Source organism: Cervus elaphus, chromosome 10, assembly GCF_910594005.1.
Source record: "Cervus elaphus chromosome 10, mCerEla1.1, whole genome shotgun sequence".
Classification (NCBI taxonomy): domain Eukaryota; kingdom Metazoa; phylum Chordata; class Mammalia; order Artiodactyla; family Cervidae; genus Cervus; species Cervus elaphus.
In genome coordinates, this window is record NC_057824.1 from 34,119,468 (window position 1) to 34,247,734 (window position 128,267).

A 128,267-nucleotide genomic window follows, 5' to 3' on the forward strand; every position below is an offset into this window, starting at 1 on the left:
CCCAGGCACACTGGCAGCTGACTTTGTCCCTCCTAGTGGAGGGCAGACAACTGGAAAAAGTTCTTGTAAATCTTAGCAGCCTAAGATAAAAGACTTAAACTACTTCCCCCTAACAAAACAGGCTGGCCAGAGCACCTCACCAAAAAAGTCTCATCCATCAAGTCCCACCCACAACCACATAGACAGAAATTCCCAGACAACATGTTAGAGCCCCATTCTTAAACTTGAACAACCAACCCAAAGATCCATATATAAGGAAGGTCTTTCATACAACAAACAGAACCAACAGAAAAGAGCATCTTTGAGGAAACAATATGCCTAGAGAAGAAAACTTTAATAAAAAACTATCAATATCCTTTGATAAAATATTGCATCCATGCAAAAAGAACAAGATGTGATTCTCAGAATTCACACAGTGAAGAGCTCTTGTAAACTGAATACACTTACAGAAATGAGTAACTTAATAGAAGGTCTGGAAAATGCAGTAGAGGATATTTCCCAGGAAGTGAAACAAAAGAACAAAGAGGCTGAAGAATAGGAGAGGAAATCCTAGAAGCCAGAGGAATAGGCATTTTGGGCTGCACAACTATTCCTTAGTAAAACAGTTATAACTGTTGACCATTTTTGCTTTGTGGATAAGTCAGCTAAGAACAGCCTGAGATTATTTATGTGTAACCTTTAAAGGATCTTTCCTTGGCCTTTTAAAATCTGGGGACAGGATTCTAGAATCCTAGTTTCATAGCTAAAAATTTCATATAGGCTTTTAGTAGAAATTAAGCATATGTGTAGATATAGATATCATTTTTACTGAACTATGTTCAGCATGTAGATTAAAATGTAAAGAAGTTTAACTCAGTCCTACCAATATGCAAATCACTTAGAAGTGAGAAATTGCTTTCACTGTAATACAGTGAAGTTTCCAAAAAGATTTGGTTTCTCTTCTATCTTGACATGTTACTGGAAAGAACTGACTCCATCCACATTGGATCTGTTTCTTTGACTTTAACCTTTGCTCCCCATTGCTTTTGTTCACTAAAAGGACACTGTTTATATGAAACGGCCTGCCTCTGGGACCCCTGCCCCTCGGCCGGAATAGTGAACCAAAGTGCCTCTCTTCAGGGCTCTGCCCATCTGTGGATGACTACAGGAAGGAAAAAATTAACACATTCCCTGCCCAAGGCTAGCCATTCCAGGAGATATTTTCAAGATTAATGGTCTTTTACTTTTCTTCCTCACCTCCCTCCATCTCTGTTCTATAAAATAACCTGGCATTCAGACCCCAACAAGATGGTTATTTTGAGACATTAGTTTGCCATCTTCTCAGTTGGCTGACTTCCCGAATAAAGTTGTGTTCCTTGCCTCAATACCTCATCTCCAACTCACTGGCAAGCTTGGACTCGGTAACAGACATACTTATCGGTATTTAAGATCACCAAAAAAAGAAAATATCACTGAAAGGAACTCATAAGTCTGGTTATGACTGGGTGTGGGGTTTTTTTTCCCCTTTTATGAGTCATCTGAGGAATCCATTTGTTTTTCTCCATACACACTTCTCTTTCTTTCTGACTTCATGCACAATTTTAGTTTTCTCAATTATAAATAAAATTAATTCCAAAGAATAATACTAGTAGTATATATTGGAAAAAATAGATGTAGTCTTAATTAAAATAAAACAAAATATAGGATTTCCCTGGCAATACAATGGTTAAGACTGAGCTTCCAATGCCGGGGACAGAAGTTTGATCCCTGGTCAGGGAATTAAACTCCCATGTGGCCTGGCTTAAAAGAAAAAAAGAAGATATTTTAGGAGCCAAAGTTAGAACAGAGACAGTAGAGAGGAGAGAATCCTTTGGGCTACACCAAGCAGCATCAGTTCAGTTCAGTTCAGTGGCTTAGTCATGTCCGACCTCTGCACTGCAGCATGCCAGGCTTCCCTGCCTGGCACCAACTCCTGGAGCTTGCTCAAACTCAGGTCCATTGAGTTGGTGATGCCACCCAACCATCTCGTCCTCTGTCATCCCCTTCTCCTGCCTTCAATCTTTCCCAGCATCAAGGTCTTTTCTAATGAGTCAGCTCTTTGCATCAGGTGGCCAAAGTACTGGAGCTTCAGCTTCAGCATCAGTCCTTCCAATGAATATTCAGGACTGATTTCCTTTAGGACTGACTGATTTGATCTCCATGAGTCCAGGGGACTCTCAAGAGTCTTATCCAGCACCAAAGTTCAGCCATGCAGCTTGCAGGATCTTAGTTCCCTGACCAGAGAGCAAACCCTTGCCCCTGCAGTGGAAGGGTAGAGTCTTAACCACAGGATCACCAGGGACCTGTGAGAATCTTTTTAAAATGTTGAGAACATTTCTTGGGACGGAAGGATGTGTCTCCAGAACAATAGGCCCCATTAAGTATCTAGCACAATGGATAAAATTTAACCTATGCCAAGATTCATCTTCCTGAAATTTCAGAACACTGAAGACAAGGAAAAGACACTGAAAACTTCCAGAAGGAAAGAACAAGTTTCATACAAATGACTGAGAATCAGAATAACATCAGGCAACTCAATAGTAACACTGAAAGTTGGAAGTTGATGCCTTTTAAATTGTGGGGAAAATATTCTTTAATGGAGAATCATATGCCCAAATTATTAAGCAAGCATAAGGGTGAAATAATGATAATTTCAGACATGTAAATTCTCAAAAAGGTAATCTCTTGAGTACTCTTTCTCCAGAAGACACTGGAAGAGTTGTTCTATCAAAAGAGAGCCACTATGGGGGAAATAAGAAAGGCATGGGTTCCAACCTAAGAATGAGGCAAAGTCAGTCTCTACATGAGGGTGAAGGGCCAGAGTTTAGGGCATCTCTCAGGAGGCTGTGGGAGAAATGTCTTCAAAAAGTTGAAGTGATAGAGCGCCTCTTGATTCTGTCTGTGTGACAAGAATGGACTGTTTGCAGTTGAGTTAGGGATGAATTCATAGAAAGGTAAGTTTTTTAAAGACAGTTATTAAGTAAAGAATAAGATAAACAATATTTTCCAGAAGAGGAAAAATAATCATAGTTGAGAACACAGTTAAGCTTAAGCTTAGTGAGTAGCATTTACTGATTATTGTTCAAATGAAATTATAGTATCATTCTTTCAGGAGGGTTGAGATGTTTGTGATGGCGGAAGTCAGGTGATTAAGGTTAAATTCTTATCTTCCTTAGTAGGAAGTCAATAGGAAATGCCTAAAACAGAAAAAAAGAAAGCAGCAATACAAGTACATTGTTTAGACATATGGAGATAAACACCACAAGAATCAGCTAAAAGTTGAAAGTGGTTGCCTGGAGTGGAAGGGGTAGGCATACTATTCATTTTGATAACATGCCTATAGAATTAATATCATATACAACTTTGATAAAATCATCAAAGTAAGAATTTATGCCATGAAATTAAAAGATGCTTGCTCCTTGGAAGGAAAGTTATAACCAACCTAGACAGCATATTAAAAAGCAGAGACATTACTTTGCCAACAAAGGTCCGTCTAGTCAAAGCTATGGTTTTTCCAGTGGTCATGTATGGATGTGATAGTTGGACTATGAAGAAAGCTGAGCACCGAAGAATTAATGCTTTTGAACTGTGGTGTTGGAGAAGATTCTTGAGAGTCCCTTGAACTGCAAGGAGATTCAACCAGTCCATCCTAAAGGGGATCAGTCCTGAATACTCGTTGGAAGGACTGATGTTGAAGCTGAAACTCCAATACTTTGGCCACCTGATGCGAAGAACTGACTCATTTGAAAAGACCCTGATTCTGGAAAGATTGAAGGCAGAAGGAGGAGGAGACGACAGAGGACGAGATGGTTGAATGGCATCACCGACTCAATTGACATGAGTTTGAGTAAACTCTGGGAGTTGGTGATGGACAGGGAGGCCTGGTGGACTGCAGTCCATGGGGTCACAAAGAGTCAGACACAACTGAATGGCTGAACTGAACTGAACTGAAGAATTTATTATTTTTTATACACACATTTACTTTTCGGTGTTTAATTTTTCACTAGCTTGTGTCCTAGCTCCTCAATGAAATGGTAAGATGAGTCATGAGAAAGGTCATGTGTTATACTACCTTGAGTCTTACATAGCCTCAAGCAAGCTATCTTTCCTTTAGTAAATTTGATGTTTCCTTCATTGTGGCTTGTCCAGATGTGAATGGTGTCATAGTCTAATATTCCATGAAGGTTTTCAGGTGTTCTGATGCTGTGATATTTTTGGAGTAACACAGCTTCCTGTTGCATTTTATGTCTGTTCCTCTTTTCCCTACGCTGTTAGAAAACTGATATAATCTATCAGTTATGTTGACTTCTATCTCTAATGCCTGATCACATAGGCTAGAGCCCCCATGGAGAAGGAAATGGCAACCCACTCCAGTACTCTTGCCTAGAAAATTCCATGGATGGAGGCGCCTTGTAGGCTATAGTCCATGGGGTCGCAAAGAGTTGGACACAACTGAGCAACTTCACTTTCTCTTTCTATAGTTCCTTTTGGAGAAGGAAATGGTGACCCACTCCAGTGTTCTTGCCTGGAGAATCCCATGGACAGAGGGGCCTGGTGGGCTACAGTCTATGGCGTTGCAAAGAGTCAGACACGACTAAGCAACTAACACACACACAGAGCCTGCATTCAGTAGGCTTTCAGTGATGGCCTCTGGTGGTTACTAGATGTCGCCTGGGCTAAACTAAACTGCATTTTCCAAAATTCCCTTCCCACCATGTCCAGTGAAGAGAAACCACAAGAGAAATTTGCAGGAGGCATTAGCCCTGTTTCCTCTCTGGAGACTGATGGCATGCAGAACTCAGAGTAAGAATTTAAAATGTTTACTAACTAAGATAAAAATGCTAAATTAAACTTGCTAAGTTAAAAATGCATCATGATAATTTATGTATTGAACACCCACTACTATGTTTTGTTGAATATTAAGACACCATTGATCTTAAGATGCACAATTATTTTCTGTATTAATAAGAAAAAAAACACTGAAAATAAACTGTATGCCATGGATCATAAGATGCAGGCCAATTTTAGAGATATTAAAATGTGGGAAAAAAAAAACGTGTCTTAGAAATAATGATACATGGCCTGTCAGACATTGGGCTGGACATACACAGTCACCTCTAACCTTGCAACCACCTTCAGTATTACTATGAACATTTTACAGATGAGAAAAATGAGGCTTAAAGGTATGACACAGCAAAAACATTTGATAAGAATGTTTCCATTCATCAGGAAGGAAAGTTAGAGGTTTGAAGCTCAAATATCATCATAGTTCCAGCAGAAATGATGTCACCTGCAGCTGCTGCTGCTGCCTTATTCCTATGACCTCCAGCATGGGACAGAGGAGTGCGTTCGTAAAGCTGAAATTTAAAGGTATTGGAGGGAGGGTGCCAGCAGTAGTGAAGTCTTCAGCTTAACTTGACTCAATACAGGAAGCCTCTCCCAGGTCTCTCAGTTTGGGTGGACCTTCAAGTGGTCAAGGTGTAAGATGACTGCCTGTCCCAGTCTGCCAAGGAGAGTCCTAGTTCATGCCTGTGTCCCAGTTTTCCTTCTAATTAAGCATTTGTTCTAGACAGAAATGCTCTGATCACCCTGCATGCAACTAAAGTGTCTCCTCTGCAAAAACAGGGTTCCTCTTGGGGAGGCCTAGGTGATTGGGGGATCCTTAGTTGCAGGTAATAGAAATTACCACCAACCAACATTAGCAAAGCTTTTTTTTTTTTTTTTTGTTTGAGAAGGAGGTAACGTACACTTTGGAAGGTAAAAGGGAATTAATCAGGCCTCAGAAAGGAGGTCCCAGGGCAAGTTTGGGGAGCTAGCAGGAGGTAACAGTCTAAAAGTTTCCTTCCCAGGCCCACTAGTGAGCTAAATTGGCTCTAGTATCCAGATTCAGATTTCCAGGATGAAGCATCTGATCGGCCTAATTTGGACTGGTGCCTTGATTGACAGTTCCTTCAAGACCACAGGGAGGAGCTGGGGAGGGATAAATTGGGAGCTCAGATTTGACATATACACACTATCATATATAAAATAGGTAACTAATAAGAACCTACTGTATGGCACAGGGCACTCTATTCAATACTCTGTAATGACCTATAAGGGAAAAGGATCTAAAAAGGAGTGAATATATGTATCACTGATTCACTTTTCTGTACAGCAGAAAGTAACACAACATTGTAAATCAACTATACTCCAATAAAAATTAACTGAAAAAAAGACCACAGGGAGGAGTGTTTCCTCAAAGGAAAATCAGTACTGGAAACAGAAGTGTGGGGGAAGGATTCTGGGAAGGCAAAAACAACACATTCCCGCCCAGAGAGAGTATTCCCTTTGGGGAGGAAGAAGAAAAGGGCCCTGAAGAATAGAGGAAAATGTTAAAAAAAAACAAACAAAAACTTTTCAGACGGTTTTGTTGCAAGCCTACGCTAAAATTTTATTACAGTCTTCCTGGAAGTGTAAATCCTCAGGGAGACTAGTTCAAAGATCCATATTTGGTAGGGACATTTAAAAAAATTTACCTTTTATTACAGTACCACCTACATAGAGTAAAGTGTAAGCTTGATGAATTTTAGAACATTTGCAGCACTCTAGAAAGCTCCCTCAGAGACACGCCCCCCACCTCTGGCATTACATCCCACTCCAACTCACACAAGGGTGACCATTCTTCTGACTTCTATTCTGGTAGAGACAATTTTATAGGACAAGAGAATGATTGCATAATCATTGTCAGATTCAGGAGGATGGGGTGGGGATGTTTCATTAAAGTTCACTACTCTCTTGACTGGCAAACAGTCAACTGGTGGATGGGTAGAAAACTAGTTTCCCAGTACAAATTTTAATGCTAGTAAATTTCATAAGAAAAATGGTTAAGTATTTTATTGGGAATGTTCATTTCTTTCCAGAAGGAGGTTCATGCAGTACGGTTTGGTCTCAGACCGGGTTTGGGATGAATTTCCTTTTGCAGGGGCAAGGGAGTGAAGACTGCTGGGGATCCGGGATTAAGCCCCCATGTCCATCTCCGCCGCCCCCAGCCGAGGGGCTGTGATCTGAAGATAGACACCCCTTACCTGACAGTCTCTAGACTGGGGGTGGGGGCCAGAGGCAATGTTTCATCTCTGGGGTTTGCCCTCTGTCCCATCCACCTGCCCCATTAGCCAAGGGACAGAGCAGACACACCAAAAGGACAGTGGGGGTTTAGCCCCTTCCTCTCTCCCCTTAGATAAAGCTGCTGGGACCCAGCGGGTTCCGAGCTCCGGTGTGGCATTCTGCTTCACCTGCTTATTAGTTTCACATCTGACAGTCACAAGACAGCCGTGTGATGGCACCTCAGGTCTGCAAGAAACGCCCAAAGGAGGCCCTGGGCTCTGCCTTCCAGGATCAGCTGGCATTCCTGTTAGCCATCCTGTTTAGTAAATATTGGTAGGGACGGATGTGAATTGCTGCAGAATCTTCTGGTGGAAATATGTTTACCTGTGTTTGAGTCCTTTCCACACTAGGGGGCGGCTCATTTGTTAAAGTTAACAGATAACCCTATCTTTAGCAGAAAAGAGGAATTTATTATAATGATAAAGGGATAGTCTGCAAGAATGTGAATGCCACTGGGCCCTGGAAAAGTCTTAAGCTGGGAGCCACAAAACCATCAGAATTTCTCTGTGACTCCCTACTCTTCCTCTCATTTTATCATTATTTTTCCATTCACTGGCTTTCTCTTCTTCTCCAGTCCATCTCACAGAATCTGGCCACCCCAAATCCCAGTTCCAGTCAGTCGGTCTCAGAGACTGACCCCAACACTTAGTACAGTCAAAATAACAAATCAGGAACTCACCACATCTCATGATTGGTCTGACCTCTGTCCTGTGTTTACCATAGAGCCCACTGGCCATGGTGTGCAGAAGGTGACCGCCAGAGACCCAGTCTCTGGACTGGTCAGGCAATTACTAGAAAAGTAGTATCAGGCAGAGATTCCAGCAATTATTCTTCATTATAGGGATATTTCCTTTTGGAAAATCCAGCACATAACTCACAAACAAATATAGTTCCCCCTGGTACTAAAACACATCAGCAGGTCAATGTTTTTCTTGATTGCAAGGACTATTCCTCACTTGGTTTTGATCCTCTCACAGTGCCTGGCTGAGAGAGATGGCTGCTTCTGTGTTTATTAAAGATTGCTTTAAAAGTAACAAACTCTCCCAGTACAATGAAAATCTTTGTACGTCAATACTTATTTTAAAGGTAGATGGAGAAAAAAAATATCCATTAAGGAGGAATTGAAGAGACGGAGGAATATGGAATGCCCAAATATCAGGGTGTGTGCCAACTGGATATTAACCAGAAACTTGACTATAACAACTTAATATAAACCACTTAAATGTCCATCTTCATAGCATGGAATAAATTAGATCCATATGTATCATAATAAATAAAAAATGTAATATTGGAGTAGAAAAGCAAGTTGCAGAATAATATTGGTACAATGTAGTAAGGATTATGTAAATAAAAAGCAAGATCACACTATATATTCTTTTTTTTCTTTTAGATCACACTATATATTCTTAATGGATTTTTAAAAGGATCACATTCACACTTTTAATAAAAAGCATATACATAAGACAAGAATTGGAAGTAAAATGCCATGATATTACGTAGTGGGAATATGGATGATTTTTTTTGGTACTTTTTCTATATTTTAAAATATCTACATATATATCAATATGGATAGATACCCCAAAAAATAGGTGAAAAAAGTCAGTTGCAATAAATACTACTAGTATGATTAATATTTATATTTATGTAAAATCCATAACAATAAAAACAAAACACCTATTTCTATGGATATATCTATCCATATGAATATATCCATATATATTCACCTAAATTCACAGTAGATGATCCAGAAGGACATGCAGTATACTAAGCTGTATAATGGTTATCCCTGCGGAAGGAACTTAGATACCAAAGGTAAAAGAACATTAGTACTTTATCTACAAAGTTTTCATATTTTGCAATAATTCACATATTATCTGTGTAACTAAAAATTAAAACATAATTTTAGAGAAAACTGCCGACACCAGTCCACGGGTTTGGCTTTCGGAACCCCTGGTGCGGGTTACTGTTGGAATCCATCATTTACTCCGGCGTGGTTAACCTGCTTAAAGTGTTAAACGTTCTACTCAGAAAACAGATTCTTAAACTGCGTTTCGTTCTAAGTCCTGTTTGGAAGAAGTGTGGGTCTAACTATTGGAGCAAATATTTCCTTTTTAGTAGTCGACACGTTCTAAAACAGTTCTATAGAGACGAAGTAAAACGTATATCAAAGAAACAGAAGTGTACTTGCCTGTAAATGTATTAAACAGCCTCCTGGAAAGCCCCACTTACAGCTAGGTAGCGTGGCCGAGCGGTCTAAGGCGCTGGATTAAGGCTCCAGTCTCTTCGGGGGCGTGGGTTCGAATCCCACCGCTGCCAGAGTCAGCATTTTGCCCCTTGCTACCTCCTCGCGGGCTGTTTTCAGCTGTTTTGCGACTGCATCAGCGCCCCCTGCTGCCAGGCCAGGGCTGGCCGCCCGCATGAATGGAGCGGCAGAGGGGGCGGGTCCGCGGGCGCCGGGGCGGGGCATTGTGGGTAAAAGGAAGAGCGAGGGCCCGCCCCGCTCGCTCCCCCCACGTGTCCGCCCGAGTTTCTCCACCGGCAACATGGCCGCTGCCTGAGAGGAGAGTCTGGCCACTGCCGCCTCTGCAGCCCGCGGGTACCTGGGCCGTTGCTACCGCCCGCGCGCGGGCCCCGCGGAGAGGTGAGTGCCGTCCTGGCAGTGCTCACCCGGGCTGGAGCCGGGCCGTACTCACGAGGTGGGCCTGGGCGGGGCTGCTGAGTAGGCCGGGAGGCCCGCGCCGCGCGGTGCCCAGGGGCCGGGGGCCTCTTGGGACTCCGGCGGGAAGGACGGGCAGCCTGCCCCAGGAGACCCGGGCCGGACGCAGGCTCCGACCTCGCCTCGGCCCCGCCAGTCGGTGACGCCAAGGCCGAGGCTACCGGCGGTGACTCAGGGTCCCGCCGCCTTGCCCCACCCGGCTCAGGCGGGCCTCCTGCGGGAGCACCTGTCCGAAGGCAGCCGGTGTCCTGCCGGCGTGGCGGCTCGTGGCAGTGGCTGCGTGGTGGGCGTGAGAAGGGGGCCTGACCACCCGCGAGGGAGGCGAAACCCATTGGACAGTGTGGCGCGGGGCAGGCGGCCCGCCCCGATGGGCAGGGGGAGGGTGTCCGGGGCCCCCTCCTCGCCGCCGAACCGGATCAGCTCGCGTCCGGCTAGGCCTGGAATTCTCCATTCATTTATTCCAGCCACCCTTCAGTGCTATTTGGGAGCCAGCGACGTGCGGCCGATGGGGCCCTGAAGGTTTGATCAGACGAGGTGTCAGTAAGCACGTCAAGTAAACCAGTAAATAAAAAAGGTCGTTTTGTTCTGTTAGCTTTAGAATCATTGGGGGGCAGAAAAAGGAGATCTTAAAGCAGTTGTCACAGTTTTCTTCAGCTGTGAATTGGGGATAAGAGGATTCCCGCACCTCCTGGGGTTGTGATGAGGGCTGAGTAAGGTAAGATGGGAGAAGCTCCAGGTTGCAGCGTTTGTTTCGTGGCTATGTCTCCTGCCCTTTTATATTGGAAGAAAACATTGTGCCGAGTAAGTAAGAAACCTTCCCAGGGATTACGTTTCTACTTTACTTAATTCTTCACAGTTCTCTGAGGTCGGTGCTTTTGTTTATCCCCATTTTTGGGGTGAAAATAGTGAAGATCAAATGTTGCTCAAGGGGCTAGGGGTACCAGATAGCAGACCTGGGATTTGAACCTGTGCAGTTTCATTCCAGAGTCCAGGCTTTTACCCACTACACCATCCTGCCTTCCACTAAAGAATCTGGCAGCACAGTCGTTAAGAATGAGAATAAGGCTATTTGACATCAGCTAGACCTAGGTTTGTGGCTTAGCTCTGCCTTTCTCTGGCACTGTGACCCTGGGTAAGTTACTCTCTGAACTTGAGTTTCCTCTTTTGTTAATTGGGGATGATATCAATACATCCTTATAGAGCTTCCGAACAGATTACATGAGGATGAATATATTAAGTCCTTAGAGAAGGGAGGGTCTTATGAGTTAAGAATTAATTCTTTTTGCCTCTAGGCCACCTCTCCCTTTCATTGAGGTGGAAACTGGAGTGACTCAAAAAGGGGAGATGCCTTGTAGAAGGGGCACACGGCCAATAAGAATCCAGGCTTTGAGACTGTTTACCCTGGGCCCCTCACCCCTTCATTCAGTTTCGTGTTGTCTCTCTCTGCCCAGTAGCTGGAGACTGCTTTTCTGTTTGCCTCTGTTTTTCTGATTGGCCTACAGGTTAGATTCCTGCGTGACCCAGCTATGGCCTTCAGGCATCTCCTCTGCTCTGGACCCTCCCTTAGATTTTATCTTGTCCCCTTTCCATTTGTTGAACAGCCCCCTGGTGGGGATGTTTTCTGTGCCCAGTGCCTCAGAGCCACTGCCACAGAGTACCTTTGTGGTCACAGGAAACCCTGTTGAGGTCAAGGTGGTCACTGCTGCCTTGTGGTGGCCTGGAAGTACAGACCACACCCCTGTCCTTGAGTGTCCAGGAGGCCCAAACCGTGAGGCTGCTAGTCTCTGGATGGGGCTGAGTTATGGGTAAAGGGTCTGTCACTGCCTGATCTCATGCACTCATTTACTCAGTTTTTCTTTATACTATATTGTTTCCTTCACTGTTCTAGATATTGGGAGAACAGCTTGAATTTTTAAAAAGATAATAATGCCCATATCAACTCCACAAAGTAAATTAAATCATCTGTTTTATGGTTGAAGCAATCTGAGAGCACTCATGGAGCATATATTCTAGTGCAGAAGACAGGAAGGAAAGAAAGGAAAGTCACTCAGTTGTGTCCGACTCTTTGCGACCCCTGGACTGGAGCCTACCAGGCTCCTCCATCCATGGAATTTTCCAAGCAAGAGTACTGGAGTGGGTTGCCAGACAGACAACACATAAGCAAATAGACTAACTAGGTAATTCCAAGTTATGATAAGAACCATGAAAGAAATAAAACAGGGCTTTGGTAGTGACTGGAACCGGGTCGGGGGTGGGGGCCTTTAAGGTGAATGGTCAGGGAAACTTGTCTATTCTTGGAGGGGGTGGGGATGGTGATATCTAGTGAAAAGGAGCCAGCCTTTTTTGAAAAGACCTGAGGAAAATAGATGATGTGCAAAGTTCCTGAGACTGGCTGGGGCTTAGCTTGTTGGAGGCCCAGCAAGATCATATGGGACCCTGGGGCCATGGAAAGAAATTTGGATAAACTTTGTGACAGTTGAAGAGTTTTGAGTGGGGGAATGATAGCTTTCCTTCCAAGGAGCAAGGGTCTTCGAATTTCATGGCTGCAGTCACCATCCTCAGTGATTTTGGAGCCCAAGAAAAGAAAATCTATCACTGCTTCCACTTTTTCACCTTCTGTTTGCCAGGAAGTGATGGGACCAGATGCCATGATCATTTTTTAAATATTGAGTTTTAAGCCAACTTTTTCATTCTCTTTCACCCTCATCAAGAAAGAAGCTCGTTAGTTCCTTTTCACTTTCTGCCATTAGAGTGGTATCGTCTGTGTATCTGAAGCTGTACTATTTCTGCCTGCAGTCTTGATTCCAGCTTGTGATTCATCCAGCCCGGCATTTTGTATGATGTACTCTGCATAGAAGTTAAATAAATAGAGTGACAATATACAGCCTTAACGTACTCCTCTCCCAATTTTGAACCAGTCAGTTGTTCCTTGTGAGGTTCTAACTGTTGCTTCTTGTTCTGTATACAGGCGTCTCAGGAGACAGGTAAGGTGGTCTGGTATTTCCATCTCTAAGAGTTTTCCACAGTTTGTTGCGATCCACACAATCAAAGGCTTTAGCGTAGTTAATGAAGCAGTAGTAGTAGATGTTCTTCTGGAATTCCCTTGCTTTCTCTATTATCCAACGAATGTTGGCAGTTTGGCCTCTGGTTGCGGTTCTGGGGGTACAGCGAGGGACGCAATAGATGGAAATCTCTGCCTTCTTGTAGTTTACCGCTGAGTGGGGGTGGGGTGGGTATGGATGATAAATCCAAAGCTGTGGACGGTCACATGGTGATACAGGCTGTGGAGAAAACCAGAGAGGGAAGGAACTGGCTGGGAGGGTATTGTGGTTTTAATTGGGTGGACAGAGAAAGCCTCAGCAATGAGGTAGAATCTGAGCAAAAACTTGAAAGAGGTGAAGGAGGGAGCTGTGAGGTTATGGGGGCGAGTGGAGCAGTGAGAGAGACCCAGAGGTGGGATTGGGGAAGGGAGGGAGACCTGTGGAAGATGAGGTCCGAAAGGAAGAGGGTCGGGGAGGGGTTGTTTAGGGCCTCACATGGGATGGAAACGATGTTGGCTTTTATTTCTGGTGATATGGGGAGACTTTTAAGGGGGAGGAGTGCTATGACCGCTAGATATGGGTTCAAGGTGGAAGCAGGGAGGCCAGTTAGGAGGCTGCTGCTCTAAGGCAGCAGGAGATGGAGGTGGCAGTGGGAGTGGCCAGATTCTTGACATACTTTGAAAGTAGAACTTACAGGATTTGCTGGTGTGGGATGAGAGGAAGAGAAATATCCAGAGTGATGCCAGTGCTTTGGTCTGAGCCTTCTTGGTGTCTGGAATGTGTATCTGGAGTAAACAAGATGACTTTGCATGGTGGCTAGGACAGGGGCCTAGATGCCATTGAGTCCCATGGTGGAAGTACTCTTTTAAATATTAAAGCATCCCAGTGTTAAGTAGATTAGGCAAAAATTGAGCTGGGCTTACCAAAAGGAGAGGTCTGGGAAAGGCTGAGATCAGAGGCTGCCCAGGTGCCTTATTTGTTTATTTTGGTCTACCCGAGGTCTTTGTTGCTGCCTGCTGGCTTTGTCTACTTGTGGCTGGTAGAAGCTGCTTTCTAGTTGCAGCGCACGGGCGAGGCCTCTCTTGCAGAGCACTAGCTCTGGGGTATGTGGGTTTCAGTAGTTCCTGGTGTTCGGGCTCAGTTGCCTCTTGGCACGTGGGACCTTAGTTCCCACAGCAGGGATGGAACCCATGTCCCCTGCACTGGCAGGCAGTTTCTTAACCACTGGACCACCCGGAAAGTCTGCCTAGATGCCTTTCTAACTGAGCAACTCCTTCCTTTAGGAATGTGAAGGTGAATTATAGTCAGACCTGCATGTTATGGATTCAGCTAACCTCAGAAACTACATTTGCCTTGCCCTTGGCAACTATTTACATAGTATTTACATTGTATTTATGAGTATTTACATTGTATTAGGTATTATAAGTAACCTAGAGGTGATTTAGAGCTTCCCTGGTGACTCAGCTGGTATAGAATCCACCCGCCTTGCGGGAGACCTGGATTCCATCCCTGGATTGGGAAGATCCTCTGGAGGTGCGCATGGCAACCCACTCCTGTATTCTTGCCTGGAGAATCCCCATGGACAGAAGAGCCTGGTGGGCTACAGTCCATGGGGTTGCAAAGAGTTGGACACGACTGAGCGACTTAGCACAGAGAATATTTAAAGTATAGGATATGCTTAGGTTATATCCAAGTGCTCTGCCATCTTCTGTAAGGTATTCCCCCCACACACCACCCCCCACCCCTTCCCCAACTGATACTGAGGGATAGTGTACTCACCCTCCACCACGGAGACCTGCCTTCTCTCCTCCAGGTACCCGAAGTGCCTCCTGTTGCCTGGAGTCCCTCTTCCCCTCTGCTATCCTGGCTTGTCCAAATCCTTCTGTCCTTTAAGACCCAGCCCAAACTCCCCTTCCCTCCCCTGAACTCCCCGAACTGTAACTGCAACCTGAAGTTGAATGGTGTTGATGTCTTCTTGGGTCCTCTTGCTTCCTGTGTGGCTTTGGTAAAACACAAAATAGTGTCTGAGTTTCAGTCTCCTTGTTATTAAACAGGGACAGGTGAGAGAAGAGTATGCATGTGAAGAGGGTCATTTTTAGACATAGACACACACACACACACACACACACACGGAAAAATCACAGAAAGGAGGTCATCTCACTGGGGGTTGGGTTTAAAGTCAGCTGAAAGTCAGCTATCAGAGACGGAGTCACCCTGGGATCCTGGCCTTGGGACTGTCTGCCCTTCCTGCTGCACGTCGGGCTCTCCTCTAAAGGTTCCCCACGGCCCCCAATTACTTTCTGAGTGTTTTCTTCGTGGCTGTGGACCAGCCAGCCACCATCCTCCTGCCTGGCGGTGAATTCTTCTTTGTCAGTAGTCAGAAAACCCCTGAGGCTAGTCATTTGTTCTTTCCCATGGATGTAACCCACATGTGATGTCTTGGGTCCACCTGTTTGCACCCACTGCTTGGTGGTTTCTGCCTGCTTTTTTTGTTGTTGTTACTTTTTATTTTTTTGACTGATGGGGTATATCAGCCAAAATGATGTGGGCTGTCCACTTTTGACTCCATGAGAGATATAAGAATAAGATCTGTTTCTGATTGCCTCAGGTTTCTCTCTCTCGGAGCAGGACTGGTTACAGAATGGGTGTGCAGGTGTGTTGGCTGAATGACTGGCAGACCTCTCGCTCTCCTTGCAGATCGAGTCTGAGGACCACGTGGCTGGCTCCCCCCTAGTATGGCCAATGAAGAGGATGACCCAGTCGTACAGGAGGTAACTGCCGGGGCGGGGTCCCTTCCATCCATCCTCAGGCCAGCCAAGGACCTAGTGGCTTCCTCTCTACCTGGAACCCTCTTCCTTGTACCTGCCTGGCTGACCCCCTCACTGCCTTTAGGTGTCTGATCCGGCATCACCTTGTCGGAGAGGATTCCCTGACCAGCCTGCATCACGTGACGTTCTCGTGCACGCCCTCCCTAGCCCTTTACTTTGGCCATGCCTTGCATTTGGCCACAGCACCTCTCAACCCCTACACATAAGTCTTCTTCCGCTAGAGTGTAAGCCTCTTCAGGGCGGGGATTTTGTTCTGTTCACCACTGTGTCTGCAAAGCCAAGTTCAGTGCCTGGCAACTAATACTCAGTGACTGTTGGATGCATGGGCTTACCCAGATTCCGTCATTTAGCAGTTGTTCACTGAATCCATCATGTGCTGGGGGCTTTGACAGCAGTGAGCCAGGCAGTGCTCCCTCCCGTGGGAAGCTGAGGGTCTGTAAGACTGATAAGGAAGGGGTGGTTCCAGGGTCAGCCCAGACTCAGACACATCCTAGAGCCACTGGGCCTTTGCACATGCTGTTTCCTCCACGTGCCTGATGAGCCTTCACTCATCCTTAAGGCCTGGAGGTGGGAGAGATCATGGTTCATAGGAAGAGCTAGGAAGCTGGAAGGTAAACTGCAAGGTGCAGCAGAGGCAGTGAGCGTTGAAAAGAAAGTAGGGCCAGTCAGACCACCTTAAGACAGGCCAACCCAGGACAGGAGGTGGAGGGCACAGGGAGGAGGCCCTCCCCCGCCCCTTTCTCATCAGAAAAGCATTTCATTGGTCCCTCTAGGGTGCATCTGATCTGGGCACCCTCGGGCAATACATTTTTATTGGGGTATAGTGAGCCTGGGTGGAGGACTTGTACCCAGGTTGGAGATTCGGTTCCCTTTGTTTTTAGCAAAGGTTGAGCTATTTCTTCTTCCCCCAGACTGCCTCAGGGCCACTATCCCTGAAATCTGAGGAGCAAGCATGTGCCCGGGGCAGGTTGGGCATTGAGTTCTGTCTCCCAGTTAAGTCTTCTTCTCTTGTTCCCAGATCGACGTGTACTTGGCCAAAAGTCTGGCAGAGAAGCTCTATCTGTTTCAGGTAATTATGAGACATAAAGGTAAGGGGGCAGGGGGAGTCACAGTAAGTGATAGACAAGGAACAATGTGAAACCTCCAGTCGCTTAGAATTCTTGGCACAGAGGGTGTGCTCAGACAGTCTCTTTGCTTTCATGGATGGGTCAGTAGTAGTCTTTAATTTCAAAGATGGGAAAACCAAGACTACCCTAAGAGAACAGTGTATCGGATGAAGCTTGGGCCCTGGGGACAGCCTACTAGCAGGGAGGCTCAGTTGTGAGTCCTTGGGCAAGTTTCTTAAAAAAAAAAAAAAAAAGGTCTGTGCCTCAGTTTCTGCAGTTGCACAGTGGTGATAGTAATAATGCCTGCCTGATAGGGTCCTCATGGGAATCAAGTGAGTCCTCATTAAAGTGCTTAGAACACTGCCTGGTACGACATTAGCACACGAATGACGACTGCTGCTGTACTTGAGACTCAGGGAGGAGCTTTCTGGGCAGCTCCAGGGCAGCATTGGCCAAACGCTCCCCTCTTTGCTGGGCCAGTACTTTTTTATTTGCTTGCGCCAGGTCTTAGTTGGGGAATGGGGAATCTAGTTCCCAGATCAGGGATCGAACCCTGGGCCCCCTATACTGGAAATGTAGAGTCTTAACCCTGGACCACCAGGGAAGTCCCTGGGCCAATCGTTTAATCCTGGTCACTCCTCCTTGTAACCCTAGACTGTCTGCAGAAATCATTCAAAGCACTTTACGTCTGGTAACTCATCTCATCCCACAGTAGCCTATAGTGGTTGTTATTATTGTAATTTAATAACAGCTTTACTGAGATCTGATTCACCCCCATGCAGATCCCCCATTTAGGTGTAAATGTAGTGAATTTTAGTCTGTTCACAGAGTTGTACCACCAGTACCCGTCTATTTTAGGAAGTGTTTGTCGTCCCATCCCCCCAGTCCTAGGCAACCATTAACCTATTTTCTGTCTATAGATTGGCCTTTTCTGGCCATTTCATATAGACGGAGTCATGTAATATGTGGCCTTTTTGCCTGGCTGTTTTGTTTAGTGAGAATTTTTGAAGATTCTCTCTTGTTATAATGTGTATGAACGTACCCCACTGTATGGACATGTATACCACATTTTATTTCATCAGCTGATGAGCATCTGGGTTGTTGTCATGTTTTGGCTATTACGCATAATGCTGCGGTGAACATTCCTGTCCCAGGTGTTTGGTGTGGAGAGGTTTTCATTTGCCTTGGAATTGCTGGAACGTGTGGAGGCTATGTTTAATATTTTGAGGAAATTTATATTCCCAGCAATAAGATTATTAAGCACTGGGTTGGTCAAAAAATTCATTCGGGTTTTCCCCATAAGATGTCATGGAAAAACCCCAAAGAACTTTTTGGCCCAACCCAGTATTTTTGTCGCCGTGTTGCATGTGAGAAAAAGGCCCAGGGAGGCTAGGAGCTTGCACAAGGGGCCTGGGACGGGGCAGCAGCTCCCTCCTAGCACGTGCTGGTATGCCAGGAAGAGACCTGGTGTGGGGCCCGTGGGGCCGGGGGTTGTCATTCGGGGCCTTCTGCGCCTGCTTCTCGACTGGCTGCAGAGTGATGATGGGCCGGGTGGTGGTGACAGTTCATGGTGCGCCGGGCCCGGCTGGGCGTTGACTCCATTTGCCTCATTCCCTGTTCCTAGTGGTCCTGGGAGGCAAGGAGCTTGCCCGAGCGCAGGAGGAGCAAGTGGCAGAGAGAGGACTGTCTGATTCCAGATCCGGCTTCCTTCCCCACCACCCTTCCCAGCCGTCTGGAGGTCACAGGGCTGCCCTGGATTTTCACAGACCAGGGGCCCTCCCGGGCCGTCATGGGCGAGTCTGTCCCAGCTCCAGGCCCAGTCCAGACCAGGTGTGCTCCAGGCTGCTCCTGGACCTGAGCTGCAGCCCAGGAAGCAGGGAGGAGTCACTCTTGCTGTTTAAGAGAGCTTTTAGGGGACAGCCATCTCCCTGGGCTAGAACATGACTGATCTCAGATGGCCTCCACACCTCCGCCAGGCTCCTTCTGGAGGCTGTGGTGCTTCTCACAGCGTCGGCCACAGTCTTTTGAGAGTGAGTCCGAACCGTGACTCATCCAACCCCCCAGTGGTGTACGTACAGCACTGGAGAAAGAAAGGAAAAGTGGGTTTGTGAGGAGGGATGTTGCCATGGCCTTCTTTGTTCAGAGCAGAAGAAGCGACCTGAGAGCAGTACGCTCATGTGTGGTGCAAAATAGCTTCATACCGGCTGACACAGGAGCCCAGAGAGGCCTCTCTGAGCAGGTCAGTTGGCAGACCAGCTCCCTTCCAACTTTATGGAAAACCCCACACATGAGCCTGCAGCCTGTAAAGAATCTGCCTGCAACACAGGAGACCGGGGTTTGATTCCTGAGTCAGGGAGATCCCCTGGTGAAGGAAATGGCAACCCATCCAGTATTCTTGCCTGGAGAATCCCATGACAGAGGAGCCTAGCAGGCTACCGTCCATGTGGTCGCAAGAGTTGGACACAACTTAGCGACTAACTCACCACCTCCACCGCCCATCAGCACAAGGAGAGAGAACGGGATAGTGATTCTCATAGATCTGTTGACCAGGAAAAAAAAAAACAAACGCACAACCTAACAGTTGAATGAGACTTATATTTGATTCAGCAGATTTACTGAAGAGGAGAGCCGGGAGATAGCCTCTCAGACAGCCCTGAGGGACTATTCTGAAGAGATGAGAGAGAGGATAGATAGGAGTTTTGCAAACAAACAGCTTCTCTCTGTGTGGGAAGTGGGAACAGCCTGGGCTCTTTGAAATCTCTCCTTTGTTACACACCTTAACTGTCAGGCTTCCTGTTTTCTCCGTCCTAAGGGTCCTGAATGCCCTTAGGGTGCCCTGTAGGTGGAGTGGCTGCAGTGGCTTGAGGCCGCAGCATCCTTTGTGGCAGGTGACTGTCAGGCTTCAGCAGCGAGCAGTTTTTGTTTTCCCTCTTTGCTTCCTGTGGTCTCATTTTCCTTGTCCTTCTCCACCTGGGTGGCCTGTAAATGACTCCGGATCCTTACTTTTGACTCCCGTGGCATTGCACTGGGTTCCTAGGGGCCATAGGGCCATGCATGCTGGGGCTTGTTGGGGTTCCTAATGCTTGGGCATGTCCCTTGGATGTGTGAAAATGGCTCTTTGGGAGGAGGCTAGCTGGAGCCAATGAGAAGGGATGCAGGAGACCAGCGGGGGCCTCTGGTCTGGGGCGGGAGTGCAGAGGAGCTATTGATTCTTGGCCAGCACCCCTAGAGCCGAGCTCTAGGCAGGACTGGGCAGGGTGGACTGACGGCTCCCTTCCCTTCCCCAGTACCCAGTGCGTCCAGCCTCGATGACGTATGATGACATTCCACACCTCTCAGCCAAGATCAAGCCCAAGCAGCAGAAGGTGGGACTGGCCTCCTGGTGGGGGTGGAGGGACAGGAGCGGTGATAGAGTGGGAGCTGAAAGAAGCCCAGAGGAGTGATTGGAGAGTGAAGGAGGAAACCAATAACTTGCAGGACCTTGAGAGCTGCAGAAGGAAACTTCCAGAAAGAAAGGTGGTGGGCAGCTCCAGAGAGGCCAGGAGTGAGGCCTGAGATGAATTAGAACACGGGATGGGGTGGACTGAAGTTCACAGGACAGGGCCCATGTGAAGAGGGCCCGATATGGGGAATCTCGTGCCTCTCAGGGCTGGGGTGACAGGGACCAGGAGACCAGCCTGTCCTCAGGCAGCTGCGGCTCTAAGCCCTGTTAGCGTGTAAAAAACTACACCAGCATTGCCAATTCTGCTGACATTGTAAAGGAAGTTGGAAATAAGGAAAAGAGAAAAGCTCTTGGTTTTTAAATGTTGGTACCTAATGTAGACTTTGGGGAGTGGAATGTGGCAGCAAGCAAAACTACGTGAACCCTCTCCAACAAAAAGCACTCAGGCCCTTCTCTGGGAATTTGGGCTTGTAGCCTTTGTGTGGACTGAAGCCCAGGGGCCTTCGGGAGGGATGGTGTCAGTCCCGCTTCTGGGCAGGGACTGCAGTCAGGAGGCGGGTGTGGTGGGGTTGGGGGCTCTCCTGAGGGCTGTACTTCGGGGTCCTCATAGCTGGTGGGGGTGCCTGCTGCCTGCAGGTAGAGCTTGAGATGGCCATCGACACGCTGAATCCCAACTACTGCCGCAGCAAAGGGGAGCAGATCGCGCTGAACGTGGATGGGGCCTGCGCTGATGAGACCAGCACATATTCCTCGTGAGTTCCCTGGGCCCCAAGGGCGCCAAGCTTCGCTTTCTTCAAATATGAGCCTTCTACAGCCCTCAGCAACACCGAGGCCCTGTGCCCCACAGCTGGGCTCCCCACCAGTGGCTCATCTTTGCATGACTGGGCCTGGCACGGGCTCATCCCCGACACGGACTTGTCCCCAGGGAAGTCATCTTCCCTCCTAAGATGGGTCCTTTGACCAAGTTCTAACTGGGCCGAGAGGAAAGCTGGCCCCATGACAGGAGAGGGAGCTCCCATCTGCTGCGTGCCTCGAGGCGCAGTTGGGTTGCCTCATCCCAGCGCCCCTCCTGTAGCACGTGCGGCCTTGGTCTCTGGCTGTTGGAGTTCCCGTGTCGGGGTGGAGGGGGCTGCGCCTCCAGGCCCAGGCCTGAGCTTCCTTCCCCTTGACCTCCGTTCTCCCTGTGCTTCCAGGAAGCTGATGGACAAGCAGACGTTCTGCTCTTCCCAGACCACCAGTAACACGTCCCGTTACGCTGCCGCACTCTACAGGCAAGGTACCCACTCTGGGCTGCCGTGAGGGCTGAGTGGGTGGGAAGGAAGCAGGATGAGGGCTGGGGCCAGGAGAGGACACCGCGAAGGCTGCATCTGAAAAGGTTGTTGCTGAGCCATGAAAGACGCCGGAATTCGTGGCCTCTGGAGGAGAGGAATTCAATCCGGGGTCAGTGACGAGGCTTGATCGCTCAGAGCTTTTGTGTAATAAAGTTTTATTAAAGTATAAAAGGGATAGAGAAAGCTTCTGACATAGACATCAGAAGGGGGCAGAAAGAGTGCCCCCTGCTAGCCTTTAGCCGGATGTTACACAGCGACAGGCTGCTAATTAGAGAAAGGGGATGTCTCAAAGCTCGGAGACTGGCACCAAGCGCCTCGCCCACAACGTGCATTTTGAGAGAACATGGGCACAAGGCGTGTCATCCCAGGCCATAAACATTGACGTGAATCTTGAAGAAAGGTAGGTTTCCAAGTAAATGTATAGTTTCATTAACATAGATTAGGAGAACAATGTATGAGTAAAACACTGGTTTGTTGAGCCCTTACCGCTTCTGAGTCTTAATGCGAACCATCTTGAAGAAAGACAGAATCTAGGGTAAATACATAGTTCATTAACATAGCTTAAGAAAAACATTTCCATAAGAAAAACGCATTGGAAAAAAAAACAGTTGGTTAGCTCAAGGTTTGAGAAAAGTTAAGTTCGTGTGGAACCAGGTGTCATGGCAACACAGAATTTTAAGAGAAACCTCCTTTTTAAATTTGTATAGAGAAGGAAAAAAAATCTGACACTTGTAGTTTATTTTCTCCTGCCACTTAAGAGAGAGATAAAAAAGCATCTGACACTTGCAGCACATTTCCTCCGTTTGGAGACCCCTGGCCTTCCTGCCTGTTGCCCTCTCACCCACGGAAGCCAGACAAGCTGTCAGGGGATTGGGGTTTGTCACCTCTAAGGGCTTACAGATACTGCCAAACCTGATTGGGTGGGGCTTCACGGTCATCGTCCTTCTGGGACACAGACACACACACAGCATGACCTTTGAGACAGGAGTAGAATTTTGTCTTAAATACAAGGTATTTATGACCCAACAGTTCCATTCCTAGAAAGCATCTATGCGAGAGAAATGAAACATCACCACACAAAAACTTGTACATAGGTGTTCACAGCAGCATTATTCATGGTACAGAAAAGTGGAAATGATCCACATGTCCATCAGCTGATGCATGAATTACAAAATATGGTATAGCCATACATTTGAATATTTTTTAGCCATAATAAGGAAAGAAGTACTGATATGTGCTGCAACATATCAAGCCTTGAAAACATTAAGCTAAATGAAAGAAGCCAGGCACAAAGGACCACATGTTACATGATTCCAGGCGTATGAAATGTTCAGGACAGGCAAACCCATGGAGACAGAAAGTGTCAGTAGGTTTTGGTTTCCAGAGGCTGGGAGGAGAGTGGAATGGAAACAGGGTTTCTTTTTGGGGTGATGAAAATGTTCCAAAGTTGATTGTGGTACTGGATGTAATGCTTTGTGAATATGTTAAAATACATTGAATTGTATGTTTGAAATGGGTGAATTATATGTTATGTGAATTATCTCAGTAAAGCTGTTTAAAAATACAAGTTTACTATAAGTATTTAGAATTTATAAAGCAATAAAGAAATTTGAACACTTATGTGATAAACTGGGATAGGATAAAAGTAATATCAAATAGCTATACTCTTCTGATTTGAACTCATATCTCAAGGACATAGTTCTTTAAAGCCACATTTCTTTTTAAAAAAAAATATTATTTGGCTGTGCTGGATCTTAGTTTGTGTGTGGCATGGGGGAGCTCGTTCTCCTACTAGGGATCGAACCCAGGGCCCCTTCCTTGGGAACACAGAATCTTAACCACTGGGCTGCCAGGGGAGTCCTTAAAGCCACATTCCTTCCTCTGCCTAGTCATGTATTTACTCCTCATCTCAAGCACTCTGCTCCCTCTGGTGTCCCAGAGAACCTCCACAGAGCCTCGTGTCTGATTTCTTTCAAGCCTACATTGACTTGATTGAAACTGATTATCTTTGCACGGCCTCCCAGTGCACAGGTCTGAGGCCCAAGAAAAAGTTAGGATCTGTGTCAGAGATGGTGTAGACACTCTTCTACCTGCCTCCGCCAGGCCTCTCTCCAGCCTGGTTTGCATGAGCCAGTTTTTTTTTTTCCTTTTGTTTGTTTATTTGTGAGCTGCGCTGGGTCTTTGTTGCTGCTCAGGCTTTTCCCTAGTTGTAGCTCACAGACTTCTCATCACAGTAGCTTCTCTAGAGCTCGGGCTCTAGAGCACAGACTCAGTAGTTGCGTCACACGGGCTTAGCTGCTCTGTGGCATGTGGGATCTTCCCAGACCAGGGAGCGAACCTGTTACCTCTTCATTGGCAGGTGGAATTTTATCGACTATGCCACCAGGGAAGTCCCTGCACTAGCCAGCTTAATAGGATGGGTGGGATTTGACAGGGAGACAGGTTGGAGGATGTGGGGTTAGGGAGACAGTGAGGGAGGTCTGGCAGAGGCCTGGGTGGGGGCCGGGGAGAGTGGGGCGTGTTTACTGAGTCGCCATTGGCGCCAGAACAAGCAATTTGTAGGGAGGGGAGTGGGGGCCAGGGTCCAGAGGTCCTTGAATGTTGGTGGAGGAGGGTTTGCAGGTAAGCCTTAAGGAAGCAACTTTGAGCCAGAGTCAAAGTTCACGTCTTGAGTCAAGGGTTCATGTCTTGATCTGGTTTATGTGCTTGCTATGTCCAACACAGCCAGAATGGCTGTCAGCTGATGATCCCAAGGCTGTAGGACTGGGGGCTAGAGCAGAGGCAGGAGGCAGTTGGGCAGTGAGCTGAGGCCTTTCAGGGAATCTGGGGCCCTTGGTGACTCCCGTGAGCCAAGCTGGGTGGGTCAGCCTCAGCTCCTAGCGTCAGGTCCAAGCCCTTCTTCCTCTGCCAGGTGAGCTCCACCTGACACCTTTACATGGCATCCTGCAGCTGCGGCCCAGCTTCTCCTACCTGGATAAGGCAGACGCCAAGCACCGTGAGAGAGAGGCAGCCAATGAGGGTGAGCTCGGGGTCCCCAGCGCTGTGTCTCTCTGTACATGTTAGCAGGCGAGGTCGTTCGTGGGAAAAGCACGAAAGGGCTGAATTACAGGATCCTTAGCAGCATCCCCGGCCTCTACCCCCTGATGCCGGTAGCACCCGCCCCCACGATTTTGACCACCAGAAACGTCTCTGAATTCCCAAGAGTCTCTTCGAATTTCCCTGGGGAAATTGGAAACCACTGCCTTAGGCAGCTACCTCTGTTTAGGAGGAGAATTCAGACACTGCTGCTTGAGGCCTGCCTGGTGGGTAGGGTGGAGAGCCTCCCAGGAGGCTGCGAGCAGGGCCTTTTCTTTTGCAGCGGGAGACTCTTCCCAGGACGAGGCAGAGGAAGACGTGAAGCAGATCACGGTGAGCCCAGGCCCCGCGAGCACAGCTGGGTGGCAGTGGGGCCAGCTTTGTGCTCCTGGAGGCAGCAAGGGTGGGCGGGTCTGCGAGGAGCATGGGCTCTGTGGGTGAAACGGAGAGAGTCCATCCCTTAGGACCTTCTGGCTGGACTACCTGGAGGGGTAATCTGCCGGGGATGAGGTGGGTGGGAGTGGGAAATGCCCCAGATGCCAGGTTCTCTGGCCTCTGGGTAGGCCCTGGGTGACCGCCTGGAAGTGCCCCGGGCCTGAGGTCCTGCCCCCCCCACCCCAGGTGCGGTTCTCCCGGCCTGAGTCGGAGCAGGCCCGCCAGCGCCGCGTGCAGTCCTACGAGTTCCTGCAGAAGAAGCATGCCGAGGAGCCCTGGGTCCACCTGCACTACTACGGCCTGAGGGTGAGCCGAGGTCCCTGGGCGGCACGGACGCTGGCCTCCGTGGGCTCCTGGGAGAAAAGCCCCAGTGCCCTGGAAGTGTTACCTGGTGGCCTCATCGTCTCACTTCCACTTTCTTTCAGACTGAGTTGTAGCCACTTGGTAGTGCCACAAGGAGAGAGGTTAGGTTCTGGGGCACGTTGTCCTGTGTTCCCGCTTTCCTGCCTGTGTGCCCCCGGGGAGTGAGTGACCGTGTCACCCGCGGTGGTGGTGGCCAGTGGGCTCTTGCTGAGTGTGAGCCTCTTGTTGGGATCAGTGAGGCTTTTATGCATCATGGGCCCCGAATGAAGACTAGACACCCCATCAGGTGCTCCATGGAGAATCAGCCATCTGTCCCATGGCTGAGTTCACTGTGCACCTCACCTGCCAAGGGTGATTTTTACTGTACTTGACTTAGAGCCCAGTCCTTGAAACTATATTGACTAAGGGAAGCAATTGAATATTAGCTCACAAAGACACCACAGGCTCCGGCTCCCTAACATTTTTGTCGAGGTGGAGCAACTTCTGGAACCTTCCTGAAAGAGATTTTGGTGTTGACAGAGCCTTAGACTTTGGGTCAGACTTCCAAAAGCTCTCCTGTTTCCTGGTGTGTAACCTTCAGCAAGTTACTTAACCTTTCTGAACCTCAGTTTCCTCATCTATAAAATGGGAATAATAATAACGGTTCCTATCTTCATGTTATTTTGGGGGTGGGATGAGTCGGGGTGTGTGTACAGCCATGGGGACGGAGCCTGGCGCATACTAGGTGCTCGGTGAGCGCGCGGTGTTACTTTTGTCTTTGCTGTCTGTGTTCCTGTATCAGACGGCACTGAGGCACAGGTGCGCTGGGACTGTGCAGTCGTAAAGGCAGGAAGGAATGTGGTTGAGGCCACGTGCAGAGGCCTTGAGTGCTCTGCTCAGGAAGTCGGGATGGTCCTGTGGCCGGCTTGGAGCCCGACAGTGGGTGACTGGAGCAGAAGGTGATGCAAGGCTGAAAACCGGATTGCAGGGGGCGGCCTGGAATGTTGGCTGCGGTCCTCTGACTCCCTGCTCCCCCCCGCAGGACAGTCGCTCTGAGCACGAGCGCCAGTACCTGCTGTGCCAGGGCTCCAGTGGGGTTGAGAACACGGAGCTCGTCAAGTCCCCCAGGTGAGCTCGGCCAGGCCGGGGCCGCGGAGGGCTGCTCAACCTGACTCTGCCTCCGGGAGCATCCCTCTCTCGTGGGTTCTGCCTTGAGGCTGTGGCCCCTTCTGTAACATGGTGGGAAGATGTGGAGGGGTCCGACGTCCTCTGGAGAGGGCCAGGAGGGGGTGTGGGACTTTGGGGCGGCGGCTTGGATACAACCTGGTTGGGGACCAGGGTGGGGCAAGGACAGAGCCCTGCGAGCTGCTGACTGTTCTCTCCCCCGACAGTGAGTACCTCATGATGCTGATGCCCCCCAGCCAGGAGGAGGAGAAGTGAGTAGAGGGGCCAGACGCCTTTCCCCGCTGCCCCTTACCACCCACCAACCTGCCCCTGGCCTCCTAACCCTCGGTGTTGGTTTTCAATAGAGACAAACCCGTGGCCCCCAGTAATGTCCTGTCCATGGCCCAGCTGCGCACCCTGCCCCTGGCTGATCAGATCAAGATCCTGATGAAAAACGGTGAGTGGGCAGCCCTGCCCTGGGGGGGCCCCAGCCTTGCCACCTCCTGGGGAAGTGGAGTTGGGACAGACTTAAGGACCCAGGAGCCAGGCCCAAGGCCTTTGGAAAGTGCACTGAAGCTGGTGACAGGCCACAGGTCCCTGTGAGCCTGGGCAGGCCACTGGCCTTCCTGGGAGGTGTTGTTTATTTATGAAAAGGAACTAAGGCAGCTGCGGGCTGAGGTGAAGATGCAGAGGTGGGGCTCCTTAAAGGATTGTGCAGAGCCTCGCGCGTGAGCATGAGCTGTGTTCATTTTCACAGTGAAGTGTGTCCCCTCAGCAGGCTCCCCACAGTGAGGACTCTGAGGCCAGAACCTTCAGAAAGGACGTGAGCCTCGAACCTCAGAGCTGAGTCCCAGGTCCTAGGCTCCTCTGAGATGCCAGCACGAGGGGCTGCGGGGCCGGAGTGGAAAGGGAAGCTCCCCGGGGTCCAGGCTGCTGGCCTTGCTCCAGAAAACGTGGGCCTCCCCAGGCCCTGCCACTGCTCAGTAGGGCTGGGGGCTCAGTTGGGGGTGGGGAGAGCAGAGCACAGTGATCAGGTGCGTGAGCTTTGGACCCAGATGGCCTGAGTTCAAGTCCTGTCTCTGTCACTTACTAGCCAAGTGATCGTGGGTGAATTTTGAAACCTTCTTGGGCTGGGTCTTCCTCATGAGGCACTCCTGCCTTCCTCCTTGGGTATTCCTCCAGGGCTCAGTGAGAGGCGGGTGCCTGCCCGGAGTGAGAAGCCAGTGGCTGCAGCTGTTACGTTCCCACTGTCCTGCTGGACTTGTTACGTGAGCCCAGGCCCCTCTTGGCTTGTCTGATGTCTCCTGTGTCCTCCTCAGTGAAGGTCATGCCTTTTGCCAACTTGATGAGCCTCCTGGGCCCCTCTGTCGACTCCGTGGCTGTTCTGCGTGGCATCCAGAAGGTGGCGATGTTGGTCCAAGGAAACTGGGTGGTGAAGAGGTAAGTTCCTTCTAGTCCCTTAGTTGGGAGCACTTAACCCATTTAAATTGAATGTAAGTACTGATTTACTGACTGACAAAAACTCTTTTAAGTTTTGGGCTTAAATCTACGTTAGTGCTTTCTGTTTGTCCTGCTTACACTGCATTTTATTTATATTCATTTTTACCTTCTTTTCTTGTTACTGTTTTCACCAGTAACTTGGAAATTACCTTTCTTGACTCTTTCAGTGATTACCCTCTGGATTTCTCAATTTAATATTAGTTGCTACTTTTTACCCTCATCCATGACAGTTCAACAACCTGTAGGATATTTTATGTTGATCTTCCTCTCATTTGTCATTGTATTTGTATATTTTAATTCTCTGTTTTAAACCCTGTAAGACATTATGTTATCCAGTTAATATCCTTTTTTTAAATGAATTAATTTATTTTGCTCATCATTTCTTTGTGTCTCTGAGTTTCTAACCATGATGATTTCCTTCTATGAAGGTGAGCGTCTGCAGGTCATAAATTTGTTTCTGCTCTGTCCGGAAATGTCTCTTTCACCTTTGTTCTTAAAGAATATTTTTGTTTTGTTATTAATTTTATTGGAGTATGGCTGATTTACAATGTTAGGGATATTTTTTATTGAGTATAGAATTCTAATTTGGTTATTTTCCTTCCTTTGGTTATATTTCCTTTCCTCCCGGTTATTAAATTCCAATAGAATTTCATTGTATTCTGACCTTCATTGTTTTTATTGTCTATCCAATGTTCCACTGTCTAACATGTGTTTCTTTGTTTCTCTCTGGCTGCATTTAAGATTTTCTCTTATTTTGGTTTTGGTTTTCCACAGCTCATTAAGATGTGCCTAAGTGGGAATTTCTTATGTATCCTGTTGGGCTTCATGGGTCCTGGATTTGTGGCTTGCTGCCTTTATTAGTTTCTCTTCTGTAATTCCTTCTCCAGACTCTGCCTCCTCCCTAGATGGTCAGTGTCTAGGGGTCAGGGACTGTCCTGACTCCCTTTTCCCTGGTACTGGGTATAATGCCTGACACATGGCCAACCCTTGGTAAACCTATGTTTAACGCACACTTGAATTATATTATTTCTGAATTGTATAAGGTAGAACACATTGAATACTCACTGTTTAGGAATGTGATACAAAGGGAGCAATCTGTCAAAGTATAAATTGTTCTAGATTTTTTAAAAAGTTGTTGATTGTGAAAAGTCCATCATTTCCCAGTTGGTTGGCCAAGAAAACTGCAAAGTATGTTCATGTTACAACCACATGGTGACAGCCTTGCCCTGGAAAACGGACAGTGCCTGTTGTGCTTTCTGGGGCCTGGCAGCATTTAATTATGAGGGCCTTTGGGGTGGCACATCACCTGTTAATCAGGACCGCGTGTGTGTGTGTGTGCTGTGGGTGGATGAAAGCCAGGGGAGACCGTGCCCCCCGAGCCCTGGGGCCGTGTGCCCATGGGAGGCCCAGAGACTCACCAGGTGCCTGGCAGCTGGGCAGCCACAGAGTGGGGGTTCACGCTGGCCCAGCACCGCCACGCCCCGATCTGCTCATGGCCTGTCGGTCCTGTGACTTGAACGTGGGCCTGCCGGCGTTCTGTCTGCCCGGTGCTTTGGGGCTCGCTGCCACCCGTATGGGTGGTGGTCTTCCCATGCCCCGTCCTTCTGCGTCCCCGTGAGGATGCGATACGGAGTGCTCCCGTTTGTTGAGTAAATGTGTCTGGACTGCTTGTTCCGTGCCCTTCCCTGTGCTGTCTGGTCCTTAGGAAATTGAGGCGAGGCCTGGGGTCTAGGGGTGGGGTGGGCACCATGGCAGTCCAGTGCATGGACCCCACTGACTCACTAGTGGGCATCTGCTGTCCGTGTGGCAGAGATGGACAGCCCAGGCCAGGGCGCTGTCCTGTAGGGCTTTCAAGGTGGACACAGCTCAGCCTTGAAGGCAGTAGTTGGGTGCCAGGTGGGCTTGAGGGGGCAGGGGGAGGCAGGCGGAGCCAAGGAGTATGTGTCCCTGGGCACCAGGGTCTGCCTCTGGATGTGGGGTCAGGATTATGCTGTGGAAATGCTTTTAAGCTTTGGCACCTGTCATTTGCCCTTGAGTGCTGGTCCCATTCTCCCCAAAGGCTTCAACCTCACCCATGCTTGGGGTCTGTCCGGATCCCAACCCCTGACCCCTCCTGCCTCAACTCACACTGCCCACTCCTTCCCTTTGGGCCAGGGGTAAGGCCTTGGGTGTTGCTTCATTGCGGGCCTCTCTTGGCATCTTACCTGTTTTACATGTGGGACTCGCTGTCCTCCAGAGTCCTGGGCTCAGCCTGTCTGTCTCTGAGCCCCTGACCCTCTGACCATGCAGGGGCCTTGGGGCTGGGCCCACGTGTGAGGGAGGCGTTGGGAAAGGGGTAGGAGAAGAACTCGGGTCTGTGTAGGGGAGGCTGCTGCTTTCCTCCCACACGGGTTCAGGGAGCCAGGCTCCCGGGGAAAATGGCGGGTGATGGGAGCCGTTGGGGCCCATGTTGGAAAGAGGCCTGGGCTTCCGCTCAGAACTTGAGGGAGTGGGAGGCAGGAGGGCTGAGGATAGGGCCTGACCAGCCACCCTGTCCCCTTGGCAGTGACATCCTGTACCCCAAGGACTCCTCCAGTCCTCACAGTGGCGTGCCGGCCGAGGTGCTCTGCAGGGGCCGAGACTTTGTGGTAAGTGCCCAGGCCCTCTGGCCTCCCGGTGGAGGGTGGGGGGCTCGGGGGGTGGATGGGGGCTGCACAGTGTCCCGGACCCTCGCCCAGGCAGCGGGCAAAGGGCAGGAACGTGGGGCCCGGTGGGGCGGTGGGGAGTAGAGGGCTCTGGACTCTGTCTTGCTTCTCCCTCCCCTCGGACCCTGGAGTCTTCAGTTTCATAAGAACCTTTGAGTTCTTAGCCTGGAAGCCCATAGATAGATTCTGACCAAGGAGCTATTTGACCTGAGTGATATTTTTAAAATGATGACTTACTGTCTATTTTTACAAAAAGCAATCAGACTCACGCTAGATTTCTGCCTTGTCATGAATAATTGGACAGTCTGGTATCTCTGGACCTAAACCCCCAAAGAGCAGCCACTCTGAACGGGGCTGACACTCCCCGTTCACCACAGTCCCTGGCACACCGTTCCCTGCACTGTGGCTACTGGCTTCAGCCACTCCTGAGCTGGCTCCTCCCTCCACCCCGTCACCCTGTCCTGCCCCCCACCCCACCCCCACGCTTATCCAGAGCTGAAGTCCCAGCCAAGGTATCCCTCCTCAGGGCTTGGCCCCTGAGCTGTGCGGCTTGCACTCCCTTGACCTTGGCAGTGGGCTTTGAGTTTGCAGCAGTGTCTCCTTGGAGCTGTCTGTGGTGACCTTGGTGAGCTCATGCACAGGTCTGATCGTACCAGGCAGCCCTAAGCTGTTTAGGGGAGTGTCTCCATTTTCTCTTTTCTCACCCGGGTGTCCCAGCTCCTTTGGGTACTGAGCATCTGGATGCCTGTGTGGTTTATTTTCATCTCTGGGGATCAGGGTGCAGCGGCATCGACGGCCACGCTCACACTGGCACACGTGTGCGGCTCAGCCTTCGCTGCCTGTCAGTTCTTCTCTGTTCATGCAGACGCTGTCATATGGGTTGTCTGGGAGAGGGTCTTGTCAGGTCTGAGTTGTTGTCGGTGACATACGGGCCAGGCATGCCCCACCCCAGGAAGCTTCTGTGCTGTGGAGTGGGTCCAGCTGCCCTCCTGGAGGAGGTGGCCCTGGAGCTCCTCCACAAAGGAGGAGACGGAGGCTCAGGGTGGAAGTGACTGCCCACAGCCAGGATCCAGACCCAGTCTGCCCGACACCCCGGCCTGGCCTGGGGCCTCCACTCTGTGCCCTCATCCCAGGCTCCCAGGACAGCAGCAGGGGCTTGGGGGACAGTCCCAGGAGTCCTGGAATCACACCTCTTTTTCTCCCTCAGATGTGGAAGTTCACACAGAGCCGGTGGGTGGTAAGGAAGGAGGTGGCAGCGGTGACTAAGGTAAGTGGTGTCCTGCTTGATCTGAGGCCTGGTTCCACCACTGCAGGGATGGGGGCCGAGTGGGGCTGGGCGTGCCTCACCTGGCCTCCTCCCCGCAGCTCTGCACGGAAGACGTGAAGGACTTTCTGGAGCACATGGCCGTAGTGAGGATCAACAAGGGCTGGGAGTTCATTCTGCCTTATGACGGGGAGTTCATCAAGAAGCATCCAGACGTGGTGCAGCGGCAGCACATGCTGTGGACAGGCATCCAGGCCAAGTGAGAGCCTGTCGGGCAGACGAGGGGCAGCCAGACAGAGGACTCTCACGTCATGCCCGGCCACCCTGGCTCCAGCAGGGAGCACAGCCTGGCTGCGGCTGGGATGACGACTGCCAGTTTGGAGCTGTGCGCACCCCTCCTCCACTCAGGTGGACTTTGCTGCGTGATCCCAGAACCCCCCTGGCAGAGGCCTGGCACAGCCCCTCCTGCTGATCCGACCTGACCGGCCTCTCTTTTGAGGGGTTGGGGAGGGATGGGAAAGCACTCAGGAGCAAGGTCCCAGGCTTGTGTGGCCCAAGGCAGGCTGGCGGGAGGCCGGCCGAGGAAGGGAGGGTGGGCTGCCATTGCCCACCCCCACCATTCAGCTCCCAGCTGCAGGCAGGGACCACCAAGACTCCACATGTGTGGCATCTTGTGGGGACGTTTCTGTTGGGAGGCAGATGACTGGGGATGTGATTTACAGTTAAGAGTGTTTGTTCTTCTTTTCAGGTTAGAAAAAGTTTATAATCTTGTGAAGGAAGCCATGCCAAAGAAGCTGGACGGACAATCAGGTGTGGAGGGCGTTGGCTGGGCAGGGCCTTACCCTGACCCTGACTCCAGAAGGGCTGCTTTTCTGGGGCTTGTCAGGGCTCTGCCTGGAAGGGATGTGGGGCTCAGTGGTGGCCGACCTTCTTTGCCCTCTTCCCCTTCCCCACAGACCTCAGCTGAAGGCTTGTCTAGTGGCAAAGCCTTGCCTCAGGGACTGAGGCTTCTGGACTCCAGGGCAGTGTCTGGGTTCCAGGCCTGGAGACTTCTCACCCTCTTGGATTTGCAGGGTGGCTACTGGCAGGGACTCAGCTACTACTACTTCAGACCTACTGGGTCTCTGAATGTGGAAATCTGACTTTTCCGGTTCTGTGTCTTCCCTCATGGTTGGGGTAGCCAGATTCCTTCTGGGTATGGTGGTGGTGAGAGGCAAGACTGAGCTACTTGCTTCTGCAGCAGCTGGCTTGCATTGTTCCTGTCCCCTTCCGCTGGTCAGCAGAATGTCCCCATTCTAACGGCGGGGCGTGTCCGTGGGGCAGAGGGGCCGTGGGCCCTTCCCTGCACGGTCTACACTGTCCTGAGCAGCCCTGTCTTCTCCCAGGGCCTGTGGGGCTGGTCTCTGGGGACCAGAGAGTTCAAGTCGCCAAAAGACAGGCCCAGCAGAACCACGCGCTGCTGGAGCGGGAGCTGCAGCGGAGGAAGGAGCAGCTGCAGGCGTCCGCGGCCCTGCCCGGCGTGCGGATCAAGGAGGAGCCCATGAGTGAGGAGGGGGAGGACGAAGAAGAGCGGGAGGCGGAGGACGAAGAGGAGCCCATGGACACCTCGCCCGGCGGTGGCCTCCACGGTGGGCTGGCCAACGGGCTGCCTGCCGGGCGGGCGGCAGGCGGGGACAGCTTCAATGGGCACCCACCCTCCGGCTCTGCCGGCAACCCCGTAGCCCGGGAACTCAGGGCCTTTGTGCAGGCCACCTTTCAGAAACAGTTTGTGCTCACCCTGAGCGAACTCAAGCGCCTCTTCAACCTGCACTTGGCCAGCCTGCCCCCCGGCCACATGCTGTTCAGCGGCATCTCGGACCGCATGCTGCAGGACACAGTGCTGGCCGCCGGCTGCAAGCAGATACTGGTGCCTGTAAGTAGCTCCTGCGGGCTCGGCGGCAGACGAGGCCCCGTGGAGGGCTCCTGGGCACGCACGCCTGTCCAGGAAAAGGTGGCTGTGGGAGAGAGGCTGGCAACCAGAGGGGCCTGAGCCCTGCTGGCTTTGGGGAGACAGCTGTTGGTAGGGTGCGTGGGGCAGGGGCCCTTGGGAGACCGCTGGCCTTGGTGTAGATCTTGGTTCCCATGTGCTTGCTGTGTGCGCCATTGGGTGGTCAGCCTCCCAGCCCTGCACCCTCATCTGAAGTGGGCGAATGGTAGTTTTGTGTCACGGGCTTTGGTGAGGGCTGAGTGGGCGCCTATAGGCCGTCCCCTGTTGCCTGGCACACAGGAGGGCTTTGGCCATGCCAGCTCCCGTCCTGGGGTCTAGCCCCTTCCTCTGTCAGCACCCCACCCATTCCTGCCAGCTTTGCCATTTTTTACGATGATTTCACTCCTGGTGTCATTTGATCTTACAGTAACTGCAGATGAAGAAACTGAGTTTCAAAGAAATAAAATGTACTTATCCAGGAAGTGATAGAGCCGGACATTGAACCTCAGTACAGAGGCTGCAAGTCTTAAATCCTTCCTGCTGCAGCTGAGATGAGATGAGCTCTCCCCAGAGCCCTTGGCTGTGCCTGGGTCCTGGCGGGCCTCCCTGTCCTAGCGCTGGCTGGCCAGCACGAGCTGTGGCTTTTCAATGAGCGTTTCTGGCGCTGAGCCTGCAGGTGCAGGGTGGCCACCTCCACCCCAGGCTCCTTGTCTCGTCCTGTCATTGGAAGGGGTCCTAGAGGGGAGGAAATACAGGAGCAGAGGGATCTTTGGAGACCATCTCCCTGAGCTGAGGGTACAAGGGTGCCCGGCTGGGTGCACTCTTCATTCTCCTCCCAGGCTCTGTCCAGACCTGTCAGCAAGTCGGGTGAAGTGGGGCTGTGTCTGCCTCTTAACAAGGGGCACTGACATCCGCAGTGTCAGGTCAGAAGCACATGCAGCCTTGGGTGATCTGAGGCAAAGGCCCATCTGTGTGTGTGAGGAGCAGAAAATAGGACAAGAGGCCCTGACTCCCGAGCCCGCTGGCGTGTCCCAGGGGATCTGGCCCTCGTGGCAAGGGGCCTCCTTGGTGAGGTGTCTACAGAAGGTAACTGGGGTTTGGGCGCCCTGCACTATTTGGAGCCTCCCTTGTCCACCCAGCAAATGGGTTCAGTTACCTGCAGACTCACCTTTCTCTGAGCCAGGCAAGGCAAGGGCGCCTGCCTGATGTTAGCCAGGCCATCTTGGGCTGTTGGAGGGGATAGAGGACAAGGGACATGGAGTGGCTGTCCCCAGGACCTGCTCATCCTGCCGCTTCTCAGTAGGGTCGGCATCCCTGCTGACAAGACCCTGGTCTTCTCTTCCAGCTCTCTTGCCGACTTCCCTTCTGTATCTTGGTCATGTCCAAGGTGGAAGATTCCTCAGACCTGTCCAGCCTCATTTTTTTTGTTTTTGTTTTAACACAAGGGAGCTGAGGCCCAGGGAGAGCAAGTATACTCGGACTCTACTCCTCGTTCTACTTATTAGCTGTGTGACCATGAACTCTGAGTAAACCTCTCTGCATGGGACCTCGCTCGTGGAGAGTTGGCTCCCTCACTGGTAGCAAATGAGATTTAAAGCCCACCTGGGACTTTACGTGGCAGGAATTGTTACTGTTACTTGGGTTGTGGCGCCAAGGCCGGAACCCACTCTGCCAGGTGCCCTTTCCACCGTCCCCTTCTCCAGGCACCAGGAGCCTGGGCTGCCTCCTGCGTGGTCCATCCTCAGACTCTGCTGGGCCACCTGGCACGGGCTGCTCAGGGTGGATCAGGGCCTCTGGCCCATGCTGACGCGGCTTTTATAGGAGGGATTGAAAGGAATCCCACGATGCTCCTAAGGAGTTAGTGGGGTGGGAGTGCTTCTTAGACACCTCTGAGGGTTGACTGAGGGTGGGAGGACACTGGATGTTAAAGCAGAAGGGAGAGCTAGTGGCAGGCTGATGGCAAAAACAGAAGCCGCCTCCCCGCCTTCCCGAATATGTCTGGCTTCGGGCCGGGCGTGCCTGCTCTTCACAGAAGCGGTCTCCGTGCGTGTGGCTGGTGAGGAGGGAGAAGAGGAGGCAGGTTTGCATCCGCCCTCCGCTAGTGAGAGGCAGAAGAAGCTAGGACTGGGACTCTGTGCCCAGAACTGGGTGGGCACAGACTGGTAGGCCCAAGGAGAGGGTGGGTTCGTGTGTTAAAGCCAAACAGCCAGCTCACGCCCGGGCCTCGGTCAGTTTCCCCCACAGACGGCTGCTTCCCCGGATGAGCAGAAGGTGTTCGCCCTCTGGGAGTCTGGAGACATTAGTGACCAGGTGAGGTGACCTTCCCGTCTCCCCAGGAGGGAGCAGGGTGGTGTTCTGCAGGGGGGAGACCCAAAGTGTAGTCGTGTCCATTTCAGATTTTCCAGCCACTCCCAGTTTTAAATATTCTGTTTCTGTGTCTCTGAATATTTCAAAACATACTGGATGTGCCAGCGGTGTGAGCCAAAAGCAGTGGTTTCCAAATGTCAGGCCGGACTGGCTGCATCAGAAACACCTTTTAAAAAGTACAGGACTGACCCCCAGAGATTCAGTTCAGTTCTATAGGAATGGGGTAGGGTCCTAGGTATTTGTTTCTACAAAGCCTTCTAGATGATTCTGCCGCCCAGCCAGGCTTGTGAAGCGCTGATGACCCGCATTTCTCAGGTGACTGACGGTGGCGGGAATCAAAAGGATTTCTCATCGGTCTCAGGTGTCAGGTCAGATGTCAGAGAAGTCAGTCCTTTCACCTCTAGTCAGACCTGGACAGGAATGAACAGAAGATGAACTCAACCAGCAGGATCTGAGGTCCAAAAGTTTTCCTTAAATCATGAGCTTGCCTGAATTTTAAAGATTGAGATTTAATTGCTAGATTCCAATAGATCTGTCCTTTTCCAGGTCTTGTCCTTAGGAACGGGGAGAGAGGGAGTGAGCAAAAGCCCCCACTAAGATCTGTGTCCCCTTTTGACCTCTTAGAAGGAGGCTGACAGGCAGGCTGAGAACACCAGAGGGACGGGGCCTTCTGGGATGGAGAGCTATCTGGAGCAGGTCTCTGAGCTTTTGGCCAGAGTGGGTGGCATCTGGGTTTCCTTCTCTTGAACTATTCCAGTAATTAAAAGGAAAAAAAGGTAGTAAGTGTGTGTTCTTCAAAACAAATAAGACTGAAAGTTGGATGGGAAACTGGTCTCCTGCTTTGCCTGACCCGATTCCCACTCCTCAGAGGCAATCACTTTTTAATTACAAGGTATCATTACACACACACAAACACACACACACATATACACAAATTGTGCATCTGCTATTTGATGTCTCACCTTGTTATTTTCAATGGACTTCTGGTTGCATTGGTTGAGGATTTAGTTTTCAGTTATGTTGGAAGAATGTGGACAGGTGTGGGACGTATTTTTTTAATTACATCACATATCAATGCTAGACTAGAAATGTGTTCATTGTGGAGACAAATATCAGTAGTTTACCATGTTCATTTCTTTTTTATACTGCTTTTCTTGTTTTCACTTGCATGGTTTTCTGAACACGTAGATACCATCAAGACTACTGTTCTTGAGTCCCAGACGCCTCTCCAGTGGGACCAGCTCCATGTCTCTTGCTGGCTTGCAATCTTGCGTCTTCCTTGTTGCTCAATCTTAGCTTCTAAGGGAACCAGAGGGGTTGTCTGCATTCTTCCATGTCTTAAAATAGCTTTCTTTTGTCCTCAAGTATTATTTGTCTGGGACTAGGGTTTTGGAGGGCCAAGCATTTTCCTCTGAATTTAACATACTGTTCCATCGTATTCAAGCTTTCAGAGTTGTCCATTTCCGTGGTCCTCTTTTTCTCGGTCTTTCCAGTTTGATCCACATCCTTCCCTTAAACCAGACTTAAGGTTTTATTCTTACCCCAAATATAGCATATCAGTGCATCTCCAGATGTGCCCTTGTGTGGGTTATTACTGTGCTGGATGGTTGAGTCATCCTTACAAAGTACTGAAATTTCTTTACCTGTTTTTTCTCTATTTTTTTGGAATTCTTAGGTCACATGTTAGACATAGTGGGTCAAATCTTTTCTCTCTCATTTAACACCTTTTGTTCTTTTGGAGGGATTTTGACAGTCTTCTCTCCTTTCTATTTTTCTGTGGGACATACTGCTTTTCATGGCATCCTGTCTTATTTATGCATCAGGACTTTAAGCCACTCGCTCATCCTATCCTGTCTTCATGCAGTTAAGGTTGTGGCTCCCCTGCCTGCTCAGTCAGTTATCCTCTTGTTTTTCTATCACACAGAAGTATGTCTAAAAACTGCTCCTCTGCTGATGGCTTCACTGGCATTTTTGTTCTTGTGTGCATATATCTTTATTTCTTCATTTTATTGGGGTCTCTCTCAGGAGATGACAAACTGGCCATACGTGTTTGTCTTTAACAGAAGTCCTAAGCAAGGACTTTGATCACAGACTACAGTGTGGAGTTGGGTCCTTTGCTTTAGATTTCTTATTTATTGATGTTTCTGTTTTAGATGATTACTTCCCGTAATAACATGTTTTTGCTACTAAAGCATCGACAGGTTTTGCTTGAAATTTTTTCCAAAAATTACCGGGTGCGCCGGAACATGATCCAGGCTCGGCTGACTCAAGAGTGTGGAGAAGATCTGAGTAAACAGGAGGTGGATAAAGTGCTAAAGGTACATCCATTTTTGGTATAATAATATGCAGAGGCTCTGAGCTTCTTTCCCAACCGTGCGCCTAAGAACCATGATGCCCACAGCTGGCTCCTCCCTGTCTTAGGTGGAGACTGACTGTGGAAAGGGATCTCATCTGGTACCCTTCCTGTGGCTGTGCTTATCAGGCTTCCTCTGCACCCCTCGTCTTTAGCAACAGATAATTGGCATTGGTCTGGTGGGTTTATGCAAAAGGACTAAATTGAGTAAGATGTAAACTCCATTAATAGTCTAACAGGTCATCATCCTTTACAGTGACAGGGCCTAGATTAGAATCCTTACCCCACTCCTCCTTTGAATTGTGTACCACTTTTTTTTCCCCCTGTAACCCCATACTAACTCTTGTGCTCCTTGCTTTTAGTAGAACAATTTTTAAATCAAATTTAAAAAGAAATAAAAATACTTAATTCCTATTAGGCATTGGCTTCCCTGTGGCTCAGATGGTAAAGAATGGGCATGCAGTGCAGGAGACCTGGGTTTGATCCCTGTGTCAGGAAGATCCCCTGGAGTAGGGAATGGCTACCCACTCCAGTACTCCTGCCTGGAGAATTCCATGGACAGAGGAGCCTGGTGGGCTACAGTCTGTGGGGTTGCAAAGAGTCAGACACAACTGAGTGACTTAACACTTTTTTTCATAATGTCTTTATGAGTTGACTCTGTGGCACAAATACCATACTCGCAGAAGCATTTAGTTTTAGCAAATATTTAGCATTCAGTTTTACTGAAAAATGATGACAGATTCCCTATATTCTAGTATTCTTATATTCCAAGTCCATAGATGCTGATGCAATTTGTGAAGCACCTTTTTTCTAGTTAGCTTATTCATATATCTTTTGTATCTTGTGTTTATAAAGCACATTCATTTATAGTCCCTCACTCTTCAGACACCCCTGGGGAAAGAAGGGGTCAAGACCCATGCATGGAGAAGGTTGGGCAGTGATGACCACAGCGTCAGGCAGGTCTTGATCTCCTGTTTGTGTTCTCTCCATGAATCAAAAATCAGGTTTTGATATTCTGCACAGAATGTGTTCCTGTTCCTGCTAATGTCTGCTCTCAACATGTTTATTCATAGGACTGCTGTGTAAGCTACGGTGGCATGTGGTACCTTAAAGGGACGGTACAGTCTTGACAACAGTTGCAAATCACTAACCCAGTGAATCCAAGCCCAAGGACGGACGGCAGAGCCAGCAGAGGTGGAAGTAGAGTTTCGGTTGCTTCAGAAGACTCGGAGCAAGAGGAACTGACCACCTCTCGGCCGGGGGCCTCACGCTGTCCAGTGGACAGAGGGGATCATACCCAGCCAGTGGCAGGGTCACCTTGCGGTAGATGGCTCCCAGAAGAGACCAGCTGGGACCTCCTTTGCAGTACAGTTTGAAATTCGTGATGTATTTTGCTTATTATTTGGTTTCATTCTCATAATAAAGAGAGTGTACACTGTCACCGGCAGGATGGTGAAAATCATGGTTTAATATTTTACTTTCAAACTTAATGCCAACAAGATCTGAATGATGTTTACAAGATGAAGAAAACCTCGAGGTTTTTAATATTTAAAATGCCTGGAAGCCAATATTAAGTCTTCAATTATCTATCTGCTAAGACTTCTGCCAACTTCATTAAACAAACCAAACCGAATTGTTTCACTGTTGGTTTCCTGTGGCCATTTTACCTTTTAAAACAACATACTTTAAGTCGCAGTCTCAACTGTTTACATGAACCATAGCAAAAAATCAGAATCAAATACAATTTATTCTCAATGTTTGCATATGGATGCAAATAAAACGAGGTAAGTATGGAACAATGTATAAGTGAGGTCATCACACTTTGATGTAGAAAATTTATATTTTGTGTATTTTTAAAATAAATGCTAACACTAACCTGGCATCATGGTGCTGCTGTCTTCAGATGGTTGCAAGAAGGCAGTGCTGTCTGCTCTCAGAGCCTTGTATGTACATCAGGGGGACGGCCGCCAGCAGCACTGCCCCGTGGGACTGTACAGTCACATATGTAACTGTAAAATTTTCTAGTACACATATTAAAGATAGTACAAAGAAACTTGTTAAATTTTTATGTATTTTACTTAGCCTAATATAGCTAAAATATCAACATGTAATAAAAATATTAAATTTTTTTGGTACCACGTTTTTACTATCTGATATCTTATACACTGTGTAGTCCCTGGGGTCGCAGAGACACGACTGAGCGACTTTCACTTTCACTTTTCATCTTATCACACTCGCAGTTTGGAATAGCTACAGTTTTAGTGCTCAGTTGCCACATGTGGCTGGCCCATAGTGACCAGTGGATAGTCAGCCCTTGGAGGATTGTGAAAAATTAAGAGTTAATGCAGGATTGGGCAAGACAGGAAATTTTGCTAAAACAAGACTTTCGCTGTGGTCTGTTGGGCAGTAGAGTCACTACTCTCTGAAGATTTAGATGGTGTATGTGTACGTACTCCCCCCCACCCCCCAAAAAAGAGATACAATATTTGGTAACGAAAGTTTAACAGGTTGATTGTATATTATGTTTTTGGTTCTAACTGTTAACATACATGAGTCTGAAAAGAGTAAAAGCCTTCTAAGTTTCTTCTGGAGTGTGTCCAGCGATCATGCAGCCCTGCTCAAGGGGAGGCCCCTCGTGGTGCAGCAGAGACTGAGCTGACAGGACCTGGCAGGGCTTGGAGTCAAAGCCGGAAACGCCAGTAAAGAGAAATGAGTTAAACGCTGAATTCAGATAGCTAGGAAAGTAACAACAGAGAAGGAAATATTTAAGAACAAATGAATGAGATAAAAATGTAAATTAAGATATACCGATAGCTATCAATGAAGGAAAATGACACGAGCTGTATAGACAATGAGATGGGGGAAGTTTAGGGGAATTAGCATAAATTCCTAAAAGTGGTTGGAAAGAAATTGCAACAGAGCAATTACTAGAGAAGAAAAGGGCCAGGGATTATCACAGTTGAATTATATAAAATCTTTATGATGTAACAGCATGTGATGGTCCCCCAGATTCTTATCAAAGCATTGACTTTAAAGTCTGACAGAGATAGCATATGAGTAAAAAGGATAAGTAGTGGATTCCAGTAATATGTAAAGAATTAAGTCAACCATGCCTATGCAAGGGCTTCCTTAATGGCTCAGTTGGTAAAGGATCTGACTGCAATGCAGGAGACTCTGGTTTGATTCCTGGGTCAGGAAGATCTGCTGGAGAAGAGATAGGCTACTCACTCCAGTATTCTTGGGGTTCCCTTATGGATCAGCTGGTAAAGAATCCGCCCGCAATGCAGGAGACCTGGGTTCGATCCCTGGGTTGGGAACCTCCCCTTGAGAAGGGAAAGGCTACCTACTCCAGTATTCTGGCCTGGAGAATTCCATGGATTATATCCCAAAGAGTTGGACACGACAGTGACTTAAGCTTTTCATGTCTATGCAAGGGTGATATCAGGGCATTTCCTCTGAGATAGGAACAAGGTAAGGATGCCTACCATAATTCTATTTAACATAGTATTGGAAGTACTAGCTAGAGCAATGAGGCAAGAAAAATACTGGAAAGGAAGTAATATGTTTGCAGATGATATGATCTTATATGTAGAAAACTAAATATTTCACAAAAAAAGTTTGGATGAGTTAAGCAAAGTAGCAGAATATAGGGTCAACACAAAAATCAGTTGCATTTCTACACACTAACAATAAAAAGGAAATAACAATTCCATTTACCAAGGCATCCAAAAAAAAAAAAAAAAACCCCAAAACTTAGTGATTGACCAAGAAGTGGAAGGTTTGTATAATGAAAACCATAAAATGCCAGAAGAAATTAAGACAAATGGAAACACATCTTTTGTTCAGGGATTGGAAGAGTCAATATTACCCAAAGTGACCTACAGATTCAATGCAATTACTATCAAAATCCCAATGATGTATTTTGCAGAAATAGAAAAACCCATCCTAAAATTAATAAGGAATCTCAAAGGACACCAACCAAATAGTCAAAACAATCCTGAATAAGAACAAAACACTGGAGGACTCCAAATTGATTTCAAAACAACCACCAAAGACACAGTGATTATAAAGACAAATGGACCACTGGAACAGAGCCCTGCCTGAAAGAAACACTCATATATTGTCAAATAGAAAAGGACAGACTTCGATAAATGGAGCTGGGAAAACAAGATAGTCTTAATAAATAACAAATTTGGACCCTAAAGTAACATCACAGAAAAAAATGGAGCAAGAACTAAAAAAAAAAAAAACCAAAAACCCACCTTTTAGAACTACAGTGTTACTCGAAGGAAATGGCAACCCATCCCAGTATTCTTGCCTGAAAAATCCATGGACAGAGGAGCCTGGCAGGTTATAGTCCAAAGGGGCACAAAGAGTTGGACGCAACTGTGTCTCTGCATATGGCGTTACTACATTGGACTTGGCAATCATTTCTTGGTACGTCAGGGAAGGCACAGGTAACAAGAGGAAATAAACAAACTGGACTTGGTGAAAATTTAAAAATTTTATGCATCATAAGACACTCAACAAATAAAAAGGCAGCCCACAGGAGAAAATACTTGTAAATTGTATCTAATGTGGGATTAATATCCAGATTGTATAGAGAACTATAACTCAAAATAATGCAGTTCAAAAATGGGCAAGGAACTGGAACATTCATTCAAAGCATCAAGTGCGGGAGTGGTGCAGGACAGGGGTCTCTTAGGTGGTCCCAGCAGGCAGGCCAGAGCCCCCAGTGATCTTCAATCTGCAGCCTCTGCAGTGGACTGGGAGCAAGCAAATCTGTGTGTTGTTCAGGAGCAGAGCACTGGTTACTCACAGCCCTCAAGTTCCCTAATGAGGCTCATCTTCTTGGTGTTGGGCCCCAGGGCTGGGGTGTCTAATATGTGGCTTGAACCCTTTGCTGCCCAGGGTGGACCCCTGGCTTGCCCTGTGACATCCCCTCTTCTGGGTCACCCGCTGGGGTTGCAAGTTCAGACCATATCACTTTTCCCTTCTTACAAGACTATATGTATTTTCTCTTTTTTTTTACAGCCTGGTTCTGGGAGAGCCACACTGCTAGTCTTCTGGTTATTCCTATATGTAGTTGTAGGTTTGTTGTTTTGAATATTTTTATTTATATTTATTTATGGCTCTGCTGGGTCTTTGCTGTTGCGTGGGCTTTTCTCTAGTTGCGGTACACAGGCTTCGCTTGTGGAGTACAGCCTCTAGGGTGTGTGGGCTTCAGTAATGACGGCACTTGGGCTCAGTGGTTGGCACGTGGGCTTAGTCGCTCCTTGGCATGTAGGATCTTCCTGGATCAGGGATTGAACCTGTGTCTCCTGCACTGGTAAGCTGACTCTTTACCACTGAGTCACCAGGAAAGCCCATGTAGTTGTAGTTATGATGAGTTTGTTGGGCGAGGCGAGCCCAGGGTCCTACACCACCATTTTGATCCTGCCTCCCAGAGTTACTATATGATGGGTAGAGTTCCAGTTTTGGTTTTTTTAATGGCTCTGCTGGGTCTTTATTGCTGCACATGGACTTTCTCTAGTTTCAGCAAGCAGGGGTACTCTCTAGTTGTGGTGCGGGGGCTCCTTGTGGTGGCTTCTCCTGTCGTGGAACACGGGCTCTAGGCCCTGTAGCTGCGCACCCTGGCTCAGCTGCCCAAGGCATAATCTTCCTGGACCAGGGATTGAACCCATGTCACCTGCAGGGGCAAGCGGATTCTTAACCACTGGACCACCAGGGAAGTCTGAGTTTCAGTTTTAAAGAGTAAAAATTATGGGGATGGATGGTGCTTGATGGTTGCACAACAATGTGAATGTATTTAACACGTTTGAACTGTACACTTAAAAGTGGTTCAGATATTAATTATGTGTATTTTTACCACAATAAAAAAACCAGAAAACTTGAAGTTCAGATGGTTCAAACAACTGTCAAGCACAAAAAGTAAGAAAGTGTTTAAAGACTGTTATAACTACATGAAAATCTTATTTTGCAAAATTCCAGTAACAAGGTAAAAAGATAAATAGCATGTAATATCTAACTGCAAAAGTGAATTTCCTAAATACTAGAGCTCTTTTAATAGGCAAAGGGCAATGCAAAAATGGCTTTGAACAGATTAAAAGCTATTCAACCTTATTAATAAATGCAACACTAAACAATAAGGAAAACACCATTTTTCCTCTTAGTTTGGCAAGCGTCATAAAGTTTATTGGTATGGCAACAGGCACATGAAAAGAGGCTCAACACTGGTAATTATTAGAGAAATGCAAATCAGAACTACAATAAGCTACCACTTTCACACTGGTCAGAATGGCCATCATTAAAGAGCCTAGAAATGAATGCTGGAGAGGGTGTGGAGAAAAGGGAACATTCCTATATTGTTGATGGGAATGTAAATTGGTGCAGTCACTATGGAGGTTCCACAAAAAACTAAAAATAGAGTTCCCATATGATCCAGCAATCCCACTCCTGGGCATGTATCTGGAGAAACCTCTTAATTTGCAAAGATACATGTACCCCTATGTTCACCATAGCACTATTTATGATAGCCAAGACATAAATGTCTATCAACAGATGAATGGATAAAGATGGGGTGGATATATGTAAACAGAATACTAGTCAGCCATAAAATGAATGAAATAATGCTATTTGCAGCAACCTGGATGAACCTAGATTATCATACTAAATGAACTAAGTCACATGTATCACTTACATGTGAAATCTAAAATATGACACAAATGAACTTATCTACGAAACAGATTCACAGACACAGAGAACAGACTTTGTGGTTGCCAAGGAGGTGGGGGGATGGAGAGATGGACTGATTAGGAGTGTGGGTAGCAGATGCAAACTATTACATACAGAATGCATAAACAGCAAGGTCCTACTGTATAGCACAGGGAACTATATTTAATATCCTGTAATAAACCACAATGGAAAAGAACATAAAAATATGTACATGTGTAACTGAATCACTTTGCTGTACACCAGAAGCTAGCACAAAACTGTAAATCAACGACACTTCAATAAATTAAAAAAAAAAAAATACACAGTTTAAAGATGCATGGTTCAGTAAAGATGCAAGAGACGCTCATTGTAAAATGTGGGGTGATAGAAGCACACTCATGTACTAATCTAAGCACAGAATAGTTTGGAATGATACATCAATAAACTGGTAACCGGACAGGACCAGGGCTGGGAGGTCAGAGGGCCAGGGAAGATGAGACAGCTCACTTTATAAACTCTTTATACGGTTTGAAGAAATAATGTTTTACCCATTAACCCAGGTTTGCCCTTGAGCAAAATTAGATTCAATGCTCATTTTAACATTTGAACACTCTAAAGTGTCTTTCCTATAACTGAATTATCAAATGTTTTAAGACTCAACTAGCCAAGTGCTATTAATTTAGAACTGTCTGACATTTCTAAAACAGTGAAAATTATATACAGCATATAAAACTCTTAAATCATATAGTAACTTTAATGAACATCAATATGGGCAGAATTTGTGCTATTACACCATCCCAAAGATTGGGAAAAATGGAAATGGAAAAAAAAATCACTATCAATTCTTCCCAGAGAGATTCTGTTGAAAGAAGAAAAGTAAACGGTAATAACAGTGAAATGGCTTAAGACTGAAATAACAAGCAATTGATCCATTTGTTCATTTTCATAGATAATTTTATTTGGTTTTTAGAAAAATATATACAATAAATGGAACCTCAGTTTTCTTAAATAGTTTTAAATTAAAAGTATGCAAGTGAGAGGACAAGTGTATTTCCACAGTCAAGACATCAACACTGTTTAATAAAGTGGCAGACAGGAATTTCTGCAGCAAGTCACAAACATGTACAGGAATGGGAGGAAGTGAGTAGGAGCAGCTTGAGACCAGCGGGCTAGCCAGCTCAGACAACACAGTGGGGGTGAGGGTTTCATCTCGCCCCTTTAGTGTGAATTTAAGAAAAGAATGATTTGCCTATCCACTACAGCTTTTGAGTACAAACATTTGAATGTGGGGAGAAGGCCCTCCAGGGCTCTGCTAACAAGCTAACTGGGCTAACCAGAGACTGCCATTTCAATTTGGTATTCAGCTGCACTGAGATGTATTAGGATTACCTGTCAGTCACAGTTCCAGTGGTAGTAGATGTAACGAACTCAAAGGCTTGGAGTATTTGTTAATGCCATTTGCTTTGGATGAGCCCCTGCTTTCTTGAACATTCTTCACGAATTCACAGTATCCAACAGTGTTTGTGAAAGACCTTTTCATGTGGCAGCCGTCTGACTTCTACATAGTTTTGAGAAGTTAAGCAAGAAGGCAGCAGGAATTGCATTAGCTTTGTTTCAACTCTGCCATTTCCCCTATATAATATACACTATATTATATATACTATATACTACAGTTACTCCAGGCCTACTTCTCCAGGGGCACAGATCCTCCCCTCCACTGGTTCTGGGGCTTTTCAAGGAACTGCAACCTAATCATCACGCTAGCCAGAGGCCAGTCTGTCATGGGATTTCCTGAGGTGCTTAAACGAACTGGATTATACAACTGCCACCAGGAGCCACCTCCCTTCCTCACTCTGTGCATTTGCTAATAAATAAGCAAAGCAAGGAGGCCAACGTCAGGAACAACATCAGGCTTTGGGGTCGACACACACTTGTGTGAGTGGGAGAGAGAGGTAACAGGAAGCGGGCCAGTGAGTCGTGGAGCTGGCGGTTCACTTAGGAATGAGAGGAGAGAGATCGGTATTTGGTTCTCTGTTCATCTATTTCCTGTTTAGTTTTCTTGATGCAACTAAAGATCTCCTTAAAAAGCGCTTTGTATTCTGGCGGCGTCGAGGTGGTGGGGGAGCTGACGGGCTCTGGGGTGACAGAGGCCGGGTCCCAGCTGAGGGGGCCGGGCTTGGGCTGGGCGTTCAGGGCACCCGGGTCCTTGGCCGGAGCCCGGGAGGTCTGCACGGCCTTGTGGGACAGGCCGTCCTCCGCCTGCTGGCACTTCTTCAGCAGCTCCTCGTACTTGGCCTTCAGGGTGCTGTACTGGGTGTCCACCTCGTGCAGCAGGGAGATGCCCCTCTGCTTCACCGCCCGGGCCCTGCGGATGCAGGTCTCCTCGTGGCCCCTCACCAGGTCGCTGCCCGCCAGGCTGCTCAGCACCGTCTCGCTGCTGCTGCGCTTGAGGGGCTTCCTGAGCGCTTCGGGCACGGTCAGGAGCATCTCGTCCAGCAGGCTCTGGCCGGGCTCTTTGAAAGGGACGAACAGAGAGTCGGGCACCAGCTTCTCCACCCCGTTCACAAAGGGATGCTCCGCCTGCAACATCTGCCGCATCTCGGCCACCTCGGCCTCCAGCTCCAGCGCGCGGGCGCGGTAGGCGTCCGCGGCCCCCAGCTGCTGCTCCAGCTCGCCGTTCTCCCTCAGCACCAGCCCGTACTCCTCCTCCACGGTCACCCGCTTCTGCCGCTCCAGGCTCAGCTGGGCCTGCAGCATTGTCACTGTTTTCTTCAAGTGCTCATTTTCTTCCTCATCGGGGCTTTGCTGACTCGGTAAGGAAGTGATCTTCTCGGCAAACACATGATCGTACACGAAGTGCCTGGGGGAAATATTGAAAGACTCTTACACAGGCCGACTGAGAGCGCAAAGAGGGAGGCTGATGACTTTTTTCCAACTACCTATTTTTGAGGAGCTGTGATATGACTGATTTTTTGCCTGTTCCACCCTAGAGCAGTGGCTAAAATGAATGTGTGAGGCTGACAAATTAGCACATGGAAGAAAACACAACTTTTGTAATTAATTTTTTAAAAAACATTAAAAATGCTACAGAACATCCATTCCCAAAGACCAGTAGTATGACTGGGGCTGTTCAAGGAGATCAGGACAGCCAGCGGTGCTCAGTCTTGGCTGCAGATTAGAATCACCTGGGCAGTCCTAAAACATACTGACGCCTGGGTCCCACCCCCATAGACTCTGACCTAGGGGGTCTGCCACCTGGACTACAGGGTTTGTTTTGTTTAAAGCTCTTCCTATGATTCATAAGATGCAGCTAAGATTGAGAACCATTGCTGCAGTGATTTTAAACCAAGAACATACATCAGAATCACCTGAACAGCCTTTTACTCACACCTAGAGCTTCTGATCAGGCCTGTCGGCGATCTGATGAACTGTCAAGTTGAGGCCCGCCAAATGCACGAGCTGGTCTGTCTCCTGGTCAGAGTCCTGGGCAACTTGTAACTGTACTTATTTGCTACCTGCCTCTTCCTGAGACTGAAAGCTCCATGAGGGCAGGAACTGTGTCTGTTTTGCTCACCACTCCTTACATCTGGCATAGCATCTGCCTTACCACAGGTGTTCAAGAAATAGTTCTTAAATGAAGATTCAATCTCCAAAGTCTAAATTGAAAAAGGCTTTTCTGCAGGCAAAAAAAAAAACAAAAAAAGTTTCTGTTTGCCTGGACTTTGTTTTACTGAAATTTCAATTGGACTAAACAACAACAACGACAAAAACTATTACTTGTATGTTTAAGTGGCTTTGTTCAAACCACTGGAGGTCTAATAGCCAAGTGGCATTTCCTCAAAGGGTACTTTTAATCTACGGGGATCCAGAAAGTGCCAGTGACACGAGGTGTTCTCCCGCTTGCAAACGGAAGGTGCTCTTACTGGCGGAGGTCATACAGCTCTTTCAGAGATGAGACGCTGGGGGCCGATTCCTCCTGGTCATGCCTTCCCTGGCTCCTTCTCCTTTGGCTAGATGATTTCAGCTCCTCCACTTGGCTCTGGAGGTGATCAATGTTCATTTGCAGGCATTCAATTGTTTCAGTCAGACTGTGAGGAACAGACAGAAGCCAATTGCAGCTTGTCATATTAAATTAAAAGGCATACGCGGTGAGGAGAGCTTAGTTGCCAACCACTCAAACTGCGCTTTTGTAATTGGAAAAGACTTCTCTTTAATCTCTACTCTCCATAGAGAATTAAATTAAAGCTTACCCCATACTGACCTGAACCCACTACAGCCATGTTCTATTCTAGTTTATACTAAATAACTTCCCCTAGGGCTTCTTCAATGGATTCTAAAAAAGTTACCTCAGAATCTTTTGCTGTGAGGCCTTGCTGTCAGCAACGAGCTTTTGATTTGTTTCTTCCAGTTCCCTCGCTGTGACATCTAACTGCTCATAAACCTTTGCATGCTGTTCATTCATCTGTCGCAGAAGCTCCACCTGCTTGGTCAGATACTGGAAGAGATAATTGTGACCAGGTCACACATTAAACACACAAGATACCTGCAGTATTCCCGGCATAGTATAGAATGTATCCTGCAATTCACTTCAATTCTGACACTACCTGGAGTGATAAGGGCTCAGTTCCACAAAACCGCCCCCCATTCAGATACCAGAGGTAAGTCCTAGGGACTACCTGTCCTTTCGACCAAACAGCTATAAATTTGGGAATTCCCATGACCTCCCCTCAGGTTCAATAATCTGCTAAAACAACTCGCAGAGCTTGGGAAAGGGACTTACTTACACGTACAGCTTTATTCTTCTCAGATGCACCATCCTCCCTGGAAACCCCTTAGTCTCCTTTCGGAGTTCTACTGAAGCTTCATGGCACAGGCATGATTAATTAAATCATGGGCCACTGGTGAACGAACTTGATTCCAGCCTCTGTCCCCTCTGCGGAGGCTGGGGACTAGGCTGAAAGTCCTAACCCTCTAATCATGTGTCGGCTCCTCTGGCGACCCGTCTCATTCTATCATTCAGGAAATTCCAAGGGATTTAGGACATGGGGACAAAGGTAATATGTATTTTTCATTCTACCATAATACCACAAGTTTATTTTATGAAATGAAGAACTTCAAATCTCAATTAAACTACTTTTCTTAAAAGGAAATGAGTACAGGCCATCCTTCATATGTTTAGTTCCCCTAAAGCTCACCAATACATTTTAGGCTGGTCTACTCTTACAAAGCACAAGTCACGCATGAAATTAATATTTGACAGAAAATCTAAGCGAGACATGATAATCCCACAAGAGAAAAAGCTTGGAACACACGATCCAAGTTTAAGCAAAAAAATCTTCTACAGAAATAAGGAAAGCCTAAAAGGGAGGATTCTAGATGATTTTTGCTTTAAAAATATTTGATTTCTTTCTTCTAGGTGAGATATTCTGGACAAAGAATAGGGAAAAAAATATTGATTTAACCAGAAAAAGATACTTTAAAACTTAATATTATTCAAAGATATTTTTAATTCTGTGAGAATGCTGTCACCATAATCCTCCTTGTTTGTGAGAAATCTGCCAGATTATTTATTTTGCTAAGGGTGCTTTCCAGGGCCGAGGATAAAGGGGAATAATCACAATTTTAATGCCTCACTGTCACGTTACCTTGATTCCCTACCCGCCGGCATCTCCCCCAACCCCGCTGCCACTGGACTCCACTTGAAGACTATGAAACACTGTATATATTCCAAACGAAACAGTCATAATATTTCTGGGGGGCACAACCAGAAAGAGAAAAAGGTAAGTCTGAAGCATTACCAATGACCAAATGGTAACAGACCAAAGACACAACTTTAAAAATACTTTCTCGAGGATCCTCAGACACATCTGTTAAGTATTTGCAAAGCTAACTGACTTCTTTCAAAGAACAGGCAACACGACTTTCAACAGGCTCTTTAAATGGCAGTGTGGCAGAATTGAAAAAAGTGTATGAGGTCTTTTTCAAATCTAGTTACACAGTTCAGTAGCAATGTGTTGAGAAAACACTTCATTCTCATACCTTTTCATACCCCTGAAACTCTTGGCTGAGAATGCTTTGGAAAATTCTTTGAATTTTAGGAAGACCACACACACTTTATACCATCCTCGGTGAGGGCTGGGCAACACCCTGTAATCAAGATTTAATATTCTCATCAAAGAGTATGAGTAAAGATTACAGAAAGCCTCATACGAGTTCAGGTGAAGAAGGTTTGCTGTCAAATGAATTTGCTGCACTTGAGGAAAAAAAAAATCTTGTTTTTACAGAGGTTTTTGGGTTCAGAATTAAAAATGAATTGTGGATCAGTTAGTACCTACCTTGTAGGACTGAAGGGGCTTCCCCCATAGCTCAGTTGGTAAAGAATCCGCCTGCAATGCAGGAGACCCCGGTTGACTCCTGGATCGGGAAGATACCCTGGAGAAGTGATAGGCTACCCAATTCCAGTATTCTTGGAGTTCCCTTGTGGCTTAGCTGGTAAAGAATCCACTTACAATGTGGGAGACCTGGGTTTGATCCTTGGGTTGGGAAGATCCCCTGGAGAAGGGAAAAGCTACCCACTCCAGTATTCTGGCCTAGAGAATTCCATGGACTGTATAGTCCATGGAGTCTCGAAGAGTCGGACACAGCTGAGGGACTTTCACTTTGTAGGACTGAAAGTATTAAATGAGAGGGAATGAGCACAAGGCATAGACCCTGTGAAAGCCTGTTTACTTCACTCCCTCAATCCCGTCTCCTAGAGGTGTGCCCTTAATCCTTCCTTCTGGCTGGCAATGTCCTGGTGGGTTCCTGTCACTGATGGGAATGTGTTCAATCTCTTCAGCACTGGAGTGGAAAAAAGATTAAGAATATAGAAATGTGTTTAACAGCTGCAGACATTCTGCAGGCTACTTTATGTCAAGTATAAGGCCTCAAGTAGAGTTTCCCCTGTGGCTCAGCAATAAAAAATTTGCCTGCAATGCAGGAGATGCGGGAGACTTGGGTTTGATCCCTGGGTTGGGAAGATACCCTGCAGAAGGCAAGAGCAACCCACTCCAGTACTCTTGCCAGGAAAATTCCAAAGGAAGAGGAGCCTGGCGGGTTACAGTCCATGACGTCACAAAGAGTTGGACATGACTGAGGAAGGAAACTATGACAAACCTAGATAGCATACTAAAAAGCAGAGACATCATTTTGCCAACAAAGATCTGTATAGTCAATCTATGGTTTTTTCCAGTAGTCCTGTACAGATGTAAGAGTTGGACCATAAAGAAAGCTGAGTGCCAAAGAACTGATGCTTTCAAATCGTGCTGGAAAAGACTCTTGAGAATCCCTTGGACGGCAAGGACATCAAACCAGTCAATCCCAAAGAAAATCAATCCTGACTATTCATTGGAAGGACTGATGCTAAAGCTGAAGCATAGTTTGGCCACCTGATGCAAAGAGCAGACTTACTGGACTTATTCCCCATGGCACAGCTATGCCCCAGTAATCTGAAACAGACTTTTTTTTAACCAGTCTCTCTTACATGGGAGACATGTAAGATATTGAATGTTTTTAAAGATACAATGTTTAAATTAGATTTGTGGCCAGTATAAAAGGAACAAGTCAGTATGTAAATAAGTACAAAGACACTGTTTAGAAAACTACAGTAGGTCCCCCTTATTTGATATATAAAAACCTGTGGGGGGTGGGAAAACACAATGAAACCATTTAGGAAGAACTTGTGATATTTTGGTCTTTGATGACTTGGCTTTAAGGACAATCTGAAGAATGGCAGAGAGCTTGTTTTCATGTAGTAGGAGTTTAATCTTATTATTATTATTAAATCAAAGCTAATCAGAAAAGTCCTTCACTTCTCCAAGACTCTGTGATAGGTTACCTAACAAAGGAGTCTGACTAAACTCGTCAGCAACTTCTAAGAAAAATGTTGAGCCCTCTCAGCAAGCAGTGATATGAGACCAGAGAAGCAGAATCCATGTAGTCAGACACTGCTTTAAGGTTGGCCTCTAAAACTTCAAATTAGTACTTAATCAAATTTTTCCAATTCTATAAGGAAATGGGTTAGCTTATTTTCTACCCTTCATTTAAAGGCATGGCTATGCTTCCTAAGTTCTGGTTTTTTCAATTCAGAATCTTTGATCACAGCCTCAAATGAATCTGCCTGGACTGCAGAGATCCTAAAATTCAAGTGCCAAAAAAGAGCCTGAGTACCCAAGTATTTGCCATATTAAACAGGGGAGAGTGATAAGGGGATATTTAAGCAAAACAGTGGCAGAAGGGGAATATGGGGGTAGCAAAATCATAGGCAAAAATGTTACCTTATAGGCAAGAGTATCAAAGTTGAAGTTCCGTGGTTGTCTGCCAAATGTCTTAGAATATGTACAGAATGTCACCTCAAGGAGTATATGCCTTTTAGGAGTGTAAGGTTCAGGTTATATGAAAAAGCTGTAAGTAGGGGGCCTTTACAACTGAGGCAAATCTTTGAAAAAGGCCAGAAGGATTACATTAACACCTATTTGCAACTGTAGAACCCTGACCTGGAATGCTGGAAAAGATAGACACAGCCAAACACTCATAAAGAATGGAATGGAAATTTGGCTTTTATGTAGTGCTGGGATTATCCTTATATTAAAGATTATAGATCAACTCCTCTGAATTTAGTATCAAAATGACCTTCTACAACAATGAAGAAATGTTTCCCACTACCTTTGAAAAACCTCTCTCCCGATTAAAATATTACATTTCCCTTGGAGGAAATTTAGGAAAAAGTTAAAAAGTATGAAATATGAAAATAAAAACCACTTATAATCTCATTATTAAAAGCTTTGCTTGTTCTAATTTAGATCTACTTTCCAGTAATTGAAAAGGATTTATTTTTTTTCAGAATTAAGGTTCTTTCATTACTAAAATTCTTGAAACACAGACCAACAGTGCAACAATTCATACTGTCCAAAATATACATATATATAAGTGTATATATTGTCTCATTACCTCAGAACAGCCCTGTGCCAATGTCGTGCAAGCATTCTTATCACCATTACACAGCAGAGCAAACAGGATCTGAGAGGTAATTCATTGCCTAAAATCTAGCCAAAGAATGCTCAAACTACTGCACAATTGCACTCATTTCACATGCTAGCAAAGTAATGCTCAAAATTCTCCAAGCCAGGCTTCAATAGTACATGAACTGTGAACTTCCAGATGTTCAAGCTGGATTTAGAATATCAAATTGCCAACATCCACTGGATCATCGAAAAAGCAAGAGAGTTCCAGAAAAACATTGACTATGCCAAAGCCTTTGTGTGGATCACAACAAACTGTGGAAAATTCATCAAGAGATGGGAATACCAGACCACCTGACCTGCCTCTTGAGAAATCTGTATGCAGGTCAGGAAGCAACAGTTAGAACTGGACACGGAATAACAAAGGAGTCTGACTAACAAAGGAGTCTGACTGGAACCAGAACAGACTGGTTCCAAACCAAGAAAGGAGTACATCAAGGCTGTATATTGTCACCCTGCTTATTTAACTTATATGCAGAGTACATCATGAGAAACGCTGGACTGGATGAAGCACAAGCTGGAATCAAGATTGCCGGGAGAAATATCAGTAACCTCAGATATGCAGATGACACCACCCTTATGGCAGAAAGTGAAGAAGAACTAAAGAGCCTCTTGATGAAAGTGAGTGAAAAAGTTGGCTTAAAACTCAACATTCAGAAAACTAAGACCATGGCATCTGGTCCCATCACTTCATGGCAAATAGATGGGGAAACAGTGGAAACAGTGACAGACTTTATTTTTTTAGCCTCCAAAATCACTGCAGATGGTGACTGCAGTCATGAAATTAAAAGACACTTACTCCTTGGAAGAAAAGTTATGACCAACCCAGACAGCTTACTAAAAAGCAGAGACATTGCTTTGTCAACAAAGGTCCGTCTAGTCAAAGCTATGGTTTTCCCAGCAGTCATGTACGCATGGGAAGTTGGACTATAAAGAAAGCTGAGCACCAAAGAATTGATGCTTTTGAACTGTGGTACTGGAGAAGAGTCTTGAGAGTCCCTTGGACTGCAAGGAGATCCAACCAGTCCATCCTAAAGCAAACTAGTCCTGAATATTCAATAGAAGGACTGATGCTGAAGCTGAAACTCCAATACCTGGGCTACCTGATGCAAAGAACTGACTCATTTGAAAAGACCCTGATGCTGGGAAAGATTGAAGGTGGGAGGAGAAGGGATGACAGAGGATGAGATGGTTGGATGGCATCACCGACACAATAGACATGAGTTTGAGCCAGCTTCGGGAGCTGGTGATGGACAGGGAAGTCTGGCGTGCTGCAGTCCATGGGGTCGCAAAGAGTCGGACATGACTGAGCAACTGAACTGAACTGAAAGTCTAGCTATTTGCTATGGAATTGAGGGTTTAAGTCTGAATCTTCTAACACTGAGGTCAGAGCTCCTTCCACTTCCTTTCAAAATCTCCAGAGTTGGAAACTCTTCGGAACTATTGGAAGTGCTTTGCAAACTGCTTATCTGTCCTCTGTTAAGATACTGATTTGAACAAGTACTCATTGATTATCTACTATGTTTGAAAGACCATGAATAAACACAGCAACAGCCTTCAAAGTTGCAGTGGAAAATGGGGAGGTAAGGCGGGGCGGGGAGAGAAGGAGAATAAAACTAATCAAGAAATAAGTATAATATACAGTAGAATATTGATAAATGTAGTAGGGGATGCACAAAATGCTTTAAAATGTTCAAGGAAGACATGAGCTCTTGAAATAAGGGCCCCTAAGGCCAGACTCCTTTGACTCCTGTGGGGATAAGGCAGGTTTCCAAGAAGAGAAGCAACAAAAACTCAAGGCTGTAGGCTGCTCACACAACTGTCAGAAACTTTAAGAGAATCCAATCGTGTTTGATGGTGTCAGATCTCATTATTCTCCAAAGTTTCTCTCCTTCTCTTCAGCCAAGAAAAAAAAACTTGCTCTGGAATCTTGAAAAATTAGATGCTGAGTAGAAGCCATACAGGATATATAGGCCTCTCTGGAGCCAATCATTACTTTCAAAGCTTATTTAATCTCTTTTTTTTTTTTTAAAAAACACAATGCCTAACAAAATACTGATCAATTTTTATGAAGACTGTTTGAAACCCACGAACAGTTTTTGAAAGCATACTTGTAGTTCTACTGAGAAAATATCCTTTGACAGTTTCCCAGTTGTCTATTTCCGTAATGAGTCACACTTTTGGGGATTTTATCCTAGTATTTTCACCAGTTCCTCATCCTTCTTCATCCACTCTTGAGTAGTTTGTTCCAGGACTATTTTCTGGCTGATTTAAAATTTCTCTGGGTTGGTAGAGAGGTTCCTTTTTGGTTTTCAATATATTTTCTAAATTTAAAAAACGATCATGTATTATTTTCAAATCAGGAAAATTTCCAATGAACATTCTAAAAAGTTAGTTTAAAACTTGTACAAGTGACTCCATTTATGTAAAGTTCAAACACAGGCTAAACTAATGTAAGGGTATTAGAGTGCTGCTTAGTGGGGGTGGTGACTGGAAGAGCTGATAACATGCTCATTTCCTTTTTATATAATTTTATCTATTATTTTTAAAATTTTTGGCTGTACTGGGTCCTCGTTGCTGCACAGGCTTTTCTCTAGTTACAGAGAGCAGTAATGCATGGCTTTCTCACTGTGCTGGCTTCTCTTGCTGCACGACAGCCTGAGAAGCTCTAGGTGAGCGGGCCTCAGTAGCTGCGGCATCTGGCCTCTAGAGCGCAGGCTCAATAGTGTGGCACAGGGCTTGGTTGTTTCACGGTAGGTGGGATCTTCCCAGACCAGGGATCGAACCCGTGTCTCCTACACTGGCAGGCAGACTCTTTACTGCTGAGCCCCTAGGAAGCCCACTTTCTCATTTCTCGTCTGGCTGCTGGCTGCAAGGGTATGTTTATGAAAATCATCTGAACTACAGACTTAGCATTTGTGCTCTTTTCTGTACGTATATTTTTTTAAAAGTTTGCTTAAAAGAGAAAAAAAGACATCAGGTTTGATTTAAAGGAAGAGTCCTTATAAAATTTAGGGGGCTCTCCAAGGGTATAATGATAAGAGACACTATACATACTTCATGGGTCTTCATTTAATAGAGAACTAGGTTCTTCAGCTGCCTGGTTACTTTTACAAGTGTGTTCAGGCCATCCTTGGTACAGACTATTGGATAGAGATCTTGGAAGTCTGTTGTGATCTGCAAGTCTGCCTGGGCACAGGTATGAATCGAGCAGGCAGTAAGTCTAGTCTGTAGGAGGACCCTGGCTGTGGTAAGTGGGTTTAGACAGAATTGCCATTTCATCTCCATTTCATCCCACTCCTTACTGATGTTCAGGAAGCGATTTATAAAGAGAAAGAAAGACAAAAGTCAACCATAATGGCAGAGAAGAAATCTAAGATTTCTAAAGAGAAGAAATCTTTGTTCTTACTCAAAAAATAGCTTTGGATAAAGAGTAAAATGCTGAACACTACAACACTTGGTCTATGAACCACTGGACCCGTATGCTCCATTACAGAAACAAGAGATCTATGGAAATGTTTCTGGAAGTACTCCAGGCTAAACTTATTCAGTTAGCTTTATATTAATACATATAGTTGACTGTATATTTATTTAGTCATTAAGGTCTGGCCTGGATACCTCATTTCTATTATCCTTTTCAACACCCTGCAAGGGTCAGGGGTTGGGGAGAGGTGACCGCTGGGGCCACGGTAACACACCTGTGTGAGAGCTTGAATACAAACATTGTGTAAAGAAAAAAAACCTTACAGAAGACATTAGATAGTGGAGTGTTATTTACAGATTTGGAGAATCTCAAAGATCTTTGGATTTTTTTCAGAATGTCAATGATCTCTTTTAATTGTTTAATCATCTTCAATACCACAGAAAACAAAAGTAGAAAGACAGGTAACTTAGATCATAAAGCAATTGTGTTTGTAATCCTTACAGTAACAAATAGGCATCATTCCCTAATTATATAAATATTTGGACTTTTTAAATCTGTTTTTGGCAGATGTGCTAAAATAAGTATTCACTACAGTATTCAGTTATGGTGATTTGTAGGTGCTTTCAGGGAAAACACCAATACAAGGTGTTAAGACTATGTTTCTACCCAAATTCAAATAAATGTACCCCACAGTACATGATAATCTTCAGGTATATGCCCTGGGACCACTCTATGAAATCTTCCAATCAGTTGAAAAACAAAGCCCATGAAACGAAACAGGAATGAGTTGCTTGACCATCTATGACACTTGGATATCACAGTTTAAAAATGCCTGGTTTTCCTGCATTTTTAGGTTTCTGCCCAATTCTATGGGTAATAAATTCAACTTTGGTATGGAAAGTTCTATGTTCTTCTGATATAGAAAATACTTAAAATGACAGCTGATGACTTCAATATCATTACAAGGTACACCTTTCTAGAATTATAAAAGCATATTTTGTCACATCATTGGCTAAATTCATAAATCCTGAGAAGGGGGTAGGGGAATCTACTGTATGCGTATTAACTATGATCACTATATAAAAGTAAGAATACTGACATGATAAATTTGTCTTAGTTTTAATGACAGGTTTATTCATATTCAAAAACTGAAATCTGTAATTTGGATTGAAGTCAAGGACTATGTCATTCTACTTTGCATTTCTAGCACCTGGTTCAGTATGTAATCAGAGCCTAGTAAGTTCTGACCATGATGAATGGTTTCTGTGTTCTAAGGTCTTCTACATTTTCCTGCACATAGACTTATAATAAGAGTCCTGGTTCTACTGTATCAATTTGAGGGGAAGGAGTTACAATTTAAGTGCAAGACTTTTTTAAGGGGGGAGCATAGTTTGGGCCATGAAATGCTCTGATGGACAATTGTTTGGTTAATATCCATAACTATCATCTTTACAGTCACCTGGCCTACACATAGTTGGGCTACATTAACGGGACCATTTACAAGATAGCACTTCCATTTTAAAGCCTTAAGCTAGCATCTTTCGTATTATGAAATCAGGTACTACAATTTTAAAAATTTTCATCAAATTTAGGATGGTATTTGGTTAAGGGGAGGGGATGCAGCCAGGCAGGGTTTACAGAGGGAGTCTCAACAGACAGTTTTCTTTCTCAGTCTGGTTGGTGGGTACAAGGGTGCCCACTGTATTTTTCTCTTGTACCTCTTTGCATATCTTAAATATTGCATAATTCATTTTTAAAAGAAAAAAATAAAAAACTAAATGTAATATTCACAGCTTTACTTTGCTCCACATATTGGTAAATACTGGACCATTTATTTCTAAGTATACTTCACCAAGGGGGTAGAGAGAAATGTCTTTCATCATAGCAGATTTATGTGCTGAGAAAGCTTAAAGACAGTAAAAATCAACCTCTATACATTTTCCATGGTTCTTCATACCAAAAAAGTCTACATTATAAATTAAACATTACTTTTAATTGCAAGTGTTACTTTAGTAGAATACAATTGGTATAAGATCAGAGACAGCCAACACCTCAAAAGTAACTCTCCTGCTGAGTAAATTACCTCGATCTCCTGTAGCTGCTCCTGGTTGGTTGTGTACATCTGCTGAAGAGAATCCTCTAACTCTGTGTTTCGATCCAGTAATGTCTTCCCAAGCTCAGCAGCAAGCTGGAGATCTAGCACAACAAGCAAATCTTATTAGGGTAGTGCAAATGATCTCAGTTCAACATTTTACAGAAGCCAGGGCCTAAAATAAGAATGAACCAAAACCCAACCCAACATATAAAGTTTAAGTCAGATCCCAATGGAAGATCGAATGGCACAGAAGGAAGCCAGATTCTACTTAAAGTTCAGTGACAGTGGGGCCTTTACCAGGTTCTGTACTCTCGATGTACCCTTACTGACAAGACGTCAAGAATAGTGATGTACTTTATGGAGGTGTATTCATTTGTTTAGGAATGATCATTCAGCATTGTGACATCAAGATCATAATTAGTTGCCAAAGTCCAGGCAAACCTAAATTCCCATGAATTTGGCTGCTATGAATGCAACTGTCAAAGCAAGTGTGTTACAGAACCTGGCCTCCTCAGTGTACTAAAAATTAAGTCAAAAAAAGGAAAATGACATCAGTGATAAGAACACTACCGCAGGTCTCTCTCATTTTTTCTATTTCTTTTCATTCCTTCTGCAAGATGAGCAAACCAGCTAAGCAAAGCAGCGAACAGTTTGTGTGGTAACTCAGTGATAGCTTGTACTTTCATTTAAGAATACGAACCATATTTCCATTTTAAACCTCACTTTCCAACACTCTCTCTTCTTAGGCACATGTGCGTGTATGACAGCATTACTTTGTTATGCACAATCCCAGAAACAAAAATTCACAGATACGAAAAAGGACAATAGTTCTAACATAGGTAGCTGAAACACTTTTCTGCATTGTAAATTGGAGAGGTCCTTTGATAACAGTGGAAAATGCACTGAACTGAGTAGGAAAATCTGGAGTTCAGTTCTGACTGCCATTTACCAAGTGAACACTTTAAATAGAGTGACTTTAAGCATCCCTACATTTAGTATTTTTGTGTAGAGAGATGACTGTCCTGTCAATATGATTGTGAAAATCAAATGAAATAATACACAAGGAAATACTTTACGAACTAAGCAGCAGTATGCAGGCAAAGTTATTATTAGTATTCATTGATTCACAAGTGAATGACTTCGTTGCTGACTGCCATAGCGCAATGAAAGTATGAGCTATGAGTTATCACACCAACTGTACTGCTGCCTGTTGCTAGACACCATCCTAAGATCTGGCTAGAATGCTGAATAAACAGATTAAGTTCCTGCTTTCCTGACACTCCCAGATTTACAGGGGAAGTCAGACAGCGAATAAGTAAATAAACTTGAAAACCGTGATAAACACTATTTATCCATACACGTACGCATATATTCAATAATACCAGACATCATTCTGGGGATATACAAATGAACTCAGCTAACAAACTCCCTGCCCTCATGGAGCTTATACTCTCATGGGAGAAACAGCAGGAAGAAACGTATACTAGACAGCAAAAAATGCTCTTAAAAAAAAGGGGGGAAGGAAGAGGGAAGGAAGGGTATGGATGTGGGAGGTTGAAATTTAAGAACAGGCAACAAGGGTGATATTTGACTCCAGATGTGAAGGACTGAGTAAGTGACTCACATAGATCTACTGAGGGGACCAGCATTCGAGGCAGAGGCAGAAGAGGAGCAAAGACCCTGGAGGAAGCATGGCTGGCGATAGTAAGGACTGAAGCCAATGAGGCCTGAGCACACTGCGTGCGTCTGTGTGTATTTTGTGGCTGGGGCAGCAGGAGACAAAGAGGGGTTCCAAGGATGACCAGCTTGTTAAAGCCAAACTAAGGAGATCAAGATGCTGGTTTTCACTGAAGGAAATGGAACCATGGGAAGGCTTTTGACCAGCTCCACTCCACTCCGGCTGTTGGGTAAGTCGGCCAATAGGGGCTAAGGTGGCGGCAGGGTGACAGGGATACTGCAGTCACCTGGGTGAGTGATCATGGAGGCGTAGACTAGAGTGGCAGAGATGGAGATGAGGAGAGGTGTCAGATACTGGATGTGTTTTGAAAGTAAAGCTAAATGGATTTGTTAATCAACTGGATGTGCTACGTGAAAGAGGAGAAAAAAAACCTCCAGGTTTTATGATAAGGCACAAAGGATTTTCTATTTTTTTTTTTTTTTTTTTTTTTTTAGGATTTTCTATTTTAGAAAGGGAGGTCACGATGGAAGTCTCTCTTAGAAGATGTGTTAGCTAAAGCTTGAAGGAGGAGGATCTTACCACATAAACGCCAGGAAGAGGCCCTAAGACGGGAAAGAAATTGGCACGCTGTACGGCCCAAAACGGCTCATAGTTTCATGTCTGAAATGCAGTACTTGGTTGCAATCTCAAAAACGACAGAATGATCTCTGTTCATTTCCAAGGCAAGCCATTCAACATCACAGTAATCCAAGTCTATGCCCCAACCACTAATGCCAAAGAAGCTAAAGTTGAATGGTTCCGTGAAGACCTACAAGATCTTCTAGAACGAACACCAAAAAAAGATGCCCTTTTCATCATAGGGGCCTGGAATGCAAAAGTAGGAAGTCAAGAGATACCTGGATAACAGGCAAGTTTGGTCATGGAGTACAGAATGGAACAGGGGGAACGGCTAACAGAGTTGTGTCAAGAGAACACACTGGTCATAGCAAACACTGTCTTAAAACAACACAAGAGATGACTTTACTCATGGACATCACTAGATGGTCAATACTGAAATCAGACTAATTATATTCTTTGCAGCCAAAGATGGAGAAGCTCTGTGCAGTCAGCAAAAACAAGACCAAGAGCTGACAGTGGCTCAGATTATGAACAATTATTGCCAAATTCAGACTTAAACTGAAGTAGGCAAAACCACTAGGCCATGCAGGTATGACTTAAATCAAATCACTTAGAGTTATACAATGGAAGTATACAATGCAAAAGTAGGAAATCAAAAGACACCTGCTCTAACAGGCAAATTTGGCCTTGGAGTACAAAACAAAGCAGCTCAAAGGCTAACAGAGTTTTGCCAAGAGAACGCACTGGTCATAGCAAACACCCTCTTCCAACAACATAAGAGAAGACTCCACTCATGGCCATCACCAGATAGTCTATACTGAAATCAGATTGATTATATTCTTTGCAGCCAAAGATGGAGACGCTCTATACAGTCAGCAAAAACAAGACCAGGAGCTGACTGTGACTCAGGTCATGAACTCCTTATTGCCAAATTCAGACTTAAATTGAAGAAAGAAGGGAAAACCACTAGACCATTCAGGTATGACCTAAATCAAAATCCCTTACGATTATATAGTGGAAGTGACAAATAGTTTCAAGGGATTAGATCTGATAGAGTGTCTGAAGAACTATGGACAGAGGTTCATGACATTGTACAGGAGGCAGTGATCAAGACCATACCCAAGAAAAAGAAACAGAAAAAGGCAAAGTGTCTGAGGAGGCCTTACAAATAGCTGTGAAAAGAAGCAAAGCGAAAAGCAAAGGAGAAAAGGAAAGATACTCCCATTTGAATGCAGAGTTCCAAAGAATAGCAAGGAGAGATAAGAAAGCCTTCCTCAGTGATCAAAGCAAAGAAATAGAGGAAAACAATAGAATGGGAAAGACTAGAAATCTCTTCAAGAAAATTATATACCAAGGGAACATTTCATGCAAAGATGGGCACAATAAAGGACAGAAATGGTATGGACCTAACAGAAGCACAGAAACAGAAGATATCAAGAAGAGGTGGCCAGAATACACAGAGGACTATACAAAAAAGATCTTCATGATCCAGATAACCACAATGGTGTGATCACACACCTAGAGTCAGACATCTTGGAGTGTAAAGTCAAGTGGGTCTTAGGACGCATCACTACGAACAAAGCTAGTGGAGGTGATGGAGTTCCATTTGAGCTATTTCAAATCCTAAAAGATGATGCTGTGAAAGTGCTACACTCAATACGCCAGCAAATTTGGAAAACTCAGCAGTGGCCACGGAACTGGAAAAGGTCAGTTTTCATTCCAATCCAAAAGAAAAGCAATGCCAAAGACTAATCAAACTACCGCACAATTGTACTCATCTCACACACTAGCAAAGTAATGCTCAAAATTCTCCAAGCCAGGCTTCAACAGTACGTGAACCATGAAATTCCAGATGTTCAAGCTGGATTTAGAAAAGGCAGAGAAACCAGGATCATATTGCCAACATACGCTGGATCATCGAAAAAGCAAGAGAGTTCCAGAAAAACAACTACTTTTGCTTTACTGACTATGCCAAAGCCTCTGACTGTGTGAATCACAACAAACTGTGAAAAATTCTTCAAGAGATGGGAATACCACACCACCTGACCTGCCTATTGAGAAATATGTATGCAGATCAAGAAGCAACAGTAGACTGGTTCCAAATCAGGAAAGGAGTATGTCAAGGCTGTATATTGTCACCCTGCTTATTTAGCTTATATGCAGAGTACATCATGAGAAATGCTGGACTGGATGAAGCACAAGCTGGAATCAAGATTGCCGGGAGAAATATCAATAACCTCAGATATGCAGACACCACCCTTATGACAGAAAGCGAAGAAGAACTAAAGAGCCTCTTGATGAAAGTGAAAGAGGAGAGTGAAAAAGTTGGCTTAAAACTCAACATTCAGAAAACTAAGATCATGGCATCCGGTCCCATCACTTCATGGCAAATAGATGGGGAAACAGTGAGAGACTATTTTTTTTAGGTTCCAAAATCACTGCAGATGGTGACCGCAGCCATGAAATTAAAAGACGCTGTTCCTTGGAAGAAAAGTTATGACAAACCTAGACAGCATATTAAAAAGCAGAGACATTACTTTGCCAACAAAGTTTCGTCTAGTCAAAGCTATGGTTTTTCCAGCAGTCATGTATGCATGTGAGAGTTGGGCTATAAAGAAAGCTAAGCACCAAAGAATGATTGGTTTTGAACTATGGTGTTGGAGAAGACTCTTGAGAGTCCCTTGGACTGCAAGGAGATCCAACCAGTCCATCCTAAAGGAAACTAGCCCTGAATATTCAATAGAAGGACTGATGCTGAAGCTGAAACTCCAATATTTGGGCCACCTGATGTGAAGAACTGACTCATCTGAAAAGACCCTGATGCTGGGAAAGATTGAAGGTGGGAGGAGAAGGGGATGACAGAGGATGAGATGGTTGGATGGCATCACCGACACGATGGACATGAGTTTGAGCCAGCTTCGGGAGTTGGTGCTGGACAGGAAAGCCTGGCGTGCTGTAGTCCACGGGGTGGCAAAGAGTTGGACATGACCAAGCAGCTGAATAACAGCAGCCCAACATGAAGCCAGTGTGACAGCAGCTCACTGGGGAGAGTGGTGTGGGAGCTGGAGGAGCAGGTACGGTTCATGACAGGAAGTATCATCGGCCATGGTGGAAAGTTTAGATTTTATTCTAAGTATGTTGGAAAGTCATTTCACTCAGTGTTGAAAAATATACTTATCACACTTATTATCAAAAGAGGGAACCTCACCACATATGATTTTAAAACAATTTTTAGAGGTTGACAAACAAGGTTTAACATTTAATTCATTAAACCAATATTAGAACTTAACCTAGAATAAGTGGTAACTGGAAACCAACTTTTGTTACCTGGCCACTTGAGGGCATTATTAACATTGTGGTTGGTTAGTTTTCCTTCACAAGCAAAAAAACAAAGCAGCAAAACCCATGAAACACCACTCCAGCTCATTTTAAAACATTTTACACCCATTTAAAATGAAACAGTATACTGTTGGTAGATCGGTGTTAAAATACATTCTCTTGTGCTTTAAATATTAACAATGGCTATTAATGAACTTAAGATTTTCATACCAAGTCTATGAAATAATATCTTGTATTCACAAGACATCGAAACCTTTTACAAACTGTTCAGCACTGCAAACATTTGACATTAATTTTTTATATCTTTTCAAGGTAACTAACCAAGATTTTCAAATGAGAAACACAAAGATGCTAAGAAGTGATCTGACCAATTCCACGTGGTGAGTCATAATAAGCAAAAGAGAAACCACTGTCAACAGATTCTAACTTTCACCCTCAACACAATTCTCTATTATCCATATCCACACACTTTTAAATCTGTTGACAGAGATGTCCGCATACTTCTCTGTTTAAGGTACAGAGTACTTCCATCTTTTTACTTGTTTTCCTAGATGACAATGAGAAGCTCGAGTTGAGCTCTTTGGCTTTTACTGCCTGCGCGGCCAGGGAAAGCATATACAACCCCAGGCAAGTTGCTATCTTGTTTTCACTAAATGAAAAAGGAACTACATACAGCTGAGATTTCCAGAAATAATTATTTTACACTCATAGGGTGTGTAATGTGTATACACAGCCCCACAAAGGAACCACCAGGCTGAATTATTAAGGACAAAGCAAACATTACCTAGACATTACTTAAGTCTCTCCTGGCCTGCTATAAAGCAGTGAGTAATTCCTCAGTGGGAAAGACCAGAGACTCACCAAAGATATTCTTACCCAGCAATCAAAACCTAAGCCAAAACCTCTTCCAGAAGCAAGACTAATTTGAGACCATCTACAGCCATTTCCTTCAGTTAGGAAACTACCTATGTTACTAAATATCAGCCAGGGGCACCTTTCCTGTTGCCGCAGAAGAGATGCCAAGTATAGCACTCTTGCAGTAAATATCAAACAGAGAAGAATTTGAGACTTGTCCTTATCGCAATCCTTATTTTGAGTTAAACAAAACCCCAGCCTGGCTCAGTAACCTGAAGTCTTAGTCTCCTAAATATTTCATAGGATGTGTAGGATAGAATTCTGGCAAAACAAGTCTCAGCTACAAGAAAGTGTCTGTGAAGTCACACTGTATAATAGGATATTACTTCATCTGTTAGTTTAAAGACAAAAGTCTTTTTTGGTCTTTTAAAAAAAAAAAAAAAAGTTTATTTCCTGTTGTGTAGCATCTGGCTTCCATTACCAAAAGGAGCCAAAAGCTGGCAGTAAGCCCAAGAAGGTTTTCTAAATAATTTGTGGAGGGAATGGGAGAATATTCAATGTCCTTTATTCTTTCTTAACACACAAAAGAAAAGGAAACAATATAGTTTTGAAGCCTTATACACCTGTTCGTTTCACTTTACAAAAAGGATTTTCATTAAAAGGTTGTCTTTTCTAAATCCTATTGAACTGGCGTAGGCAACCACTAAAAATACCACAGATATATTGCAGGCTTGAGAACTGCAACTTTCAGTACCTTCATGTTAAAATATTCTTCCACTAATCAGTCTTTGCAAGTGATAATAATCTATTTTAACAATATAAACTATTAGCTTTAAACAGATAGTCTACTCAGCCCTATGCCCTAGGTAAAATTAACTCTAGTAGTCAGGTGATTTTTTTAAAAGATCTTCCTTCCAGAATTCTGAAATCTTTAAATTTCACTGCTATTACATTTTTCTTCAGTTTTTTTCTGAAAAGAGGATGACATATTCCCATGTTAGCTGTAGTCTCTAGCATTCATTCAATAACGTTAAGGCTGAAAGTTTTTCCTATTACAAAACCAAACGCGTCATCTGGTGATGCTTCTGTGTAACTCCTGTTGCCGATGTTACTATAATTGGGAAAGCAAAAAACCTGAATATAAACATCAAGAAAAACGATGGTGTCAGTTTTAATGACCCTCCAAACAGTGATTCAGCAAATTCGTTGCTCAGATGGAAAAGGTACTCGTCTTAAAAAGCAGAAATCTTAATTTAAACTAAGATTTCATTTGCTGATCTACACAGTAGAAACCCAAATCCTTATTCTAAGTTCGCACAGCTTGCCAAACGACAATTACAACAGCAGCTGGTCTAAATGAAAACCCAGTCTCTGAAGTCTTTCCACCCGTTCTCAGGGGCACATTTCAAAGCAAGCACCATCATTACCTACAGAGAAGGCTCCTGCTGTCCCAGAAAGAATCTTACTCACAGAGATCATAGTCAGTATTCTTACTTTGTCAACTCAGCCCTCTGACAAAAGACGTTCCCTTCAAAGTATTTTATAAAAGCAACGGGTTTTCTTCTTCTGCCTGCACAGTTTCACATGTTTCTAAAAAGGTATGAATGGTAGGCCACAGTCTTCTGAGGTTAGAAACTTTCAACAATTTTAATTTTTACAAAGAATGCCCCAAGCAAACTTTGGTAAAGAGATTCAACCTACTTAAATAATGCTTCTATTGCTAAAGAAAAAAAAAAAAAAAAAAAACCTGTAGTTCTATGACTGAGAACAGGATCTTAGAAAACTGTTTCAGCAACTCTCTACAAATAAGGCTCTCAGTAAAATTAATAGTGAGGATGTTAAAAAATGAACAGACATGTGTCTGCACTTGATAAAATCCCACCAGATCTGCTTATCAGCCTAAGAGGACAGACTTGCTCCCAAACCTTACTCAGCAGCAAAATTATCTAGTGAGGGCCCACCCACTGCCAAGCACTGTAGTGGGCACATCAGGAGGCAGCATCTCTAGTCAAGAGATTCCTAGTAAATGAGTAGGATCCCATCTGTCCTGTGGACAGGCTCTGCAGTCCTAGGGCCTCAATGAACACCTCGCACAGAATAAACACAATTTTTGAAAAATTAACAAAAGATCCATCAGAAGTTTAGGAGTTAACATATAATGTAATGAAAGTGGGACAAAGAGACCCTTCTATTCACACTGTAGCCTTCAGTCTTTCACAGGCCAAATTCACAGTTGTGATTGTTGGAATTTCACATCTATTCCTACCCCACACACTTGGTTATGACACACAGGATTATGTCAAAGTCCATTGTGATAAAAGACGTAAAAGTCCTCTGAAAAGAACAGACCAAATTCCAAATGGAAACTGGCACTAGGAAGTTTGGACCTGTGCACTTCAAGATTTCATTAAATTTGCACACCTGAAGACTTGGTTTCAATCAGAGGTTACAGAGTCCCACGTCTAACCTCAACATCTTGCATTTGCTCCTCAGTAAGTTGAAATATTACAAGTGGTTGTTCCTAACAACCTGCCACAGGGGGAAAGTGCAGTGTAGACTAACATGCCTGGTGGAAGAGAGCCATGAAAACAATAATCCTGTGTGAGTGCCTTAGTTCAGGTCAACAATTGTTAAAATTGAGTTTCTATTATGTGCTAAGTACTGTGCTAGATTAAAAAAAAAAAAAACTGTACAGAGCTACACTTTCTAAATACAGTAAAGAAAAATATTTAGTTTTGATTACAGGGCAAACTGCTTCATTTCTTTATAGAGAAAGGTTGCAATTGCAAAATAGTTGCCTCATAAATTCTGGAGAAAGTATCAAACTAGGCCATCAATCCTTCTGGGGCATTCTGAAAACAGGTTAAAACGTAAGACAAATCTGCCTTGTGGATGTTGTGAATATGATGGCAAATACTGCGCTGCAGCCACTGAATAGGGTAGAGACTATGTAAGCATAACTACTTACATAAACTTTGACTTATACAAAGACTATATAAACTCTGATTTAAGCCACAGGCCACAACATATTGATTTAAGAAATCACCTTCCCCCAAAAGAGTTCCTTATGTTTCTTTTCTGAGTCTTTTAAGCCTACATTCTTTTCCCCCCTAAGTTCAATGGTTAGCATGAACAAACATCATGGTCATTTAATATTCAACTAAATGAGATGTTAATTTTTTATGCCAGTTGAGAGCTGAAAAAGTTGATTTACACAGAATTGCTGCAAGAGAAGATGCCTGAAAAAAATTTCTCAGGAGACAGGAAATCCACGACAGGCCAAGATAGGAATGAATGCCTGTTGTTAAAAACCTAGGGAGCAAAGCGAAAGACATTCACTTGGCATCTGGTAAATAACGCCTAAGTAGCCCCCCTCTCATCCCGTCTAAGACCAACTGAAAAAGCTGTAAACCAGGTGGCGAAGAAGAGATAGGGGTTTGAGCAGTGACTAGGACGACTCCTCATTCTGAGTGTGCGGGTTCAAAAATACTTTGCCCTACGGCAGAAACTAACACAGTATTGTAAATCAACTATACTCCAATAAAAATCAGTCAAAAAAAAAAAAAAAAAAACCCAAAAAACAAAAAAACGACTTGGTCCCACATTGGTGGGAAGTCACTTGGCCTCTGTAGCACCCGCGTTACCCATTTGGAAAACGGGAACAATATGAGTTACTCTCTCAACGGAGTTACTGTGCGCATCAAATGTGTGCGCGATTCCGGCCACACGGCACTGCTACCCCCGGCCCACCACCTGCAACAACCCACACTCGCCGGCTGGGAGCACCGGCGGTGGTTCCTCCCCGACGCGGGCAGTCTGGTAAGGGGCCACCCCTCTCCGCTCCGAGGAACGCCGTGGGGGTTAAATCAGTTAATCCCCGGAGAGAGCTCCAAACGGTGCTTGGCGCCCGGTCAGCTCCGGACACGCAGTAGTGGCGGGGACGATGGGGGATGCTGATTATGATTACCGCGCAGGAGCCCGGGCCCGCGCAGCGGAGTCCTCCAGCAGACGCGACAGTCCCAACGCCAGGTGAGCGCCAGATCTTCCCAGATACTGGCGCCGGTGGGCCCCAAGCAAAATCAACTTTTTAACAGTTTCGCGGCCAGGAGGTGAAGCCTCGAACTGGCAGCCGCCCTGCCCTGGCCAGGCCCCGCCTGGCGAAAGCACCCTCACCTTGCTGGAGGTCCTGGTGGTCGTACCACGGCTCGTCCTCTTTCATCTCAAACTCCTCCACCAGGTTTTCCGCCAGCATCTCGGACGGCTCTTCTGGGGGCAGCAGCCCCCGCCGCCGCCGGCCCGCCTCAGCCGCTGCTGCAGGCTCTCCGCCGGCCCCTCCGCCCTCAGCCAGAGCCGCCCTCGGGCGGGACGCGCCGCCGCCCAGGCTCCACCGCGACGCCTGACCACAGCCGCCCGCTGCCGCCGCCGGCGCTGCCACGGGGCGGCCCGCAGCGCACGCCTCGGACCGGCTTCCCTCGCGCCCAACCGCCCCAACGGCCGGCGCACGGGCGCGAGCGCCTGAGTCGGCTCTCCGAGCCGGCTGCTCACGCCGCAGCCGGGCCCAACGTGGCACTTTGGCAGAACCCTCCCCGACCGGGGCTGCGATTCAAACCCCCGGCGGCGCCTCAGCCAATCGCGAGCAGGCCGCAGGCCGAGCGGCGGCGACGTCGTCCAATCGCGTCCCGCCGCAGGCCCGCGGTTCGCCCTTATCTGAGGCAGGCAGCCAATGGTGACTCCGAAGGAAACAAAGAAGGCGGGAAAAGGCCAAGGGGTGCGGCCGAAGGTCCCGCCCTCTCCTCTTTTCGAAAAGCTTCTGGGCGTGCATTCGGCGAGCTGGGGTGAGGAGGTGGTGGCCTCCGCTGCCCCTGTGGTGGGTGGCCGGCTGCCCGGCCGGTGGACGGGCTAAGTGGGCTTGAGGGTCAGACGTACGGTCTACGAGCAGCGGACGGTTGCGGGCGGGAGGCGCGAGGCGTGCCGGGACCCTGAGGTCCGCTGCTCCGCCGACCCCTGCCGGTCTTCTGACTCCCAGATTTGCTGTTTGACTCCGGGAAATCGAGGATCGGTCGGAAGTTCAGGGCAGTTAACTGTTTTCTTCTTGATATCTGAGCCCTCACCTCCAAATCGCTGAAAATATTTGTAATGCCCCTGAAACGGTCGGCCTCAGACCCACCTGAAGGTGCAGTTGAAGCGACTCCTGAGAAAAACATTGCAAGCGTTTTTGCATACTTTTTTTAAAAAGAGGTCACAAGTTAAGCATCTGGAGTCATGACGTTACACCTGGAGCGAGGAGAATGCAGCCTTTGCACTTGATGGCCAGTAGGACAGTGAAAGCTATTGTCTGCACACAACAAAATAAATACGGCTCGTAGGTTGTGGCTTTTACCATCTTCCTGCAGACAAAACACAGAAATTCTAAAATAGAGTGACAGATCAGAAAGTCATTGTTCTTCGCCTTGTTGTAATGGTAAAGGTAGAGCTGACAGAAGACAGCTATGGTAGAATGCCAGTCGATAAGCTTAGAGGGAACAGTCGTTTCAGAGGTGATAAAAGAGGGATCGTAAACTCACAAATCCTTTTCTTCTAAATCGAGGGACACTAAAAAGTAAAATGTTACTGATCTATTTCTATTGTTTGGTTAAGAAAGAAACTAGGTTCACTGTTCTGCCCTAACTGCCTTTATTCTGGTAGAGGTATTATTAGTCCAGAGCCAAAAAAATAATAAGAATAATAATTAAAACTATCTTAATTTACAAGTCATTGCAGATAAAGCTCTTTGGAAAGAGAGATGATTGGATTTAGGATTTGCTGATGGTGATTTGTTGAAGCTGAAGGGCCAGAATTCCACCTCTGATCTTCAAGAAACTCATCTTGCATAGCCGCTAGTAACTGAAAGTGCCAACCCTTTCTCCATGGCAAAAGCTTATTTTGACTCCAAATCAAAGGGGAAACTGTATTGAAATGTTCTTTAGCATTCTTCAAAAAACAAATGCAAAACAGCAACAAAAAAAGAACGATCTGAAGAATTTAAAGTTATTGATGATTTTAAATGGCAAAAAAATCCACACAAAACCCAACACACCAGACTTTATGCCTTTTAGCATTAGTGTGTTCTTTTTAAGGACACTGTTTGGGGGAACTTCTTTTTCCACCCCGGAAAAGCTTGAACAAAAATTGCACTGAAAAAGACAAGTTAGCTTTCAGTGCTTAAAAGCCCTGCTTTCAAGGGGTCTCCATCATTCTTTAGAGTCCATGTAGTCATAGCTGAGAAGCAGTCATAAGCAGCCTCTTCAGCAACATTATTACTTGGTTTAGCAATAGGTTAACAATAACAACCCAAGTTGATTCTGAAAGGAGGGTTTTGGGTTTTCATTTAATAATTCCCCAGGATTTAGTGCATGTTCCCAGCCTAATCTTTACACCATTTTGCTACTTTTAAACTCTTTAATATTAAACGCTTTGTATTAAAGAAGAATCAGGTTCAGAAATCCTTTGTTCCTGCTTGTAAAGAAACACTATTCTTGTTCTTTGGTGTTTTGTTGCTATAGTTAAGTCAAGTGAGAGTTTTAAGTAGTGTTGACTTTAAAGTGATTGTAAGTGGTGGTTTTCAGTTTGATACCTACTGAAATGTGTTTATTATAATGAAAATAATCTAAAGCAAAATATCAATAGTTCCTTTTGCAGATGGGAATAAGGAAGATTTTTACTTCCTTTTGTCAGTATATATAAACAGAAGTTAAGGCTATGGAATTTTTTATAATGTTATCAAAACTTTGTATCCACCATATATATATGTATATATTTATGTATATATATGACATTAACTTTATGTTTCAGACAAGATGGGTGCTTTGTTTCAGACAAGATGGTGCTTAACTCAAAATCTTTTTAAAAAATTTGAACTCAGCTAAGCAAGCGTATGACTCCTTGCAAAATTCGGAGTTTATAAATACCTGCCTTCTGACTTAATGATAGATCAGTTCAGAAGGCGTGGCACCCTTCTTGTTTTAGCATGCCTAAAATAAAACTAAGAAAAAGAAGAGTGCCTAGATTTTGGTGGGCTGAATTTGTGTCTTAGGGCTTCTCTGGTGCTCAGTGGTCAAGAATCCACCTGCCAGTGCAGGAGATGTGGGTTCAATGAGAAGATCTCCTGGAGAAGGCAATGGAAACCCACTCCACTATTCTTCCCTGGGAAATCCCATAGACAGAGGAGCCTGGCAGGCAACAGTCCATGGGATCACAAAAGAGCTGGACACAACTTAGTGACTAAACAACAACAAATTTGTATCTTGGCTTTTGGTCCTACTGACTTCCTTGTTTTGGGCTCTCTTAGTAACCAGTGGCCTCGGCTCCAGTCTTCATTCTCACTTATGCCAAAAGTAAGTTCCTTGAGTGAGGTCTTCAGCAGTAGTTCCCAGCTTTTTCAAACTGGAGAATTACCTTCAAAGCCAAAAATGTTGGTTCATCTCCACATAATAGTACTTGTATTCTTCAAAGGTTTGAGCATGCATAGTAACAAAGAAGTTCATGTATATGTATCTTATCATTACAGCAGAATCTATAGACATTTTAAGAAAGCTAGTACACTAGTGAGTACTAGAAGGACATTAGTTTGAGCTGGCTTCAGGAGTTGGTGATGGACAGGGAAGCCTGGTGCGCTGCAGTCCCTGGGGTTGCAAAGAGTCGGACGTGACAACTGAACTGAACTGAGTACACAAACAGGCAGATAGTCTGTATTTTGTTTATAGACAATGTTTGATCTACAAATAGATTTATTAACCCTTTTTGATAATTCTCTACTTCCTATAGAATTAAAATCATTCTTGCATCTACATGATGCAAAATGAAGCTCAGTGAACCAGTGAAGTTGCTCAGTCTTTGCGACCCCATGGACTGTAGCCTACCAGGCTCCATCCGTGAAATTTTCCAGGCGAGAGTACTGGAAGGGGTTGCCATTTCCTTCTCTGAATGAAGCGCAGGGACTTAGGTAATTTGATCATTTGAGCCAAATGTCCGCTTCACCCTTATAACTTGCTCTCCGCATCCCCAAGAAATTGGGTAGCATAGACTGAGGTGCCTGATTAATTCCCAAGGATTATTTAAGCAAGCAGCATCTCTTGAATTATCTGAATATTTGTGTTTTCTGCCTGAGTAAGATTTTGGAGACCTGCCTTTTAAAGAACCCACCTGACAATGCAGGTAGACGTCAGAGACATGGATTTGATCCCTGGGTTGGGAAGATCCCCCGGAGAAGGGATCCCACTCCAGTATTCTTGCCTGGAGAATCCCACAGATGGAGGAGCCTGGCAGGTTGCAGTTCATAGAGTCGCACAGAGTTGGACATGACTGAAGTGACTTAGTATACACACACACCATTATAAAACAGGAAAATTCTGGTGTTATCTTAAAACTATAGTCAAGATTAAAAAAGCAAGATGAGTCTATACCTACCTAGTGCTTGGTTAACTTTTTCCTGCTTTCCAGTTGGATAAATCAAATCCATGGACAGGTAAAACAATAGGCTGGATTTAAGAGGAAGGTTTACATGAGAGCAAGACCAAATGGGTTCTTTCTATACCCCTGTTCGCTGTGTCTTTTGGGCCAAAGTTACATAGGCTGTAAGATCAAAAGAGAATCGAAAGATCAACAAGAGAAGATCAAAAATGAATCTCCCAACTCAAGTCTGTACTACTGAATGGACAACTTTACATTAAGATGAAAGGCTTGCTTCTATTCTTTCTCTCAGACATTACTTAAGGATGTCACCTCATTGTTTTTTTCTGTTGCGCCCTCCCAAGTAGGGAGGATAATAATGCCATAAACATATCTCCCTGGTCACTAGTTAAACGTTTCTAAACTCTTTGATATATTTCACTTTTATAAATTAGAAGAGATATTAAAATATATATTCAAGTAAAGCCACACTCTATGCAAAATACTGTTCCTGGCAACGTCTCAAAAATTGTCGAATAAGTGTATTAAGAAAGTAAAGTGTTAAATCTGGTTGCATATTCACACCTAATGCTTTTGGACTTTGATGTAACTAAAGTTAACTAGTATCTGGTGGAATTTTGTCACCCATCAGCTAAATCAGCTCTTGTACACAAGTAGTGAATGTTAATCATTTCTTTTTTTCTTAAACTAAAGGAAGAAGAATTCCTCTGCATGGAAAATGACATTTTTAAATATCAAACCCATTGCTTGGGCATTCTCTCTAATAACCTTAGGGACTGAAATGCTAAATTCTGTCTTCAGTTTCTACTATGTAAAGCTTTTTTTACATCTGTACAAGGTTTCAGAAGTGGCCTTTTACCAAGCCCAGGTGAGATGGAGCCCTTGTCGTCCTTTTACTTTAGGAAAGCTTCTCCTTCTAGTTGTGCCTTGTGATTTTCCAAAAAGCTGATTCTTCACAAGTTGAAAGAGTTCTCAAGAAAAGGTTAGCAAGGGGATAATAAACACAAATTTTAAGTGTTTAAAAAAAAAAAAAAAGAAAAGGTTATCCACGTCCAAGATCCTCTGTTTAAGGGCAAAGAGACTTTTAAAAGATGGTCACTTATAACAGCTTTAATGCATATGTGTTAAATCTAGAGAAATGATACAGATGAACTTGCAGATACTTGCAGGGGAAGAATAGAGATGCAGATGTGAAGAACAGACATGTAGACACAACGGGGGTGGGTGGTGTTGGGATGAATGGGAAGATTTAGACTGATGTATGTGCGGTGCCATGTGTAAAACATAACCGATGGGAACCTGCCGTATAGCTCAGGGAGCTCAGCTCAGCGCTCTCTGGGGACGTAGATGGGTGGGATGGAGGTGGATAAGAGGGAGGGGATATATGTACACATATAGCTATTCATTTCCTTGTACAGCAGAAACTATCACAACATTGCAAAGCAACTATATCCCAATTATAGTAAACAATGACAGCCTAGAGTTTAACGGGTACATTTTTGGTTACCTGGAAAAATTCCTTATGTGGAAAAATTAGAATTGTTATTAAGATATTCTGTGTTTTGAAATGGCCCATATATTCACAAATTGTAACTCATTACCAATTAGGTGGTCAGGATGGAGAGAGTTCATGGTCTTAAAAACCCATATGGTTTATAATGTTACTTGTTTATTACTAACAACAACATCCTTGATCTAATAAGTGTTTTTTTCTATTTTGAGATAGCAAACACTAATATTTTAACCTTTCCTAATGAAATTATGTAAAACCGTGCCATGGTCTGTAAACAGGCCATCATTCTTTGCGAAGGCATGGCCGTGTGCCTTGTGGGGAGACAGTGTAGCATAATGATTGAAAGCAGGGACTCCAGGGTCATCTGCCTTGGCTCAGGCCCTGGCTCAGTCATTTATTAGCCGAGAAAGTTGCTTAACTTCTCTGGCCCTCAGTTTCCTTATAAAGAAAGGATAAGAATAGTCCCTGCTTCGTAGGGTTGTTTTAAGGATTTAATGAAATAATTCGTGTAAAAACGTGTTCAGTGCCTAAACACAAAGTGAATGCACTCTGGCTTGGGGGTAGTATTTGCTGTCAGTGGATTTCCCTGGTGGCTCAGACGGTAAAGCGTCTGCCTACAATGTGGGAGACCTGGGTTCGATCCCTGGGTCCGGAAGATCCCCTGGAGAAGGAAATGGCAACCCACTCCAGTATTCTTGCCTGGAAAATCCCATGGACTGAGGATCCTGGTGGGCTACAGTCCATGGGGTTGGAGAGAGTCAGACATGACTGAGCGACTTCACTTAGCTGTCATCATTATTTCAGTATGTATACTTCCTGCTGATTCTGGAAGCAGTGACTTTTTTTTCCCAACTGATCAACTTTGGTTACTTCATATTAGTTAAAAATTCAAGTTACTTTCATTGGTATAAACTACACTAAAATAATCCTGTGGTTTTTGTTTTGTTTTTTTTTTCCTAGATGATTTTAATGATTTGGAATGCTCTTAACGACCTGACGGGGTATTTTCACAACAACTCTAAGGCAGACTGCTGTTCCAGTCGTCACAGTTCTGTTTTGTATGGTGCCCCTTTATGTGCGGCAGCCTTCCTGCTTCCTTGGTTCCCCTGGAAATACTATCATGAAGGTGACTGGCTTAGTGGGCTTCACCTGGTGGTATCATTATGTGCTTTTGACAGCACGCTTACCTTTGTTCAGCAAGCCCAGTGTGTACTGTTTGCAGAAATTTTCACTAGATATGAAAGTCGGCTTCAGCTTATTAAAATCAACCAAGTGGCGTCATTGGTAGGATCTACCAGTATCCTTTTCTGTGGCCTCATCTCTGATAACATGGAAATTTTGCTCAATTTTCAGGTCATCGCTGTTGTTGTTGCCATTTTGGCCACTGTCAGCCTATATACTGGCATGTGCCACCTGAGTCACTTAGAACCTAAAAGAAGCCCCGAGGAAAACCTTTTCTCAGAAACTGTACAGGATCTCCCCTGGACTTCCGTCGTCTCATTGATGAGACAAATCTTGACCCAGAAAAACTTTCGCCTTTTTCTGATAGTGAATTTCTTCCAAGTCTTCCATTTAACCTTCTTCAGTAACTTCATGATGATATTTGTTGATAACCTCATCCCCACGGATGTTCTTCCTTCTTCCATAAGGAGCATCATGTATGGGGCAGGCTTTATCTGCCCACAGGTATGTGATGATTCTTCATGTATCTTCCTAAAGGGATTAAAGATATAACTTTTACCTAGGCTAGGGCCTTCCCTGGTGGTTCAGTGGTAAAGAATCCGCCTGCCATTTCAGGAGATGCAGATTCAACCCTTGGGTCAGGAATATCCCCTGGAGGAGGAAATGGCAATTTTCAGGTCACCTGCTCCAGTACTCTTGCCCAGGAAATCCCATGGACCAAGGATGTAGCCTGGTGGGCTACAGTCCATGGGATCGCAAAAGAGTCGGACATGACCTAGCAAATAAACAAGAACTTACCTGGCTGAGAGTTAAAAACCTGATTGTATCAGTAATGAAAAAATGATTCGGATTTATTAAGAGGCCCAAAGCTTCAGATTCCCTGCATTAGACAAGATTCAGTAGGAATATGATGGAAACAAGAGATGCAAAGAAGAAAGGAAGGAAAACCCAATAAAAGCTGAGCACTGTGATATTTTTAATATTTTAGCTTTTGAATTTTGTTTTATTGAGCTTCCTCATTTAAACCTCTGCAGAGCTACGGAAGAAAATGCATGGCTTCCTGTGAACATGTCATTTTGCTTTATCCTGATATTTAAGATTCCTGTGACTGTTAGAAGGAAGAAGAGTTATTTGATCATGGATTCCTGAAGCCAGGTTTCAAAAGCACTTGGCTAAAAAACGAAGTCCTAGAATTCCAGAGTGTTAGTAAAATTCCATGACCATGATTGTTATTGTAGAGGGTGTGTCTTTCTTCAAAAAATATACTAGCCTGTTGTTTTTTTACACGATTTGAAGAACTCATGAATAAAATTGCTTCCCTTAACCTAAATCTATCCTCCAAACATATGACTTGACCTAGCCTATGATATAGATTTTTCCTGTTTTCACGATTAAAATCTGTAATCTGTACTCTTCAGAGAGTAAGTTGAATAACTTAGATAGACGAGTTTTTACTATTTACTAACTTTTACAAAGATTTAAGCCCTGTGGAATAGAAATAGAATTTGCCTTTCTGCCATTAGCTCAAGGCCTTTATCATAGTTTGGTTACTGTATATACCATAATATTGAGAACTCACATTTTTTGAGTGGTTACTGTGTGCCAGGGACTATGCCAAGTACATCATATACATTATCTCGTGTAATCCTAACTACCATTATCTTGTGCAATCCTGACAAATACCTTTGAGAGAAAGACCTTCCAAATGAGAAAAGGGAGGCTCAGAGGCCTTAAAGTTGTATACTTTAAGATTCTGTCATGGTCTGTTTAGCAGAGATTACCAAATAAAGTATCAGTTTTGGCTTAGCGATATAATCTCAGTACTGTGTGTACATAATAAAATGATACTCTTCCTTAATGGCAGTTTGAGAGTTTTCAAGCTGTTTGTTGCTGTGTTCAATGACCCAGAATGGGGAGCTGCTTGAATTCTTGTCTCTGTTAGTTATTGTCAGATTCTAGGCTATATATACATTCTCACTTTTAATCATGTACTTGCTCTTCTCCAGGCAAAAACAAGTTTGTTCAACTCTTACCTAATTTTTTTTTTTTTTTTTAAAGAGTAGATAGCTATTTGGAGGCTTCCCAGGTGGCACAGTGGTAAAGAATCTGCCTGCCAATTCAGGAGACACAAGAAACATGGGTTAGATCCCTGGGAAGAAGATCTCCTGGATAAGGAAATGGCACCCCACTCCACTACTCTTGCCTGGAGAATCCCCATGGACAGAAGAGCCTGGCGAGCTACAGTCCATAGGGTCACAAAAATCAAGACTGGGCGACTGAGCACACACACACATGGGTATTTTTAAGCAGCTTCGTTGAGATGTAACTCACATACCATACTTACTAATTCACCCATTTAAAGTATACAATTCAGTGGGTTTTAGTATATTCACAGACATGTACAGCCATTACCACAGTCAGTTTTACTTTTTAAAAAAATTGTAAACTTTTTGGTTGTGCTATGCAACTTGCAAGATTTCAATTCTCTAACCAGAGACTGGGCCCAGATCGCAGCAGTGAAAGCCTGAAATCCTAACCACTAGGGCACCATGGAACGCCCACTACAGTCAATTTTAGTACATTACATTTTTAAAAAAATAAATATGTATGAGTTGAAATAAGGTAGTTTTTTGGTTATGGTTTCTCTGAGGTATGATTGACTCTCAGTAAACTACATGTATTTAAACTGTATGACTTGGTACATTTTGACCTATGTCTGCACCATGAAGCTATCCCCACAATCAAAGTAGTAGACATACCCATTGCTCTCCAAATTGTCTTTGTGCCTCTTGGTAATCTGTCCCTTTAATTCTATCTATTTTCTAGATTTTTATATACATGGAATATGTATATATGTATATATATACATATATGTGTATATATATATATGTATATATATGAATAATATAATATATACTATAATAATATAATATGTACTATTTTTTGGCCTGGATTCTTCTGTCGCCTTGTTGTGGTTATCAAGATTTCACTCCTTTTTATTGCTGAATAATATTCCATTGTATGGATATACAACAGTTTGTTTACCTATTCAGTTTTTGATGGGCATTTGGGTTTCCAGTTTTTGGCTATTATAAACAAAGCTGCTATGAACATTCATGTCTTTGTATGGACGCATTCTTTTCTTTCTCTTGGATAAACCCCTTGAAGTAGAATGGTTGGTCGGCATGGTAGGTGTATGTTTACTGAAGACACTGACAACCTGTCTTCTAAAGTGGTTGTACCATTTTACATTCCTCCCAATAATATAAAGTTTTCCAGTTGTTCCACCTTCTCATCAGTACTATATCAGGCTATTTAGTTCTGGCCATATTAGTAGGTGTGAAGCAGCAGTATCTTACTATGGTTTTGATCTGCATTTTCCTGATCACTGCTAATGATGTTGAGTATCTTTTAATGTGCTTACTTGCCACACATATGTCTTTTTGATAAATTATTTGTTCAAATTTTTAAAAATTGAATTGTATAATGTTGAATTGTAAGAGTACTTTATATATTCAATATATTATGTAGCCTCAGTAAAAGTGCTTTTTTAGATGTATGTTCAGCAATATTTTCTTCTAGTCTCTCTTGGCTACTAAATTTTAAGAGAAGTATAGCCAAAAGATTTCGATGATTCTTTTCTCAAACCTTCATACTAACATATGTGTTTCTGTTGATCTCAATAAAAAAAATCATTATAAAATGGAAATCCAAAATTGCCTTAAATTTTATTCTTGATTTCTAGAAAAGTGACACCTATACATTATTGGGGGCAAGAAAGACAGCTCTTGGGAATTTGCTGTTGTTTTTTGGCTAGGTCACTTTAACACACTGCCTGTTGGTTCTGGTAATGAAGGCTAGGCGCTGTATTTTCATTTTCTCAGAGTGTCTTCCCCATAGCTTTCTTTTAAGGAGTTGAATAAATGAAAGCAAAGAAGAATGAGGAAGTGTTCTTTCTCTGTAATAACTGTTTTAATAGGCTTGTGACTCTTCCACATCCCACTCACCTCCAGGAGGCAGAATAGTAAATGGGTTAGGAGCATGCAGACTGCCCAGGGAGAAGTCTGCCTCCCCTCTTATTAGCTGTGTGACCCTGGCTAAGTTATTGAAGCTTTCTGTGTCTCAGTTTCCTTCTCTGTAAAATGGGAATAAAAATGGTGCCTAAAGATTATAATGAGAATTAAATGAATTAACTTTGTAAGGCATACAAAGTTCTTGAAACAGTTCCTGGCACAAAATAAACACTCTAGAAATGTTAACTTTTCTTATTAAATCTCAGTACAGCAAATATTTATTAAATGTTCACTGTAAACACAGCACTGCCTTTGTCTTTGTTTCGATTTAAGCTTCTTTGGCATCTGTTTGCCAACACTTGTGCTGGGACACATTATTCACGAGCTTCTACTTAATAAACACATGAATGGAGAGCCAAAACCCTCAGCCTGTGGAAAGCTGTATTTTAGTACAAGCAAAAGTAATCTCTTTTTGTGTTGTTATATTACTCCTCGTTGGCTCATGTATTTTTACACTGGACAGAATTATAACAGCTACCAATTATTAAGTACTTTGTATGATGAGAGAGACAGAGACAGAGGGGGAGTGCTAGAGGGAGGAAATGCTTCTTAGGTAAAGTAAGCTGGTAAAAGTGGCAAAGCCAGTGTGGACTTTAAGAAAAATGCACAGCATGAGAGGTGCGAGTTAAGTTTTATTGGGGGCAATGTGAGGACTGCTGCCCAGGAGACAACACCTCAGGTAGCTCTCTGAGAAACTGTTCCAAAGAGGTAGAGGACAGTATATATGTGATTTTGGTAAAGGGGGAGTACATACAGTCAAGCATGCTTATTTTTTAGAAAGTTTCTGCTGGTCTCATGAAGCTTCTGCTAGTCACAAAAAACAGTCGTCACCATGAAGGATTTTAGTGCTTTTCTAGGTATGAGAAGATACAAGAATTTGACTCATAAAATCAGCTTCTGAGAATGTCTAACTTCTGAAGACTTGTCCTGCCAGTTTCCTGGGAGCACAGAGTGCCTCATTTCTGCTCTCCACTCTAAACCTTGCAGGGGGGTGTTGGAGGTCAGCAGCTTCCGGAGAACCTGATTTAATCCTTTTAGAGGTAGATGGCGAGCACCCACGGCAAGTGCCAATTTGTGGTTGACACTAGGTAATCTGGTTTCAAAATCTTGCACTTTCTACTTTGTCGCATGTTTCTTAGAGTATTACTCTCATATCTTGTGTGGTATTTTATGTGTTGGAGATTGAAAACAAGAAGCTTCATTTCAAAATGTGGAACTGTGTAAATTTACAGTATTATTATTATATATAGGAATATAAGGGGACTTGGTCTGTTTTACGTACTTTATCTTATAGAACTCTGAGAAATGGCATGGATCCTCTCAATCACCGTTTTACTATCCAGAAAAAAGTGCTCTTGTTCCTTGAAAGTAGAGAAGTAAACCAAAAAATCAGTCAGAGGGGGAAACCCTTGTTTGTTAAAGAATATTGTTATTATACTTACATCATTAAAAATTCTCTTCTAATTGTATGCACATTTAGTTAGTGAAAGTGATTCAGGGCTAAACAGTGTACTTTTTTATTGAAACCAAAAAGTATCTTCTAATCTTTGTTAATGTACATATGTATATTTAGCACTAACTTTTTAGTCTAGAACAACGAACTTTTTCATTGCTAGCAAGAAATGCAGGCAAAAATGTGATTGAACTCTCAACATGAATCTATTAGAAAGATGAAAATACATAAGATTAGACAGGAAACACAAACAGAAGAAATGTCGATACAATCGTAAACTATTGTTCGTTTCTGGTGCTTGATTTTAGGATAAAAAAGTACATTTCAGATATATCTGAAATTCTTACTAAGAAGAATAGTAAAATGTTTATTTTACTATTCACTACTGTGTGCGAGGTGAATTCTGGGCTTTAATCCCAAATTTTAAAATCTGAATTTATTTTAGATTTGAGTTGGCCTTTTCACATTACAATGAAGCAATGCTGGTTGTTTCAAAGTGATGGTTCTTTCATAGTTGGTTTTAGTAAAACCTCCTCATGACAGTGTGATAATAAAAATGTATGAAACTATTTCCCACTTTGTCCATTTTATAGGAAATAATAGCTGTTTCTTTGTTTTTCTGTAGTAGATCAGTCAACTTTTATGGGTATTAAATGGATAATAACACTTCTAACCATGATAGGTAGTATTAGTTGTGTGTTTCAACTGATACTTTGATTCAGAAGCAAGTTTATTTTTTGCTGAGAAAGTTTGTTTTGTTATCAGGAAGAGTAAACCTGTTTCACTGGATTCCATCTTTATGTTGTCAATCTGTTTCCATTTCAGTGCCTTGTACTTATCAGCCAGTCCTGGCTGAGGAAGTTTGGTTACTATAAGATTATCTTATTTTCATTCTACCTAGAAGGAACAGCCTCCATCGTCATGTTGCTTCTTGGACAGCAGTACTATTACTTTTTGGCTCTGTATCTCACTGTTATCATGTAAGTAAATGCCAGTGTCAATCCCCAAGTTACAATAGATCGTGCCATTTCCTTTTAAGCAGTGAAACATCTTTGATCCGAAATGTGTTTAGTATTCATTTCTAGGCAGTCATTATACTTTTCTGTCTTCTTATTGGGGGGGAACTTTTTTTTTTTTAATGTGGAGTCTTTTTTTTTTCTTTCCTTTTTTAACCAAAAATAGTCTTTGTTGAATTGGTTACAATATTGCTTCTGTTTTATGTTTTGGGTTTTTTGGCCAGGAAGTATATGGGAATCTTAGCTCCCTGATCAGGGATTGAACCCATACCTCCTGAACTCGAAGGTGAAGACTTAGCCACTGGGCCACCAGGGAAGCCCATCTTTCTGTCTTCATTTTTGAGGAGATTTCTTTCTTTCTTTCTTTCTTTCTTTTTTCAGTTTTATTTATTTATTTACTTTACAATGTTGTATTGGTTTTGCCACACATTGACATGAATCTGCCATGTGTGTACATGTGTTCCCCATCCTGAACCCCCCTCCCACCTCCCTCCCCATCCCATCCCTCTGGGTCATCCCAGTGCACCAGCCCCAAGCACCCTGTCTGATGCATCGAACCTGGACTGGCGATTCGTTTCACATATGATAATTTACATGTTTCAATTCTGCAGAGATTTCTAATGCTAAGCTTTGTAGTAAAGTTAAGTTCCTCTTTCTAACCTGTTAAAGTACATCATTTAGTAAATCCTGCTGCCAAATAAAGATCTTATCCTCAAAAGATGTTCTTTGCCATCTTGGGAAATGGCTCTACCATCTATCTAGTTTCCCGGGTCGGAGACTGAGAAGTTGTCTTTGCCATCCCTTTCTTGTCTCCTGAATCTAATAAGCTACCAATTATTAGTAGTTTTAGCTCCCTAATATGTCCTGAATCCATCCCTTCTCTGTTCCCATTGCAATTCCTTTAGCTCAGGTCCTCGTCATCTCTTACCTGGATTTCCATATAACCTCCTACATGGTCCCCTTGCCCCTAGTCCCCAATTGCTTCTAGAATAGCATGTCATTCCTTTGCTTAACAATCTGAAGTGGCTTCTCCCTGCTTTCAGGATATAATGCAAAATGATAACATATGAGGCCCTTTGTTATACAGGCCCTGTTTACCTCGACATCTTCATTTCTTGTTACTCCTCCACTTACAACGAACTCCTGCCCTAGAGAAGCACTTTGCAGTGTCAGGTCCAAACACCTCCGTGTCTAACGTGCACCACTCTATCTATGCCTGAAAAGCTTTCACCATTCTCACCTGGCTCTCTCCTCGTGTTTCTTTAGGCTGCAGCGCAGGGATGTGCTTTCTGGAAGGCCTTCCTCAGTTTCCTCACCTGGATTAGATGTCCCTCCTACATGACCCCAGTGCCCCATGCTTCTCTCTGTAGCATTGATCCTCCTGTCTGTGACTATCTTTGGCCCCCACTGGACTGAGCTTTATTATGAATAAGATCTAGTTTCTTATTACTGTGGCCCCATCATCTACTACAGTTCCTACAAATAGTTGGTCCTTAGAAAATGTGTTTTGGGTGAATGAACTAATAAATCTAACTCCAGGTCCCTGATGGAACAACTTGAGAAGATTTAACTGCATTTTGAGTAAATCAGAAGTGGCAAATATAGTAATTAATTCAAAGTATTGATCTCTGTAAAACCTGAAGATTTAGAACCCCCTATGGATAACTATTCTGTAAATCTACCATGGTAGCTCTGGTTATGTCATATTTAAAAGACGTTTTAATAGTGATTTTTAGAATGAAAATTTTTGTTTGCTTTTTCTTTTTTTACTTAAACCATTCCCCCATTTTCTTTCTTCTATCATAATTAAAATGTTTTATGTCCCTTAATAGTTCTTAATTTTCCTCTTGATACCAAAAGATTTCTATGTTGAGTGTGATGTTGAACTAGAAGACTTTCTAAAGGCTTCTCCACTTAAAATATATTGGAATTTAAATATATATATTTATTTATTTATTTTTGGGCTGTGCTGAATCTTTGCTGCTTCGCAAGCTTTTCCCTAGTTCTGGCAAGCAGGGACTACTCTTACCTGCCATACATGGGCTTCTCATTGCGGTGGTTTCTCTTGTTGCAGGGCACAGGCTCTAGGGCTCTCAAGCTTCAGTAGTTGCAGTTCGGGGGCTCAGTCGTTGTGGCTCCCAGGCTATAGAGCACAGGTTCAATAGCTGTGGTACAGTCTTGGCTTCTCTGTGTGGCATATGGGATCTTCCCAGACCAGGGATTGAACCCGAGTCTCCTGCATTGGCAGGAGGATTCTTTACCACCGAGCCACCAGAGAAGCCCTGGAATTTATGTTATTAAATACTGCATATGCAATATTTTAGTTAGCTCATTGTTTTTTTGCATGGGACAAAGATTGTGCAAAAGAAATAAAAGAAGATAATATACCTTTCCTTAGCTTATGATAAACAGTTAGCTAACATAAGCAGTAGATTTAAAAGTTAAACCAAGAAAAAGTTTAAAATATCTCCTGTACGTCTGTTATCAAAGATTTAAGCAGATTTAATGAACAGGTAGTCAACTGAGAATGAGTAAAAAGCATAGTAAAATTTTCAAAATGTATTTATTTTATTTTAAAAATAGAATTATATATTCATAGATACATTCTGGGAGGATAGAAGTGTGTGCCTAATGTATTTTTATTTTTATAGCATATTATTTCATTTTTCTTTTTCTGCAAACCAAATGTCAACTTTGACGTTTGATTTTTAAACCAATTTGTGTCTCCTAGTTATAGAATTTTCATATGTGTGCTTTAAAATTGTTTCTAGGGTGATTGTGCAAGCTTCTTTTTGCTTATTTAATCTGCCACTGGCTGACATGGTCGATGCAGACTTACTGAAGTTCAATCGGCAGTAAGTATATTTTTCAAATATTAGCTATACAGATATCACATGGAGGGAGAACATATTAGTATCTCCGTATCTCAGTTATATTGCCACTATAAATCACATAACTGAGAGATGGTCATAAGAAGCAGCATTGGAAGTCAGAGAGCAGAACATAATAAGATATTCATAATTGTTCACCCTGGGCAACTTTTCCCTGCTTTCGAAAGGACATGGTAATTTTTCATCCCAAAGCTTCATATGGCTGGTGCTACAACAAGGTTAAATCTCAGAAACCAAAGTGAAATCTCAAATAGCTTTATTTTATAATATAGTAAGTCCCCTATGTACAAACCTTCAAGTTGCGAACTTTCAAAGATGTGCATGTATTCCATCAACTTCAGGCTAAGTGAAATTTCAGCTTGCCCTCCTATTGCTGACAATCCTTCATCTCTATCTTGTCTCATTTCTTCTTCCTCCTCCAGTTAGTAACTCTTCTTGCCTGTTCACTCAATGCCAGTTGTTGTACTGTAAGATTAAAAATGCTTTCTTTATGTTTTGTGTTTGTTTTTTATGTATTATTTGTATGAAAGGTATTATAAACTATTATAGTACAGTCTTATATAACCAACTGTGTTAGTTGGGTACCTAGGCTAACTTTGTTGGACTTATGAATGCATTCTTGGAACATAGTTCATTCGTATGTAGGGGACTTACTGTACTGCACTGGATGATCAGGCAAAGTGACCTTTACTCTGTAGCATCACAGGAATTGAAATTGAAAATCAAGGTCCATCTTATCCTTTTTTTTACTTGAAAAAGTGTAAGCTGATGATGAGAGGTTTTGTTCTTCAGTATGGTTATTATAAATGCTTTAGATCAGCCATAAAATTCACTTGACTGGCACATATTTTCTGATATGTGCCCTATTTTATGGATTAGAGAAGAATGTATTATTTTAAGACCAGCACAGTCTTTATTAGCTTTGTAGAAACCGCATGGCCTTTTTTTTTTTTTTCTTCAGTTCAGTCACTCAGTTGTGTCCGACTCTTTGCGACCCCACAAACTGCAGCATGCCAGGTCTCCCTGTCCATCACCAACTCCCGGAGTTTACCCAAACTTATGTCCACTGAGTCAGTGATGCCATCCAACCATCTCAACCTCTGTCATCCCCTTCTCCTCCTGCCCTCAATCTTTCCCAACATCAGGGTCTTTTCTAATGAGTCAGTTCTTCGCATGAGGTGGCCAAAGTATTGGAGTTTCAACTTCAGCATCAGTCCTTCCAATGAACACCCAGGACTGATCTTTAGGATGGACTGGTTGGATCTCCTTGCAGTCCAAGGGACTCTCAAGAGTCTTCTCCAATACCACAGTTCAAAAGCATCAATTCTTTGGCCCTCAGCTTTCTTTAGAGTCCAGCTCTCACATTCATACATGACTACTGGGAAAACCATAGCCTTGACTAGATGAACCTTTGTTGACAAAGTAATGTCTCTTAATGTACTTAAATTGAAGGGAGCTTTGCCAACTTGGTGATTTCTCCTTTAAATAATTTCTTCCATGTTTCAGAGTTTATTGCTAAGTCATATTTGGAGTGATGAGCAAGAAGGTGAGCTCCTTATGTTTCAGAACTATGTCCCTGATGCCTAGAAAAATGACAGACTTAAATCGGTTTAAAAAAAATAAATTAACAAGAAGAAATGTCAGTAAACATCTTTTAACACTCAAATTCTTTTTGAATGAAACTGGGTACTCATGAATAAAATGCCTCAAACAGTTGGAAAGGGAAGGGCACCGATATTTACCAAATGCCAGGGTGTACAAGCACTGTATGGCTTTTGCTCATTCAAGTCTCATACCAGCCGTGTGTGATGGATATTACTGACTCAAAAAATATTTATTGATTGCCTCCTGTATGTCAGGCCCTGTGGTCAATGCTAGGGATACAATACAGCAGGTTTTGTATTAGCAAATCCCTTCTAAAAACATACTCTCCTATGCACATGCTGGATTCTTCTGACTGAATGGCTATTCTTGAAGAGACATATGCTTTTCTGCTCCCATAAGTTGTGTCCTTATCAAGAGTCAGTACTTTTTGTTTCAAATTGGTTAATGTCAGATGCAATTGTTATTATAATTCCATTTGTGCCGTTCTAAGTCGCTTCAGTCGTGTCCAAATCTTTGCGACCCTATGGGCTGGAGCCTGCTAGGCTCCTCTGTCCATGGAGTTTTCCAGGCAAGAGTACTGGAGTGGGTTGCCATTTCCTCCTCTGGGGGATCTTCCCAACCCAGGGATCGAACCCAGGTCTCTTATGTCTCCTGCGTTGGCAGTCAGGTTCTTTACCACTAGCTCCACCTGGGAAGCCCCATAATTACATGTAGTTACACTTATATTTTATAAACTTAGGAAATCTATGTATGAAATTAAACATTTCTATGAAAACTAAGTTGAATGCTTTAGAAAGACTTCATAAAGTATAAAAAAATTACTACCAAATCTGATGTCTTGAGAACTTTAAATGTTTAGGGAAATAGAAAAATCTAAAAGTATTCTGTATTCAGAATGCCTCGTAAACAACTTTAGGTTCTCTCTATAACTGATGGTAGAAACCATAGATCCTGTTGTTTGGATAGTGTACGTGCCAAAAAGATAGCACAGCACTTTGATCAGTGGATCTGTACTCAAAAAAAAAAAAAAGATAAGTAAATGAATATAGTTAAGTTGAAATAGAATGGTCAATGTCTCGTCTTCTGAAAATGATTTTTTTTTTGCTTCAGTCAACTGTTGTCCTGATCATGTCAGATAAGAACTTAGTCAGAGAGCCAAAGCAGATATAACCCTTGTGCTTGTGACTTTGATGGTCTAATGGAGGATACTGATGGCAGTTATCTTCTTATATTATCATGAAATCATAATTATCCTCATTTTTAGAAAACTAAAACTCTTGAGGAGTTAACTTTCCCAGGGTAATGTAAGCACAGATTGAAGAACTAGGGATGAAACTCAAGCTCTTATGGTCAGATCCATCTTCTTCTAATTCTCTGGCCTCATCTTTTCTCTTTCCTTTTCTTTTTTTCTCCCCTTTCTTCACCTCCCCCTTTTCTTCTCTTCTTCTTCCTTAGTTGCAAGTTTTCCATCATTGGTTGAAACATGGACAAAATTTCAGTTTATTCAGGCAATGCCCTTGATTTATTTTATATGCTGTAACTTAGTTATCAAAAAGTGGTATGGCAGGATTCTCACTGAGAATGTATTAAAGTAATCCTTTATAAAATTTGAGGAGGAAGACTTAGGTGTGAATCCCAGTTCTATTAGTTGCTAGCTGTGTGTCTGTGGAGAAGCTAGTCTGTCCTCCCAGCCCTACAACAGGAGTGATAATACCTTTCTCACAGGATTGTTGTGGGGCTTATGTGAAATAATACATGTTGTTGCTGGAGATATTGTGGGTTCAGTTGCAGACCAATGCAATAAAGCAAATATGGCACTAAGGCAAGTGACAAATTTCTTGTTTTTCCAATGCATATAAAAGTTATGTTTATACTATACTGTAGTTTTTAAAGTATGCAATAGCATTGCATCTAAAAATGTACATACCTTAATTTAAAAATTCCTTCTTGCTAATGAAAGTGAAATGTCCAAACAACTACAATAGTAACATCAGAGATCATTGATTACAGATCACTGTAACAAATAGAATAGTAATGATAACCTTTGATATATGGCAAGAATTATCAAAATGTGACTCAGAGGCAGAAAGTGAGAAAATTCTGTTGGAAAAATAGACTTGTTCAATGGAGGTTTATGACAACTGTGCATTATCAGATGATGGTCAGCATTTTATAGATTGTTTCTATTCTTGCCTATTTAGGCTCAAGGAGGACTTAATAGTCAGAAAGGTCCTTGATAACTTGTACACATATACATAGTGTGTATATACATACATATATACATACAAGTAATTGGTGTGTGATGTAGACTTATGCTACTTTTTTCTGTTCCAGGTCACCCCTTTCCTCCATGGTCTTTGGCATCAATGCTTTATTTACCAAACCTGCTCAGTCTTTAGCTCCCATGGTGATACTCTCAAGGCTAAACCAGTTTGGATACGGAAACCCAAACGAAAGGTAGAGTGAAAAAACACTTTGGAATAATGTAATAGAAATATGAGTGCAAACTCAACCTTTTACATTGATAACTGGGTGATATCTCAGACTTTGGACAGTATAAGTCATTAACTTATAGGTTGTGAGTAAGCTATAATAAAAAATATTAATGTCAAACAACCTTCAGTAGGAATACCTTTGAAGTGAAGTGAAAGTTGCTCAGTCGTGTCTGATGGGACCCCATGGACTATACAGTCCATGGAATTCTCCAGGCCAGAATACCGGAGTGGGTAGCCTAGCCCTTCTCCAGCGGATCTTCCTGACCCAGGAATCGAACTGGGGTCTCCTGCAGTGCAGGTGGATTCTTTACCAACTGAACTATCATGGAAGCCTTTAAGGGTATTCTTTAAATTATGTATGCTACAAATGTCTACATAATTCACACTAAGCTACATACGGATTGCTTTTCTACATCATTCACTCATTTATCATTTCATTCCACAAATGTTTCTGAGGGCCTGCTGTTATCTGCCAGGTTCAAAGGTGCTGGGGATACAAGATAATTAAGGAGTCTCCATGGAGCCCCACAGCTTGCAAAACACTATCTAAAGCCCCAGCAGCCTTTGGTGATAACGGGACACTGTGGCAATGCAGGGAAGAGGTTCCTACCTACTTCTGTCTGCCTAAAGTCAGGGAGCCCTTTGCAAAAGAAAGGTTTCTTGAGCTGAATTTTGGAGGTTGAGTGGATTTTCTCTTCTGAACCCGGAGGAATGTCATTCCAGCCAGAGAAAACAGTGTGGCAAATGTCTGGAAGCATGAGAGAACGCTCATGAAGGTATTCATGTATCCAGTTGACAAACATTGTCCAGAGCCTGCCACATCCTAGGCTCCGTGATAAGGCAGTGAACAGCAGGGAACAAAACAACAGAAGCCTCTGCCCTCACAGAGCTTATGTTCTAGCGTGAGGGAGGCAGACAAGAATTTAGCTAAGTAAAATACATAGTGTGTTAGTTGGTGAGAAGTCCTCTGGAGAAAAATAAAACAAGAAGGACGGGAAGGCTTGGGGAAAGCTGCATTTTTACATAAGGTGATGGGGAAGTCTCACGACTAAGTAGGTGACATTTGAATAAAGACCTGAAGGAAGGTGGGAGGGAAGCAGGGTGCTCTCGGGTAGGAGTGTTCCCGGCGGAAAGAACAGTGAGTGCAGAAGCACTGAAGTGCAGCAGATCTGGCACTGGATCTGATGAGGAGGCTCCCTGTGTGGCTGGAGCAGAGTCAGCAGGTGGAGACCAAACCCACTGGTCCTTGCAGCCCTTCTCTACTGCTCTGGTTTCACTACGAGGTAAATGGTGGTGGTGAGGTAGCGGAGGATTTATTCATTTGTTTATCTGACATTTTTTAGAGCAGTTTTTTAAAAAGGATTCTTTATTATTATTGGGCTTCCCTGATGGCTCAGAGGGTAAAGCGTCTGCCCACAATGTGGAAGACCTGGGTTCAATCCCTGGGTTGGGAAGACCCCTTGGAGGAGGAAACGGCAACCCACCCATTCCAGTATTATTGTCTGGAGAATCCCATGGACAGAGGAGCCTGGTAGGCTACAGTCCACGGGGTCACAAAGAGTCAGACATGACTGAGCGACTTCACTTTTCACTTTGCTTATTATTATTGTTGGCTGCCCTGGCTCTTCTTTGCTTTTGTTTGGTCTTTCTCTAGTTGCAGTGAGCGTGGGCTACTATTCCTTGTAGTACACAGGCTTCTCACTGTGGTGGCTTCTCTGGTTGAGAAGCACAGGCTCTAGGCTGCTCCGGCTTCCGCCGTTGCCACGTGTGGGCTCTGGGGCTCATCGGCTTCAGTAGTTGTGGCTCACAGGCTCTAGAGCATTGGTTTAGCAGTTGTGGAGCACAGGCTTAGTTGCTCCTTGGTATGTGGAATCTTCCCAGACCAGGAATCGATTTTGAGTCCCCTGCATTGGCAGGCAGATTCTTATCCTCTGCACCACCACGGAAGTCCTGGAGCAGTTTTAGGGTCACAACAACATTGGGCAGAAAGTACACAGAGTTCCTATAAATTCTCTGCCCTCCCACACTATCAGCATTCCCAGCCGGAGTGGTACGTAATCCACGAGCCTACATCCTTATCACCAAGGTCCATAGTTTACGTTAGAGTTTGTGCTTGGCGTTACACACTCTATGGATTTTGACAAGTAACCCATAGAATAATGACATATGGACAATGACATGTGTTCACCATTACAGTATCATACAGAATAGTTTTACTGCCCTAAAATTCCTCTATGTTCTGTATATCCATCCCTCCTTCCCCCCAGCACTGATAGCTACTGATCTTTTTACTGTCTCCATAGTTTTACCTTTTCCAGAATGTCATACAGTTGGGGTCATACTTTTCATACTGGCTTCTTTCACTTAGTAGTACACATTTAAGATCCCTCCATTTCTTTTCATGGTTTGACAGCTGATTGAACCTGGGTCTTCTGTATTGCAGGCAGATTTTTTACTGCCCGAGCCACCAGGGAAGCCCTAATTTCTTTTTAGCACTGAATAAATATCCCATTGTGTAGATGTACCCTAGCTTGTTTATTCATTCACCTACTGAAAGACATCTTGGTTGCTTCCAGGTTTTGGCAATTACGAAGAAAGCAGCTATAAACATCACGTGCAGGTTTTTGTGTGGACATAAGTTTTCAACTCCTTTGGGTAAAGACCAAGGAACATAATTGCTGGATAATACTATAAACGTATGTCTCATTTTCTAAGAAACTGCCAACCTGTTTTCCAAAGTGACTATACCATTTTAATTTCACACTGGCAAAGAAATGGGAGTTTTTGTTTCTCCACATCCTTATCAACATTTGGTATTGTCAGTGTTCTGGATTTCGGCCATTCTAATAGGTGTATAGTGGTATCTCATTTTAACCTGCAATTCTCTAATGACGTATTATCTGGAACATCTTTTCACATGGTTGCCAACTGTATGTCTTTGGTGAGGTATCTGTTCAGGTCTTTTGCTCATATTTAAACCAGGTTGTTAGTTTTCTTATTGCTGAGTTTTAAGATCTCTTTGTACATTTTGGATATCAGTCCTTTGTTTGATATGCCTTTTGCAAATATTTTCTCCCATGTATGACCTGTCTTCTCGTTCTCTTGACAGTGTCTTTGGCAGAACAGAAGTTTTTACTTTTAATGAAATCCAGCCTATCAATGATTCTTTCATGTACTGTGCCTTTCATGATGTATCTAAAAAGTCATTGCCACCTAGATTTTCTATTCTTTCTTTTAGGAATTTATAGTTCTGCATTTTACATTTACTCCTGTGATCCATTCTGTGTTACTTTTTGTAAAAGGTAAAAGATCTATATCTAGGTTAGTTTTTGGCATATAGATGTCTAATTGTTCTAATGTCATTTGTTGAAAAGAATACCTGCTCATTTTATTGCCTTTGCTCCTTTGTCAAAGATCAGTTGATTGTATTTATGTGGGGCTGTTTCTGACCTCTCCATTCTACTCCACTGATCTGATTGTCTACTCTTCTGTCAATATCACAGCGTATTTTTTCTCTTCCAGTTTTACTGAAATATAATTGAATAACACAGCACTGAATAAGTTTAAGGTGCAAAGCATGATTTGTCTTACATACAACAGGAAATGATTGTCACAAGTTTCATGAATATCCATCATCTCACATATTGATAGACACAACACAGTGTCTTATTACTGTAGATTTATAGTAAGTCATGATGTCAAGTAATATCAATCCATTGACTTTATTCCTTTTCAGTATTGCATTGACTATTTTTCATCTTTCTCGTATAAAACTTATGATCAGTTTGTTGATACCCACAAAATAACCTTCTGGAGTTTTGTTACAGCTTGTGTTGAACTTATAGATCAAGTTAGGAAGAACTAACATCTTGACAGTACTGAGTTTTCCTATCCATGAACATGGAATATCTCTGTTTATTTAGTTTATCTTTGGTTTCTTTCATATCTTGTTAGATTTGTATCTAAGTGTTTCATTTGGGGGATGCTAATGTAAATGGTATAATACTTTTAGGTTTAAGTTTCATTGCTGGTGTGAAAGTGAAAAGTGAAAGTGTTAGCCACTCAGTAGAGTCTGACTCTTTGTGACCCCATGTACTGTAGTCCACCAGGATCCTCTGTCCATGGAATTCTCCAGGCAAGAACACTGGAGTGGGTTTGCCTTTACTTCTCCAGGGGATCTTCCCGACTGAGGGTTTGAACCCAGGTCTCCTGCGTTGCAGGCAGATTCTTTACCTGAACCACCAGGGAAGCAGGAAAGCAATTGACTTTTGTATGTTAACCTTTTAACCTGCAACCTTGCTATAAATGCTTGTTAGTTTTAGAGGTTGCTTTTTTGTTTTTAGTTGTTGGTTCTTTTGGATTTTCTACAGACAGGAATTGATTTTTTAAAGTTTTCCTTATACCCCTCATATCTCTATTATAAATATTTTCAAATATACAAAAAGGTTGAAAAACTTGTACAGTGAAAATATATACTCACCACCTAAATTCAACTATATCTTACTATATTGATTTTAGCACATATAGATAAAAGTATCCATCCTTCTGTCTATATATATCAGGTCATTTTGTTTTTCTTCAGAACATTTTTAAAAATTTATTTATTTTTTAATTGAAGGATAATTGCTTCACAGAATTTTGCTGCTTTCTGTCAAACCTCAACATGAATCAGCCATAGGTATACATATATCCCCTCCCTTTTGAACATACCCCCTGTCTCCCGCCCCTGTTTTTCTTCATAACTTTTTATTATGAAAAATTTTAAACACAAATTGAAAGAAAAATTTTGAGAAAATCCAGGCACCCACTCCTTAGATTCAACAGTTTTGAAACTGTGCCCTATCAGCTTTATCTGTGTTTATGTATATATAATAGGTATTTCTGGAGAAAGGCATGGCAACCCACTCCAGTATTATTGCCTGGAGAATCCAATAGACAGAGGAACCTGGCAGGTTATAGTCCATAGGATTGCATAGAGTCGGACACAACTAAAGCGATTTAGCATGCATGCATATATGCATGATATGTATTTGGTTAAGTTGCAAATAGAGTAGCATGTCAAGTATCTTCTAGATTATGTACATCTTATAGTTTAGCTTACATGTCCTAAAAATAAAAGCATCTTGCTTGAAGAGTTTTGAGCACCGTAATGACCTGATTGGACTTATCTTTTAATAGCATCCTTCTGGCTGCTGCGAGAAATAGATGAATGAGAGCAGTAAGACATGGGAAACCTGCAGTTTAGTAACACATGATATATTGTTGTGCTTGACGGCCAGGGAGGTGAGACCGGAAAGGTCAGGGGTTGATGCTGCATTTAAATTTTCTCAATCATATTCATCAGCGAGTCCCAAATGTGATGACTTTTAAACTTTGGTTATGTGAGTCCTCTATGTACTATTATTTACTTAACATTTTTCTTCAAATTTATTTTAAATCATAAACTTAAAAATCATAAGCAAAAGGATACATGATATACATGTAAAACTGAATCCTTTTGCTATATGCCTGAAACTAACACAACATTGTAGGTCAACTATACTTGAATAAAAATTAAATTAAATTACTTAAAAGGTATACATAGAATCATTCATTTGGTGGGTTTCACTTTCCTAACAAATTTAAATACTTGGAAAGAACTATTGTGTATCATCTGAAGATTATCACAGGTACTGCCGGGAGTACAGACACTGTACTTTGGGAAAGATACTGTAGATAAGGGAAGTCACTGAAGATTTTTAAACCTGGGCAAGACATAATCTGAATTTTGTTTTAAAGTATTCTGTAAAGGGCTAGAGGGGGGAGGGAATCAGACCTTAGTTACCAGTCACCTACTATAGAAAAAGTGCCCAGGATACAAAGATGAATAGGTTGCTGCCACTAAGGAGCCTACAGTCTAGTAAAGGTGATAGATTATGAGAACAGGCAATTTCAGAACGGAGTGGTAGGTGCCATAATTAGAAGCACATGCCGCGTATAACAGTGGCTCAAATGTGGGTGTGATAGACACCACTTCTGAAACCAAGTCCAGGAAGACCGTACACAGGAAAAGATGCCTCAGTCATTTCAGAGGAGACAGTAATACTATAATGAAGACTGGAAGTAACCAGGGAAGAGAATGAATATTGCAAAGCATGGACATGTGAAATGATGGGACATTCATTCAACAAATATTTACTGAACACTTACCTGTATACCAGCTCCTTTGCTGAGCCCAAAGAACAAAGAGACGAGATGCAGACCCTTCTCTGAGAAAGCTCACAGTTACTGATAGTGAAAATCATAATGCTATGTGTTAGGTTTTATTGATATAAGTGTGGGATGCTGTGGAAGAATGCATTATCTGAGCACGTAATTCAGACTGGGTAGCAAAAAGATGATCTCAGATGAATTGTGAAAATGTAGCAGGAGTCTGCGTAGGTACAGAGAGATCATGTGAGACGGTTGGAGGAACTGCACATGGTTCAGTGGAGTTTGAGAAGTGTGGATTTGATCCTTAGAGGAATGAAATATTATTGTTAAACCAAGGGGTAATAATGTTATACTTGCCTTTGAATAAATCACCCTGGAGATGTGGAGAATGGTTTGAAGTAAGGTTAGCCAAATCCCAGAGAAAGAATAATTTGAAGGCCAGAGTTGGTTTTATATGAGAAATGTTGATGAGGGCCTGAGCTAAAGCACTGTCACTTGGAAGGTGAGGAGAAGCCTGACCCAAGAGAGATTAGGGCATCAGAATCAACAGAATTTAATGATACTTGAATTTGGAGGCATGACTGATAATTGGGTAACTGTGTGTTAAACAATGAGTGGCGTATATGAAAGAATTGAATGTGGAATGTTCTGGAACACATTTTTTGGTAGAACTTGAAGAAACTCTTAGTCTCAGCTTCTCCATCTAGCAAGTGAATGTTTTCTACCAGCAATAGGGAGGCTGCTTGAAATCCCAGTAGCATTAAAAGCCTCAAACCACGTTGCAGAAGAAAACCATGGTGACTATTAATAAAAGGGGAGAGGAATAGACTCTGGGGTAGAAAGGACTCAAAGCTCATTTGCTGGTGGATGTGAAAGCAATGGAGAGAAAAAGAGTGCACTTACCTTGTGTTCCTCCAAATTTTCTTTGAGAAACACAAGCTCTAAAGTAATGGTTCTCAACCAGGTTGCACACTGGAATCACTTGGAGCTTGAAAATGTCCTGATACCCAGGTCACACCTTTGACCAGTGACCTTGGACTCTCTGCGGGTGAGATCTGGGCATCAGTACTTGTAAAAGCTCCCTCGTTTGTTCTAGTGTGCAGCCGATATGGAGGACCTGCAGACTGACTTCCTTGAAAACAGAGGCCCTGGAGACTAATTCTTGTTGACGCAGGCATAGATATGTTGACAACCAGACACGTTGGCAGTCTAGTCTTGTGATATCATAAGCATTTTTTAGAGTTATAAACTTGTTCAGGGCACTTAAGTATCATTTATCTTTGATAATTTGACATCTGGCATCTCGTGGCCTCACATAGTTATTGCCAATCTGAGAGTGTCCGACTGAAGTCCAGAGGCAACTGTATACTTAGCAGGAAATGGGCTGATGATCAGAGAGTGCTGTGAGAGTCACCAGTGTGACAAAGTTAGCAAAAATGTCTATTTGACGTAAATTTCCTACTTGCAAGTGAGTTTTCTACTATCTGATTAATATTTTACTCTTACAATATACAGAGCTCTTTGGTTCAGGGATATTATTCTCTCAACGGTGATTTTTGAAAGATGGTCTGTGACTCTTTGTTATAGTTAGGGAAGTGTTTGTTCTGCAGGGGGTAGATTGTTTTTCTAAGTTTAGTAAATCTATGCAGTCCCTATAAGTGTAATGGTTCAACTTATTACTATTGTAGATTCATAAGAGAGGTACTTAGGCATGAAAAGCAACATGTATTCTCTTCTAATTATAGGGGATAAAGTATTTCATGTAGTAATATTAGAAATTGATTGCCTAATTAGTTTATACATGCAGTCTCTATTTAAAAATTGCAAGAAAGTCCACACTTTTCATACAAAATAAACAACAGTGAAATTCTAGTGTATTATAGAAAAAGAACTACTCTGTCCATTTGGTCAATTAATTGTGCTTGCATGCTTTTATCAGCAGACATTTTCAGGGTACCTCCTAGATGTTAGCACTGAGCTGGAAGCCGAGATAAAGGAGTCGTACGACATGCTGCCTTTTCGCCTTTTAGAAGTTTCACGTGGTGTTAGTGGGGGAGGCGGACCGGAAAGTCCAGGGCAGTGAGCCAAGTCCAAGGTTACGAGGAGTACATAGTGCAGGAGGAGCACAGACTTGGCCCTCGGTGGCTTGGCACTGGACTGCCTGCGTGTGGTAGCACTGTCTTTGTAGCCCTGGCCAAATTCCTGCCGCTTGCTGCATATTCTGCAATAGAAACATACATTTTCCCAATGGTCAAAGTCTGTCAATTTCTTTGCTGAATTACAGCTTGTCATCTGTAAAGACTTTACAGGAAATGTAAATAAAATCCTTCACATACCCAAATAGAGTCTTCTAGATCAATCTGCCATACATACAAGTGTGTTTTTAAATATTATATATGCAGCCTCCCTTTTTCTTGTCTTTTGTTCTGGAAGCCTCACAATAGATACTTCCCAAATTATACTTGCAACAAAAGTTTAGGAAATGACTTTTCTCTTAATAACAGAGTAAACAGTATTGTCTTCAACTCTAGCAAAGAAGCAGAACCAAGATGAGTTGCTTCAGGGTGAATATCTGACCGAAGAATAACCTCAACTCTTGCTTTTTTTTAAAAGCAAACTTTAATTGCTGGAAAATTGCTTTACAATGTTGTGATGGTTTCTGGCAAACAACAGTGCAAATCAGCCATAATTATGCATATGTCACCTCCCTCTTGAGCCTCCCTCCCCTCCCACCAACCCACCCTTAGATCATCAGAAGGCACCTGGGCTCCCTGTGTTATAGCAGCTTCTCACAAGCTATCTGTTTTACACATGGGAGTGTATATCTATGGGGCTTCCCTGGTGGCTCAGACGGTAAAGCGTCTGCCTACAGTGTGGGAGACCCGGGTTTAATCCCTGGGTCGGGAAGATTTCCCTGGAGAAGGAAATAGCAACCCACTCCAGTATTCATGCCTGGAAAATCCCATGGACCGAGGAGCCTGGGGGCTACCGTCCACGGGGTCGCAAAGGGTCGAACGCGACTGAGCAACTTCACTTCACTTTAGTGTACATATGTCTATGCTACTTTCTCCTCTTGTTTCACTCTCTCCTTCCCCCACTATGGCCACAAGTCTATTCTCTATATCTGCGTCTCAGCCCTATGTTTTTTAAATAATGAAAGCATTCTTGGTGTTTAACTATAGTTAATCATTAGAATAAATTTTAAAACTGTTTTTTGAAAACAAGTTCTTGCCATAGAGATTTACCATAGCGACAGCCTGGAGATCCTTAGGCAAGAATCTCTCCTGACTTCTGTTTCACAGTAGGATGAAATCAGTAGTTTTATTTAGTGTTAAAGATTAATTTATCTCGGCTAGAACTGAACTAGTCTTATGTATTATACTTGGTTCTGGTGGATTTTGTTCTCTCAAAGTATCAAAACTGTGTTATACTGTCGATTCTGTTGTAGTTATGACATGCTTATTGTTAATTTCTTTATTAAAGTTTTACATATTTTTGCTTTATGAGGCTATTGATGAAGCATAGAGGACTAAACAGGAAAAAAATAGCCCTTTCTCTGAGGAGTTCATGCATCCTGCTATAGGATCACGAGGCGAGATAGAAATACTCAGCAATTTAGAACTCTCCATGTATTCAGAGCCTCAGATTTTGTATTCAGCAATTTAGAACTCTCCATGTATTCAGAGCCTCAAATTTTGTACTTGGTGAGACATGACTTTCACCATCCTCATCACTGTCTGTTTGGGAACAAAAGATTAAAATATACACAAAATATCTTACAGTTGTGGATATGAACTGTGTACATATAACTTCAGGTGGCTCAGTGGTAAAGAATCCATCTGGCAATGTAGGAGCCGCAGGAGATATGGGCTCGATCCCTGGGTTGGGAAGATCCCCTGAAAAAGGAAATAGCAACCCACTCCAGTATTCTTGCCAGGATAATCCCATGGACAGAGGAGCCTGGTGGGCTACAGTCCGTGGGGTTGCAGAGTCAGACATGACTGAGCATGCATGCACATGTAAGCATGTACGTTCGTTGGGGTTGCTAGAATGAATATTGGGGTAATCAGTCTTTTTTTTAGAATTTAAGAAATGTTTATTTATTTATTTGGCTGCACCAGGTATTACTTGCTACACACGGGATCCTTGAAGCAGCATGTGGGAACACTTTTTACTTGCGGCATGTGAACTCTTAGTTGCAGCATATGGAATCTAGTTCCCTTACCTGGGATCACACCTGGGCCCCCTGCATTGAGAGTGCAGAGTCTTAGCCACTGGACCACCAGGGAAGTCCTGGGATAATCAGTTTTTAACAAGATTCTTGTAGTAAGTCCATATTCCAAGTGTGATGAACATATGAGCATGTGTAGCATTCTAAATTATTAGTAATATTTTGCCCAAAAGATTCTAATTAAAGCTGAATAACTATTAATAGTGTCAGAAATGAGGCTGTGATGTGAAAATTTGTGTGTAGGAAATTCTATCTGGAATTTCATAGGACCATAATAACATATATCCTGTGTTTTGCCACGGAAATATCAATGTTGTGTTGATTTCTTCCCTGTGGCTCACTTCTCTTCCTCTGTAAATAGGGTCATAATGTTTCATTGCAAAGGGGCTGCCTGAGACAAGATTATGTCCTAAGGAGGATATAACCAACACTAAAGAGTTTTCTTTGGAGAAATATTATGATCTTATTTTTTTTCCATGTAGTCTTTACAGTTGGAAACGTTAACAATAGCCTCCAATCTCTGGCAAAGAAAAACAGGTGTATTGGAAGTTAAATCCTTACAGTTCCATGTCAGCAGTGTGATTTACCAAGTTCTTCTTTTCTTTTTTTAACTGTTTGGCTGTGCTGGGTCTTTTCTGTGGTGCACGGGCTTCTGTTGTCGTGACTCAAAGGCTTCTTATTGCAGTGCTTGAGCTTCTCTTGTGGTCTCTGGCCTTCTGTTGTTGAGGAGCGTGGGCTCTAGAGCACACAGGCTCAGTAGCTGCAGCATGCTGGCTTCTCTAGTTGCAGTGCATGAGCTTAGTTGCCCCATGGCATGTGGGATCTTAGTTCCCCAACCAGGGATTGAACCTGCGTCCCTCACATTGGAAGGCAGATTCTTAACTACTGGACCACTAGGGAAGTCCTTATCGAGCTATTCTTGCTTGCTCTTGATATTTGCTGTAGACAGTTGCCTCTTCACAAGAGTTTCTGAATTCATTTCTGCAGAGAGTATATGACTTTCTCCTTCAAAAATGAGGATTTTTTTCCCCTTCTAATAAATTTATATTATAAATACCTTTTTTTTCCCCCTTGGAGAGATTTTTAGTTTAAATCTATATAAAAATCTCAGCTCCAAACAGCTGTGGAATGTTGGGTGATGTAATAAACCTGGCTAAGCCTTAGTGTCTTCTTCAGGGTTATTGTGAAAATCAGTAGCAACAAGAGAAAAATGTCAAACAGGGCCTGGCACATCAAAAGTCTGCCCTACGTGTTATGTCATCACTTTTCTTACAAGGGGCCCATCAGGCTGACCCTGTGGGTGTGCTAAGTCGCTTCAGCTGTGTCCGACTCTTTGCGACCCTATGAATCACCCTAGAAAGGAGAAATTTCTTCTTGAGGTAGTAATAGCTCACGTGGACTCAGGTATTCTGGACCCTAATTCAAAGGAGACCGTATGGCCACAGAAAACCATATTTAGGTTTCTTTGGTCTTTTCCATCCTGGGCTCCTATTTCTCTGCAGGAGTGCTCACAATACTGCTTTTGACATCAACTTCTTTGACAAGAGATGTCTCTTTCTACAATACTAGCCATCAACATATTTCATTGATCCAATTAGGAACCAATATTACTAATTTTATACATTTTTGAGCTTATATTGATAGCAGAAAAGGAGAGTGGAAAGGAGGCCAACTTTGCTTTAGTTTTCAGATGTGGAAGAGCCCCAGGGTGATAGGTTTGGAGGTGACAGGATGATTTTTGTGGACCCCTTTACCTATAGAGCTGAATTTACAAGTTGTTTAGCAAGGTAAGCTAAGCTAAGAAAGTAAGCTAAGAAAGTAAGCTAAGAGAATGAAGAAAAAGATACTAGACAGCAATATTTTAAAATGTAATAAGCTGCAGGTAGATATTTTTCTTTTAAAAGTAGGGCATTGTGAGAGAAAGTTGGGTGCAAACATTTTTCCATAAGCAAAGGTTCTTATTATAAGATAAAATTAAATATATTTATCGTCTCTTTGCCTCCACTAGAACATAAACTTTGTTGAGGGTAAGAATCATTGTTGATTTATTTACTCTACATTGTAAGAACCTAAATCAATAAGTTGGCAAAAATTTTTGAGTGAATGAAATTATAAGCAGAGCTTTGGCATTATTTTTCTACCAGAGGTTCATTTAAAAATGTTATTAAGGCTGGAATTGACATTCTGAAAGCATGAAAAGGACAACTGGTCACTCTGTTGCTGTTTAGTCACTAAGTCATGTCTGACTCTTTGCAACCCCATAAACTGCAGCATGCCAGGCTTCTCTGTCCATCACTATCTCCCAGAGTTTGCTCAAACTCATGTCCATTGAGTCAGTGATGCCATCCAACCATCTCATCCTCTGTTGACCCCTTCTCCTCCTGCCTTCAATCTTTCCCAGCAGCAGGGTCTTTTCCAATGAGTCAGCTCTTTGCATCAGGTGGCCAAAGTACTGGAGCTTCAGCTTCAGCATCAGTCCTTCTAATGAATATTCAGGGTTGATTTCCTTTAGGATTTACTGGTTTGATCTCTTTCTCAAGAGTCTTCTCCAGCACTACAATTTGAAAGCATCAGTTCTTCGGCACTCAGCCTTCTTTATGGTCCAACTCTCACATCCGTACATGACTACTGGAAAAGTCATAGCTTTGACTATACAGACTGCTGTTGGAAAAGTGATGTCTCTGTTTTTAATACACTGTCTAGGTTTCCCTAGTAGCTTAGTTGGCAAAGAATCTGCCTTCAATGCAGGAGACCCAGGTTCAATCCCTGGGTTGGGAAGATCCTCTGGAGAAGGAAATGGCAACCCACTCCAGTATTCTTGCCTGGAGAATTCCATGGACAGAGAGGAGCCTGGTGGGCTACAGTCCATGGGGTGGCAAAGAGTCAGACATGACTGTGCAACTAATGTTCACTTTCAGGTTTGTCGTAGCTTTCCTTCCAAGGAGCAAGTGTCTTTTAATTTCATGGCGGCAGTCACTGTCTGCAGTCGCCGTCAGCCTTCTTTGGAGTCCAGGAAAATAAAATTTGTCTCTGTTTCAACTTTTTACCCTTCTGTTTGCCATGAAGTGATGGGACCAGATGTCATGATCTTAGTTTTTTGAATGCTGAGTTTTAAGCCAGCTTTTCCCCTCTCCTCTTTCACTTTCATCAAGAGGCTCTTTCTTCCTCACTTTCTGCCATTAAAGTACTATCATCTGCATATCTGAGGTTGTTTATATTTCTCCCAGCAACCTTGATTCCGGCTTGTGATTCATCCAGGCTGGGATTTCGAATGATAAACTCTGCATGTATGTTAAATAAGCAGGGTGACAATATAGTCTTGACGTGCTCCTTTCCTAATTTTGGACCAGTCCATTGTTCCAAATCTGGTTGTTTCTTGTTCTGCATACAGGTTTCTCAGGAGACAGGTAAGGTGGTCTGATATTCCCATCTCTTTAAGAATTTTCCACAGTTTGTTGTGATCCACACAGTCAAAGGATTTAGCATAGTCAATGAAGCAAGAGTAGATATTTTTCTGGAATTCCCTTGCTTTCTCTTGGCAATTTGATCTCTGGTTCCTCTGCCTTTTCTAAATCCAGCTTGAACATCTGAAGTTCTTGGCTCACATACTGTTGAAGCCTAGCTTGAAGGATTTTGAGCATTACCTTGCTAGCATGTGAAATGAGCCCGGTTGTATGGTAGTTTGAACATCCTTTGGTATTGTCCTTCCTTGGGGTTGGAATGAAAACGGATCTTTTCCAGTCCTGTGGCCACTGCCAAGTTTTCCAAATTTGCTGGCATATTGAGGGCAGCAGTTTAACAGCATCATCATTTAGGATTTGAAATAGTTCAGCTAGAATTCCATAATGTCCACCAGCTTTGTTCGTGGTTATGCTTCCTAAAGACCCACTTGACTTCACATTCGAGGCTATCTGGACTCTAGATGAATGACCACACCATTGTGGTTATCCAGGTCATTAAAACCTTTTTTGTATAGTTCTGTGTATTCTTGCCACCTCTTCTTAATCTCTTCCTCATCTGTTAGGTCCTTACTGTTTCCATCCTTTATGGTGCTTATCTTTGCATGAAATATTTCCTTGGTATCTCCAATTTTCTTGAAGAGATCTCTTTTTTCCCCCATTCTATTGTTTCCCTCTATTTCTTTGCATTGGCATAAGAAGCTCTTCTTATCTCTCCTTGCTATTCTCTAAGTTCATCCACATCCCAGTAGAGGGGATGCAGTGTGAAAGAGGAAAAGAAATTCTCTAAATCAAGGGCATCTCTCCCAGATTAGAATAACATCTTTAAAGAAAGAGGAAATCTTAAGAAAAGAGCAGGAAGATCAAGGAAATTTTTGAAGAGCATCAAGTGATTCAGTGAAGTAATATGGAAATGAAAATGGTTGCATCTTCAGTAATAGTGGTGTCACCCATGAGAGCATTGGGGGTTAGACCACAACATGGTATTTATCAAACTGCCTTAGTCATTTAAGTGTTCATTCTGCTGCCTTCCCTTGAACTTCCAGCCTAAAGCTCCCTCTCTGTAATGTTGTCAGCATGCTCACTGGAGACTTTGCGCCTGCAGATTGTCACAGATGTTTTCTATGCCTCCTCTCACCCTGGAAAAAAGAGAAAAAGACAGTTCTGTCTTTGAGATCAGAAATCTCCCCGAGAGAACCCGTATCAGCTGGAATCCACTTTCTTATTTCTGAAACTGGAATCTGCTGTGACTAGAGAATGCAGAAGGACAATGGGCTCCTCAGATAAAAAGCACACAGGTGCCTCAGCCAACCAGAAACCGGTCTTTTCATGAAACACTGGGCTTTGAGCACATACTGTATAATTCCTTGACTAGCAGTTCATGGTCATGGCTTTGTGGTGTTTTTGTCCTTTAAATGTCGTGATTAGGCCACTTCCTTTCCTTTTCTGTGTGTTTAAGAAGTGTGTGATTTAGGCTGTGACAGAGTGGAACTTGGAGGGGGGCTGTCTTCCCGGTGGCTTCAGTGGTAAAGAATCTGCCTGCTAAGGCAGAAGATGCAAGTTCAATTCCTGGTTCTGGAAGATTCCCCTGGTGAAGCAAATGGCAACCCACTTCAATATTCTTGCTTGGGAAATCTTACAGCTAGAGGAGCCTGGCTGGCTATAGTCCATGGAGTTGAAAAGAGGCGGACACGACTTCGTGACTGAACAACACCACCACCAACGAAGTGGAACTTGATTTTCCCTTACCTGTTGGCCTCTTGCACCCATTGTTGACCCAGTCCCCTGATCTGGTCTGTCTCGTGGTTCCAGTCAGTGAATACTCAAAGGTGGGGAGAGAACCATCATGTGTCTACATACCTACAACATCAAGTTCAAAAGTATAGTCATGACCTTGTCTTCTCATTCTCGAAATCTGTGATCAGCTCTTTCAAATCTCCTGTGTCTTTCTTAGTAAAGGCCAATTAGAAATCACTGAATCCCATCCCTATAGTGGTCAGAGGCCAAATTATGGTAAATTTGGACATGAATGCCAATGGTAAAGATACAATTTTCAGGCCAGTTTAGCTGCAAGTGGCAGAAACTCAATGGAAGTAAGCTCAAATGAAAAAGGAACTTCACAGCTCATGTAACTGAAAAGTCAGACAGAGCTGGGCTCTGCGTAGGTAGTACTCAAATGGTGTTAGGAATCTGTTTCTCTGCCCATGACTTTCCCTCTGTGTTGAGTGCAAACTTTTACCACATGGCAACAAGGTAACCCCAGGTTTACGTGGGCTTACAGACTCAGACCCTAGAGGAAACATTTGTCCCAATAGCACAGCAAAAGCTCCGAGGACCCTGAAAGGCTTTGCATGAGTCACATGTCCATTCCTGAGACAGTAGCTATAGCCTGACTCTGACCACGTCTTGGTGTATGCCTGAGATTGGGGAGGGAGCAGGGTAGTCGATGTCCACTGAATCTTCAGGACTGAAACAGGCTTACTGTAGAAGAGGGCAGAAGATTTTTCTTAAAGGAACAAATGCTAGGAAGACAAAACACCATGTGCACCTAGAAATGAAGTTTTCCATCGATAGTTTGGGTGGAGCAGAAATGTAACTGCATCCTGACAGCATTCTTGGATCCTCTGTTACTTCTAGAGGCTACAGTCAGGATGTGTTGGCAAGTCCAGCTGATGGCCCATGCCTTTGTGATTGTCTCAGAGCCCAGAAAGTAACAGCAGGGGAGCAAAGAATGGGAAAGTCATAGTCATCAATTTTTGGATTGGGTAGGACTCAAGGTGAAGAGTGGTTTTGTGAAGCAGTAATTGGAAGCAAACGCAATCCAGTCCAGAGCACCCAAGACTTTCCTGCCTGTGGCCTTTAGAGGAGGAGGTAGCAATGCTTGGATATTTCCCCATGGTTCTAGTCAGAGGTCTTCTAGTTAATATCTACTTATCCTTCAGGACTCAGCTCAAATCCCACTTCCCTGGGGGAAACTTCTCCAGACTCTACCTGCAAACACTCTGGCTATGAGCTCCCATCTAACGCATTGCTTTTTTCCATCTCAGCATTCTTTCTTCATATGTAATCATGGGTAAGTCAGTCTTATTTATGATGACTTGATTAAGGCCTACCTCCAGAACTGGGAGATGAGCTCCATGAAGCAGGAACTCTGTCAGTTTTGCCACTGCTGGATAACCAGTCCTTAACCCAGTGCCTGGCACATTAATAATCACACAATACCTATTTTTTAGATGAGTGAATGATTCATAGGTTCTGGTAATAGCAACTGGTATTCTGGTATGAAGATGTAACAAAACAGCTCCTTTTCTTGTATCATATAGTTTGACCTTTCCACTTATCTCCTCAATTGGCTAAAGTGTTATGAGTATGTAGATAATATATGTATGCATTGTACCCACCTCCACCTCTGTCCTCCCGCGCCCGCTGTGGGGTCCTTCACTGTGGCCACAGCACTTCTCCCCAGGCATTGTGATCAAAGGAGTACGTATCAGCCTCCCCTGGTATAACCACCTGGGAGGTAGGGATTATTTACTTATTCAGTTATTTGAAAGAATCAAAATTATTTAATAAAATTTCATTTACTTTTTAAATGGGGCTCAGTAGATATCAAAACTTTTCTGAAACTTCTTGTTGTATAGCTTTGAGTTAATAAGAAAAGAAGCCACTGGAGAAAATAACTGTTTGAATATTTTTTTCCCTCTCAGTACAATCTTAGACCTTCATGACGCCATGTTTAATTTGATTTGCCTGGTCCCATTGGGCATCGCAGCAATTCAGATCCTGGTTTGGAGCCCCTTCTCCATCAGGAAGAAGACAGACTACACAGGGGTCTTCTAAGTCTAACACCAGCCATTACAGGAGTCAAATGAACTTCCGTTGTTTGTTCTCATAAAGTTTACATTATGGCAGAGGACAAAACTGTTCTTTATAACCTTGGATTTGTTTAGAAAAAAAATGAATAAACAAAAAAAAAAGTCTATCAAATGTAGAAGTTTTTGACTCCATAATAAGAATGTTAAATATGGGAACTTCCCTGGTGGTCCAATGGCTAAGACTCTGTGCTCCCAATGCAGGGGGCCTGGGTTTGATCCCTGGTCAGGGAAGTAGATTCTATATCCTGCAACTAAAGATTCCACATGCCACAACTAAAAAATTTTGCATGCCACAACTAAGACCCAGCATAGCCAAATAAATAAATATTTTTTTAAAAGAATGTTAAATATGAATTAAGTTGGGCGTTTCCAAGTGGTTTCATAGCCTGAACACAACTTTTCACTCCTTATCCCTGAATTGCTATGTGAGTTGCTTTGGGTTTCCCAGAACTCACCTGACTGTGTGTGCCACTTTCTTTTATTTTTTTTTAAAGCCCCATATTGCTTATTAGACTGATTTTATTAGTGATTCATCCTCCCCCCGCCCCTGCTTTTCATTAAGTAATACTTTATCACCATTGTCTGTAGATTCCCTGTGACTAATAGTCATCAGATTTGGGAAACTCAGGGACCAGGATAACAGGACTCATATAGTCCAGATTTATGTGGTTCACTGTCTTGGTTGCAGAGCTTTTGGTTGTGAAGAAGCAGGAATTCAATTTCAGCTGTCTTAAAGAGAGGTTTCTGGTAAGGATGCAGTAGATAAATTCATGGGCATCTGGGACAGGAAATAAAACAGGACTAGAGCTCTTGCCTGGAAAATCCCATGGACGGAGGAGCCTGGTAGGCTACAGTCCATGGGGTCACGGAAGAGTCGGACACGACTGAGCGACTTCACTTTCACTTTTCACTTTTATGCAGTGGAGCAGGAAATGGCAACCCACTCCAGTGTTCTTGCCTGGAGAATCCCAGGGACGGGGGAGCCTGGTGGGCTGCCATCTATGGGGTTGCACAGAGTCAGACACGACTGAAGCGACTTAGCAGCAGCGGCAGCAGAGGGGAGAGTCAGGGCGCCTTTGTTTCTGTCACCTTCAGTCTTTTCTCTCTCAATGTCTCTCTCTCTTCTCTTCTCTCTCTAAACTGGCTGAGAACCAGAAATTTCAGTTCAGTCACCCACCTTCATCTAACTGACTCGAACTCTGTGAACCTGTCCAGATTCTCTTACCCAGGAGTGATAACTGGCCCGGCATGAGACACTGAGACACAGTGATGTGATAGAAATGCTTAATGGTTGGCTGTGTGGGAAAAAAGTAAGCATATATACATATGTAATTTTATTATAAATTTTACTGATAAAAATCTGTACAGTATGTGACTTACAAATCATAATAAAACATGGCTCCTTTTTTGGAAATTCTGTATACCTGTAATTTCAGCATGACTTGCTATTTCTTTTTCTTTTTCCTTATTTTTTGGCCACAGGGTGAGTCATGAAGGATCCCAGTTCCCTCACCAGGGATTGAACCTGTATTCCCTGCAATGGGAGAATTGAGTCTTAACAATGCACTGTTAGGGAAGTCCCATAACTTGCTATTTCTTACAAATTCCATATTCCATTAGAAGTTTCTATAATTGGCAACAATAATCATGAAATCAAAACTATGAATAAATGCTTGATTATCATTCAATTCCAAAAAAAGTCACCCATGTCATTAACCAAGGAATGTAGTTCCAACCTAAATATTGTTTTACATTTTGTTTATGTTAATGAGTAAGACAAAGCAAATAATGAAGACACACTTCAGAACTGCACTCAGTCAGCCATGACATGAGCAACCTCTTTGATTAATTGAGTGATAGGTTCTGAGTACTGGAAAGAATATGTTCTGAATTTCTTATATTTTTCACAATGGGACGGCTACAGACATGACAGTTTTGAGTTTAATCTGCATTATTTTGGGTTAATCTGCATTATTAACATTTTATTGCTTCCTTAAATCTAGTCCAGGGATTGGCAAACTATCACTGCTGGGCCAAATGCAACCTTTGGCCTATTTTTGTATAGTAACAGGCTTCACAAGTGGTGCAGTGGTAAAGAATCTTCCTGCTAATGCAGGAGATCGACCCCTGGATCAGGAAGATTCCCTGGTGAAGGAAAGTGGAATCCCACTCCAGTATTCTTGCCTGGAAAAATTCCATGGGCAGAGGAGCCTGGCAAGCTGTAGTCCATGGGGTCACAAAGAGTTGGACATGACTGAGCGTGCATGCATGCATGAGATCTAAGCATAATTTTTACATTTTAAAGGCTTATAATTAAAACTATGCAACAGAAACTGCATGTGGTTGCAAAGCTTAAAATACTATTGGCTCTTCACGGAAGAAGTTTGCTGACCCCTGGATGAGACAGTCAACCAAATGAAGCAGCAGTTTACACTAATTTTCATGGTGTAAATACATCTAACATGGCTAATTTCAAGCTACAAATGTAATATCAGTAAGTACAGATTTGAGAAGTGCTAAGTAGCATACCATTGTAAAATTAGAAAGCAAAACAAAAATCGTAATTCCATATACACAAGTCATATCACGTGTCATATCACATATACACATTCTATCACAGATAGAATAGGCATTAAAAACATTACAGAGAGACTTTCTTGGTTGTCCAGTGATTAAGACCCATGCTTTTACTGCAAGGAGTGTGGGTTCAATCCCTAGTTAGGTGACTAAGATCTCACATGCTGCAAGGTATGGTGAAAAAAATAAAGAATAAAAATAAAAAATGAGTAGTGTTTTATCACCTGTTTTTAATATAATATATATATTAAAAACAGACATGATAAATATATATATATATATATATATAAAATCACTGTGAATGGTGACTGCAGCCATGAAATTAAAAGATGCTTGCTCCTTGGAAGGAAAGTTATGACAAACCTAGGCAGCATATTAAAAAGCAGAGACATCACTTTGCCAACCAAGGTCCATATAGTCAAAGCTATGGTTTTTCCAGTAGTCATATATGGATGTGAAGGTTGGACCATAAAGAAGGCTGAGTGCTGAAGAATTGATATTTTCTAATGGTGGTGCTGGAGAAGACTCTTGAGAGTCCCTTTGACTGCAAGGAGACCAATCAATCCTAAAGGAAATCAACCCTGAATATTCATTGGAAGGACTGATGCTGAAGCTGAAGCTCCAGTACTTTGGCCACCTGATGCCAAGAGTTGACTCACTGGCAAAGACCCTGCTGTTGAGAAAGACTGAGGGCAGAAGGAGAAGGGGGCAACAGAAGATGAGATGGTTGGATGGCATCATCTACTCAATGGACATGGGTTTGAGCAAGCTCTGGGAGGTAGTGAAGGACAGGGAAACCTGGCATGCTTCAGTCCATGGGGTCACAAAGAGACGGACACAGTTGAGCTACTGAACAGCAATATGTATATATAGACTTCCCTGTTGGCTCAGACAGTAAAGAATCTGCCTGCAATGCAGGAAACCAGAGTTTGATCCCTGGGTCGGCAAGATCCTCTGGAGAAGGATATGGCTACCCACTCTACTATTCTTGCCTGAAGAATTCCATGGACAGAGGAGCCTGGAAGGCTCCAGTCCATGGGGTTGCAAAGAGTTGGACATGTCTGAGTGACTAAGCATGCATCCATGCATAAGTTTATATATAATTTTGAAATAATGGCCATGTTTAAAATCCAGCTTGAGAATTCCTGAAAAGTTAGCAATGGCTCTCACCAGCTAGCTTACCACTGGTGTACTTCACGAAAGTACTGTCTATGTTGCTGCTACTTGGTCTGTGGGTGGGCATGTTCAATAAGAAGTATAAGGGGTGTAGGTGGAGTAGACCTGATTCATATTATGAGTTCTCTGATTCAAGCCAGGGCATTGCAGTAAGAGAGTGCAAAATGGTACAGTTCCTGAATTTGTTTTCTTTTTGCTTTCCCTGAAATCAGCAAAGTTCTATCAGGGCCTGGAGATGGGGAAGGCCAGAGATGGTGATGTCGATGGCATTATCTTCCAGTAAGGTCTGTTAATCATAAATTAACACACTTAATCTTAAAAGGGAAGCTAAAGATTGTGAAGAAATTTGTATTTGTGCGATCTGTAATGTGCAGCATATCCTGTGAGGAGAGAATCAGTGAACTTGAAGATACATCAGTGGAAAGTACAGGCATATTTCAGTCTACTGTGCTTCACTTTATTGTATTCCACAGATATTGCTCTTTTTACAAACTGAAGTTTTGTGGCAACCCTGCGACAAGCAAGTCTATCAGCATCATTTTCCCAGCAGCATTTGCTCACATCTTGGAAATTCTTACAATATTTCTAAATTTTTCATTATTGTATTTGTTATAGTGATCTGTGATCAGTGATCTTTGATGTTACTATGTGAAAAGATTATAATTCTCTGAAGCCTCAGATAAAGGTTAGCATTTTTTAGCAATAAAGTGTTTTAAAATTATGTACATAGGATTTAAAAAAAAAATTTGTATTGGAGTATAGTTGATTTACAGAGGAGGGCATGGCAACCCCCTCCAGTATTCTTTTTTTTTTTTTTTCACTCCAGTATTCTTGTCTGGAGAATCCCATGGACAGAGGAGCCCGGGGGGCTATGGTAGATAGGATCACAAAGAGTCGGACAGGACTGAAGTGACTTAGCATGCATACATATAGTTGATTTACAATGTTGTGTTAGTTGCAGGCGTACAGTGAAGTCAATCAGTTACATATATCCACTCTTTTTAAGATTCTTTTCCCATATAGGTCATTACAGAGTATTGAGTGGAGTTCTCTCTGTAATACAGTAGGTTCTTATTAGTTATCTATTTTATATATAGTAGTTTTTGACATAATGAGTTTGACACATTGAGTTTTTTTTTCCATTTATTTTTATTAGTTGAAGGCTAATTACTTTACAATATTGTAGTGGTTTTTGTCATACATTGACATGAATCAGCCATGGATTTACATGTGTTCCCCATCCCGATCCCCCCACCCACCTCCCTCTCTACCCGATCCCTCTGGGTCTTCCCAGTGCACCAGCCCTGAGCACTTGTCTCATGCATCCAACTTGGGCTGGTGATCTGTTTCACCCTAGATAGTATACATGTTTCGATGCTGTTCTCTCGAAACATCCCACCCTCGCCTTCTCCCACAGAGTCCAAAAGTCTGTTCTGTACATCTGTGTCTCTTTTTCTGTTTTGCATATTGGGTTATCGTTACCATCTGTTAAAATTCCATATATATGCATTAGTATACTGTATTGGTGTTTATCTTTCTGGCTTACTTCACTCTGTATAATGGGCTCCAGTTTCATCCATCTCATTAGAACTGATTCAAATGAATTATTTTTAATGGCAGTTTCTTATTAAAACTAAACATGCAATTGTCATGCAAACCAGCAATTGCACTCTTGCGCATTTATCCCAGAGAAACAAAAACCTTATGTTTAGACAATAACCTGTGAATGACTATTCATAGCAGCTTTATTCACAATAGCCCAAAACTGAACAGCTCTGATGTCCTCCAACAGGAAAATAAATAAGCTGTGACAGACAAAACCCATCAAATACTACAGTAAAAATGGTACAACTTGGATGACTCTCCAGGGAATTATGTTGAGCGAAAAAAGTCAGTCACAAAAGGTTGCATATTCTATGACTAGTTTATGTAACAGTTTTAAAAACAGAATTTTAGAAATGGAGAACAGATTTATGGTGTTTGGGACAGGGTGAGGAAGTAGAGAAATTGGTGTGGTTACGAAAGGACAACATGGGCAATCTTTGTGGTGATGAAACTGCTCTGAGTGTTGACTGTGGTGGCGAATACATGAACCTACGTGTGGCAAAATCGTATGGAACTAAACATATACACAGACATACAAGTAAGACAGGAAATCAGAATAAAATCAGTAGATTGTATGAACATCAGCGTCGATTCTGGCTGTGATATTATACTACAGCTTTGCAAGGTGTTACCATTAGAGTGAACAGGGTCAGGGCACATGAAATCTCTCTGTATTATTTCTTACCACAGCATGTGAATCTAGAATTACTTCAATAACATTTTCAATAAAGGATGACTGACCATCTGAGGTAAATAGAGCAGTAATGTATACAATGTATTATAGAATTACAGAATATGCAAAAATAAAATGTAGGACAAAAATACCCTAAAATATGGGAGGAATTGGGTGTCATAAGATTCTTAAGCTAGGTGGGAAGAAATATAATATTTTAAGGTAAAATGTAATTAATTAAAGATGTCAATTCTAAACTCTAGGGCAATTATTAAATATATTTTTTTAAAGTGAGACACAAATAAAAGCCAATAGTGGAGATACAATAATAAGAATTACTCAACTTAAACAGCATGCAGAAAAGGAGGAAAATGCACACAAACAGTGGAAAGATAATACCATGGTCATAGCTTAGAAGACTTAATATTGTTAAAATGACCAAACCAAGGTTATTAAGATTCATTGCAATCCCTATCAAAATACCAGTGGTGTTTTCTACAGAGTTAGAGCAAATAATTCTAAAATTTGTATGGAAACACACAAGACCATGAACAGTCAAAACAGGGAGATGGAGGAGGAGAGAAATAGGTGGAGATTGAAAGATATAAACTTAAAAACTTTCAATTGCAAAATAGTGTTGGGTATGAAATGTACAGTGTGGGGAATATAAGTCAATAATTATGTAATATCTTTGTATGGTGACATATGGTAATTAGATTTACCATGGTGATCATTTTGAAGTGTATAGAAATACTGAATCACTAGGCTGTATACCAGGAACTGACATATCTGGCATATCAAGTATAATTCAAAAGCAACAAACAAGCTCATGGAAAAAGAGATCAGATTTGTGGTTATCAGAGATGGTGGAGGAGAAGGGGAAGTGGGGATTGGATGAAGGTGGTCAAAAGGTACAAACCTCCAGCTGCATGCATGCTAAGTCGCTTCAGTTGTGTCTGACTCTTTGTGATCCTATGGACTGTAACCAGCCAGGCTCCTCTGTTCATGGAACTTGCCAGGCAAGAATTCTGAAGTGTGTTGCCATGCCCTTCTCCAGGGGATCTTCCCTATCCAGGGACTGAACCCACATCTCCTGCATTGGTGGGCAGGTTCTTTACCACTGAGCCACCAGGGAAGCCCCATTGAAAGATACTGTTAAGAAAAACAAAAAAAAAAAAAAAAAGAAAAAGAAAAAGAAATGGTAAGCCATAGACTAGGAAAACATATTTTCAAAGTTCATCTTTTTTAAAGGACTTGCAGGTAGAATAATAACTCTCACAACTAATGAACAGATAACAAACAACCTAATTTTAAAAATGGACAAATACTTAAACAGACATTCCACCAAAGGAGATAACACAGATGGAAAATAAGTATAAGAAAAGATGTTTAACATTATTGGTCATTAGGAAAATCCAAATTAAAAACCACAGTGAGATATCACTATGTAACTATTAGAATGGCTAAAATAAAAGATAATAATATGATAATTTCCTGGCAGTCCAGTGGTTAGGACCCTGTACTTTCACCACTGTGGGCCTGGGTTTGATCCCTGGTCAGGGAAAAAGATCCTGCAAGCTGCATGGCATGGAAAAAAAAAAAAGAAAATCCACATTTCAATGAACAGAATTTTAAAAAACAAGCTAATAATACTGCATTGACAAGATGGTGGAGCATCCAGAACTCTCATGCTTCCTGGTAGAATTAAAATGGTCCAGCTGCTCTGGAAAACAGTTTTGGCAGCTTCTCATAAAATTAAATATACACTTGACATGTACCGCAGAATTCCCACTGCAAGCTATTTGCCCAGAAGAAAGAAAAACTGTGTTCACTCCAACTATGAACACATTTGCTTATAGCTTTATAATTACCCCCCTCCAAACTAGAAACAAGTGTCCTCCGGTTGGTTAACTGGCACACAAGCTGTGGTCCGTCTACTCAATGGAATGCTACATGTCAATGAAAAAGCGATACTGCTAATCCCAGCAACAGCATAAGTGAATGTCAAATGCATTATGCTAAGTGAAAGAAGTTAGACTTAAAGATTATCTACTGTATGATTCCATTTACATGACATTCTGGAAAAGGCAAAACTCTCAGGGCAGAAAACACATGAGTGGTTGCCAGGGCCTGAAGGCGGGGAGACAGGTTGACTACAAAGGGACACAGGGATTTTAGGCAATGGAAATATTCTGCATTTTGATTATGGTGGCAGTGTTCAAATCTTACTGAACATCAATGAATTCACAGTAAAGAAAAACTCTATGAATGTAAAGTATGTGCAAACGCCTTCACTCAGTATGCAGGACTTAACCAACTCCGGAGAATCCACACTGGAGAGAAACTTTTTGAATGATGACCTGTATGCGGGTGAACCCTTAGTCAGAGCTCAGAACCTGTAATATATCGCAGAATTCACTCAGGGGAGAAACCTTACAAATGTGAGTATGGAAAAACCTTTTGATTGAACCCAACCCCGATCATTCCTCAGAGAAGTCACCCTGGGGAGAAGCCCCATAAATGTGATGAGTATGGTGAAGCCTTCAGTCAGCACTCAGGCTTAACAAATACAAGTTAGGAGGGAAGCATGGAAACCCTCCTAGACCAAGAAAACATATGTGTGATGAGTGTGGGGAGACCTTCACACAATTAACTGGCCTGAGAAATCACAAAAGAATTCACATATGGGATAAGACCTACTAGTGTCCTGAATGTGGCAAGGCCTTCACAAGGGTGTATGTGCATGTTAGTCGTTCAGTCATGTCTGACTCTTTGGGACCCTATGGACTATAGCCCACCAGCCTCCTCTGTCCGTGGGATTCTCCAGGCAAGAATACTGGAGTGGGTTGCCATGCCCTCTCCTCCAGGGGATCTTCCTGACCCAGGTCTCCTGCATTGCAGGAAGATTCTTTACCTACTGAGCCACGGGGGAAGCCCCTTCAGAAGGGGAGAACATAGTGAACATGAGGGGATTCACAACAAGGAGAAGCATTATCAAGGTAAAGAGTGTGGCAAAGCCTTCAGTCAGAAGTCAGGTCTTAGTCATCATCTCAAAATCCACACAGGAGAGAAACCTTTCAAATGTTCTGCATGTGGGCAAGCCTTCAGCTTCAAATTTCAATAAGCATAAGAGGGTCCACTCTGAGGAAAAATCCCATACAGATAAATATTGTGGGAAGGTTATAGGCAGAGAGCAACACTGATCCAGCATCAGAGAGGCCAAATCCTGTTAAGCCCCAGCAGTGGCGTGAATGAAGTGAAGCTTGCAGTAGAAGCTCAGTTCTGACTAGGCCCCAGAGAAAACACTGAAATGACTCCTTGCCGAGGTATTTGGAGACAACTTCAAGTAGAGTTCAGAATACTTTTTAATTGAGATAAAATGTTTCTTTAACCTCATTATTTCCAGAACATCAGCGATACCACACTGAAAAGTTGTATAAAGGTTATAAATGCTGGTTGTTGCTCAGTTGTGTCCGACTCTGCCAGCCCATGGACTGCAGCACACCAGGCTTCCCTGTCCTTCACCATCTCCCGGACTTTGCTTAAACTCATGTCCATTGAGTTGGTGATGCCACCCAACGATCTCATCCTCTGTTGTCTCTTCTCCTCCTGCCTTCAATCTTTCCCAGCATCAGGGTCTTTTCCAATGAGTCAGCTCTTCGCATCAGGTGGCCAAAATATTGGAACTTCAGCTTCAGCATCAGTCCTTCCAATGAATATTCAGGATTGATTTCCTTTAAGATTGGCTGATTTGATCTGCTTGCAGTCCAAGGGACTCTCAAGGGTTTTCTCCAACCACAGTTCAAAAGCATCAATTCTTTGGCACTCAGCTTTTTTTTTTTTTTCCCCCTACCCCTCTCAGCCTTCTTCATGGTCCAACTCTCACATCCATACATGACTACTGGAAAAACCATAACTTACTGTACGAACATTTGTAGGCAAAGTAATGTCTCTGCTTTTTAATATGCTGTCTAGGTTGGTCATTGTTTTTATTCCACAGAGCAAGCATCTTTTAACTTCTTGGTTGCAGTCATCATCTGCAGTGATTTTGGAGCCCAAGAAAATAAAGTCTGTCACTGTTTCCATTGTTTCCCCATCTATTTGTCATGAAGTGAATGGGCCAGATGCCATGATCTTAATTTTTTGAATGCTGAGTTTTAAGCTAGCTTTTTCATTCTCCTTCATCAAGAGGCTCTTTAGTTTCTCTTCTTTTCTGCCATAAGGGTGGTGTCATCTGCCTATCTGAGGTTATTGATATTTCTCCTGGCAATCTTGATTCCACCTTGTGCTTCATCCAGCCCGGCATTTCGCATGATGTACTCTGCATATAAGTTAAATAAGCAGGGTGACAATATACAGCCTTGATCCAGTCTGTTGTTTCATGTCTGGTTCTAACTGTTGCTTCTTGACCTGAATACAGGTTTGTCAGGAGGTGGTCTGGTATTTCCATCTCTTTTAGAATTTTCCAGTTTGTTGTGATCCACACAGTCAAAGGCTTTAGCGTAGTCCATGAAGCAGAAATAGATGTTTTTCTGAAATTCACTTGCTTTTTCTACAAATGCTGGAAAAGTTGAGAATTTGGAAAAGTAAGCATCAACAAGAAATTTACCTGGGACTATCTTTGTTAAATGCAGTGAAGTGTCAGTGAATACAATGAAAAGGTACACAAGGGCAATTGTAAAAAAAAAAAATTGTTACTGAATTCCTTAGTTTTTATGTTTTGCTTTTTCAGATCATATTGATTTCTAATGAGCCTTAACCTAGCTGAATGTTGAAATTGCTTCTCTTAGTACAGTTGAGGTCACTGGACTATTCAAGAGCTTGGAATGTGTGAGATGAGCTGTCTGTTTCCCTTCTATCTTGGCTACCTAACCAAGCCTCTGACCAGAATTGGTGGCCTGCAGACCCTCCCTGATCCCCACACCCAGAACTAGCATTTCCTGGTGAAAAAGGATGTGTTATATTCTAAGTGATGCTTCCGGCGATGGGGCTCAGAGGTAAAGAATCCGCCTGCCAAGCAGGAGACTTGGGTTTGATTTCTGGGTCGGGAAGATCCCCTGGAGAAGGGGATAGCTACCCACTCCGGTATTCTTGCCTGGAGAATTCCATGGACAGAGGAGCCTGGTGGGTTACAGTCCATGGGATCGCAGAGTTGGACACAACTGAGCGACTAACACCCACACAGAACTGTATGCATTTGTCAAGACTCATGAATTGTACACCACATAGGGTGGCTGGAAAAAATTTACAGACCATAGCATTTGTTTTCATTTTATTTGGGGAAGATTGTCCTGAAGCAATTACACAAGTACCATTTAACTTGCTATTTAGAAATGCTATTTTCCTCTTTTGGGTTATCTGCCCACTTAAAAAAATAATTGCTTCATTAAAGGATAATTTCACGGACTTCCCTGGTGGCCTAGAGGTTGAGAATCTGCCTCCCAATGCAGGGGACATGGGTTTGATCCCTGTCCTGACATCAGGAAGATCTCACATGTTGTGGAGCAACTAAGCCTGTGTGCCATAACTACTAAGCCAACACACCACAACTAGAGAGTAGTTCCTGCTCACCACAAAGACAGCCAGCGTGCGGCAATGAAGACCCAACGCAGTCAAAAATTAAATAATACCATGACTTTTGAATACTTTTAATTAAAGTGCATATTGCTTCTGCTAAGGATCTCATCTCTGACTTCTCCCTGGTGAAGCATGTTGAAAACTCTCTACAGCAGGATTCTGAATCAACACACCTGGAATGGCCCAAGAAACTGCATTTAATCAGTATCACCAGGGAGTCTGAAGCTCGTGGTCTAAGGATGGTTAATTACCACTAGGAGGCAGTAGAGTTTTGTGTGAAGATTGTGGGTTCTGAGACCAGACTGCCTGCTTTCAGGCCATGCTTCAGTTGCTCATCTGCTATGCACTGGAAGCTTTCTGTGTCGTAGATTCTTTCCTGTAAAAAAAAAAAAAAAAAATGATAACAATAGTATCAACCTTATTATTGTAGTGAGGATTAAAAGTGTTAGCACAAAGCCTGGTGTCTGGTATCCTGTCTTTGTTAGCAGCATGTGTGATCCTCTGGCAGTGCTGTTGTAGGAGGCCCCTTTTCTTAAACAGTAAGGCTGTGGTTCAGACGGAGAATTTCATGTGGTTCTACCACCATTCCAGAGTGCTTTTCCTCCAGGAACTTTCTAGGCAACTAGGAAGTCTCACACAGTGAAACAGCAGGTGGAGGTAAAGGAGAGGCTGATGAATATGGGGTGGGAGGAATTAGAAATGCAAGGACTTTGGTTTCAGGTCATAAGGAGCTGACAATTAGTTAAGCACATCACTCTCAACACAAAAAATACCTCCATTTCTAAACTTTGTCACAGTTATGTACTATTTGCAGGAAATTGTTTCTCATTTATCTTATAGAGTGTTATGCAACTCTGAATTTATGAGAGCTGTTTTTAAAGTGTGTGGGGAAACACAGAAAATTATACCACTCCTCTTGTATACTATATAAGTATAGATATGTTTATATTAGCCTTTGGGGAAAATCCACAGAATTTATAATTCACAAAAGAAAGTAAGCAGATAAAGGAGCAGATCCTGTAACTGGCAGAGACTTAAAGAGTCTCTGATCCAAGTCCATGACCTTATGTACGGGTGGTCTTTATTAATCTCCAATTTTACAGACAAAATGATTAAGGTTATACGATTTTCCAATGTCACGCAGAAAGTATCAGGATTTTAAATAGAATTTTAACTTCCTGCCTCCTGCAGTAAATATTCATCCTGTGTTTTGATGGTAAAGATGAGGGCTGAACAAACTGACATGGGGACGAGGGACTGGGAGGGAGTCTATGGTGGGCTAGAAAAGACTTTGAATAAGAACCACAGGCATCTGAGAAAGCCTCATTCCCATACATCATGTGTTTCAGGCAAGTGAGGGCTGGTACTTGTCGGGTGAGGGAAGGCTGACCGGTCACCATCATTCCCATAAGGAGTATGCTGTTGTTTAGTCGCTCAGTCGTGTCTGACTCTGTGACCCCATGGACCGCAGCATGCCAGGCTTCCCCGTACTTCACCATCTCCTGGAGTTTGCACAAATTCATGTCCATTGAGTCAGTGACGCCATCCAACCATCTCATCCTCTGTCGTCCCCTTCTCCTCCTGCCTTCAATTTTTCCCAGCATCAGGTCTTTTCCAATGAGTCAGTTCTTTGCATCAGGTGGCCAAAGTATTGGAGCTTCAGCTTCAGCATCAGTCCTTCCAATGAATATTCAGGGTTGATTTCCTTTAGGACTGACCGACTTGATCTTGCAGTTCAAGAGTCTTCTCGAGCACCACAGTTTGAAGGCATCAGTTCTTTGGCCCTCAGTCTTTTTTATTGTCCAGCTCTCACATCCACACATGACTACTGGAAAAACCATAGCTTTGACTATACAGACCTTTGTAGGCAAAGTAATATCTCTGATTTTTTAATATGTTGTCTAGGTTTGTCATTGCTTTTCTTCCAAGGAGCAAGCATCTTTGAATTTCATGGCTGCAGTCACCATCTGCAGTGATTCTGGAGCCCAAGAAAATAAAGTCTGTCACTGTTTCCATTGTTTCCCCATCTATATGCCATGAAGCGATGGGACTGGATGCCGTGATCTTAGTTTTTTAATGTTGAGCTTTCAGCCAGCTTTTTCACTCTCCTCTTTCACTTTCTTCAAGAAGCTCTTTAGGGGTCCTCTTTGCTTTCTGCCATAAGGGTGGTGTCATATGCCTATCTAAGGTTATTGATATTTCTCCCGGCAATCTTGACTCCACCTTGCGCTTCATCCAGCCCAGCATTTCACATGATAAGTTAAATAAGCAGGATGACGATACATAGCCTTGATGTACTCCTTTCCCAGTTTGGATCCAGTCCACTGTTACATGTCCAGTTCTAACTGTTGCTTCTTGACCTGCATACAGGTTTCATAGGAGGCAGGTAAGCAGTATGATGTAGGTAAATTCATCACTGTCTGAGGTTTTATTGTTATAGAAACTTAATACATTGGTACATTGAGAATGGAAATCATCTCAAACAGGAAGTTAGCATGGATAAAACTCAGACCAATGCAGAAAAAAAAGCCCCAAACCTATTTATTTATTTATTAATTTATACTCTGACACAAAACCATCCATGGGATAGATGGCTATGTTTCTCCATCAGTACATTTTCATGCTATATAAGAAATACAACATGTAGGAATGAGGGACATAGCAATTGAGGATGACGTTAATGGATGAAGCCATGGCGCTTGATAAAATGAATGTGCCCATCTCCAGCCACAGAGTGGCACCTGCTGCTTGGAGCAAAGCAGACCAGACCTTTGATCTCCTGGGCTTATGGTGGAGCACCACTGCGAAATCAACCTGCCTTTCCACTTCCTAAGGCTGATCCAATCCTCTCCATCTTCCACCCATAATGAGTTGTTAATTCTTAGTACGTTATTACCCTCCTTCAGTCAATGTGCAGTCAAGTCTTGGCTTGGGGACCTGCCTTTTTAAACGTGACTTTCCATCACTTTGCTCTATCCTATTATGTGCATTGGGTTAGGGCACATAACCCAATGTGTGATTCTCAGCAATTTTATTTTCCAGTTTCCAGAATTTTTGAATGCAATTTTATGATTGACTCCATGTACCACCAACCATGTCAAAAAAAAAAAAAATCTGACAGTTTTTTTTCTTGAAACATCCTTAAACATATGTCAGAAAAATAACTTATTCCTGATGCTTGTGTCCAAACAGACACACAAGTTCAAAATTTAAAAAGCTAACAAATGTTAGATGTCCTCAAATATGACGTGAGTTACCAAGTGTCAAGATGAAAATACACTCATGTATTTACAGACGTGGGCTGCCATTTATAGACAACAGTGGAGAAATTCCAGTCCATGAATCAAAGAGGGGGTTGGAGATTCTAAAAATGAATCCATCGTACTATCAAACCCTACAGGAATAACTTAGACTTATTTTCCTAAAGACTTACTCCACTGAATAATCATGATGAGCATTGTAGATGTGGTGGAAATAATCTATAAATATCTCCTAATGAAAGCAAAAAAAGGTGCATTTCACTGCTGCTGCTGCTGCTAAGGTCACTTCAGTCGTGTCTGACTCTGTGCGACCCCATAGACGGCAGCCCACCAGGCTCCGCTGTCCCTGGGATTCTCCAGGCAAGAACACGAGTGGGTTGCCATTTCCTTCTCCAATGCATGAAAGTGAAAAGTGAAAGTGAAGTCACTCTGTCGTGTCTGACTCTTCTCAACCCCGTGGACTGCAGCCTACCAGGCTCCTCCATCCATGGCATTTTCCAGTTAAGGGTACTGCAGTGGGGTGCCATTGCCTTCTCCGTGCATTTCACTAACCCAAGGCAATTTGTTTAAATTGTGAGATGTCCAAAAAGTAACAAATTTGGCTCCAGTATCATTTATAGTTTTGGTTATGAAACAGACCGTTCCTGGAGGAAGAACAGCCTGTTCTACATTGACAAATACCAAACTTCACTTTAGTTAGCTTCCTGAGCAAAACTGGAGGCCTGGTTCAATCCCTGGGTCAGGAAGATCCCCTGGAGAAGAGAATGGCAACCCACTCCCCTATCCTTGCCTGGGAAATCCCATGGACAAAGGAGTCTGGCAGGCTACATTCCATGGGATCGCAAAGAGTCAGACACGACTGAGCACCTAACACAACAACTGTAGAAGAGCTTAATAGCGGCTTTCAGTATTTACTTTGTCAATTTTAGGGAAGTATATGGAACAATTGCAGGGTTTTCAAAATCTAAGGTTTTGGTTATCTAATAACTGAATGCCTTTCGCCTGGATTTAATGATCTGTGCACACAGTAAGTTTAAGGAAGATCCCAGGCTAAGTCGTAAGACAAACTCACATTAGTTGTGGCTGCTAACAAACCAATCACAGTTTTCACAGAGAAGGGAGATGGTTCTGTCTGATTTTCAGGCTGATTGATTGCTCAAGTATCATCTTTCATAAATGTATTTTTTCTAATTTTTAGACCAGTTTGTGGTTGTGCAAAGATAAAATAGTGGTCTTCTCTCATGCCAGCAGAGATGTGGTTCTGTGGTATGTTACACAAACTATTTAAGATACTTAGGTTTATGTACGGGCTTCCCAGGTGGCGCTAGCGGAAAAGAACCCAGTTGCCAAAGCAGGAGACATAAGAGACACAGGTTCCATCCCTGGGTCAGGAAGATCCCCTGGAAGAGGGCAGGGCAAACCACTTCAGTATTTTTGCCTGGAGAATCCCATGGACAGAGGAGCCTGGGGGGCTACAGTCCACAGGGTCGCACAAAGTCAGACATGACCGAAGCGACTTAGCACATGTTTATGTACGTACATACATACATACATGACTTGTCTACCATAAAATATTTAGATTTTAAGTTTTAAAAGCTTTCTTAACATACCATGCAATTTTTTCATGCACTTCATATAAACCATATGTTTGAATATTTTCGAGTCACAAAATAAGAAGGCTTTATATTTTCAAAATCAGACTATGAAAACACAGCGGCATGAAGTTACAGGGTGAGCTGGGTGGAGAGGAAGCAGCCTTTCACAGGATCAAACCCACATACATGCAGAAGGCTGCAATTAAAGAGGCCAAGGATAGGGATGTTTCGAAAATATACTTAAAACAAGATGAAAGAAGAGTTCTGGACCTTTGAAAATGCCCCAGAAAGTGAATAAAAACAAGCCTTCTCTTTTATCAGAGCTCTGTCTCAGACCTGTTGCTAGAAAGACCTTGCTGGGTTGAAATATACATTTAAAGAAATAACATATTTTTCCTTTTAAGTGGATCAAATTATTACATGGGCAAATTTCTTTTTAGGGATCCTTGAAGCAGTAGCATACATGTACAACATAAGTACATAGGTGGCTTACTATGATGTTCACAGCCCAGAGGACTCTCAGAGGTACCTCACGTTTTTATCCCACAATTACTGGGTGCACCTGTAGTCCAGAGGAACTTGGGCAACTCGGAAGCTCTCAGGCTTAGCAAGGAGATGTCAAAACGAGGGCTGCAAAGCCACACTTCCTCTGGACAGCTTTCATTTTCCTAACAATGTACACTTCTTTTATAGCACTCAGCAGACTGGAGTGAACTATTCATTTTGTGATTACTTGGACCCACAAAGTAATCTTCCCTCTTAAATAGTAAGCTCTGAGGATGTCATTGTATTTATTTTGCTTTCCTCTCCATCTAGTCCAGGGCCTCATGTCTTGCTCGTACTAAATAAATCTTCTTTGCCAATGTGAAAGTGGTAGTTCTTTGTCTTTCCAATTTTATCCCTGACATAAATTGAAACAGGTATGAGACTGCCATGGGAGGGAGGCTGTGGGATCCAGAAGATTCTAAATAGGTGAAGTGCTGTGGCTGGCACAGAGGTGATGCAAACGAGCCAGCCGGGAAGAAGCGCAGAGGTTTTCCTGCTAAGAAGACAGGCATGACTGACAAGTACATAAACTTGAGTTTGCTGCCTGATTTTGTGATTCTTCGGCTTGAATGTTAAGTAGTTTTGTGTTTCATGTTCCTTTCAGCCACTTTCATCCTCACTTTCTTAGTTCAGAGTCTCAGGAACAGGTTTGGGAATAGACACCGGAGGAGGAGCTAACATCCTAGGCTCTAAGGGAATGTCTCATGGAGGGTAACTTTGCAGAGACCAGTCACATTGGGAATGGGCATCGTTATGATGATAACCTTGGTTGAGTTTTTACAGTGTACAAGGCATTCAGATCATCTGATTCTCACAGACGTGTTGTGAATTAAGTGGTTCAGAATCATGTGTGTGTGTGTGCTTAGTCGTGTCTGACTCTTTGTGACTCCGTGGACCGCAGCCCGCCAGGCTCCTCTGTCCATGGGATTTTTCAGGCAAGAATCCTGGAGTGGGTTCCTATTTCCTCCTCCAGGGGATCTTCCTAAGCCAGGGATCAAACCTGCGTTTCCTGCATCTCATGCATTGGCAGGTGGATTCTTTACCACTGAGCCACCAGGGAAGCTCTCAAAATCATGGCCCCCAGTTTACAGATGAGGAAAGGGAGGTTCAGGAGAGGGTGAATTATCCAAGTTATAGTGAAAGCAAGAGAAAATTAACATTTGCTTGAGAACTTACTATGTCCTGAGGCACTAATCACTCTCTATATTTTTTTTACTTTTAATTGGAGGATAATTGCTTTACAAAGTTGTGTTGGCTTCTGCAGTACAACAACGTGATTCAGTCATAGGTATACATATGTCCCCTCCCTCTTGAACTTCCCTCCCACCCCCACTCCATCCCACTCCTCTAGGTGGTCACAGAGCCCCAGGTTGAGCTGACTGTGTTACACAGTGACTTCCCACTAGCTATCCGTTTTACACAAGGTAATGTATAGGTTTCATTGCTTCTCTCTCAATTTGTCCCATCCTCTCCTCTCCCCACTGTGTCCACAAGTGTGTTTTCTATGCCTGTGTCTCTGTTCTTGCCCTGCAGATATGTTCGTCAGTACCATTTTTTCAGAATCTGTATGTGTTAATATATAATATTTGTTTTTCTGTTTCTGTTTGCAATTTCGCCTTAGCTTACACTTTATCAGAGACCATACTAATGTCATCGCATATGCCTGAGATCATATCAACAAATTTCAGAAAAAATCCGTTACATTTACCAATATAAAAATTCATTGAATAGATTTACTAATTTTATTTTTTTAGAGATGCTCATTGCTTAATAACCACAAGGAACATCTACTGAATACACTGGGGAAAACTTGCGCCTTTCTTATACTCTGCAAAATATTAAGAAGCATAAAAACAATCTACGTCCATGAAAACATGTGACTCTACTCTTTTTAGATCGTTCTCTCTTCAACGAGATGACAATGAACAACAGTGGCAGTACAATTTGTGTTTCTCTACAGATCCAGCTCTCTATAGGTTCTCTTCCTAATTGAAAAGAGAACATGAAGACGCTGTAAATTGCAGCCGATAAGAACAGTTACAACAAAAAGCGCCCTGCCTAGAGCTCTAGATAGGAGAGTGATCCAGCCAAGATTTGGGACCTATGCACAGAGCTGTGACCCAAGCCAGACACCTGAGCCCTGGTCAGGGGGCTCTGAGCGGAGCCCAGCACAGAGGGTGTCATTTATGTGTCCTTTGAATATCACTGCATTTCAAGGCCAGAAAGAACACTGGCTCTTAGCTGGCTTTTTGTGTTATCTGTGCCTCTT

General features: G+C 43.3%; 3 protein-coding genes and 1 non-coding gene across 8 annotated transcripts; 3 read left to right on the forward strand and 1 right to left on the reverse strand.

Moving 5' to 3' along the window:
* The first annotated feature begins 9,395 nt into the window (after positions 1-9,395).
* TRNAL-AAG lies at positions 9,396-9,477 on the forward strand. The gene has a single exon. It is a non-coding gene; the product is annotated as a tRNA-Leu (tRNA).
* A 183-nt stretch (positions 9,478-9,660) lies between these two features.
* On the forward strand, positions 9,661-40,654 carry POLR3E (RNA polymerase III subunit E). 3 transcript variants are annotated; one of them, XM_043914499.1, is made up of 21 exons: positions 9,661-9,802; positions 15,616-15,689; positions 16,765-16,815; positions 20,140-20,217; positions 20,931-21,046; positions 21,488-21,570; positions 24,537-24,644; positions 24,984-25,033; positions 25,322-25,441; positions 26,520-26,605; positions 26,869-26,913; positions 27,007-27,098; positions 27,961-28,081; positions 30,687-30,768; positions 32,033-32,092; positions 32,191-32,348; positions 32,838-32,899; positions 33,475-34,001; positions 36,288-36,365; positions 38,615-38,740; positions 39,849-40,654. In XM_043914499.1, the coding sequence occupies exons 2-21, from the start codon at positions 15,654-15,656 to the stop codon at positions 39,903-39,905; spliced, it is 2,136 nt and encodes a 711-aa protein (XP_043770434.1). In that variant the 5' UTR covers positions 9,661-9,802; positions 15,616-15,653; the 3' UTR covers positions 39,906-40,654. The 3 variants fall into 3 exon arrangements, with proteins under 3 accessions (XP_043770434.1, XP_043770432.1, XP_043770433.1); XM_043914497.1 differs by lacking the exon at positions 39,849-40,654 and adding an exon at positions 38,844-39,212; XM_043914498.1 differs by lacking the exon at positions 39,849-40,654 and adding an exon at positions 38,844-39,212 and having other exon boundaries at positions 9,669-9,802; positions 15,559-15,689.
* Positions 40,655-46,425: 5,771 nt separating this feature from the next.
* CDR2 (cerebellar degeneration related protein 2) lies at positions 46,426-71,143 on the reverse strand. Its single transcript, XM_043914500.1, has 5 exons — positions 70,731-71,143; positions 60,056-60,168; positions 49,836-49,984; positions 49,413-49,577; positions 46,426-48,349 (listed from the first exon to the last, which is right to left on the reverse strand). Exons 1-5 carry the CDS (start codon positions 70,807-70,809, stop codon positions 47,485-47,487), a joined length of 1,371 nt encoding a protein of 456 aa, XP_043770435.1. The 5' UTR covers positions 70,810-71,143; the 3' UTR covers positions 46,426-47,484.
* A 4,561-nt stretch (positions 71,144-75,704) lies between these two features.
* On the forward strand, positions 75,705-109,075 carry LOC122701504 (transmembrane protein 180-like). 3 transcript variants are annotated; one of them, XM_043914503.1, is made up of 6 exons: positions 75,705-75,873; positions 77,479-78,204; positions 84,052-84,206; positions 87,014-87,097; positions 91,073-91,195; positions 108,822-109,075. In XM_043914503.1, exons 1-6 carry the CDS (start codon positions 75,724-75,726, stop codon positions 108,952-108,954), a joined length of 1,371 nt encoding a protein of 456 aa, XP_043770438.1. In that variant the 5' UTR covers positions 75,705-75,723; the 3' UTR covers positions 108,955-109,075. The 3 variants fall into 3 exon arrangements, with proteins under 3 accessions (XP_043770438.1, XP_043770439.1, XP_043770440.1); XM_043914504.1 differs by lacking the exon at positions 87,014-87,097; XM_043914505.1 differs by lacking the exons at positions 87,014-87,097; positions 91,073-91,195; positions 108,822-109,075 and adding an exon at positions 85,509-85,596.
* The last annotated feature ends 19,192 nt before the right edge of the window (positions 109,076-128,267 follow it).

Coding starts and splice junctions, on each gene's coding strand:
- POLR3E (XM_043914497.1), top strand. CDS start 15,654: ATGGCCAATGAAGAGGATGACCCAGTCGTACAGGAG. Junction 16,816..20,139: donor AGAAGCTCTATCTGTTTCAG/GTAATTATGAGA, acceptor TCCCTTCCCCAG/TACCCAGTGCGTCCAGCCTC. Junction 28,082..30,686: donor GGAAACTGGGTGGTGAAGAG/GTAAGTTCCTTC, acceptor TCCCCTTGGCAG/TGACATCCTGTACCCCAAGG.
- CDR2 (XM_043914500.1), bottom strand. CDS start 70,809: ATGCTGGCGGAAAACCTGGTGGAGGAGTTTGAGATGAAAGAGGACGAG. Junction 49,985..60,055: donor AGCAGCTACAGGAGATCGAG/GTAATTTACTCA, acceptor TATCTCTTCCAG/TATCTGACCAAGCAGGTGGA. Junction 48,350..49,412: donor GAGCTGTATGACCTCCGCCA/GTAAGAGCACCT, acceptor TATTTCCCCCAG/GCACTTCGTGTACGATCATG.
- LOC122701504 (XM_043914503.1), top strand. CDS start 75,724: ATGACATTTTTAAATATCAAACCCATTGCTTGGGCATTCTCTCTAATA. Junction 87,098..91,072: donor TTACTGAAGTTCAATCGGCA/GTAAGTATATTT, acceptor TTTCTGTTCCAG/GTCACCCCTTTCCTCCATGG. Junction 91,196..108,821: donor TACGGAAACCCAAACGAAAG/GTAGAGTGAAAA, acceptor TTTCCCTCTCAG/TACAATCTTAGACCTTCATG.